Source organism: Macrobrachium rosenbergii, chromosome 18 (assembly GCF_040412425.1).
Source record: "Macrobrachium rosenbergii isolate ZJJX-2024 chromosome 18, ASM4041242v1, whole genome shotgun sequence".
In the NCBI taxonomy this organism is placed as follows: domain Eukaryota; kingdom Metazoa; phylum Arthropoda; class Malacostraca; order Decapoda; family Palaemonidae; genus Macrobrachium; species Macrobrachium rosenbergii.
In genome coordinates, this window is record NC_089758.1 from 9,884,234 (window position 1) to 10,011,733 (window position 127,500).

General features: G+C 38.4%; 2 protein-coding genes and 2 long non-coding RNA genes across 5 annotated transcripts; 3 read left to right on the forward strand and 1 right to left on the reverse strand.

Annotated features, from left to right (window-relative positions):
• Nucleotides 1–15,175: 15,175 nt before the first annotated feature.
• Nucleotides 15,176–89,328, reverse strand: LOC136848089 (uncharacterized). Its single transcript, XR_010855934.1, has 4 exons — nt 89,213–89,328; nt 37,553–37,684; nt 16,051–16,291; nt 15,176–15,299 (listed from the first exon to the last, which is right to left on the reverse strand). It is a non-coding gene; the product is annotated as an uncharacterized lncRNA (long non-coding RNA).
• LOC136848088 (selenocysteine lyase-like) lies at nt 39,966–74,186 on the forward strand. Of its 2 annotated transcripts, none has more exons than XM_067120272.1 (9): nt 39,966–40,095; nt 44,548–44,812; nt 45,180–45,342; nt 50,253–50,385; nt 50,724–50,868; nt 56,298–56,525; nt 63,027–63,182; nt 64,935–65,019; nt 67,177–74,186. In XM_067120272.1, the coding sequence occupies exons 1-9, from the start codon at nt 40,052–40,054 to the stop codon at nt 67,323–67,325; spliced, it is 1,368 nt and encodes a 455-aa protein (XP_066976373.1). In that variant the 5' UTR covers nt 39,966–40,051; the 3' UTR covers nt 67,326–74,186. The 2 variants fall into 2 exon arrangements, with proteins under 2 accessions (XP_066976373.1, XP_066976374.1); XM_067120273.1 differs by lacking the exon at nt 39,966–40,095 and adding an exon at nt 40,553–40,743.
• LOC136848087 (ADP-ribosylation factor-like protein 4C) lies at nt 80,528–83,301 on the forward strand. Its single transcript, XM_067120271.1, has one exon. It carries the CDS (start codon nt 81,037–81,039, stop codon nt 81,667–81,669), a length of 633 nt encoding a protein of 210 aa, XP_066976372.1. The 5' UTR covers nt 80,528–81,036; the 3' UTR covers nt 81,670–83,301.
• Nucleotides 89,329–102,267: 12,939 nt separating the features above from the next.
• Nucleotides 102,268–120,718, forward strand: LOC136848090 (uncharacterized). Its single transcript, XR_010855935.1, has 4 exons — nt 102,268–102,401; nt 108,527–108,598; nt 110,898–110,978; nt 120,536–120,718. It is a non-coding gene; the product is annotated as an uncharacterized lncRNA (long non-coding RNA).
• The last annotated feature ends 6,782 nt before the right edge of the window (nt 120,719–127,500 follow it).

Below are 127,500 nucleotides of genomic sequence, written 5' to 3' on the forward strand. Positions count from 1 at the left end.
AAGTGCCTGTTGTGGAGCTATGCAAAACCTGAAAACCTGAGAGTGCAAACCCTTGTCAATGTATAAAGGAAAAAACCTGATTCGTAATCCGGATCTACATTTCAAAATCTTGATTCATACACTACCTCTCTAAAGAATTCCAGTAAAATTAGTAAGGTCATTTCTTGATAAAATTTTGCGAAGGAACTAACAAGCAACGCAGAAGACACAAGTGATTGCATTAGCCTACGTTCAGCTTCGTTGGCGGACGTATTTATATCTAACATAACAAATGTAAAACGGAATGTTAATCCCTTTACTATTGCCGTAAGTTATCCATTCAGCATGAAAACGTCTCGTTTAATTTTCAGACAACTATTCTGAAATAAAACATGTAAAAATAACCAAACGGTTAATCGAGAGAAAAAGATAACTGCTAAACGAAAATAATGTTAAACCGTGCGTTAAAAAAATAAGAGCGAATAAAAATTCTTTTAATCCTTTTAATCACCAGAGAAAAAAAAAACAGTCCACTCAAGTTACATCAGGAACGGGTGAGACGGGTCTTCAAGGACGCCGGAGACTTCTCCGGACGTTGGAGACCACCAGAGCTTGAGAATACAGATATTCTGATTTTTTTTTTTTTTTTTTTTTTGCTCGATTTGAATGTCTTGGTTTTTTTTTGCCATCTCAGTTTGGTAATGATTTTTTTTAAGAAGAAATGAGAATATTTATACTCCATTTTAAGACAGCAGGTAATACAGTGACAACTATTACAGTTGCTGTTTCCTCTCTCTCTCTCTATATATATATACATATATATATATATGTATATAATTATACATATATACATATACATATATATAGTGCATATATATATTCTACATGTATATAAAATACATAGTATGACACATGTGTACGTATCTAAATTATATATATATATATATATATATATATATATATATATATATTATATATATATGTGTGTGTGTGTGTATGTATGTATGTGTATACATATCTATTTATATATGGTACTGCGCATATCATCCCGACTATAAACACCAACCTTCTCGACAAAGGGAGCAGACGCTGATACACTAACTTCCTCTACGAATGGACAAGTCTGTCGTCGCTATCATCTCCGCGCAGAGAAGACAAATCCCGTCGCCATTATGTCGATCTCTCAGAATCAATCCTAAACCTGCCGACTTCGAGTCGAAGGTCGACAAGCTGACAGATTTATCGTGACAAAAATGACTTTTGAAAATGTCACCCGTTAGGGAGGTGATGACGAGTCCGTCATCGCTTTTACGTTTATCTTTAGCCGTCTTAACTGTCTCACTTTTATTTGAACAACTATCCAGACGTCAGGAAATGTTAAAAGAGGATATGAATGTCGTCGTTTACTGAAAATAAGTAAAAAATGCGCCGAAGTTTCTTCGGCGCATTCGAGGTTTCTGTGCAGCGTATAGTGCTGTATGATACTTTCAAGAGCGGCCCACGAAACTTTCAGCCACGGCCCGGTTGTGGCCTGTGTTGTTGGGACTTATAGCGGTGCCAGACGCATGATCATGGCTAACTTTAACCTTAAATAAAGTTAATCCTGAGGCTAGAGGGCTGCAATTTAATATGTCTGATGATTGGAGGGTGGATGATCATCATATCAATTTGCAGCCCTCTAGCCTCAGTAGCTTTTAAGATCTGAGGGTGGACGGACAAACAGACGGCCATCTCAATAGTTTTCTTTTACCGAAAACTACAAAACTGATTTATTTAACAACCTAATGTAAGGTGTAAACGTGTACCTGAATAATTTGCTGTACCTACAAACAACCATAGAAAAGATAGTTAGAATAAAAATAAGCACGTCAGTAAAATAAGACTTCAAAGACACGCAGTAGAATGTTTCCACGAAGCGCTGTCGGCAATACACTCCGAAGAACGGTTTAAATATCTAATTACATAATTAGATAACTGTTTACTTCCTATCCACTCCTGGATTTTCCTTGTATGCTCAGTTACTAGCAAAAGGAAATTTCTATCTTCATAAGTGCACGTGCTTGCATTTCCACTGACGCAAACACAGTATATTATTATTATTATTATTATTATTATTATTATTATTATTATTATTATTATTATTATTATGCTAGATCTAAAGCGTAGTATTATGTTAATGTTACACTTGTGTACACATACTGATAAGATGTGATCTAGGAACACTGATGAATTTTACTTTCTGCTTTATTTCCTGGTTTGAAATAATGATTACGCACGCATGTAAACATATATATGTAAGTATATGTATATGTATATAATATATACATATGTAAACATATATATGTAAGTATATGTATATGTATATAATATATACATATATATACGTATATATATGTATATATATATATTATAAAATCCAGGCCGGAAGCGAGTGAAAACCGGGACATTGAACAAGTACTTTCGTAGTTTATTCTACATTTTCAAGTTCACACTGAATAAAAAAGTTGACAGAGCCTTGTATACAAAAACAGAAGGGGGGTGGTTACAGTTTGTTAATCTGGGCAGCATGTTCTTTAAACAAAAAAGACAGGGACAAAGGATCAAGGGATAATCCAGGGTGGAGATTAACATTCCTGTGGACGTAGCCCCAATAGTATATACATATATACAGTATATATATATATATATATATATATATACATATATATATATATATATATATATATATATATATATATATACATATATATATATATATATATATGTAGATATACATATGTTATACATAGTTTATAGAGAGAGAGAGAGAGAGAGAGAGAGAGAGAGAGAGAGAGAGAGAGAGAGAGAGAGAGAGAGAGAGAGAGAGTAACATCTGGAACAACTCTTGAAAAGGGAGCTGGTGGAAAGTTGGAAAAATATTTGTTCAACTTACGTGTGTATTTGTATTATTTTAAACCACGAAAGAAAGAAATAAATTAACATCCATAAATGTCCCTTGATCAAATCCTATCAGTATGTGTACACAAGTGTAATAACAATCTTAACAAAATAGTATACTTCAGATCTAGCATAATAATAATAATAATAATAATAATAATAATAATAATAATAATAATAATAATAATAATAATAATAATAATACGTTCCAAAACGAAATTTACCTTCCACTGATTTTTTATAGATTTCATCTTTACTTTTTTCACATAAACTCACGAGCAACGATTCGAAGCATCGAATGCAACCAAACTTTTGGGCCAATTACCGTTCTTCTGACTGTGCAGAACCTTAGCAAAATACCTGCAGATGAACCTGACAGTTGTTACCTACCCCTCTAATTATCTGCATGAGCTAACCAGGGCCATTTTCCATTCACACTGGCCCAAATTCGTTCAATTTACTCTCGACGTACGTATCACCCAACTCTTCTTCTCCGACTGCGCGCGCGCCTTCACACACACACATAAGCTATGACTTCGCTTATTAAACAATAGAGAGCAATAGCAACTATAAGACTATAAGATACAATACTGTTTAAAAATTAAAATAACAAAAATACCAAACCAACAAGCAAAATAGAATGGGTGCAGAACGACTTATCACCGCCGACTCATCACTGCCAACTCAGCGCCAGGACAACTCAGCGCCAGGACAACTCAATTCCAGGACAACTCAATTCCAGGACAACTCAGCTCCAGGACAACTCAACGCCAGAACAACTCACCACCGGCCAACGCAACGCCAGGACAACTCAACGATTTTTTTAACAAATAAAGTTAATTTATTAATGATCATTTTAAAACGGTTTTTTAAAAAAGAATAAAAGTAATTTATTAATGATTCATTTTTAATATATGACTTAAATTCTAATTTTAAAATTTACTGAAAATTGTATGTAATTCCTCTCAAATATTCAGTGGGAGATCGTTGTCAAAAAGAAGACACAATCTGCAAAGTTCTGTCATCTGCCTTCATATTCTTCCTCAATTTTGGGGGAGTGGGTGACCTCCAATTAACTGCTCGAAAAACGTATCTCGGTTTCTTTGCACCTTCTGCAGCCCCCTGCGATGAATCTCCGCATTGTGGGGTGCTTCATCCCCCGCTCTGTTGGCAGTCTTCTATTTGCTGCTCCAGCAGGGTTATTTGTCCGATCTTCCTCGTGCAACGTTCTCTCGTAACGATTCCACATTTCTGGGGGGAAGAAAGGAGGTTTCTACTGGTTCCACGTCGATTTCGTCTTCCAGTATACTTATCTCCTTTAATTCAACAATGACAAGTTCTTCAGTCCTCTAATATACTTGCCTTCGAACTAATTCAACAATGCTGCGTTCTTCAGTCCTCTAATATACTTGCCTTCGAACTAATTCAACAATGCTACAAGTTCTTCAGTCCTCTGATATACTTGTCTTCGAACTAATTCAACAATTTTCTTCAGTGTCTAATATACTTGCCTTCGAACTAATTCAACAATGCTACAAGTTCTTCAGTCCTCTGATATTTTTTCTTCGTTATAATTTTACAATGCTAAAGTTCTTAAGTCCTCTAATAAATCTTTTTTCGCACTAATTCAACAATGCTTTTTGTTCTTCAGTCCTCTAATATACTTGCCTTCGAACTAATTAGCAATGCTACAAGTTCTTCCATCCTCTGATATTTTGTCTTCGAACTAATTCAAAATGCTGCACGTTCTTCAGTTCTAATATATTCATTTTTAACTAATTCAAAATGCTAAGTTCTAAAATCCTACTAAAAATTGTCTTCGAACTAATTCAACAATGCTGCTAGTTCTTCAGTCCTCTAATATCTTGCCTCAAACTAATTCAACAATGCTGCAAGTTCTTCATCTCCTCTAATATTTTGTCTTCTAATTTAACAATGCTGCTAGTTCTTGAGTCCTCTAATATAACTTGCCTTCGAAAATTCAACAATGCTCAAGTTCTTCAGTCCTCTAATATACCTGTCTTCAACTAATTCAACAATGCTGCTAGTTCTTCAGTCCTCTAATATACTTGTCTTCGAACTAATTCAACAATGCTGTTCTTCAGTCCTCTAATATGCTGCCTTCCAACTAATTCAACAATGTCCAATTCTTCCCTCTAATATACTTGCCTTCGAACTAATTCAACAATGCTACAAGTTTCTTCAGTCCTCTAATATACTTGCCTTCGAACTGGTTCAACAATGCGTCGAGTTCTTCTCCTCAATATACTTGCCTTCGAACTAATTCAACAATGCTGCAAGTTCTTCAGTCCTCTAATATACTTGCCTTCGAACTAATTCAACAATGCTGCAAGTTCTTCAGTCCTCTAATATACTTGCCTTCGAACTAATTCAACAATGCTACAAGTTCTTCAGTCCTCTGATATACTTGTCTTCGAACTAATTCAACAATGCTGCAAGTTCTTCAGTCCTCTAATATACTTGCCTTCGAACTAATTCAACAATGCTACAAGTTCTTCAGTCCTCTAATATACTTGCCTTCGAACTAATTCAACAATGCTGCAAGTTCTTCAGTCCTCTGATATACTTGTCTTCGAACTAATTCAACAATGCTGCACGTTCTTCAGTCCTCTAATATACTTGCCTTCGAACTAATTCAACAATGCTGCAAGTTCTTCAGTCCTCTAATATATTTGTCTTCGAACTAATTCAACAATGCTGCTAGTTCTTCAGTCCTCTAATATACTTGTCTTCGAACTAATTCAACAATGCTGCAAGTTCTTCAGTCCTCTAATATACTTGCCTTCGAACTAATTCAACAATGCTGCAAGTTCTTCAGTCCTCTAATATACTTGTCTTCGAACTAATTCTACAATGCTGCAAGTTCTTCAGTCCTCTAATATACTTGTCTTCGAACTAATTCAACAATGCTTCAAGTTCTTCAGTCCTCTAATATACTTGTCTTCGAACTAATTCAACAATGCTGCAAGTTCTTCAGTCCTCTGAGAGGGCGTCAAAGGGCGTCAATATAAGTATCAATATTTGGAAGAGGAACAAATGCTAAAATTAATATCATCTTGGCTTTTAGCTCAAAGCTGACATCGTTGTTGTACTTACAAGTATAACCCGTGGCAGTTATCTTTTTGTGCATATTTTGTGATAAATGAAACAAAAATCCTTTTATTTCAACTTCCAGAAACACTTCTTTCAATGCTTTGTAAAGGCTGCCTGCTCAAAGTTGCAAATACTGGATGCTGGGTTTAGCATAGGCTCGACATCTTTGAGCATTTCAAACGTCTCTGCACGAGTTGATCGCTGCTGTTTGGCAAAAGAGCATAGATAGTCGGAATAGCTCCATCGAATTTCTTTGCAAGAATAATGTAAACCTGCGAAAATAATCTTGGTGCTATTTTAAAAGTTCCATCGGCATACCAAGTATCGGATGAATGTAAATGCTGCAGCCAACTTTCTTCCAAAAAGCATATTCCCGAGATGTACAGTACACTATATGCACCAGCCCCAATTTTTTGGCCATGCCCCTAAGTAACGTTAGGTTGGGCTAGATTAAGATACAAATGTTGTACTTTCAATTTGGATGTGGGAAACGTAGTGAGATTATTTTCAAGAAAATTCTATGGTTAGTTTTTGAGATATGGCGTCCCGCTTTTTTCAGGGAAGGTCCTTGGCTAGTGCAATACTCGGTTACATTTCGGGAAAATGCGTCCGGGACCACTATCGCCGACCAAGACATTTCCTTCTCTTCCTTCTCCAGGATTCGGAGGGGGAGGGCTTACGGCTTTCCTTTTGCGTTTAATCGTTTTCCTCATGACTGAAGCATCTGGCAGAGTTCCCAGTGTAACCTGAGAAACACTTGTTAATGCTTCACTTATTACTGCACTTTGCTTTGCAACGGTGTCTTCGGCACGACGTTTCAAGGCTGTGTGCACTTTAACTACTTCTACATTAGGTGCTGGCAAATGTAGGAATGCTTGTTTACCTCCTTGCTAACTGCTTAAAATTTCATATGAATCCTTGCATTGCACCAACAGCCTTGGTTACAACGCCAAAATTTTTCGCTGTTGTCTCTTTTACTAAACTTATCAAATGCAAATTAATGGCCTTGGTATTCAAATTTATCTCTTCCTCTTTGACTAAGAATTTTTCTATTTCCATTTTGGGTATAACGAAAACTGGAATTGTTTTCACAAAACCAACTTCCAACATTTCTATATCAAAGCCGATCTAAGAGATGTGCACATTACAACAGCCAACACCGGTATGGAGCTATGAAATCTCGGTACATCGAGAATTCCAGCTACGAATCGTTTGAAAAGATCTAAATGCTTTCGACAAAAGTAACCAGTTGATTCTTAGCCACGTAAAAATAAATCTAATCCTTCGGGCCAGCCCTAGGAGAGCTGTTAATCAGCTCAGTGGTCTGGTTAAACTAAGATATGCTTAACTTAAGCTACTGACAAGATTACAAGCAAACCGTTGTTTCGAAACGCTCATTTGCGCTGACTTGACTTGGCTTGAGTTGTCCTGGCGCTGAGTTGACCGATGGCGAGTCGGCTGTGGTGTGGTGTCCCTTTTCGAAATGGGGTAACACAATTGCTTCATACTATGCTTAAATGCACCATGACACCAAAAGATTTTCAAAAACACGACCGTTCGGAAGAGCGTTGATGGTAAAGATACACAGTTTTCAAGAAAAACTTCTTTCGTAGATATTAGCATTTTTGCCTATATCTATTGAAATGGGAAGGAGGTATTTATCCGAAAAACGTTTTGAAAGGTTGGAAAACGAAGTAAAGTGAAAAGCAGACATTTGGGGCAGAGATAAAAGGACTTTGGATTTCTGTTAACTTTCTGACAGATGTGCTTACGAGGTTAATCGACTTGAGAAAGATGCTAGCTTCCACTCAATGAGGTCTTTGATGCCTTCTGAAAATAAATTCAGCCACTGTATGGAACAGTACCATTTTGGAACCCAAAATACGCAAGTTATAAAGCATATTTTTCTGCGCAAACCATTGTCTTTATTTTTTTTTTTTATAAAGTGGTGTCACGCTGGTATGTTTTGTGGTAACTTTCAACATTTTGCAGCCAACGTGAGTTTAAAATTGACAACAATTGCAATATTATTTAAAAACTGGAGTTGCACATGTTCGTTAAGACCGTTTCGCACGACCACGAATATGCGTGGTTTCAATTTTTCTGTCAAAATTGGTTACTTGATTCAAAGTTTGATGACAAGATGGGGGTTGAAGCGCAACGTAAATTTTATTCAAGAGAGTTATCCATAAAATACTAGATGTTCGTTTTCTTTGACGACGTAAAATTTTATATGCTACTAAAGTATTTTTCCCAGCCCTAAAAACATGTATTTACTTAAGTACTTTTTGGATAAGGGTAAATAATTAACAGTAAAAAGAAAAGATGAATGCAAGAATATTATCAGACATGAGAAACGGTAATATACAAATACAGTACTATGCTACTTTTATTTATTAATTTGTTAACTTAATTGTTCTTTTTAAATGAGTAATCTCTCCTTTCTGTGTCAAATGACCTGCTGTTACTTCTTTCTAATGAACACCACATTCTTTGGAAGCTTGAATTGCAAGTCAATGGCCACTGTGGGCTTGTTCCATGTGAATACGGTCCATCTTCTGAATAATAATAATGAAAATTAAACTAGTTTTAACTACCTGTGTAACTAGTTAGTGCTGACCCTATCGCGCATCGAGCGTGCACCTTTGTTCATTTGTTTATTTGCTAATATACCGTTGGTAGGTACAAACTACTTCTTGTAGTCTACTCAAAATCTTCAATGAAACGAAACACTTACTCCCTGTAGGCGTTTGTTTCATTCAAGTCCAAATTTGACATAGGCTATGATAACAAAAAATTAAAAGAAAAACAAAAAGTTTATAGTGACTCATATACGAAATTCTAAACACGAAGTTGTATCTGATTTGATGTCCTGTATATGAAACATCTGATACGAACCTGAAAGAACTGTTTGGTCTATATGAAATTCCAAATACGAGATATAAAAGAATTTTTCACTACAAGGAATGAGATATATGAAAACAGAATTGAAATTGGAATATAAAAATTTAAGCCAAAGGCCAAGTGTTGGGACCTAAGAGGTCATTCAGCGCTGAAAGGGAAATTGAGAGTAAAAAGGTTTTAAAGGTGTAATAGAAGGAAAATCTTGCAGTTGAACCACGAAACAATTGTTAGGAGGGGATGGAAAGTAAGATGGGAGAAAGATAATATGAACAGAGGTCACATTATACGGAATGAAAGGGATTGCAGCTAGGGGCCGAAAGGACTCTGCAAAGAATGCCTGCAGTGCACCGCTTCTGGTGCACCGATGGCGCTACGGGATATATTAAAATAGAAAACAGATACAGGACAAAGATAAAAGAGAAGTAAACTTAGTGTTTGGCAGAAATTTCGTTATTTGCGTGGGGGAGACAGGCACTTTTTTTTTTGGCGTAGTGTTGTGTAAAACGTATTTTACCGCTGATGCTGGAACTATAGTTTAAATTTCTTTCATCGGACCCACCTGAAAGGAATTGAAAATTTTTCTTTAAATAATGGCTATGTTCTTTCTCCCTCCTCCCTCTCTCTCTCTCTCTCTCTCTCTAGTATAAGGCCAGCGACTCTTGTTTTACCTCACAAAGGTTTCTCTCTCATTAAAAGTTAATAGATTTCACTCTCCCATTAAAGATTAATATACCTTATTGTCTTTCTCTCTCTATCTCCCCTCAAAAATGTCAAATACCTATTTATTCTCTCATAAATCTCACTCTCTCTCAACAGAGGGTAAAAATTCTTATTGGGTCTTACTGAGGTCTCACTTAACAGAGATTAGAACGCTTGCTGAACCTTAAGGGATATCTCTCTCTCTCTCTCTCTCTCTCTCTCTCTCTCTCTCTCTCTCTCTCTCTCTCTCTCTCTCTCTCTCTCCCCTTGGCCTCTCTGCCCTACAGTGCGTATACATCAGCTAACAAGTGTCCCACAATTTTCCCTACGCTTGGACCTTTAGTCTTGTCCACCTTCCGTAACGTTCCCCGATTCCGGAGATAGATACCGTACTCGCCTCTTTCATCGTTGTCATTACAATCATCATTTAGTCTCTGTATCTTGTTTCATTTAGTCTGTGAATCTTATTTCGCTCTCTGGTTCTTCCTCCTACTACTCCTACTCGTCCTCGTCCTCGTCCCCTCCATTAATATTATCACTATTTGAAAAAGAAATCCAGCTATTTAACTATCAAAATATATTGAAAAACAAAATTGAACAGAGATCGCCTCTTCCATTATTATCATAATATGAAAAAGAAATCCACAGTTATTTAACTGTACAAATATTTCTAAAGTGAAACTCTACACATATCTTCGGAAAATCTGCACGACTGAGAAGGAGAATCGCACAGATACTCGAAAGTTCTCTGTTGAGCTTTTTCTTTATATATATTTGTACAGCTACATAACTGTGGATTTCTTTTTCCAGTGCAAGACTCATGCTACTATGAGTAGTTTTAGTTTTCTGTCTGTCCGTCCGCACTTTTTCTATCCGCCCTCAGACCTTAAAAACTACTGAAGCAGAGGGCTGCAAATTGGTATGTTGATCATCCACACCCCCATCATCAAACATACCATATTGCAGCCCTCTAGCCTCAGTAGTTTTTATTTTATTTAAGGTTAAATTTAGTCATAATCGTGCCTCTGGCAACGATATAGGATAGGCCATCACCGGGCTGTGGTTAAAGTTTCATGGGCCGCAGCTCATACCGCATTATACCTAGACCACCGAAAGATATATCTATGTTCGGTGGTCTTGATTATACGCTGCAGGGGCTATACAGAAAACTCGATTACGCCGAAGAAACTTCAGCGCATTTTTTACTTGCTTACTTATCATTACAATTTACTGTAATTTTTATGGCGGATATGCAGAGATATTGAGACCTTTGGCGTATCATTCATATTTGTTTTGTCATTCATAGTAAGATGACTAACGACAGCAGAGGTGACGGTCAGACCAGACAACATAAATAACGTAAATATTATTATTACTTATCTATAACCTGTCTTCTTACTATTATTAGCTATAACAGTACAAGGGAGATCTTCACATTCTCACATCCCAATCACATCTTCCGATCATCTGCTATGCGCCGTCGCTTCATGACATGGGATGTTAACGCAATGTGCAAGTTCCCACGCCAAGCACGTAACGCTTCCCTTTTTATTTTCCGAGCGAGTAGGGTGTGGGATAAGGATGGAGTTCTTAGTTCAAGAAAACATTAGTGACTTGAAAATACCAATGAAGCCAATCAAAAACCGATTTGCATTTAAATAATGGAATAAAATAGAATGCAGAATTTAGGTCAAAGGACAAGCGCTGGGACCTATGAGGTTACTCAGCGCTGAAAGGGAAGTTGACAGTAAAAAGGTTTGAAAAGTATAACAGGAGGAAGACCTCGCATTTGCACAAAGAATCAATTGTTAGGAGAAGGTGGCAAGTAAGATGAAAGAAAGGGAATATGAACGGAGCCACAGTAAATGAAATTAAATGGGTTGCAGCTATAGGGGCCGAAGGCACGCTACGGAGAACTTCGAGTAATCCCTACAATGCACAGTATGAGGTGCACTGGCGGCACTACCCCCATAAAAGGCCTTTCAAACAAGGGCTCTTTATTCCAAAATGCCGATGGAAGGATTTCACTATGTGCTGTAGATGATACAACTCACGAAACTGATCTTACTGGGGTCAGTTTTACCTTGTCATACGAGGAAAAATTTTTTTGACATATCTTTGGTTCTTGCATAAAATGTAAGTATACCGTAGACACATACTGAAACAGGTGTTGTATGTTACATTCACAATCACAGACGCCGGAGAGAGAGAGAGAGAGAGAGAGAGAGAGAGAGAGAGAGAGAGAGAGATGGTTCGCCTATTTGTTGCTGTCAAAAAGACGAACGTCACAGAACTGATTGCCTTACAAACATGAACCACAGGTCAACAACGCCATCCACTCGGCCATGGGAAATTTTGTGAATGTATGGGTACATTTTTGTCAGCAGACGAGCAAGCGTGCACAAGGATGACGAAAAAATGAAGAGAAAGGTTAAGATAAGCGGAAAGCTTGAAAGAAAAACACAACAGAAAGGAAATGCATAAAACGAATGATGAAAATAAAAAACAAGTAAAAATGCGCCGAAGTTTCTTCGGCGTAATCGAGTTTTCTGTACAGCGTAATAATCAAGGCCACTGAAAATAGATCTATCTTTCGGTGGTCTCGGTATAATGCTGTATGAGCCGCGTCCATGAAACTTTAACCAAGACCTGGTGGTGGCCTATCCTATATCGTTGCCAGAAGCACGATTATGGCTAACTTTAACCTTGAATGAAATAAAAACCACTGAGGCAAGAAAGCTGCAATTTGGTAGGCTATGTTGATGATTGGAGAGTGGATGATCAACATACCAATTTGCAGCCCTCTAGTCTCAGTAGCTTTTAAGATCTGAGGGCGGACAGAAGAAGTGCGGACAGAAGAAAGTGCGAACGGACAGACAAAGCCGGCACAATAGTTTTCTTTTACAGAAAACTAAACAGGAAGACAAAAAAAAGGTAATTAGACGGAAATGGGAGAAGAAAGCTGCCAGTTTACTAAGCATTAGGGAAACGATTTGACGATTAGAGAGAAGCTGATGGACAAGGAAGGAAAAAAGAATGGGAAGAAATATAATGAAGACTGGTGGGACGAAGGTAATGAGAGGAAGAGAGAGAGAGAGAGAGAGAGAGAGAGAGAGAGAGAGAGAGAGAGAGAGGGGAGGAAAAACTGGAAGAGCAGAGAGACGAGAATGAGGAAATAGGACGCCAAAGAGAATTTTTCTGTAAACTGGCGTCGCAGCACCCAAGGTATTCAACGGAGGATTAGGAGAAATGATGTTAATGAGGATGAGAAGATAGAAGATATGAACTAAAGAACCAGGGAAAATGAAAGGGGAGGGGCAGCAGCTCTTCTTGACCAAATCACACACTTGGAAGACTCATAACTTAGGGTTTCATCATCAGGAAATGACAAGCACCACTGCATGCACCGTTCTTTCTGGTTTCTCTCGCATCTTCAAAAGATCAGGGACCCTGCTGGCATAAGGCCGGCCTATTTTAGGCCATTTCTATTGACTATGTATGTATTATATACATCTTGTATTCTTTAGACCTACAAAAGTTAAGTATATCTTAGTTTAACCAGACCACTGAACTGATTAACAGCTCTCCTAGGGCTGGCCCGAAGGATTAGATTTATTTCACGTGGCTAAGAACCAGCTGGTTACCTAGCAACGGGACCTACAGCTTACTGTGGAATCCGAACCACATTATGACGAGAAATGAATTTCTATCACCAGAAATAAATTCCTCTAATTCTTCACTGGCCGGTCGGAGAGTCGAACGCTGGCCCAACAGCGTGCTAGCCGAGAGCTCTACCCACCCCTCCAATGAAGAACTATAAAAACATCGATACGAAAAGAAAGCGTTACTTGGATTTTTGTCTTCCTTGAACACTTGCCTCACGTCAGCCGCGAACAACTGGAAGATAATCACTCTTGATTATTTCTTGTTTACTTCCTACTTTTCCAGTTTCTTTGAATATTATGTTTCACTGTCATTTCACAAGATCTTTATCTCTCTTTCTATTAATTTCTGACGGTACCTTCAGCTCACAACTTATTATATTAACTTATTTGTGATATACTGATAGGCCTGACAATAACGAAAACCTTTCGTTCTTTTACCCTTAATTTCATTTTTTACCGTAGTATTGCACTTTCCATTCTCCTTGAAATATTCACATCCAAATTTTTAACAGGTTATCGCTTTGCCATAAAAGCCGTTAGATTTTCTTTTTATAAAATCTATCATGCCTACAAATACATTAAAGTCAATAGTTCTGTTAAAATTTGAGAAAGTCTATGACAAGACTTGGAACATTTCTTTTTTAATACATTAATATTTTAAGAGTACAAAATGTAATAGAGAAAAATAATAACGGCCAAAAATCTAAGCAATTGCTACGCCATATATTGCCTCAACAGATAAATTTAATTTATTTCCTTGTCTCTCATTCATATGAGGCGTTGCCAAATCAGTACCGCGAATACGGTCTTTAGCACCTGAGCTTCTTCTCGTCTCGTTTGTGGCCAATACTGATGGAAAAATAGTCGCAAATGTCCGTGTGACATCGTCCTGACCTGACGTGTTTGCATGACTTAATTCTTACACCGATATACAAACAAAAACATCAGCTACTTGACAATAAGTTTAGCAGAAAAAAATTAAGAGATGCCAGAAAAAGCGAGCGTGTGACAGCTTTGAACAAGCCTTTGAAGCGCAGCCGAAGCACGCGCGTTTCCTCATCCTCTCCCTCACTCTCCCTTGCGTGGCGCCAAAGTGGCCAGGTTCCTGCAATTTCAAACCTGGCAGTTGCGCAAACCTCCAACGGTCACGTCCCGTGTGTGAGGAAGGAATTCCTTCGAATCATCCGTCAAATAATGACGCCAATTGAAACGCATTAATAGCCGTGATTTGCCATAGGAGCTTAAAAGGCTTCCAGCTAGCGAAGACTGCCGTGACAGACTTACGACAGAGCTGACAAAATTGTCTCCCGGATTGCGTCTTCTCGTTAACTGGCTAACATTCTGAATAAGGAAACGTTCATGCATTTCTTTGAAGAGATAACTAGACTACTAGAGGAATTATAAAGACTTACTTATTAAGAGTATATATATATATATATATATATATATATATATATATATATATATATATATATATATATATATATATATATTATATATGTGTTATATATATATATACATATATATATATAAAGAGAGAGAGAGAGAGAGAGAGACAAACTAGACTACTAGAGGAATTATGAAGACTTACTTATTAAGAGTATATACATATATTACATATATGTGTGTATTTGTATATATATATATACATACACACACACACACATATATACATACATATATATATATATATATATATATATATATATATATATAGAGAGAGAGAGAGAGAGAGAGAGCACATACAGGTATAAATTCTGGCATTCTTACGATTTGTAACGTCAAAATTCTTCTCTCCCCTTGAGAAAGAAAGTAAGGAAAAGTGCGGAAAAATACTTTATTTTTCCAGAACTAATTCTTATCGTGAAGGATCTCACCTCAGTTCTCGGGTGTAGACACAGGGATTTCATGGCACCAAAAAGTTTCCTATATCTCGAATCTTCATTTTGGCTCAATGATGGAAGCACATGCGGTTAGCGAGCATTGCATTTCCTTGCCAGTCTATGAAAGAAATAAATTACACGTTTAGGAAAAGGTCTGTAGGTGACCGTTAGCCAGGCGGAATGCAAAACAAAAACAAATAAATAAAAATAAAAAAATAAAAATAAAGTTTCATTAGTTCTATGGCACGTCATTTGACGTCATCTTAAGATGAGTTCCGGATAGCACGAAGACGGTGAGATTTAAAAGAATGAAACATGTCTCGATTTAAGTATTTTAGACCAAATGCACTTCAGGGAAAAAGTTCTATGAAAAGGGAGAGAAGATTCGAGACCGGCCTGATAATAAGGTGGGACCAGCATTTTTGCAAAACATGAATGTTTCTTAACTAGTGAAGTAAATAGATACTATCTTAACAACTGTAATATGTCGAACCCTCTAGGCGATCTCAAAATTCGCGTTGCAAAATGAAGCCTCAGCCCAAACTTGTATCAAGTGATTAGACTGACTCGCCGTTAAACTTTGCAGGGAAACTCTCGTCATAATTGTGAGAGCTGATAAAATTTATCTCATAAAGATCATTACTATTGTTCTCAGGTTTGATGAGGACTGTCACTAATGGTTCATCTTTATTGACACGAGCTGGTGGTAAACATGTTGGAAAAGACATGTTACATCTACAAAAATATAACGAAACAGACGCTATAATGTTAAAAAAAAATGACAGCTGCGGGGAAAATACAATTATATCGTTGAAAACGGAAAATGACGGACATCAGAGTAAACCAACAGCTCGGCTGAGCCGACTTACCCACGACAGATTCGAAGGGAACGCGCCCTTCGCGTTTCGTGCGATCTCCTCAGAAGTCGCTCACTAATTGCCAGAAACTTGCTCGCAGCGTAATGCTGAAGAACGACAGAGTGGTGGATATCTCAGGAAGGCGTGTCCCCTCACGTTGGTCATATATAGAGAGACGGTCGACCTCGGGTCCGGCCAGACAACAGATGAAGCCCGTAGCCATGTGGTCGAAGGTGAGATAGTGGGGGAGCATCTGCGAGATATTTGTTTACTTTTATTTTTTGTGACTAGATCTGTGAGACAGAGCATCTACGATATATTGTTGCGACATCTATAAATGTGAGCAAGAGTACGTGTGTCTACGTGATGTTGATTTTATCATTCTGTTTACTGTTTATTTCTCATGTTGTCGAAACATGATTAGCGAAAAAGCTCACCTGGGAGATATTTGTTTTCATTTTTTGTGACGTAAATATGTGAGGAACGGGAGGCATCTGCGAGATATTTTGTGGTGGCACGTGGAAATGTGAGCGAGAAAGGTATATATATGAAAGATTGGTCTTGATTCATGACGCATATAAGTATAAGCGAGAGTGCATCTGCGACATAAGAGTTTACATTTTTTTCGCTTACAAAACTGACAGCAAGACGGTGATTCCGCGCGTTATTTACCTTATTTTGGCACCTATATCTATGAGCATAAGAGCACCCACTTGCAAAACAGCATTTAGTTTCAAATTTGGTGTCATCTGCTCGATATCAAATTACGAAGATGGTGAAATATGCTATTTGTGAGACATGCAATGTGGTACCTCAGACTTTTGCAATTGAAGACAGGCTGAGATTTTAACACGCAACATCGAGGTGATCTTTGATTGTGGTTTACTGACTGTTATTGTGTCAACAACGAGAAGTGTGCAATAAAAAACTGATAATTCAAAAGTGACAATTGCCGTCAGTCATCGTATGAGCTGTGAGGTGTAAACTGATAATTTACAAGAAGAAAACGGGGCGGGAAGGCGGCGGCCAAAGACACTTTCAACTGGTGGCTGGGAAACGTCCACGAAACGAGGATTTTGTAAACTGATTCCCGCTAATACCAGTTATTGAACTTCGCACAAAAGATGAGTGTATGTAGCAGGAGAGCCTCGGTCAAATGACCAAGCCTACTTTTACAATCGACAAACTTATGTACGAAGAAAGTGAATCTTAAAGATAAAAGATAAAAAGAAAAGATGAATTGCAAAATTAGAAAGGGGAACAAGAAGAAGACATTAAAAATAGCGAAAAACCAGTGTGTTTCAGACTCCTAAAGACTACCAACAAACATTGGAATAAAGTTAATTTCCTATTATTCAAATTGTTGACCAATCAGATCGACGGACAGAGCGAAATTCTAATAACAAAATGCCCTCCATGGCAAAAAAACGAAACGCAAAGCGAGCAGATGAAAAATTGTAGCAAGTGCAAATGAAAAATAAACCTTCTAAACGAAGATGGCAAATAAACAGACCTTGAGGGAAAAAAATAAGACAAATGCACTTATTTTCATAAAAAGAAATTGAATCAATGTGATGCAAATAGCTTAACATAACTGTCAGCAATAATTTAGCAATGGTGTTGAATAAGTATGGTTCATTGCTCATCTTGAACTGAAAAATAACCATCAAATTCTCATTCCAAGAAAAACGCAATGGCAAGTTTTCCTTCTCAAGTGATGCCAGAGCAACCTCCACAAAAACAGGCCAGTTATACGATTCAGGAATTATAAAAGAGACAAGAAAATGCCACATTCTATCACCGGATGGTGCGAAAGATTGATCAGACCAGTTGGTCGTCAAGTTTGAGAGTTTACTGCCACAGTATCTATGGGATAGAAAGGTCTGACATCGACTATTAAAAGTTTTAGATTAACGTTACTTACTCTGTTTTAACATTTCAATTATCGCATTAATATTACCAAAATTACTCCGACTACATAGCTCTTTCAATTGCATTACAAATCACAGAGCTTTTATTTTACCACAGATGAATGGGCCTTTCAGACACAGGCCTGAATTAGACCAGGAAACACTGGGAAGAAAAAGATGATTAGTTTGGCTAAACCCGCAAGGCAGGGTTACACTATAGTGAAGTCCTACATGTTCCTTTTACTTTTCCCTTTGTTCATCCGCCTCTAGACGAAAAAATAAGCTACAATTACAATGGTCAAGGTATCACTAAAACTGCAAGATCCTTTCTTTTGACGATTATTAATCTCTTTGGATTATGATGCTGTAAAAGTACGTTGTTCCTTTCCTACCCCAGCTTCAGAGCCCCTCAGTCAAACCTGAACACCTTGGCTCGCCAGCTGTGCCGGGATGAGATCCATTCTGGAGAATGGTTACCTCTAGGCTTCCCTAGGAAGCCCCAGAGGAGGGACCCCCTTCCTGACCAGGGATACTAAGCTCCCATCGGAATCCCTAGGCGGAAAGCTTATAAGATTCTTTGAAGGCATTGGACACATTCTGCCAGCACCTCATTCACCTCCTAGAACCTGAGGCTGAAACTGGAACCAACCCAAATACACAGAGCTTAAGAGATCCAAAATTGAGAAGCCCTTCTGCGATGCCTCCTACAGGAAGAGAAATTTTATGGAGTGAGAAAACAATGGTGTACTTTTCTTCACTGGAATTCACGAGGGTTAAGGACAAGTAAACAGGTCAAAATTAGCGTGAAGATCTGCATGACCTGTACGATTTGCTCCCTCTATTGGCTTTTGTACCTTATTATAACCTACTATAGACGCTTACAACAATCTACTAAGATTTGTCGTAAGATCTTTTCCTTACTAGTTTCTTGCAAGCAGAGGCTTCACCCTACAACCAACCGATCTCTTGCATCCGGACAAAAAACTTATACAACAGCATTATTATTATTATTATTATTATTATTATTTATTATTATTATTATTATTATTATTATTATTATTATTATTATTATATTTATTATTATTATTATTATTACTGTTGTTGCTGTTGTTGTTGTTATAGAGCAATGACCATTTTTTAAACAGATTTCTTACTGAAAAACTAGCTTACCAATGAATTTTTTTTTTTCGTCCTTAACATGCCGAAGTCAAAAACCAACAAAGTGAAATTATGATTTGAAAAGTTGAACAAAGAGAGAGAGAGAGAGACTCGTTACGTGGTGTCCTCGTTTTTATATTATCTACGGGAACAATAATAACAGTGGCAGAAGAGAGAGAGAGATTTATTATTATTATCTTTTCTCAGAACATGATTTGCTTGGGAAGCAATGAGCCGGGAAAGTTTTCAGAAGTTTACAACAAAAGAGAGTTCGTCGGAAGATGAAAGTCCCTGGGAAAGGAACAACTTTCGAAAAGAACAAATAACGTTTTCATCGTCTTGCTGTCACCCTATGCAAGAGAACAGAGCCATGGAGTGCAGAAATACAAATAAATAATTAAATAGGCGAACAGAATAACAGAAAGGTCATTGCTTTAGAGAGTTTGCCAAAATAATTGGGACTCCCATAAACCTTTTGGAAACCCTTCCACAATCTACTCTTTTCACTTCACTTATCATCATTTGTTTTGTAATTTAAGGAAAAAAATTCAAATCTTTGTTTTAGTGTCTATAAAGTGTATTAAATCTACACTCCTTTAGAGAGCTATTAACTTTAATTATCAACTAGAGTCATGTAACTTTTCCTATATGCCTAACAACAATGACAGTAATAATGACCAACAGCAACAACGATAACAATAATAATAATTTAAAACAAAAGCAGCAGCATCAAAAATAGCGATAATAATGATAGTAATCAAATTTAGCTGCAATCTCCTTGAATTTTTAAACAAGGTGAGACCAGGTGTTTACCACCGCGACCTCAGGCACGTCATGATTTCCAAGCTAATGCAAGGTCAGGCGCAGCGACAAAAACCATCCGCAAGAAGCAGTAGCTAAATTACTGAAGGTGGGAATAATTATCATACGTGATCACCACCGCTGGAAATAATTCTCTCTTTTATCAGAGGAGAGGTTGTCACCTTCCACAGCTTTTTTGGTGTGGGAGGTTGAACAAAAGACGAAGAGAATGCGTACTGAAAAGGTATGGAAACTGGTGATGAAGATGCGCGGCTCTTTTAGAATTCAATGTTTTTCTCTCTTTGAAATTTTACTGATTTGTTGTTGTTATTATTATTTTTTTCAGAAATGTTCATTCATTCATATGAAACGAAGTAAATAGGCCATTAGCTTAAGTGAACAAGCTTCTACAATAAGCAGCCGATAAGTAAAAAAATTACAAAAACCGGAATAATGAAATATATATTACAGAAAAAGAAAATAAAATAAGGTTGTATTATCCCTATGATTCGACTGCTAAACACCATAAAAAACCCAGGTACGATTCTTACACTCTGAATCGGCACTGCATTCAGCTACTTTTTAGTAGGCCAGTTCAAGTGCCTGATTTCCACCTTTAATTAACTGTTATTGTTTCAGCAACAATCGATTTCGAATGACTGTTAGTAGTTTCTCTCAGCTGTTTCTGGGCTACCGGTCGAAATTAGTTTAACGTTTGAGTAAACGAAGGGTTGACAGCCTGAAGGGGAAAAAGAAGTGGTGGGTTGGAAGTTCATGAAATTTTCAACCAACAACATTTGTTGAGATCCTGACAACGGATCTCGGTGGTCATGAACAAGTAGCAGTGAGTCTATGAGGTCCTGGGTGAGAGACGGAGTTAAAAAAATTACGGAAGAAAGGAATTTTCAGTAATTAAATCTTAATGACAATATACGTAAAATAGCTTCGGCTCTCTCTCTCTCTCTCTCTCTCTCCAAAAGTTTGAAAGAAGCTGACTTTTAACACGCATTGGCGACCGCAAAAACACAATTAAAATGAGAGAGAGAGATGTGGGGGAAGTTTTGAAGACGCAGAAATGAAAAGAACAGAATAAAAGAATCAAATTAAGAAATAAATGAGTGTTTACTTCTTCGAAGATATTTAAAATCACAAAACACAGATCAATAAATTAAATTAATTGATCAATAGATTAATAAATAAATTAAGGAGTCTTGTGTTTTGATACAATGGGCAAAATGGGAAGACTAATCGATATCAAAACTAGCTACTCACTCCGCAGCCATAAAATATTCGAAGCAATGAAATTAAAAATCGAATTAACTCTCAGTAAAGCAGCCACATTTAGTCTCAAGCTCAGAGCATTTCTGAAGTAAAAGATAAATAAATCTCAGAAAGAGGGCAGAAGTTACCACACGCTCCGATCATTCCTGTAACCAATATATTTGGAGCAGAAGAGAGAGAGAGAGAGAAGAAAGAAGGATTTCACCGGCTGCAAGCACCTCTTTCGTGTCGAACGGGTGCTTCCCATTGCTTCGAAGACCGAAGCTTGCGAGACCAAGCCGCCGAAGGTGGAGAGGCGCCTGCTTTTTTCGCACACATTCTCCTCACCCGAACCGCAATTAAATCAGTTAAGCTCTCTTAGCCAACGTCCGTTCTTACTTCCTCTCACAAGTAACGCGGGAAAAACGGTTAAGTAACGTTCCTTTTTTTACGGGGGGGAGAGATAAAGTAACGCCGATTAGCAGCAACGGCGTATGACTAGCACGCAAGTCTTCTGCAAAGCTTCCGTCGTTATCAAACAGTTTTTTTCCCAAATGGCTCCACGTCACTCTTGCCAGTTCTTCGACGATTAAGATATTGACGTGCGATTGTCGTTATTACTGTCATAAATCCACAGGGAGTGTGCAGCTGCGTTGCTACGTTGTTATTGTTTATGTTCCTTTTTGGGGTCATCCTTGTACCTCTAAGGACTTCCGTCGACAATAGATTCGACAGTTTAAAAGACAGAGTATCGAATGATATACTTTTAAAAGACAGAGTATCGAATGATACTTTTATGGAGTCGTTCACGCACCTCTCAGGGCTTCGATCCCGAATAGCAAATAGATTCAACAATTTACACGACAAAGGTTCGAAAGTATAAAAGTCCAGACCAGGGGCCTAAAATCTGGAAGCATGAAAGAAGAAAAATTCCAGTCCAGCAAAGCACATCGATAGGATTGCTTCAGAATATTACATCCATGTACCTCGAGTTGAGCTTTATTACGTAAGGACATTTCATTCTAATGGTTTTATTACTATCATTACTGTACCTATACCGTCAAAAATGACGGTAACATAAGACGGTCGGGACGATATTCTACGAGCGGTGAATTCCACGTTCAAACATCCCGTCGCGGTCTAAGGTATCTTGATCTGGGTACTTTACAGGGTTTAGTGACGAATAAAGTTGGCACTTAGGTAAGATGACCTGCAGATTATCACACCGATTATCAGTAATTCTGCACCAGTTTTATTTAAAGTTTCTTTTAATAGTGTACCATCACTTTGCCCATTCCGCCAAAATTTGGGTAATATACAAAATGATCGAAATAGCCAGTTTCGATCCTAGACACGGTACGTAACGTCCCAAAGATAAGAAAAGCTACCTTCAATCTACTACATATTTATATTGGGAGCCAGAGGTTCTGGGAAGGTTGGACGACAACTGCAGGTCTAAGCGTGGAGTTTAATACCAGTAAGCCATCTTTGCTACAGACATACAAATTCGATACATACTTTATAGGTGTATTTACATGCACATATTTCTTTAGTCTCCTTGAGCTTCTCACTTTTTCCAAAGACCCTCCTATTCAGCTCAAGAGGCGCTTTGTATAAGGCGAGGAGGATTTTCGGGAAGACCAGTTGAATACATTCACTGAAATACCCCACACGAAATTTAAACCCCTGATTATTATTATTATTATTATTATTATTATTATTATTATTATTATTATTATTATTATTATTATTATTATTATTACCTAGCATGGCCGAAAATCCATGTGGCTTAAGCCTTAAAGGCAATTATACAGTTGGCAAGCCTCCATAAAACAACTTTTTTTATATAAAGATAAGAATAAAATATCGGAAGATAAGCGAGGTATATATAGTAAAATTCCGACAAAAAAAGGAGACGAACATAATCATCAGTGAAACAGATTCACGGATGAATAAACTTGAAATGAGAATTGCTGGGACGGTTGAGGCAGCGCTAAATGGCATTATTATTTTAATAAAGCACAAGTTCAAGAACGTTTATTCATTGAAATTCGCTATTGTACTAGTCATATGGTTAGCTTTCTCAAAAATGTTGAATCAAAATGTGTCGAACTGAGGGTAGTGGATACACATGAATAGTCCCACCAAAGGCTTATTTTACTCTGCAGTTTCCAAGTAAATAAAACTCCACGGTTACAATGCAAACCAAACTGAGAGAGAGAGAGAGAGAGAGAGAGAGAGAGAGAGAGAGAGAGAGAGAGACTAACAAAGAAGATAGACAGGAAATTATTAAGTTTTTATCAAGAAATATGACAAGAGCAAAGGAAACTACACAAGAGAGAAAGAGAAGAAATGAAATGTAATTAGGAAAATTGAACAGAGATCGGCACACGTAAGATAAACCTAAAAACGGGAAAATAAAGCAAGGATATTACCACTTAAAGGGTGAAGGGACAATGAATATAAGGAGAGGTTGACCTGGCCATATAATCAGAAATGAAAGACTGTAGTAAAATAAAGGAATGGAGGCGACAGAAAGTCTATCTCTCTCTCTCTCTCTCTCTCTCTCTCTCTCTCTCTCTCTCAAATACAGTATTTTCTCTCTCTCAAAAAATTTTTTTCTCTCTCTCTCCAATATTTCACTGACTATTCCCACACGGTCGAAATCCAATTTGATGGTGCTTTTGAGGCAAATAACTTTTTTTTTTTTTTTTTTTTTGGTCAAAACAGACAGAAAGTCGTTCCCGCGCACCATGAGGCAAAAAATACAATAAAAACGACTGAAAAGACGCGAATTCTAACCTATGGAAATTCCCTTGAGAACTTCGCCAAGGTTTCAATCTGTGGTCGCCGCGTGGCGTCTCGTTATTAAGGTTCTCCATGCTTGATGCAATTGCTGTCGCTTTGAGAGTGTGTTTTGATGAGATCGTCGTTGCTCGAAAAGAAACTGTGCAAGATGAGATTGTTAGAGCTTTTGTAGTTGAGAGTCCCCCGAGCGTGATGAGATAGGAATCTTGTTACCAAGAACTCCCAAGACCTCTTGCTATTCAATGAGATTTAGGGCCGATTCACATTATACCATCACGTCACCGTCCATCAGCCGTGCCTTGTATTCACACTATCCATCACGGTCCCGTTCAGTTCGTGCCCACCCTCAGCTGCTCACAGATTTAGCGGTAAGAAACTAGCATAAGGACCGTCACGTCACGTCAAAATATTCTTTCCGAGAAAACGTGTCGTGATGTGACGGTGGATGCCGTGTGCTTGATGGTGACGTGATGTGATGGTGTGAACAAGTCCATTTGATTATATGTAAGAAATGCTCACGTACTTTGACGTGACGTGATGTGTCGGTGACGTGAAGTTATGATGCGAATCAACCTTTAATTGTTTGAAGAGAATCGGCACTTGATGAGATTGTGAGGTCATTTGATTTCCATCCTTGATAAAATTGTTTATGGCTGCCCTTGGCAAGAGTGCAGAGATAATAACATCAAAGGTATGCCAATCAAATGTCATTTTCACGCTCTGCTTCATGGAAGTTGACTATGACTTCTAAGAGGATTCGAGAGGTAAGCATTCCAGACATCACGACGGTAAACAAATTGTTTTGATATTTTAAAAATCATATATATATATATATATATATATATATATATATATATATATATATATATATACACGTATATGTGTGTGTGTGTGTGTGTGTGTCAACTTACACCTCTCTTGACAGTCCAGTGGTAAGAAACTCGTCACTGAAGTCAGTGATAGTTACTGTTGGTGATTCGCGTCCACCAGATGACTCCTTTATCAATTATAATTCCCCTTCGTAATTACTTCCGAGGTAGAGCGAATTGGATAGGAAATGACACTGAATTTTGTACCTTAAATGTTTGTGGGTACGCTATATATATATATATATATATATATATATATATATATATATATATATATATATATATATATATATGTGTGTGTGTGTGTGTGTGTGTGTGTGTGTGTGTGTATATGTATATATATATATATATATATATATATATATATATATATATATATATATATATATATATATATATATATATATATATATATATATATATATCTCCACAAACATTTAACCTCAAATATAATTGTATTAATTAATTAATGGTCTTGCACAACTTTAATCTCAAGTTTTTTTTATATACAACTAAGTCTCCTTTGTAATTTCTTCTAAATGTAGTTTACTTGTGAATGACTTACAGTTGAAGGCGACAGATTTTGCAATCCGGTATTTCACTTTTCTCACGGCCATATCTCCTCATATTTTACAGTGTATTTTAATTCATGTGATAGAAGTTATACTGTAAATGTAAATTTATATATATTTATATATATATATATATATATATATATATATATATATATATATATATATATATATATATATATATATATATGTGTGTGTGTGTGTGTGTGTGTGTGTGTATACAAACATATGTACAATATAACTTCTATCACATGAACTAAAATGCACTGTAAAATATGAGCAGATACGGCCGTGAGATAAGTGAAATAACAGATTGCAAAATCTGTCGCCTCCAGCTACATTTAGAAGAAAATACAAAGGAGACTTAGTTGTATATAAAAGAACTGAGATTAAAGTTGTACAAAACCATTAATCAATACAATTATATTTGAGGTTCATCTTCAGGATGGAGTCTAGACTTTACTGACCTGGACTTAAGTAAATATAATTTTGATTTGTTAGTTGTATTAATGGCGAAAAGAGCAATAATCCTTTGACCATTCATTACTAAACCTTTTGTTAATTTATTCTGACATTCAATACCTTACTTGTCTAGCCTAAATAAAATGAATCAGTCAATGCACGAGATTCTATAAACAATGTTGCTACTCTGGTGAGGACAATTCCTAGTAAGCATGTGTTTACAGTTTTACAACATGAACAAAATTACACTATTTACATTAGATTTTCTTTCAACACAGATCTGATGAACTCAAAGCCGGTGAAATAAGGCAAATGAAGTGTGTTCTTAAATAATTCTCTTCCTGTCAGATATATTGTATTATTATTCTTATTATTCAGAAGATGAACCCTATTCATATGGAACAAGCCACAGGAACCACTGACCTGAAATTCAAGCTTCCAAAAAATATGGCGTTCATTAGAAACAAGTAACAGAAGGTAATGGAAAATACAAAAAGAGGAGAACAGTTATTAGAAAAACAGATAAATTAACAAATTAATAAATAAATAAATAAAAACTAAGTAAATTATTAAAAGACAAGCATAATCGTATTAGGTAGAGAAGGTATCTCAAATATGAGCTGCATAAAAAGGTTCCTAACTATTTTCCCATGTACAGTCTGTAGTTTCTTATCCAGGAACTCAGGACTGACAACATATAATACTAGCACGAACATTAAAGAGAATACAGAGAAAAGTTTCACCTCTGATAATAATGTCTACATGAGTCTGATAGACGGGACGTGCTCATTCAGTTTTTCTATAAGAGGTAATTTGCATCTTTATTTATAATACCTAAATGTCACCCATTTACCGAAACAAAGGTACAGATAGGAATATAACGTCTTTCGGAACGCTCCAACCATTAGTTTGAGGGAACGGCTGATCTAGGGTTAATCATTACTATATCAGACGTTTGTTTATAGAAATCTGTTCAAAAATTAAGTTACTTTCACAAATACCCAGTTTAATTAATCCAAAATTTGAATGACTGCTAGTGTAAATATATTCCGGTTCAATCAATTCTGTGATATTCTAATAGATTCAATAAGCACTTTGGTAAATGAGCATAAAGCAAAAGTTACTAATCAAGAGTCAAAATTGATCGTGATGCCGTTTAATTTTGGAACAGACGGGTAAGGAATAAATGTCAGAGTAACTCCACAGAAATATTCAGGGACACGTAGAATTGATTGATCCCGTAGTAGCCTAATAACAAGATGTGATATTACCACTGGAAAACCTCGTAAAATTTGCATTAACACAGCTAACAGATGAAAATAATTTAACTTAAGTCCAGGTCTCTGCACTCTTCACACCATCCGGCACAAGATTTTCGAAGGAGATGAAAAGGGAAATTAAAGAATATCTGTGATTCTAGTTGATGTCGTTAGACTCCTTGGTTAACTCGCTATGGAGAATCTAAGGACGTCAACAAGAATCAGACATTCTTTAATTTCTCTTTGAAATCTCTTTCGAAAATCTTATGTACGATGGGGTGAATCGTGCGTAGACCTGGACTTAAGTTAACATTATTTGCATTTGTTAGCTGTAATAATTTAGACCCTACGAGGTTTTCCAGAGTTAATATTATATATTGTTATTGTGCTACCACGAGACCAATCAATTCTACGGGATTTTTCGTTTTGTTGTCCTAGCAGAGCAGGATGTTTTTCGCCAATTGTCACTGAATGTTTGTATACAGATACTCGGACATTTAAGATTAACATCAAACACAATGACCTTTGTATGCACTGAAATGTCTTATCCCTTAATAGTAGTTGTTTCTGTACAACCGAGCCTTCTTTTTTATATACTTTTTTTATGTAGTTTTCTTTGAATGCCTAAGAGTACAGGCAAAACATTTTACATTTTGTCACTTTCCTCATAGCCATATAGTCTGTTCACACACACACACACACACACACACACACACACACACACACACACACACAACGTTTAAATAGTGTTTTATGGGCCTTCTTATACACACACACACACACACACACACACACACACACATATATATATATATATATATATATATATATATATATATATATATATATATATATATATATATATATATATATATATATATATATATGCACATAAAAACACCACTTGGGAAAAACTTACAACTGATTTTAATTTTTTGCCCAGTGCTTGATATATATATAATAACGTGTAAGAGCGGTTATAAGCACACACATACATACACACACACACACACACACACACACACATATATATATATATATATATATATATATATATATATATATATATATATATATATATATATATATATATATATATATATATATTTATATATATATATATATATATACCCTCTAGCTTGGTCCTTTTCCTTTGATTCCAGGTGATAGGAATGTTCTTGATAGCACTCAGCAAACCAACACGTGGCGAATCAGAAGCCATCTCCCCCAATCACAAAACGCACCCGATACCGGAAATAGACTGGAACGAAGGCACCACCATTCCAGATACTTTACTGGAACGCCATGATTTCAAATTGAATCCGCCTGGAACGAATCGAACCATTAACATTAGTCTTAAAGAAGTAGACGAGAATTCACAGAGCGATGAAAATATAACTACTCAAATTCCCTTCCTGACGACACCGGAAACTAGAGCTTCAATAGAGCACCTCGATGTACCTCCTGCGTCGTCCGATGAAGAGACTACAGAAGAGAGCAGGGATAATATATTGGATCTTTTCTCTGCAGAAGAGGAGGACGCTTTTTTCATCCCGTTCAACCCAAAGGACCAGGAAGTACAGTTTTTTCAGTCGGCTAAAAAAGGCAAAACGAAGAGAAAACCTGAGGTTGTGGAAATGAATGGCATCATAACTAGCAGACCTAAAGTGTCTCTGGACAGCACCCAGTCAAGTGAAAATTCTAAGCTGCAGGAGGATCTTAGTTCTGAAAGTTCTGATCAAAACCGTAAGAAAACCAGTCGCTTTGAAAAGGATGGCCAACAAGATCTTAGTTCTGAAAGTTCTGATCAGCACCATAATACAACCAATCACTTGGAAAAGAATGGACCACAAGATGTCACCCTAGATGATAAGGAGCATCTTCATTTCGAAGTGTTCCATGATGGATCAGAGAAAGTCACAAAGGGTCTTGGAGACACGACCACAATTCAGAAAAACCTCAAAGATTCTCAATCAATGCAAAAGAGTGAGCTTATGAATTCTAATACCAAAACTAATGATGATCAAGAAAAGGTTCAGTTAGATTCTCAGTCACATGCAGATGTTTCAGAAGTATATCCAGAAAATTTGCCATTCTTGGGTAACTCTTCTGTAACGGAAGAAGACCTTGAACTCAAACACTTGGATGATAATCATAATCTTCCCAGTGTCTCTGAATTAAACAAATCTAACTACAATTCTAGTCTAAATATCTATTCCCTAGACTCTAGCAGCAGTAATACAACATTTTCTCCATTCAGACAGGAGCAACTGGCTTATTTTGTTCCTAACCTGGAAGACCTCTTGGAATCTGATCAAAATTCATCTCAGAGCACCTTCCTAGACCCATTTCTTATTCCAGTCATGCATTATGACCCATCTACCTTATTACCAGAAATATCTGAAGAACCTTCTGCTAAAGATATGGAAACAAACACAACCACACCCAAGGCAGATTTAGTTGCCCTATCTTCAGCATTAGCCATTGACTGGGGGGATATGCCTGTACAGTATGCTGTAAACTCAGATTCTTCACCTTATAGATTTACAAAATATGCATTCCCATATACTACATCATTGCAAAATCATGATCCAACACCTGGGCCTTTAAATATGCAAGACACCTTAGATGAGCACAATAACCACTTTCACGTTTTGGACAAAAGGCCAATAAAACTGCCTGCAAGAAAAGTGTACAAAAATTCTAAGACATTTAGGGATTTTGGCAGCGATACCAAGGCATTCCATCAATTAAATCATGACCCTGGATCAGATGAAATGTTTGATAATGACTCCAAGTCAGTTAAAGCATCTGGAAATGACAATGAATCAGTTGGAATGTCTCATAATGACTCCACATCATTTGAACCATCTGATAATGATTCTGGATCAGATAAAGTTTCTGGAAATGTTGCTGAGACTAGTAAAATCCTCAGGTCACCGGGTCAAATATTCCGATCCTCTCGATACTACAATCAAGATTTCATATCTTCTAATCACACTAGTCTTTTTCAAAGATTATTTAGACATTCAAAAAGTAATACCAGACCATTTAGGTATTCCAGTCAAGATCTTAAACCTATAGTATTTAGTCCCACTAGTTTTGAATCTAAAAAAATTGTTAAAAATAATCACTCATCTAGAACATCTAACCATTCAGGTAGTGAATCTACATCACTTAAAGGGACTTCCAGTGACTCGAAACCCTCCAAAGGTCTGACCATAGATTCTGAGGAACATAGTGTCAATGATCATTTGAGCCCACTTAACCATTCAAATAGTAACCCACTCAAGGATGTATCTGATTACTCCATGTTACTTGAAGCTATGGACAATGATACTAAAGCCTTTAGTGACACTGAACATGAGCCTAGATCAACAGAGGATTTAGATCAGGATGATTCCATAAAGTTTTTGGATTACTTCGAGTATGAAAGCCAGCCTGGTGAGGACGAAAATACCACTAACAAAGCTACTGACTCTCATATGGATATCTCTCTAGAAGCTCAGGACAAAGAGAATACTCCTCCAGAATCTGCTCTCCGACATCTCAGGGCTATTCCACTTCATTTGGGAATCCCAAAGGTAAGTTGTTGAAGTATTTACTCTACTCTTGCTACAATAAAATGTCTTACTTAATTTAAGTTCAAGAACGTGCTTGGGCTAGGCAAAATAAATAACTGAAAAAGTTTTGAAACCCCTAGACATTAAACTCTTCTTTACAGGGCAGACAAATCTGGTAAAATGATGAAAAAAACACTTGAGAGAAATAAACTTCTTTTGAAATGAAATTTCTCAGGACATACTTTTCTTAGCATTTGAAAAAATTACAATGTATTAACTTATTCTGTTCTGTAATTTCCTTCTGCCTAAAAGTCTGAAATGCATTTCTTACTAGGAGCGGTAAGATTTGTTGAAAGAAATTGCACCTGGTATGAATAACCTAAGTGATGAAGCACATAGATCATTACCAGCAAATATAACAGAGGCAAAATTAATTTTTGTAATAATCAAACTAAGCATTTATACAGTCAAACATTCCCTTAATTTATATTTTGGCTGATATATATAAAAAAAATTCATACCATTTCCAGCAATTGTATGCTAAGAAAGAGGGCAGAACATAGCCAATATGCCCATTAGGTTTAACAACAAAAATCTTCTTACACCATACAGAGAATTTCAGCAAAAAAAATTATGAATGAATTCAGAAAAATCATTTCAGACATTGGTCAGTTACCACTACATAAGCAGCAATGAAAATGATAAGGTGGGCTTCACACTTTGTTTTTAATGACTCTCCTAGGCCTCTGTTCTGCCGAGTAATGAATGACGAAAAATCAATACATGGAAATTCTACCAACATGTAGATAAATCTATGATCATACAAGATAAGTAAATTGTCTGTTTGTGAACATCATAAGTAAAATCACTGGTTTTTCCCTTCAACCAAAATACAAATCAATTTGGACAAAACCAGAAGAATGGTCTATTAGGAAAACCTACACATACATGTAAAACTCTCTATTACATGTTTAAAGGAAATAGCTTCCTTTGTTTATATTCCAGTCATGGATAAAAGATAACTGTATCCTTAGAAGTTTCACTTAACTGCCAAATCCTTCAGTATTATAAAATGAATGTAAACAATGACCAACCCCCTGTTCAATGTACAGTACTACAATGTTAGGTTAACAGCTCCTCTGAAAAAAAAAAAAAAAAGTATTTCTGACTAATCTGGTCTTCTTCCTCATTCTCTTTAAAGATACCATCCTTCATTGCATTCAAGTATCTGGTCGATGACCTTGAAGGAAATTACTTTGGCCACCAGGAAGCTCGAGACATCTACAGTGCGAAAGGAAAGTATTTTGTCCTGCTTCCAGATGGGAGGCTTCAGACTGTTAATTACCATGCCAACCGAACAGGGTATTTTCCTCATATTGTGTACACCCATGGCAAAGGACACTCAGCCAGACCTCATCCTGGATTTGGGAATGTCTTTGCTCCTGGACCAACATTTTCTCCAACTCCTCATCCCTTGGTGGTACCAACTGCAATTCGTCCACTTTCATCATACGTGACGCATCCACTACGAACGGTACCAATTGTTACAACTCCTTTACCACCACTGGGAACTCATTTGTCCCCTCACATTCCAATCGATAGAGATTTGTTTCCTACCATTAGAGAGCCTCCTTTAGTTGATATAGATCCTCCTGTATTTAGATTTTTTGACTCTCCTTTAACAGTTGTTTCACCTTTACCACCTGTCAGTCCACTCTTACCAGTTTTACCAGATGAAAATTCTCATAATCCAGGAACAGATTCAGATCTTCCTAATCCACTTCCGATACCTTTGACACAAAACCCCCTACATCAGCCATTACTTACTAAGCCTCCTCTTCGAAAATACCATTTAACTACAACTCTATCTCCAAAACCATCATCTTCATTAACAACTGGAACAGATCATGAACACCCGACATTATCTCCTCATCATCCATCTCCTCAACAGAACCACTTTATATCTACAATATCACCATTAGATCAGACCACTGTGACTGTGGCTCAAAACATAGATCATGAAGGTCATAACACCAAGACATCACTGCATTCTTCCCCTCAGAAACTTCATCCTAAGCCTTTAACGCAACATCCACATCTCACCATCTCAAATCTTCACCATCCAACAACAACTCTTCCTTCACTCCATCCAGCATTCACTCCTGTGACACCCTTTATAACTGATGCTCTCCCCATACCACCAGAAAAACTACCCGCAAGAACTATATACCCAACCACTCTTTCCATTCGAGGTCTGCCAGCACCTAAACTTGGAAATGACCAAGGCTCTCCATTAATCAAGATCACTCCGAAATCGGTGCCGCAACCTCTCTCTCAACTAAAATCAGGAGTCATAATATCAACACCCCACCCACCTCCTGCAGGTACCCCACATTCAAAATCTTTTTCCTATGTACATTTTTCACCTCCCCCTAAACTGCTTCCAATTCCTGTTTCACCTCACTCAACTCCAGTGCCAATTACTTCTTTGCCAAAATCCACCCCGGCCCATTCCCTTGCACCAGGGTTGCTTCACCGTCCACCTCTGCAGCTTCTTACAACTTCAATATCTTCTCATGGTTTGCCTAAAACTGGCAGTCCGATAACCCCTGTCAGCTCACAAGGTAATACAAATCCAACTCTGAAAACCTTGCCTCACCTTGCAACAAAACATCCAACACCAACATCAATTCCAGGCCTAACACGAAATCTCAAAAAACCCGAAGGGTTCCAGTCTTTGAGATCTGGTCATGCTGCAGTGTTCCCAAATAGATTAGGCCTTCCACCGTTAGATTTCCAGCCACTTTTCTTCCAGCCACCATTTCAAACTGGTTCGCCTGGAGGTAGCTCTCAGCTGGGAGGGCAGCTCGGCAGGCCACCATTTTCAGCTTATTTAAATGCAGAGCAGATGATCCTGAAAAACCCAAGGTTCCATTTTTTTAATCCTTTTGGCAATGATCAGCAACACTTAATGCCAAACTTATTTGAAACCTCCTCCAGTATAGAGAGCAATCCACATGTCGGGATGGTTCCGCATCCGTTACTCCAACTTAGACGTTCTTTCATGGCCCCCTTCGTCACGATTCCACTCCCTCTGAAGGCGGGAGAGTCCAGAGGTTTGTCTAGAGGACAAACATCTTCTGACTCAACAAAACCTGTGCAGACTGCAGGCACTGGAAATAAAGAAATAATATCCCAACAGGCTGTCTTAGCTCAACTAGAAGACTATGATGAAGCTGCCAAAGATTATCTTTAGTGACAGAAAGTTAAGTGTATTCTTTGTATTCTTATTTATTCGTAAACAACTTAAAGCTTCCATGCGTAATCAAAGCAGTTAATACGCAATACCGCATTCTATGGTCGTCAGTCTAGGCTTAATTTTTTTTGTCAGATTAATTTCCAAATTAAATGACACTTTTACATTCTTGTAAAACAAAAACACTACTGTTCATCCTTCAAATTTCTTACTTGTATTTTTCTTCTTCTCAAATTCTTTATAAAGTATTCTTACATCTGACTTATCCCTCAGCCAGAGGCGAAGATTAAGCTTTCACAGACATTTAAGTTATAAGAAAAAATGTTGAGACAGATGCCTAACCAATAAGTTCCTATCTTTCTTTCTTCTTTTCCATCCCTTTATTCCAGCTGTACTGCTCAACGTGAGCAAGCAAAGAAGCATTACAAGAGCTATTGCTGAGCAATAATCTTTGTTGCTCATGCGTGTCTAACATGATGAAATCTGTGAAACCTGTCATGAGTTGTTTTTATGGCCCATGTTTAGTTTTTCCTCAACAGCTACTCGATAACCCTTCTCACTTCCTGTTTAAGTTGCGCCCACACTGCAGTCAAGCATGTCTTAACGCAAATCGGCAACTTGTTCCACATATATCATAAACTGGTTGAAAACAAGTGAACGACCGTCAGCGGAGAATGATTGTGCATCAGTGTATGAAACAATTGCTAGGACTATCACTAGGCAGTTGATCTGTTTAACCTGCTCCTGATATGCGTGCAATAAGCTGACAACATGTGTTTATGAAATGTATTACTGAAGTGTGCACGCACCCTTACAACGAATCCTGTTTCCCTGTGGTAATTACTCAAAGTAAGATGGTTTTAACAAAACAGTACCAGCTCGTGCGTTACCGAAATAATATGAAAATGTAAGATGCTCTCTTGATACGAAACACGAATATTATATCGTCGAGTAAAGATTAATTGTATATGAACATCATTAAGGCAACATACTTCAGTTATTATCTTCTGCAGAATATCAGTACTCTCTAATATAACTTCAAATGACAGCAGATGTGGAAATACGCTGCAATTTCTAAAACGTTACCGAACGCAAGGGTTTTGAATTATTTGTTAAATTAGCTACAAACCTAAATGTCTGGAGGCCAATATCCTAAGAAAAAATTGCAGACCCTGATAACGAAACTGCTTAATCTGTATCCTCGAAAAGAAACATGAACCTCGCATCGGAAAATGGTAAGGACGGCGTCCAGTTTCCTCAATCCAAACCCACGAATGTCCAGCTCTTTTACGTTCCAGCGTTACCAATTACCCTTGTCGACTTCGGCGTGTAACTCCCTCACAGATATGTGCAGACGTATAGTAAACGCGCTCGAACTCTTCTGTGTTAGCACTTGCTGGTAGTGTGCAGACGTGAAGTAAACGCAGTGCTCTTGATATTTTGTGTAAAAGTTGTTCCTGCACGTATATAGAAGTGTGGTAAACAAACTGCTCTTGAAATTATGTAAGTCCCCCACTTCGAAATGTGCGAATGTGTGGTAAACGGACTGTTAACATAAGCAGTGGAAAATAATTAAAATTGCCTTAGTGACGTTGCAGGACTGCAACAGAGGGAGAGCGCTCCAATTCCATTCAACCGTTGGCTGTTGAACATAAGCTTTATCTTACTTCAAGACATCAGTTCTCTTTAATCTCGCCCCCAACACGGTAAGTATATATATATATATATATATATATATATATATATATATATATATATATATATATATATATATATATATATATATATATATATATATATATATATATATACAGATATATACATGACGAGAAAAAATGAAACAATGGAATGCTAGATCTCACTTTCACTTTAGGGTATATCACATTGTTATATATGCATTAAACATTTCTTTACTTGCATCTTACAAGTTTTGGGTTCGCATACTGCCTTTAGCATTTACGTACCAATTTATCACTGTCTTCATGCAGTAAGACCACCGTGCATCTTCGACATTGTATGTAGTTATGGTCCTACATTGCTGTGCAAACTTTCATGAATTATAATTTACCTTACATTCACCTAGTTGCTGCTCCAAGAATCACCAAAATGAATTTATAGAATCAAACGCCGCTGTAAAAATACTGCAAAACCCAAGTGTACATAAATTGCTATTAAAAAAAAAGATAAACGTCTTATTATTTTCCTTCAATTGACAGTCACAAAAGCAAAAACATATAAAAGGAAGAAGACAACAAAGTACAAACATCCATAAAAATATACTCAAAGGGAGATACAGATAACTAAAGTACTCAGACTACCACATAAACACAGACAGTCTTCACTTATAGGTGGTTCAAGATAATCACCAAATTCCTGAAAAAAAAACTATAATATTCAAAGAACTAAAGGAGTTGGCAATGTTTGCACAAATTTCCGAAAGATACAATGGTTCAAGAAACCAAAAGCCTAGCCAATGTTTGTATACGGGATTGGAGTGAAATGGAATATAGAGTTTAGGCCAAAGGCCCAAACACTGGGACCTATGAGGTCATTTAGCGCTTGTAAGGATATTGAGAGTAGGTAGGTTTGAAAGTATAACAGGAGGAAAACCTTGAAGTTGAAATAGTTCCTCGCTGGACGAGTCGGTAGAGTTCTCGGTTAGCACTCTGCTAGTCCCGAGTTCGAGTCCCCGGCCGGCCAATGAAGAATTAGAGGAACTTATTTCTGGTGATAGAATTTCTCGGTATAATGTGGTTCGGATTCCACAATAAGCTGTAGGTCCCGTTGCTAGGCAACCAACTGGTTCTTAGCCACGTAAAATAAGTCTAATCCTATGGCCCAGTCCTAGGAGAGCTGTTAACCTTTTTGCACTATGAAATAGTTGTTAGGAGAGGGTAGATAGCAAGATGGAAGAAAGATAATATGAATGGAGGTACAGTAAAAAGAATTGAAGGGGTTGCAGCTAGGGCCGAAGGGACACTACAAAGAACCTTTAGTAATGCCTACAGTGCACCCCATGAGGTACACTGACGGCGCTACCCCTCTACGGGGTGTATACGGGGTTGATTTGGTTCGCTGTCCAACTGGTGGAGCCATATGTTAATATACATTATATACCGAGAATGGAAGCATGGAATTATGGTCACAATGTAGCTAGTTATTAAATAACCTCTTCGAGGGACTTATGTAAAAGTGAAGTCCTGCAACATTCTCATGGAAAACCTACTGAAATCACACGATAATATAAACCTCTCGCAAATGTGTAATCATTGTTATTAAGAATTTTTGGCTCCTGATCACGACAAAGAACACAAATCGGGTTAAAAAGTATATCATTATGATCTTCACCTTGTAACGACTTCAGCACTGACTTATGTTTGTGTTTCGGATTTAATTTTAATATATAGTGTAGATATGAGCTTCATATACAAAGAATAAAATTACCACAAAAATTATTTGCGTTCAAAGCTTTTACAAAAAATTGGGTTTATAACAGCAAAACAAGTGAAAACTATACACTACCTATCATTTTCGGCTTCACAATAAATCAGTCATATTATATTTAAATGATGTAGGCCTACTCAAATGCTACTTACTTACTCCTTGGCTCTCATGACTTTCTGGGACACATAGCCTCTTGCTTCGGTTCTCACTGCATCACCATTTTTGGCCATGCCATTTTATTCAGTCCCTCAAACAGGATGAGGTGAAAATGTTCTTCGAGAACCCTGCAAAAAATATGGAAATTTTTATTTAAAGAATTAGTGTTAGTTTTGTGTTTGTAAAGAAAATCAGTGATAATGATTTCAATACAAAATTTTCCATACTTAACACGTTCAGTCTTGACAAAGTTGTCAGTCAATGATTTATAAGTATGCTTGTCCTGCAAGTTGGCGCTCTTTGAAAGCATTATCCTGCTTGGCCTTGAGATAATTGTGAAACCTGTGCATTAGTAAGAATCCTTTAATTTATGGCAATTTTGATAAAAAAATTCGGACGTACAATAACAATCCACTTAACCTTTCTCGTACGAAACTGAATGTAAAATAATTACGAAATGTTATAATTAACTAAACTGGATTTAAAGACAGAATTTGGACGAGATGTGTTTAATACTTCGGCTTTTGTGGAATTCGCATGGTGGAAATTTTTATTCATTCTTCGTCAAAGGGAACAGTTTTGCATCAAACTAAATTTAAAGTAGATTTGGGACTTGGTCAATTCTCTCCTTGTTGCTCTAATAAATAGATTCATCTGTATATAGGAAATCTTTCTTTACATATTATACGGGTATTTATTTTATGTTTGTCCTGATATTTTGGTAAAGAAAAACGGACAGAAAGAAACACTTTTTGTGTGTCCTGAGGATTATTTCCTATCATGTTATTACAGTATTTAAAGTAACACATGAACAGCTATCTTTTATAAAATATTTAACCAGGCAACTGGGCAAGCTGTTTACAAAATGTGTCATATTCTCTTTCATACCCTACACTACAACTTATGAATCATGGAAGCCGGTTCTAGGAGAGTAAATTTTCATTGAACTTAAGAGAAACATCTATTAATGTTATATTCTACATCTTCAGGAATATTTGTGACCTCACTACTCACTGCACATAAATAAGTTGTCCCTGTACTTTTCTAAACATTAGTCAGTCACACAAAAGTACTTACTGTACACAAAAAACACACACGTACTTACACACAAGAACACACAATAGCTCAGATGTTGGCTCTGATGCAAAGTAATGAGATAAGAAAATGGGTCATGAATGGAGTATGGAATGGCTGATGTTTGCAGATGGTATAGTGCTGATTAGCGACAGAAAGAGACTGTGAACGTACTTGCAAGAGAAAATTCAGACTAAATGTTAACAATGATAAAATTGTGAGGATGGATGGAAACCAAAAAGACTGAGTGGATAGTGGAAGAACGAAGTCGTTTATTCTTTTTTTTTTTTTTTTTTTTTTTTTGTATTTTGGATCAAATATGTTAGACGGCTGTAGGACTGCATAAAGGAAGGTATGTGCAAAAGATTGAGAAGAGACTTGAGCGCCTAATGAAGTTAAGGTTGCAATGCTTGGGACAACTCTACCTTATGAAATTTAAGTATGAATGTATTAAGTATTAGTGGCCTCCACTAATTTCAATATATTCACAATAAAATAAATACATAATTAGGAAAAAGAATGGTAACAAATACAGTAAGTCTGCATAACCATAGTACTATTTATTATTACATTTTCATTAAAATTTATATGAATGAATAGATAAGTAAAGCATCTCTAAAATAAATAGTTCAGTGATGGACCAGAGAGTGCTGAGATGGGTTGACCATGTGGACAGAATGGAGGGCCATTGGCTTGTGAAAAAAAAATCTATAATTCGAAAGTGTTAGACGAAAGACGGGAAGACATAGGAAGGTCTGGATAAATCGGCTGGAGATATCATGTATGGGAAAGGACGTACCTTTAAATCTAAATGCACAAGAGTATGTGCAAGAGATAAATGGCACCGCATGTATGGAGTTAATCACTCTGTGTACACTAATATTGTGGAAGTTTTTCTTTTTTACGAATATGGCACCCCGACTTAGGAAAAAACAGGTTAATGTCAATGTCTACATAAGCAGCCATACACAAAACAAATTAAATACTTCTAAGGCTGGCCACACACTGTCAAACATGTTGTCCAACATGGCATGTTATACAATTTGAGCATGTATGACCAGGTAGGAAGGATTGACAAGCAGTTTGATATTCATCCATCCAACACATTTACGCCAATTCTCTGGCGCATAACCTACTGTCATTGATCATTCACCAGCCAGTAGTCAAACATGTTGGACATATAATTATGTTTGACAAGTGTGCGGCCCGCCTTATATAAGCCTGCCTACCTAAGTTTTTAAACCTGGTCCTCTTCTGAGTAGCTTTTCTAAAGGCAAAGACTCATTTTATTTGCCGTCAGACAATCTAGACCAGCCGGCCATATGCCAGCGCGGGCGCTTGCTCCTGAGCAGCTCGTACAGTACGTTTGACATTCAGTTTTCATTATGTACTTATACCACTACTAAAATTAAGTTTCACGTATGTCTTTTGAAGCCCTCCCGTCGCCCCTCATCCGCTTCTTCAGGTGAGTCTCCTTACTTGTCGGTTAGCCTACTGTCGGGTCAAAATAGGCTTGATTAACCTTTTCTTCCGAATCGTAACTGTTTTCGAATATGTCTTTCCCAGTTTCTATGCCTTCTGCTCCATTATCAAATACTGTTGTATTCAAATTTTGCTTTAACCGTCGTTTAATTCAACACTCGGTATCAACGCGGATTACATAACTGTCATCTTCCCACACACGCTCATTGGTGACATAACATTAAATTTAATGTTTTGATAAAAATCATATTTAGGCCAAGGCAGTAGAAGAAGAAATTAGTGCTGAGTTTGAATACCGATACATTTCATCTAATTACTTAGAATGCATACTCCAAATTTTGGTTTTTATATGCGATCATTAACCATATTTATATAAAATAAAATATTGGAAGAGCCGGTACAGTACACGGTATGCCATTAGTTAGTGATGAAGATAAGAAACACAATCGTTTGAAAGTGGCGGTTGGCAGCTTGAGCACGCAGGGCGCATGCGCGTTGCAATTTACACGTGATAAAACGGGACGTAAACAAATGTAGGGGGAACGCCGAGAGTGGATCAATGTGAAAATTCAACCGTTAAATACCCTCACACAGCCCCACAAATTGCCATAGTAACAATTTATAACTTAGGGTAGGTCTCCTGTCAATTTCAAATGAGATATTGGCCGCTAAGGCCCAAATAACGGCCGTTGCAACTTGGGTCTTTTGTACGCTGTGCAATATGAATAAGGCTTAAGTTTTGGTTGTTGCAACGCGCACGGTGGAATAGTGTCAGTGGGTATTTTGTTGCGGCCAATGGCCATTTGGGAATGCCCCTTGCTTTGCCGGGAAATTGGAAATAAACTGGTTTTAGGGTGGTTGGATAATCCATCCGGTATGATCAGTCGTTAACGTCGAGTCACGATTTCTTACTAGAATGTTTATGAAGCCGTGGGAAACAGTCTCACGAGAATTCAAAATTTAGACTGTATTTTGGGCAAAGCAGGGGAAATTTTCAGGCTAAAATTTGACAATTTATTCACATATTCTGTATTTGAGAAGTAATGTTTAGGCCTACGTCCAGGGTAGGCCGTGGCAGAAAGAAAAATCAGGTAGAAGGGTACCGGCACTATCTAGGTAACAATTAGCGAGAGAAATAGACAGTGTCAGGAGTGAATTAAGTTCAAAATACTTTCAAGCTGCTGTTTCTTTCAAGGGAATATTGGAGGCCACATACTCAGCACCATATGTCATGAAATGCTCAATTCAGCACTTAGGCTAGATAGCATTGATCTGATAAGCTTCCTTCAAAATAAGAATGTTAAACTTAAAACAAGTTTAGGCTAGCCTGTCAGGTAAATTAGCACAGCCAAAACAACTAGTTAAGCTTGTTCTTGGGTGCTGTATGAATTGCTCACAGAGCAAGAAACTGTGCTATATGCTTGGGTAAATCAGTCTTAACAACTAAAGTAGGATGGTAACTGCTTTGTAGGCAATACTAGTCCACTTTTGTTAAGCTAGAGCCACTAGACTAGGCTATTTAGGCTTGATCATAACTTGGTGATGTGACTTGAGCTAATTTCAATCTTATTGAAGGTTACTGTTCATTAATTGATGGTTAATTAATGCAATCCACCTCTTGACTAACCTATTTTAAAATAACTTCAAGTTTAACATTGCTACATCAGAATAATTTGTAGGTCTTTTGAATCTGAGGCCCACTGCATTTTGTATATTGATGTGGACATTGTACTTTATACTTGACATACCAAACTTGCTTTGCCATGCTTGTCTAATCTGTAAAGTCCTATGTGTGGTTAGTTAATGAAAGGTTGACTACTTGGGATATATTGCCTATTGAAACAAAGTATTTTTTCAAGGAGCTGCGACAAACAGTTACATGAAAACTTAAGAAATATCTTGAAAAATTGTGTAGAACCCTGTACAGTATTCTTCTTAAATCCATCAGGTCTTTTTTATAATTAAAAAATTGTTTTGACTGCAGATAGACTACATTTTTTATGAACCAGATAAGAGTTTTTAAATGTTAAAGATACAGTGTGCAATAAGGGATCCATGAAGTCAATTTTAGAAGGAACTCCTAACAATCCTGTTTTGCTATAGCTATTTACAGTGAGTAGGATGTCATAATTTGAGCATTATTTGACAGGCTACATTCTGTGGCATTCATAATACAGTTTGGTCTGTATTCCATTATCTGATTTTAATAAAGATTGTTACGATTACATCAGACCTAACTTTATACCATGCAGTCAACTTCACTGACCTTTCCAGTTTCTCGCCAAGTTGTCTGTAGGTGAGTTGTGTTTAGAAGATTCATTGGGGAAGCAATAAGCAACATCATTAAGTAATATAGTATGTGCATATATACAGTAGTATTGTACTGGAGTGTTAAGTTAAATCCGAGATGAAGTGGTCCAGGCTAAGAATATACCCTAATTTAAGAAAGGAAAGAATCAAGGTAAAATTTTGTGTTAAGTATAGATGATAAGAAGGAAAAAGAAGTTTATGAATAATAACAAAATATTTCCCAAGTTAAACTAAAGCATTGGAGTGTGGTGTTTTGTATGGTAGCGATATGACATAATCAAACTTAAAAACGTAAGCATCCATAAAAGATATTTTCACAGCTTTACATTCAGGTAACAAAAGATTTCTTTTAGTTGGCAGTGTCACATTGTAAAGTACGGGAGTTATTTCATTATGATCATCAAGAAATTTCTACCTGACATCAGGATTAAACCCAGGGCTGGAGTGAAAGGAAAGGGTACTACTAGCAGAGCTACAAAGTTTGGAACCTCATACACATAACAGTGAAAGGCCTAAGGATTTACTTGGGCGGGTTGCATAGCTTGCATAGCCTGCCAGTTTTACCCAACTTACCAACCAATGACTCAAATGATTATTTATTCGCAAGTGGTCAGTCAAAGGAGATGATATTACTGTAATTGATGTCTTTGGCTGACAGTTAAAGTTAGGTAAAACCCTGGTAAACAAGGTATGCAGCCAGCTCAGGTAAACCCTTAGATACTGTGTAAGTACTTTGGTTCCAACTTTGTGGTTCTAATGGCAGTGCCCTTGGCTTTCACTCTAATGCCCTAGGTTCATTCCCAACGTGAGATAGAAATCTAACTCAAGTACACAGGCAACAATGTTATTTTCCATTATGGTCGTCACTGAAATTACAGAACCGTTATTCCTATCTAGTCAGTTTAAGTAGTATAGCAGTTGCACCTTACTTAATTGAAGTACTGTACACTGTGATGGTCTGCTTTTTCTTTTGTCACATTTTATTAAAGTTAAATGCAGAATTTGTTTCCTGTAGAAATCTATGTTGCACACCGAAAGAAAGAAAATGAATGGACACCCAAGCATTTTATATTTTAGGATTGTTATTCAAAATGAGCACATGCTCATAAGGAACAAGCCTAAAAGGCCATTGACTTGGTACGCACACTTCAATAGGAAAGAGTGCTCTAATAAGAAAGGGGGAGAGAGAAAATTAAATGTGAATTAACATAGGATAAAAAGTTGCATACAAAAGCAACATTATTTGTTAAAGTACTATTGCGGTGATACAGACACATCAGTTTTAACTAAGTTTGACTCTTTTTCCAGTTACCGGTAATATTTGTTAATTCTCGGGTCATATAAAGGGAAGTTAGTTCAGTTAGTTAAAAAAATAGTAGCTTTGCAAGTAGCAGGATTGAGGCTTGTGGAAATACCCCTGAGGGGGAGTGACATCAGTGGACCTCCTATGATGCACTGTAGGCATTACAAAGGAGTATTTGTAGGATCCCTTTGGCTCCTAGCCTTACCCACTTTTTAGCCAAATGCTTTACATCCTTTTCTTTCTTCAATCCAACCTTGCCAACTCTTGTTTCTTAGTGCAGTTGTGGGTTTTTTTCCCATTTCCACCTTTATATCCTTGTACTTCATCTTTATTTTCTGGATCTCTTTATCTTTCTGCCATTTCAACTCCCTCTTTCATTGTCTTTAGTGCTGAATGGCCAAAAGTGCCCCAGCCCTTGGCCTGACAACCAAATTTTTATAAATCATATCAACCCATTAGGATACTCAGGAAATTGCAAAAAAAGTACATTGATGAAGACGTAGATGGGAATTTAGGTGGAGGGAACTTGTGTTCACTTAATACACATACAATATTGTAGTGATTAAAATTGTTTCTTCCTGAGTGCTGCATGTAAAAGGTAAAAACCACAAATTGTATTTGCATATATTTCTGTTCAGTATTCTTGCCAAGTGTAAAAAAAAGTCCCAAATAGATTAAAGGAACCAACTTGCCTAAAATATATGTTTTCAGCAAAGGAGCATCAGAATTATTTTCAAAACTTAGGTTATAATTTTATATTGCTTAATTGGTTTATGGAATTTTTTCTAAGTTTGATGACAATACAAGTTACGGTTTTTTCAGTGGAATGTCTGGAAGCAGCAGTGGACCCAGTACTGGCGGTAGCCTTCATAAAAGAGTGTACCTTGATTATAATGCAACAACTCCTTTGGCCCCTGAAGTTATTAAGGCTGTAGAACAATCTATGCATGAGGCTTGGGGAAATCCAAGCTCGGCTCACGAAGAAGGTGCAAGAGCCAGGGCAGTCATCAACCAAGCCCGTGATGACGTTGCCAGAATGATTGGTGCTACTCCCCAGGATGTGCTTTTCATGTCAGGAGGCACAGAGGTAAATGAAGCTGCTGCTGCTTTTTTTTTTTTTTTTTATGTAGTATTTAGTTATATGCTGAAGGTCACCAAATCTATGTGTATCTTATGCTTCTCAAAATTGTTTATGAAGAAGTAGGGTCAGTTTTTACATACAGTATATTTACACCTGCCAAAAATGCAGTTCTTTATCTTTGAAAATTATGTATAGTATCTGTAATTTACCATCCTCTCCCCTAAAGTAATTATATTAAGGATCTGTTATCTGTGCACAACTTATTGTATGCCATATTTGGTATGATTATAAATTTATAAAGATTACTGTAATAGTAAGTGATAAAATCTCTCAGTTGCTTATATGTATTAAATACTGTATGTCTTGCATCCAGGCAAACAATCTAGTGCTTCACTGTGCAGTAACACACTTCCGAAAATGGTGCCTGTCACAGGAGTCGCCCATCTATCATCACCTTCGTCCACACATCATCACCACCAAGGTTGAACATGATGCTGTCAAATTACCCCTCACCCATAGATATGCCATAGAAGCCGGTATGTCCCATGGAAAAGGTGTCTTCCTTATGAAAGGCATCTAGCTTTATTCTGTACTTATAAAATCTCTTGGTTTCATTTAATGTTTGTCTTAATCAGAACTGTAACTCTTTTTATGATACAAAAGGGGAATATGTTAAATGAATCATTAACAGATATGCAGAATTTTCAAATTGAAGTTTGGTTAAGGTAAATTAGCCCTGTAATCTTGTCAAATTACTTAATGGTAATAATGATTTGCTTTTTTGAGTGCAGTATATAGTATTTAGGAATTTCAGCTTTGTAAATTAAAACAAAATTTCTTATAAATAACTTACCAAGTAATTATATAGCTATAGTTTCTAACTAGCGTGGCAGCTTAAATTTTGAAATTCACGGTAGCACTTCTGTTGTTGTAGCGTAGGTAATAGCCCTGCCCACTTTCGGGAAAGAATAGGTACAACACAGCTGAAGAGCTCAATTCGTTTCTGCCGGTCAATGACTGAACTTCATTGGTTGGAGCAGCTTGAATTTTTTATTTTTGTAGCTGGATGGTTGTGTCTGATCGCCATTTTGGTGACGTATTCTTTCTATTGGTAGCCTTCGTGCTAATTATAGTTAGTTGAGGGTTTTTTTAACCTGATTTTTCTCTAATGAAGACATTTTTCAAGGACCATGACTGACTCTATAACTACTAGTACAGGCAGTCCCCGGTTATCAGCGATCCGGTTTTAGGGCGCTTGTCTAGCCACGAAAATCGCCGATATCCGCTTATCGGCGCCGATAACTGAAAATCTCTAAAAAAGCCCCAAAAATTGCCGATTTTCGGTTATCGTCACACCGTCAGAATGGAACCCCCGCCGATAACTGGGGACTGCCTGTATTTGGTTTTGCACCTAATGCTGCAAAACTAGACTGACAAAAGCCTCTTACGATTCACATACCATTTGTATTAATTGTAGAGGACAGAATTGCACAATTGATTGGACTTGTGATGAATGTAGGGACTGGGATCAGGGGAAATGGAAAGTTTTAAAGGCATATCTTGACAAACTTGAGAGAGACAGAGAGAGGAAGGTGGCTGCTAGAGCCAAAGCTAGGATTTAGCCAGCCAAGTATCTTCTCCTAAATCGGATGTAGCTGATTTACCTGTTTTGTCTTCACCTGTAACTGCCTTTTCTCCCATAACCAGTCCTCCGACTTTTCCAACTACTCCATTACCCAGCTCCCATGCTTCGCATCCCAATCCCATTGCCAGCCTTGAAGCCAGAATTGACCAAAAATTTGGTCTACTTGTCAAAACCTTGGCCCAGCTAGGGGCATCTATTAAGGTCCATATAGACAAAGTGAATGTTAGTGATAAAGGTGCAAGTGCAGTGTCAGCGGAGGAGATGACTTCTCAATACTGAAAGTCCAAGGGAGGTGGGTGGGGTTTGCCCATGGGTAGTTGCCCCCTCAATCGAGCCTATTGTCTGGTCCCAGGTCTTGGCAGACAGCCATGGAAAAGGCATCTATAAGGATGTGCATTCATTGTCCTCTAATGATACAGACTCCAATGTGGACAAGAGGCGCCGATGGCGCTTTTCTGATGTTTCATGGCTGTTGAAGAAGCAAGTTTCTGTTGCTGTCCAAGCTTCCCTGTTCCCCTGTAAGCAGCTCAGGGAGCAGGAACATAGTCCACAGCTACCTTGTAGCTTCTGGGACTATCCTGAGCTCTCGTCTCCTAAGCTTCCTGTTGTGGAGCGCCAGTATTTGGCGCCAAAGCGCTTTTCCAGCCCTCGGAAGCACTTGTTGTCTTCTAAGTGCCCAGCAGCTCCTGAGCACCCAGTGCCAGTTTCTGAGCATTTGGCACCATCTCCCATCTGTTTGGCAACAGCTGCCAGGCACTCTGCGTCACACTCTGGGCAGCTGGCCCGTACTCTTCAGGTTGCTACATCGGTTTCATCTTCACCCATGGTGCATGATCCTTTGTTGGAGCCCATTCAGCGCCAACTTAGTAACATTTTGGGCCCTTTGCAGAAATCTGCTGTGGCATAGGAACCGTCGGACTTGGCTATCTCCGGTTTCATCCAACGATAAAGCTATCGACCAGGAACACTCTCCCACAGCTTACACAGTTCTCCGCAAGTATTTTCTGGTCAGTTTTCAGACGTTATTCACCCCAGTGGCCCCGACTTTTCATGCATCGGCTTTTATGATGAGGAACCAGCCTGTTGAGTCTTCCCGACTTCCCAGGATGGTACTTTCCTCCTTATCAAGGAAAGCCTTGACTGAGATAGAAGGGTGGCTCTCAAAGAAGAGGGAGCTTGGCAAGGCTGTCTTCTGTACCCCTCCCTCTCGCCTTTCTCTTAAGACGTACCTTTCGTACATCACAGGAGAAGCTCCTTCTTTGGGAGTTGCTGCCTCCTCCCAGGGGAACTTCTCCAGCCTGATTGATTTCTCTCGCAGATCGGCTTTCGCATCTGCCAAGATTATGTTCATGTCGACGGAGCTCAACCATCTAGTGCAAAATATTTGCAAGGTCTTTGAGGTGTTCAGCTTTTTAGACTGGACCGTATGACCCCTTGCAAAGAGGATTTAAGATTGTGACGTTCTTGCAGGGGACTTGTCTTCTGACTGGCTGAATGTCCTCTCTTGTGTGGACAAAGCCATTAGGGATGGCTCCCTGGAACTGGTTGCTTTGTTTTCTATGGGAGTGCTGAAGAAGAGGGAATTGTGGTGTTCCTTTACCACCAAAGGGGTCACTTACACTTAGAGATCTGCTCCCCTATTCTCTCCCCTATTCTCTCTTCTGGACCGACTTCATCTTTTTCCTTGGGCTACAGTGGAGGAAATAGCCTCAGATCTCCAGGAAAAATCCACAAAAGATCTCCTGGCTCACTCAACCAAGCATCCCAACGAGTCAGCTTGTTTGGCACCAGGACAGTCTCCCCTCTTCAACAGCAGCCCTTTTGGGGCAGTAGAGCAAGATTCCAGTCTCGCCCTTGCTCAAACTTACATCCAGTCAGGCCAGTTAAGAAGACCTCCACGAAATCCTCCTCTCGCAAGTGAGGATCCTGTCCTCTGTGGAGGAAATGGGGAGTCAGAGGCGTAGAACCTTGTGTTTTGAAAGTTCTAAGAGAGGGGTACTCCATCCCGTTCAGGGAGAAGCCTCCCTTGGTTTCGACACCCTTGCATTGACAGCCTACTCCGCAGACTCAGAGAGGTTTTTGGCCCAATCAGAAGAGGTCTCATCCCTTTTCAAGAAGGAAGCTGTAGAGGTGGTCGAGGATGTGAGCACAGGAGGTTTTTACAACTGTCTGTTTGTAGTCCCCAAGTCATTGGGGGGCTGGAGACCTGTCCTCGACATCAGTGCCTTGAATTTCTTCATTCAGAAAATGAAATTCAGAATGGAAATGAGCCAGTCAGTCCTGTCTTTCATTCATCAGGGAGATTGGATGGTATCCATCGATATGCAGGACGCATACTTCCATATCCCCATACATCTGGACTCCAGGAAGTACCTGAGGTTCGTGTTCCAGGGCAGAGTCTTTCAGTTTCGGGCTCTGTGCTTCGTCCTATCTACAGCTCCCCAAGTTTTTACTCGTGTTCTTGCCCCTCTGGTGAAGTGGCTTCACCTCACAGGCATCAACATTTGCCTTGGTTAAGTCCAAGATAGGTTCTTGAGTATTTTCTACACACACGCACACATATAGCCTATATATAAGTAACAAAGCTAGAGCTGCAAAGATGAAAACAGAGATTTACCCAGCAGTAAAAAAAGAGCATGAATAAAAATAAAAGGCAAAATAAATTTGGAAGTCGATGGACCTGTTTGCAACGTCGAGGAACCACCGCCTCCCAGTGTTTTTTTCTCCAATTCCGGACCTTTTGGCACAGGCGACAGATGCTATGCTTCAGGATTGGTCGAACCTGGACATGCATGCCTTCCCGCCATTCAGCATGGTCAGGGAAGTTTTAATAAGTTTTTAACATACCACAATACAGTACTTCAATGACCCTACTAGCTCCATTCTGGCCTCTAAAGGAGTGGTTCCCGGACCTTCTCATGCTGCTAGTGGACTTCCCAAGACTTCTGCCACAGAGACCAAGTCTTCTCTAACAGCCACATTTGCATCAGTTCCACCGAGGACTATCCGCTCTTGCTCTGACAAGCTTCAGACTGTTAGGAGACTTGTCAGAGTGAAGGGCTTTTCAAGACCAGCTGGAGAGGCAGTTGCAAAGTGTAGATGTCAGTCTTCTTGTAGGGTCTACCAGGCCAAGTGGGCAGTTTTCTGCAGGTTGTGTTGCTTTAACTCTTCTAGAGGTTTAGCTTCATCTACCATCAAAGGATACAGTGCCATGCTAGGTTCTGTTTTTAGACAGAGGCTTGGATCTGTCGTCTAATCAGGATATTAGCGATCTAATTAAGTCCTTTGACACGACTAAGCAAAAGAGAACAGACTCTGTCTCCTAGAACCTGGACACTGTCCTTAAATGGCTCTCTGGCCCTCCATTTGAGCCCCTTCGCTCCATCTCTTTCATAGATTTAACAAGTAAAAGCCTTTTCCTGTTGCTTTGGCTATGGCCAAAAGAATTAGTGAGCTGCAGGCCATAGATAAAAGAGTTGGATTCTTTCAAGGAGACACAGTCTGCTCATTTATGCTCAGCTCTCTGGCTAGGAATGAGACTCGTTCCAAGCCTTGGCCCCATTCTTTCATCATCAAGAATTTGATGGTTTTTTCAAATTTTTTTAAATTTATATACATCTATCTTTGGCCTTCATCGCTGGTCCAGGTGAGTTGGATAAGGAAGATCTGGATAATCGAGGGGTTATTGTACTTTTAAAAGTTTTCTTTAGGTTGATTCAGTATTAGTTAAAGCTATGTATGTACAAGAGTTCTGGTATATTACACCCTTTGGAATATACAGTCATCTTTTTTATATTACAGATGTGACATACTTAGGAGTAGAAAATCTACCCGAGGCTGTGCTTGAGTCCATCAGGCCATCTACTTGTCTTATTACCATCATGCTTGCAAATAATGAAACTGGAATAATGTTTTCAGTTGCACATATTGGAAGGTACTTTATATATAATTTATTTGTGTTCGTGTCTTTTATATGATGCTCGTTGTCATTTTTAACAGTATTTGATGAATAAAGTAAGCCCTCAACTTATGAGATATTTTGTAGATCTGGCCTTCTAATAAGTAACGGACACTCTATGGTACATTTTTAAGTTATCCCACAGTTAATGGTAATTCCACATAACTTCTAGTCTAAACTAAAATGCAATTTACATTTAACATTCAAGTAACTTCTTGTATGTTCAAATTATTACATCTGTCATCATAATTTTACTGATGTGGTGAAGTTGAGGTCTGGTGAAAAAGAAAATAATTTTTCTTGTATATTTGCAGATTATTAGCCGAAGTAAACAAAAAACGTGAAAATGAAGGTTTGTTTAAGGTTCTTCTTCATACAGATGCTGCACAGGCAATAGGAAAAGTTCCCGTAGATGTAACAGATCTCAATATTGATTATTTAACTATTGTCGGCCATAAGGTATGCATTTTTTTTATCTTGTTTATATTTAGAAGGGTTTTTAGAAATACACCACACAAACAGCTTATTCTCTTTTTTTTATTTGTGCCAATTATATTCCCATCAAAATTTTTCCCCTTTTGAAGCAAGGTGTTAATGGATATAATTCAGATAAAATCTGAAATTTTTTTAAAACAAAATTTGCATTTTCAGTTAGAACCCATTACTTTTATATTGCCCATTTGTTTTTCTGTCTGAATCCCAAACACACCATACTTAGAAGAAAGAAAAAGCAGTCCTGATAACATTCAGTGTTTGGTGTCTGCACAACTGATTTCGTAGATCCTTTGTTGACAAATGGGATTACTATTTTAGTTGTTTGAACCAGCTGCTAAGGGATAGAGGGATTGGGAAGACATTTTGTGTCTTCATTTCATGATTCACAAATCCATTTCATTTTAAATTGCATGAATAGCTACTTAGGTGGGAGGATTCCAAGCTGTTGCCATTGAAGTTGTGATCTTAAGGTAGACAGAATCCTTGTTATATTTAACCCTTAAGAGACGGGCTAAATATACATCAAGAACACCCCCAAACTAGGTAGACTTTAAGGTTGGCCAATTTAAAAAAAAAAAAAAAAAAAAAAAACATATCATTGGAAAGAGGAAGATATGCAAATGCATATGGTGTAAGAAAAAAATTCCTAAAATTTCTCCCTGCCTTCCATGGGAAGTTGAAACTGACTATTTACAACCCTGTGTGGGGCCTCTTTTACAAGACACTCATAAAAATATATAATAGTTTATTTTATTTCATTTTGTAAAATTACAATTACAGCTCACACAGTATCATAGCAGATAAGAATTAAAATCAGTAACAAATTCCGAGTATATTTGTTGTAAGATATTTATGAGATTCACTGAGATGGGGAGATGCAGTAACTTTTTGTGAGGTACACATGTTTTTTCTAATATTTCTTTGCACTTTTTGCGAAATTTTAATAAATATAGCTGACATACTATCATAAAAGATAGCTAAAACCAGTAGCAATCCTTGGGTATATTTATGAACAAATAAATAAAAAGATGTCCTGGGGCTGCAAAGAGCCAGTACATTCCCCTCTGAAATCTCAAGGCAAATTGATCGATGTCTCTCCCATGCCGAGGTATTATAGTTGCCATAAGTCATTTATGGACATTGAAGTGCTATGAACATCTTTCCTGCTACTAAATTCATTCAAACAGTATGGCGCAAAATATGATTACAGTAAACCCCCCTTATTCACGTTCTCATGATTTGCGGACTCACTCATTCGCGGGATTCTCTGGGGAACATATCTAGCCATTATTCACGGAAAATTCGCCCATTCGCGGTATATTTCACTGAGAAATATTCACTAATTACTGTATTTTCATATAATTTTCATGAATAAATGCACTTTTTGTGATAAAACTATTAAAATACTCGGGTATAATCATTTTTACAGGGTTTTTCTTGTGTTTAAACTATCAAAATGGGCAGTTCTAAGTGTTTTTGGAGGGGTTTTAACTATTCGCAGGGGGGTACGCATCCCCCGCGAATACGGGGAGTTCACTGTACTTGTATGAGGATTCCCGCCCATCACCCAAAACCTGTTATAGATACTCATATGAGGATTCCTGTCCGTTAAGGGTTAATGACCTCAAGTCATTCGACACTTCTAAACAGAAGAAGGGCGATCTGGTTTCTTGGAACCTAGACGTAGTGCTCAAGTGGCTCAGGACCTCCTTTCGAACCCCTCGGTTCCACTTCCCTAAAGGACCTTACTCGGAAGACACTCTTCCTTGTAGCTTTGGCAACTGCAAAGCGTGTAAGTGACTACAAGCTATTGACAAGAGGGTAGGCTTTTCCCAAGGAGACACAGTATGCTCTTTTACCATAGGTTTCCTAAGCCAAGAACGAGGACCCATCCAAGCCCTGACCTCGTCCCTTCCACCTTAAGAGTTTAATGGAAATCCGGGGCCCGGAGGAAGAGGAAAGGTTTCTTTGCCCCGTCAGATCACTAAGATATTATTTGTAAAGGACCGAGAAGATCAGAGGGCCATCCAATAACCTCTGGTGTTCTGTCAAGAATCCTTCTTGCCCTCTTTCGAAGAATGCATTGTCATTCTTCCAAAGGGAACTGATTTCTGAGGCGCATTCTCAGATCCAGGAGGATATTTTGCCTTCGCTCAAAGTGAAAGCACATGAAGTCTGAGCAGTCACTACCTCTCGCTTTCAAGCATAATTTGTCCCTTTCGTCCATTCTTCAGTTGACCTTTAGGAGGTGCAAATCGATCTTTGCGTCCCACTACTTAACCCTTAAACGCTGAGCCTCTATTTACAAAAACGTCTCCCGTATGCCGGCGGCGTTCGGTGAGTTAGCGCCGAAGCGGAAAAAATTTTTTTTTTTTTTTAAATCACAGCACGCTTAGTTTTTAAGATTAAGAGTTCATTTTTGGCTCATTTTTTTTGTCATTGCCTGAAGTTTAGTATGCGACCATCAGAAATTGAAAAAAATATCATTATCATATATAAATATTGAAATATATGGCAGCGCAAAAAAAAAATTTTTCATATATAATTTTAAACACATCGCGCTGTGAGCAAAACGGTTAAAGCTAACGGGTTATTTTGTTTTACTTTGTATTGTACACTAAATTGCGATGATTTTGGTATATAACAAATTGTAAAACGATCAAAGCAACACAGAGAAAATATTATCACAAAATGATGCATGAATTCGTAACGCGCGGACGTAAAAAAAAATTTTTTTCAAAAATTCACCATAAATCAAAATATTGTGCTAGAGACTTCCTGTTTGTTGACAAATGAAGCTAATTGATTGAATATTACTAGACTGTAAGTGTTTTAGCTTACAATTGCAGTTTTCGACCATTTCAGTCAAGTTAAAGTTGACCGAAAGTCTAATTTTTTCTATTTATCGTGATTTATATGAAAATATTTCAAAACTGATAAAAGCTACAACCATGAGCTATCTTCTGTTGTATTCTACATGAAATTGCGCACATTTTCATATATAAAAGTTTGTGTAACGACTAATGTAAAACGATGCAAACATTACAACAACGTGACGAAAGAATTTCTGAGATGTTCGGCCGAGTTACCGCGCGCAGACGTAAGGATTTATTTATTTATTTATTTATTTATTTATTTATTTATTTATTTTTTTTTTTTTTTTTTTTTTTTCAGAAATTCACCATAAATCAAAATATTGTGCTAGAGACTTCCAGTTTGTTGCAAAATGAAAGTACATGATTGAATATTACTAGAATGTAAGAGTTTTAGCTTATAATTGCGTTTTTTTACCATTTCGGTCGAGTTAAAGTTGACCGAAGGTTGAAATTTTGGCAGTTATCGTGATTTATATGAAAATATTTCAAAACTGATAAAAGCTACAACCATGAGTTATTTTCTGTTGTATTCTACATGAAATTGCACACATTTCCATATATAAAACTTTATGTAACAACTAATATAAAATGGTGCAAACATTACGACAACGTGATGAAAGAATTTCTGGCGTGGGCGTAAGGAAAAGTTTTTTCAAAAATTCACCATAAATAGAAATATTGTGCTAGAGACTTCCAATTGGTTTCAAAATGAAGGTAAATGATTGAATATTACTAGAATGTAATAGTTTTAGCTTACAATTGCGTTTTTTGACCATTTCGGTCTAGTCAAAGTTGACCGAAGGTTGAAATTTTGGCAGTTATCGTGGTTTATATGAAAATATTTCCAAACCGATAAAAGCTACAACCATGGGTTGTATTTTGCTGTATTTTACATGAAATTGCGCACATTTTCATATATAAAACTTTATGTAACGGCTTAAATAGAACAGTGCAAAAATTACGACAAAATGACGAAAGAATTTCTGAAATTTTTGGCCGAGTTACTGCGTGGGCGTAAGAAAAAAGTTTTTTTCAAAAATTCACCATAAATCGAAATATTGTGCTAGAGACTGCCAATTTGTTGCAAAATGAAGGTACATGATTGAATATTACTAGAATGTAAGAGTTTTAGCTTACAATTGCGTTTTTCGACCATTTCGGTCGAGTCAAAGTTGACCGAAGGTTGAAATTTTTTGTAGTCGACGTACGGTACGTCCACTTGGCACCCAACAGACAATTTTAGTCGACGTATGATACGTCCAGTAGGCGTTTAAGGGTTAAAGGAAGTTGAAACAGTGTTCGAGAATTGTAGTACCCTGGGGCCATTATCACTGGCTGGCATGGTATTGGGGGGAAGAAGCACAGGAAGCTATAATAGTTTCTGACACTTACAAATATGGTTTTAAACTTGAAGGTAGTTGCTTATTATATAAGCGATAGGTAAAAATCTTTTGTGCTTAAATGTTTGTGTGAAGAAAAGATGATTGCTAGGCATTGTTTCTGTAAATATTAGATGCTGAAACTAATACCAAAAACTGGTAAAGCATTTTCTTCCTGAGATGGAACTTATATTCTATTGTATTTTTTATTGGAGCATAAGTAGTTTTGTATATTATCTATGTAATGGAAAATATAGCATTCCGAATTACTAATAATACATTTCATTGCTTAACTCTTTTATTTGTTAAGTCCAGCTTTGCTATAAGAGACCAGTGAAGCTTGCCTTTAAATCTTAAATGGGATTTATTATTCGTCACCAAAACTAGGTGCTCGTAGCCCCTAGGTTGAGTGCATATACTTGACCTTCTCATTGTAAGATGCACTGTGAATTTCCTTGTGTATGTTTATTGTTTTGTAAGTACAGGCAGTCCCCGGTTATTGGCGGGCTAGGTTATCTGCGATTTTCACTTATCATGATGCCGTCGGAACGGAACCCCCGCCAATAACCGGGGACTGCCTGTATTTCTTAATTGCCGACAATTAATGGTATGCAATTTATCAAATCACAACCCCACCTTGATCATTTCTGTTGGTAATTTTGTTTAAATTGTCACAATACAGCCTTGCTGTTTTTTATGCATCATTTTACCTCTTGATATGTTGGGCTTGGAAGCAAACCTTTCATCCTCTCAAAGGACATTTAACATCACGTGAGAGCAACGTCCCTAATTTTTAATTGGAAATGTTTAGTTTTATAATTCATCTGTTTGGCGAGGGTTTTATTTTTACTGATAAGCTTCTGAACTATTTCCAGTTTTGTGTTCCTTGATTATTGTATATTGTGGTAGGCCCTTTTTCCTTCCATGTCTTCTTTACTTTTCTTAAAGCATGCACTAGAGAAGGCATTAGACGGTCCATGTCATAGGCCTCTGCATCAGAAAATCATTTTATATCATTTGTAATGAGAAGGTTAGTTTGTTAGGAAACATCAGAGCTTTATAAGATGGTTGTTCATTGGCAGTTGTTTTGTAGTTGAATGTTTTATCAAGTTATCAGACATTTTATGAATCATTTCAGTACTATGGACCCCGGATTGGTGCTCTGTACATTCGAGGGTTGGGGCACAAAACTCCTGTTTATCCTCTGTTTTATGGAGGAGGTCAAGAAAGGGGCTATCGACCTGGAACAGAAAATACTCCCATGATTGCTGGTTTAGGTCGGGCCTCTTTGTTAGTCCACAACAACGTTCAAGATTATTATGCGTCAATGAAAAAAACCAGGAATTACATGGAAAGGCAGCTAAAGGTATGAAATATTTACCCATAAAAATTGCAAAGTCTGGTATAATATAAGGTAACTTTATGGTAAATGTATTTATTGTCAGTACTCTGTAGTATTTGTTTAAGGTTATGATTGCTTAGACATCCATTATTACCTAAACTTGAGACACATGACCACATTGTCCAGCTTAATGAAAATGATAAAATAATGGACTGAAGCTTACATACATGTGAATTTATGAACTTATTTACATGTGAATTATCATTAGAAGGTTGAGCCCTGTAATTATACTCACGCTGTACTGTTTGGCACAGTAAAGTGTTAGCTAACAATAATTGTGATCATTGAGAAAGGAATACGAAACTGTTATTAAAATTAAAACAGGAGATTAGTTCATCCTAATGATAAAATTACTAGTAACTTATGTGAATGCAAGTATATGATATTGAAACTTGAGCTTATGTTTTCTGACTACAGAATATTTTGTCAAATCTATTTTTTAATCATTTAGCCGCTGTTCATCCTCAAAGTAGTTACCCTCATGGTTCCCCAGTGCTCCATAAAGTAGACTAACCAATCACGAAGAATTCTCTTATAGTTGGTCTCGGCCAGAATAGTGCTTGTTGGCACAGTGATAGAATGTAAAGGACTCAGAACAAAAGGGCTCTATCTCCTGTCCATAGCAACTACCTCGGTTTTCCCCTTCCTCCTACTAGCACAGATATGACAACAGCGCATGTCAGCTATCTTCTTCATTGCATATTCATATAGTCTCTCTCTCTCTCAGGTAGATGATAAAAAAATTTAGTATTTGGAAACAAGTGTAATCTCTCTGAAATAGATGAAAAACTGTTATATGGCAACACGCACTTGTGGTATCGTGTGGTGAAGTCAAGTGGAACTTCATTTTGCTTTGTGCTCTCTAGCCAGTATGGAGCACATTGTAGGCTCTGAGGCTGTTGCTATGGAGGGTTGGACAAAGGTCACCCTGTATGTATAGTTGATCGGGTTGTGGCACTGGCAAAGGGTGGTATCACAGTGGAATAATTTCCACTCTGATTGTAACAATCCCCTTTGTCTTTGTAGTCATCCTGTGAACTGCAATTACTTGATGCTGAGCTAGTCTTGCTGTCCTGTGTAATTTCTGAGCTCTGTTGGCTAAAATCATAACTACCCTAATGCTGTCATTTTACATTTTCCTTCGAAATTTTTCAACCATTCCATTACTCCAAAATACCTTAATACTTTTGTCTATCCCTTCCTCTGTGTAAGACAGTGATAAGTGAAAAAAAGATGTAAACAAAAGACCTTTTTCTTTTTTACATAGGCCTAGTCTAAAAACTGATTTTACATAGGCCTAGTCTAAAAACTGAATGCACACACACAGATGCTTATATGTATATGTGTATTTATATGTGTGTGTGTGATTTACAGTAGCGTTGGTTCATGACTTCATAAGTGAAAATAAAATCTAAATGATCTGCATCTCATCACAAAACCACAAATCATAGAAGCATGAAAATGTAAAAACTCTTCTACACAAGTATAAAACCATTAGAAATTTTGTTTTTCTATGCTTCTCTTCTCTCTTCTTGTTGGTCTTCTTTATCTGGAGATAATTCAGTAAAAAGTTCATACTAAATGTGAAGAGGAATGATTATACTAGCCACATAAAGTATGACCCATTTACTTTTTATTTATTTATTAAAGAATGAGAAAAATTAAAAACTAGCAAATTGCTACAAAATCTAAATTATAGGCTGCGTTACAAAAACAAAAGAATACCTGGTAAATGAAGTTAAAAATATAGCACAGTATGTAAAGTGTTTGCTTATTTATCATAAAATGCATATAAAAATACAAGAACTAAAACCAAGTCTTTTTGCAAATCATTTATAGGCTTCATATACAAAAACAAAACATAGGAAAAATTGAAGGAAAAAAATGTTTACAAAAACAGAAAATAAGAATACTGTACCCGGTAAATGAAGGTAAAAATATAGCCTAGTTTGTAAAGTGTGACCAATTTAAATTTATTTATTTATTTATTATAAAATGCATAGAAAAATACAAGAACTAAAACCAAGTTGTTTTGCAAATCACATTGAAATCTAAATCATTTATAGGCTTCATATACAAAAACAAAACATAAGAATAAGAATAATTGAAGGAAAAAATACAGCCACATTATAAAGTAAAAAAATGTTTATTACAATAAGAAGAGGGAGACCAAGAAAGAGATGGAAGGATTGTGTGATGGGAGACCTGCGTGAGAAGGGAATTGATGAGGCAGAAGCGCAGGATAGAAATAGATCGAAACGGCGACCCCATATAAAAATGGGAACAAGCTGGGAAGAAGAAGAATACACAATTTGTGAAAATTATAACCAGAATTACAAAAAAATACACATATGTATATCATAGGCTACAGAGAGCTACATATAGATATGAATATGTAAGTTGCAACTTTATTGTTGATCAGAAACTGAAATGTTCAGCTGAACACAATCCAATCTTTTCTTCCCCACCACCACAATGCAGTTTTACCCACTTCGCTTTACCCTCTCGTGTGCAGACTCGGCACTCTTTTGTGGGCAGTTTTTCCCTCCCTGTTCTTGGGATCGTCATAAGCCAGTGAACAGGTTGACAGGAAGGTCCGGGTTGAGGGTCAGGTCCAGGTTATGCAGCTGCTGTTCTTCGTCTCTTTCTCTTGGGTGCTTTGGGTTCATTTTTTGTTGCATCCAAAAACATGCTTCAAACTGTGGGTGAGTACCCACGATTTCATGAACAGTCATCTTGATGAATGCAGAAAACTGATCTTTTTTCATAGTTGTGCAGATTGTAAAATATTACAAACGAATTTAGCACCATCCTAACCATTAGATGCAAACCGAGTCTTTTCAACCAAGCATAAGATTTTCTGGTGGGATCAGAGGGTTCAAGTATTTGATCAACTAAGTCCACAGATCCCATTTGCTCCTTATACTTCTGAATGGGCGATGGTTTTTGATCGTCTGCCGTCTTCCACCCTTTAGACAATGGTCCCTTTCCATAAAACCTGCATTGTACTCGGTCGTTATAACATGAACAGGACTTTTATCACAATATTTCACAAGAAATTCATTTTTTCTTGCAAATGCTGACTGATTTACTCGGAGTGATTGATCTTTGAGACACTGGAGTACACCTCTGTTTGGCCAAATTGTCCCTGTGTTAAGTGTATTCTTACTGTGCAGGAATTCGGCCAAATGCATGGAAGAATACAGTTATCCAGCACCACATGCCTCCCTTTATCTAGTAAAGACTTGTTAAGGAACACTTGAACTCGCTTAGATTTACTTAGACATGCTAAATCCAGATCTCTACCCATTTCATCTTAAAGTTGTGGAGTATAAAAATAAAAATTCCACATGTAGCCTCTTCCATCTTTAGAACTTGGACATAGGGCAAATAATTTGATCCCAAAACGCTTCATCTTTGTCTGTATATACTGGCGGAAATGAAGTCTGCCTTTATATAAAAGAAGGGGCTCATTAGCAGCAAGATTTTCCCCTGGTGAAAAACAAGTCATGCACTATTCTTGAATCATGTCAAAAAATGTATGCAGTTTTGTCAGTGGCTGGCTTGGTTGAGCATCATCTGGATGGGAAAATTTCAGAAATTGCAAGATTTTGGAAAACCTATTATGGCTCATTACGGTTGTAAACACAGGTGGCCCTTTGCAAAGCAAAGATTTACTCCAGTAATCAGAAATTTTGAGGTAACTTAGTGGTCCCCATCAATAATTGAAGTGCAAAATATATATACATTTCTTCCACAGTCACATCTGTCCATTTTTTGCCCATAAAATTCTTCTTACTTTTCCCAGAATTGTCAAGGAAAAAATATGCCACACTTGTATTAGGCCATTCACATAGTAGAGAAATTAAATCCCTCCCAAGAATAACTGAAGACAGTCAAAGGCATTCGTAGTATGCTGATTGTGGTGATTCAAAATTTCTGGATGCACATCATTAAAATCATTCACGTAAGTGGAGAGATTGCTTGGTCTTGAATCACTAAATGGGTCAGATAACAATCTGAAATTGACATCTCTACGCATAGATGACTCATCTCTCTCGACCAATATCATCTCACTTGTACTAATTCCTATTTCAGTATCACTCTCAGCTTCTAGAACAAAATCACTATCTGATTCATCAAGAGATATATGAGACTCATCTTGGTCAGTAGATCCGTTTAAATCACTGAAGTGCAGCATCAAATCTTCCCTGTCATTGTCGGATGACATTTTGCTTGACTAAATCACAAAGAGCCAGTTGTGCTCTATTCACGTATGTTTGAATAAGCCTGCATCGTTGCCAGTTTAGTGGAGCTTTCCACATAGGCTAAATAGCTTTATGAACTGTTTCCACGAATTTTAGCAAACACTGACCAATTGGCAGCAGTGGACCTAAGGTTTTGGCCGTAAGCACGTTTATGTGCAAAATGGGCACCGTGTTTAGTACCAGCCCCCTGGGGATGTACTTAAAGCATAAAATAATGACAGTAAATACCATAATTCTAGTCACCTTAGAACCACAAAGAAGAATATATAGGTTTGTGTGTTGTTTCCTGTTCTTTATTTCCAAACCCTAAAGGGGATCCAGAATAAAGAAAACAGTTGATAACCTGTGACTGTACCTTGGATCGAAAATCCTGAAACATTGTTTTCATGAGAGTGGTGGTCATGCTGAGATGCTGCTGGGGAAGGAGCAATAATCCCACAGCCAGACCCAGCAATTAGGTAAGTCACTTTTGAACCACAAAAAATAATACATATTTAGTATTGTGTGGTGTTTTTTGTTCATTATTGCCAAACCCTAATGGGTATCTGGAATAAAGAAAATTGTTGATGACCTGTGGGTATACTTCAGACCAAAAATTTATCTGGGTTGTTTGGTTTTATTTATTAGCAGCCAAGCCATTTCATCGCCTGTCAATTTTTTTAAACTCCTGTGAGGACGAACAGCAACTGTGCTATCAAAAAACAGGTTTTGATGTAGGAAAAACCTGTTTTTGGTAGCTACTGTGAGTCCTCAAACCCACCCACTTTCCCTGACAGAAAGGCATGGGACGGGGGTGAACATATATCCTGCACAGACCTGGCGTGTAATGAGGAAGATAGCCAACATGTGCACTGTTGTCACGTCTGTGCAAGCAGGATGAAGGGAAAACTGAGGTAGTCACTGTGGACAGAAGATAGAGCTCTCTTGTCCAGAGTCCTTTATATCACTGTGCCAGCAAGCACTGTTCTGACTGCTGCCAACTTTAAGAGAATTCTTTGAGATTGGTTGGTCTTTGAGGACTCAGAGCGGCTACCAAAAATAGGTTTTTCCTACGTCAAAACCGGTTTTATGTATTTTTTAAATGCTTGCATTTTTAACAATCCTAAGCTGTAGGAGGCTTCACGTAGAAGAATCCTGCCATGACATTATGCACATAGGGTAACATAACAATGAAGCCATAACTTCATGCCCACGTAGGGGAACTGCATTGTGAAGCATGTTTAATATGACTGCCCTAGTTTCAACCAACACCAAATGCAAAGTTCTAGAATAAATAAAGAAATGTTGTCAGGTTCTTTTAGCATTTTCCACCCTTTGAATTTTTTAAGATACTGTAACTTGCTAGCTAAAATAAAATGTATCCAAGACCAAATACTTCAGGCCATTGGTAGGAGAGTTGAGAAATTTTATTCTATGGACTGGTTAAATGTTATAATAAAAGGACAGTGGTAGGATGTTAAAAGTTTAAGAAATAATTTTTTATTTTTACTTTATATTTGTATTTCATAAAGAATACAGGAGGTAATTTGACCTTGCATGACAAGTTAAGCTTGTGCTAAACAGTTTAATATTGTAACAGACTTTTTAGTTTCAGAATGAATGAAGTGGTGTGTAATTTATGCTATTTTTGTAATCACTCCGGTGTTTTGCTGATACTGTGCTGCATCACTTAATATAGTATTGTGATTTCAGGTGATTTTCATACTTTGCTTTATCGGCTATAGACTGCAGTAGTAATCCTGTAGTTTATATGTTTGGATATATCAAGCAATAGATAATATCTGATGAAGGTCATTTTGTTCTCTGTCCTTTCTTTAATTTTCCAAAACATGATTTGAAGTATCTGTTCATTTAATATCAAGGTATGTTACTCTCATGTAATTCCTTTGTACTAATTTTGGAAGCAAATTTTTCGGCTCTTATTATTTATATTCGAGTTCATAAAAGGTATGTACATTAACCAGACAAATTATTAATATTCTTATTCTAAAAGTGATGTTACAGCAGCTCATAGCCATGTCCTTAAAAGTATTCCCATACAGCAATATAGATGTCCATCCCCTAAAATATACAAGATTATTGTAAATTTCTGGTTAAACTACTAACATTTTTTCTTTTACACAAATAGCAGATTTTTTCATCTCATGTAGTAAGTATTTACTGAACCTCAAATCTGTTTTAATTACTTCTTGAACAGAAAGTCTTTGGCAATCAGGTGAAGATCAACTGTGTTGATCCTTGCATCCCAACAGACCCTGAAGCATGCTCAGTACCGCCAAGAGGTCCAAAACAGCAACACTTTATTTTTCCCCGTCTCCCTAACACGTCGTCTGTCTCATTTTACTACAGACAGGTAAGACCACTCATTATTAGATTTCATATTTGTGTATGTATTTGTATAAAACAAAATATTTCTTTACATGGCAATGAATATTTGGAAGAAGCAAGACATGCCAAATACTAAAATATGAATTTTAGATCAGAGAAATGGTGATTTTGTTCCCCCCAAATATCAGTCTATTAATCTGTCAGACAACAAACTGTCATCTACATCATTTGCTTATGCTGTTATATTGCACTTTGTATTCATAATGGTACCAGCATTGTCTTTCCTCATATGCATAAAAATCATTCCCGTGAGTTTTGGCCGTCTTTCAGGTCTCTCACTTAACTCTGTACTAAATGACTACAGTATTTATTTTATATAAATAAATATGTTTTACATTATAGTACAATGTCCATGGATGAATAAGAATGCTGATAAAGCATCCAAAGCCACAATTATAATGACAGTATCAAATATACCTGCATCTGTCAGTGATTTGTTACTGCCCAAAATCATCTTCTGTAATAAGAAGCTGGTATTGTGGAAAAATAATCTAACCATAAATTAAAGCATAGGATGAGTTGCCATGGTGCGATGTTCTTCCAGAACAGAACACAACATTTAAGTAATTTTTCCAAAGTAATTTCATCCAGTCATTAAATTTTCAAGTCAAGTAAATTGATTAAAAAATATATATATTCAATAAGAACAAACCCGTCATTTTAGCCATGTGAGAGTTTTAGCTCAGTGGTCTGGAAGTGATTAGACATGATTAAAATAAGCTGCTTGTATTTTGAATAGGCTAGACATAGATTATAGTTTAGATGGCTCTTCATAAACACAGACCAAATTACTGGGCTTACTATCTTCTCAGCCTCTTGTGTTTTGAAATTGGATAAAGAATTTTTTCACTTGCATTGCTGGGCTAACCACACCTTTTTGGATATTGTGAAATTAGAGGGTTGTATTTAAAGGATGTAAAAATACTGTTAACACTATTATTGGTTGTGACTTTGCTGTTCAAGTGTACCATAACCCTTTACTAGTTATACTCATAGTACGTTCGTTTGTTACTGGATAATTTGTTAATCCTGGTTACCTTCTGAAGCTGTCATTTTCAACTCTTAGTCAAAAGACATTCTTATAGATTGAGTTTACTTATGCCTGTGCACTAAGTAAACTACACTCCCAGCATAACTAAGCCTGTATCTTTTGTCCCTGTGAACCATAGGCATTTGGTGATCTCATTAATGGGGACTGACAGCAATATAAATTGAATAATAGTGAGCTTCTAGGTAACCCTGGAGCTAGGTATGATAAATGTTAATTCCTACTGTTGCATTGAGCATCTTGGGTATTGGCTCTTATTACAGATTTTGACATATCAGCTGCCTCATCAATCACAGATCTTGACTATTCTCTTGGTTAGTTGTTGTTCCAGTCATTATACATATGAAGATTCCCACCTATATGTGCTGTTGAAGCACATGTCAAATAAAGAGCTTTTATATGCGAGGCAGCGACTATGAATTTCTTTTTATTGAAGTCAGTATTAAGGGGTTCTGGTAGTGTAAACAAATCATCAATCTATTGAATTTTTACCTCAGCAATGTACAGAAGTCAAATTCGGTTGATCCATAAGTTTCCAAACTTGTGGGGTAATATACATGCAAAATTTGGTATTTTTGTGTTGTAATGCTTGTGGTTTTCAGAAGCAGTTTTAATAATGTTGTGCAAAAGTTAAAATTACAATCTCATTAGGATTATGAATTTTTGCAGGTAGCTGGTGCTGAAATTCTTCGTCATTGTCGACTGGTCCAAGCCAGTTGTGGTGCAGCCTGCCATGCACATACTGAACACCAAAGTAAGTGTTCTAAATTAATTGTTTTAGTAATGTATCATACATAAGATTAATGAGATAGTTTAGTTACATGAAGGATATAGTCTTTAGAGGGGACTAGCTACTTTGTGGTAAAAAAAAATCTCAATTTTAAAAAAGTTTCAAGTTCTTCCTAAAGCTTCCAAGAATCCATTACGACACATTGGCAAACACTGGAGATCAGTTTGTGGGCAGCTGGGACACCAACGGTGTAAGGTGCAGCTGGCCTGCTGCGTAGCAAAAACTGCCCCAATTTAAACTTGTAAATACAGGCTGTTACTCAGTAAATGAAACTTCAGTTGTCCGCAGAAAGACAAAGGAAGTGCATATCGCTCCAACCCAGCCTCATTGAGTCCCTTTAAACTTTATGGGCTATTATCTCAAAAGTTATTTTTGCACACTCAAATACTGTAATAGAAAATCCAGTATGTGCTCCATTTTAGTGAAACTTGACATTCTGCCGATACGTCTTAGGCAATTGAATGGTCACACTTGGATATTTCCCAAAAATAAAATTAATTCAAATACATTAATCCTTCAGTTACCCTGATTAATAGAGCCAAGTTTCCGTGAGATAATGTAAAAATCCAGATAATGGTGAGTAAAAAAAAATCCAGGGGTGTTCAAGGGCAACTCTGTACCCTTCCTCATGTAACCTTGTCAATACCACATAGCTGTAAACACTCAGTACACTTATAAACAACAACCACAACCATCAAACTTTAAATTGAAAACTTCATGCAAAAGGCAATTGTCTACCTTTTTTCCCCCCATATTCGTAGCAAAATATACTGCACAAATATGTTTGTTTACCCACGGCCTACCTTGGTTTTATGACAATTTTGCACGGCAACTTTCTTATCAGTTTTTACCATACTGTATGACCATACAAGAGATAAAAATGTTTATGTGTGAACTATAGACCTAGGCTAGCTTAGGTGTTACACTCACAGTATCCATTGGCAAAAGTCAAATAGGCTGTATTTAAGATAAGAGTAATGGTAATGAAACTGTTATTTTACTTACAGAATTCATTTATACTGTATTATTATACTGATGTATCATCTTCGTAATAAGTTTAAAGAACAGATTGTCCCACCAATTGTAATGTTTACGTTTTCAGGATCAGCCGATTGAGCCCACTAGTGAAAGAATTAAGAAAATAATTTGTTAGTTGCTACAAGAAACAAATGTAATAATGAATTTATTATTTTTATTTTTGTAAAATGGGTGTACAAAAGTAAACTAACATACTTTATGTTAAAGTAAAATCTCTCAAAATCGCAAAACAGCTGTTTCCTGATTTGTTTGTTTACTGATGTAAACATACCTTAGTTCTCTCTCTCTCTCTCTCTCTCTCTCTCTCTCTCTCTCTCTCTCTCTCTCTCTCTCTCTCTCTCTCTCTCTCTCTCTCTCTCTCTCTCTCTCTCTCTCTCTCTCATAGCACAAAAGGAAGAAGCCCTAGCAGAACATTCAGAGGACCTATGTAGTACTAAGGTCTGTATGAGAAGGGGGTCATTCATAAAATGTAAACATATTGAAAACTACGGTAATATCTATCAAGAAGTAATTGGTAAAAATCATTTTTATTTGCAACTCACTGATTTGGAACTACTGTAATATGATTAGCATTTACAAAACCCATAACCATTGCTGTTAATAGTAAATTCACATTGCACTGTTTGTCATAGCACAAAAGGAAGAAGCCCTAGCATTACATTCAGAGGACCTATGTAGTACTAAGGTCTGTATGAGAAGGGGGTCATGCATAAAATGTAAACATATTGAAAACTACATTAATATATATAAAAAAGTAATTAGTAAAAATCATTTTTATTTGGAACTCACTGATTTGGAACTACTGTAATACGATTAGCATTTACAAAACCCATAACCATTGCTGTTAATAGTATATTCACAGCAACTAGAAACCAGATAACCAGCTCTGAAATGCCAAGTTTTTCTTATACTTTTAAGGGTTTACATACTTTGTTGGTAATTTATTGATGGCTAGATATTTTTAATGGGATACAATTAAGATTCAATATTTTTTAATATTTTATAATTGTGAAGTTGATAACCAGGTAATTCCTTTTTATGATTTTATTTCTGTTTAGAGATACAAATTCATCTTATCTTCAGGTATCCTGGAAGCATCTGGAGTTTGTTCTTTTCATGCCTCGCGAACCATCCGATTAAGCTTAGGAAGAGATACAACCATGGAAGAAATAGATTTAGCTATTCAAGATATAAAGCAAGCCATTGAAAAACTCATCGGCCATGCAGTCTAGAAATTCCAAATTGATAAGTTGATGGAGTTTGCATTCAGCAGGAGAAGTTTTTCAAAAGAAGTATCCAAATTATTCATTTTTAAATCACACAAACAGTAGTAATTGATGATTTAAAAAGGATGTTAATATTTTGAATAATCTTATTGCCAAGAAATCCATGTAATATTTTGGAATCCTGGAAATCTCTCCTGTGTTTATTTTAAACTTAAAGTAACGGAACTCGTATTTTGTCATGCATAAAAGAATGAAACATAGTTTGGTCTTGAAGTTAATATTTAGGCATTGTACTTAATCAGAATCCAAAAATATTTTCATCCCAACACCGAGATATCTGGTACTTCACAAGTTCAGGTATTTCATATGATGAATCCAAAGTGATGATATAATTGTAAGTTTTCTTATATATAGAATTTATGTAATATTATCTTCAGATGAGACACGAGTTTTATCCCTTTCTTTTGCTTAAAGATAGTAGCAGAATTCACAGATTCACAGATATTTGTAAGAAATTATAGATTGTAAATTTTTCAGTCTTATCAATGTAAGACTGAAATCAGTTCATCAAAGTAATAATTTTTTCAACTGTGATATGTTCATTTTGCTTATTTACTTATGTTGCACCACATACATTTTACTGAAGATACTACAGGATTTCACAATTTATATCATATCCAAAGAGTGCAAGTAATCCCTATTATTTCTAGTTTCGGAGTGTATTGAAGTACCACATCATAGTAGATATCTTTTTTCCTAACCATTAAAATTTAGTGGAATATTCATTTACTCTAGTTTTATCACTTTTGAATACCATTTTTATACGGTATTGTGAATGCATCCCCAACTATTACTCATACAGGAGGGTAATGCTACCCATAAAGCAGGATAAAATTGTTTCGGTATTACGATACAATTTTGTTACATATGACATTTACTCAACAACTGTTATCATCCTTATCTACATTTTTACATTTCCAGTAACAATACTGTGCTGTAATTTATGGCTCCTTTTTTTTGAAGTCTCATCCCTTCGCATAATCTCAAGAGTTAGTTTTTCATTTGCATTCCACCTCTGCTTACAAGTCTTATTTGTTTGTAAAGTTAATGTAATGTCCAAGTTCTCAAAAACTTGAAATATGAAGTCCCATTTGTTTTTCAGTGTTTTGTCCACAGTTTTGTATAGAGTATAACTACAAATAAGTGTAGTTATCCTTCAAAATTTTTAAATAGAAGTGTGATAAATTTTTCATAATTTAAATTATATATGCGGTGACTGCATGAAACCATATGAAAAGAATGAACTTATGAACATAATTGAAACTCAGTATAAGGTTTATTAAGTTCAGTGTACTTCATTTCCTTTTAGCTTCGTCCCATGGGTTGTACAATTATTGCAATTGCAAATAATCCAAAGTTTACCCATTGTATCAGTGCAGATATACCTAATGTAATGTAGGTATGGGTATCACCTGTTTCTCACCTATTGTGACCTAAATATGGATACGATCTGTTAGTCATCTCTATATCTGAAAAACGGTCAAGATAACTTTCATTAAATGAAAAATATGTAGCGATAAGTGTAACTGGTGCTAATTTTGGTAATTGCAGATTCACATTATTGTGGTGTACATGCCTGCTGTATATGCAGATTGGTACTGTGCATAGTAGTTTGCTGTGCCTGTAAAGGTGTTAGGTAACTAATACATCTATATGTTTTCAAACATCAGCATGTATTTTACCCTCAGTGAATTGGTACTCAATATGGTTGGTACTGAATACTAAAGTAGTCTGTTATTTATCACAGGGATTACCTATGACTCCTTGAAATTATATAGAATTGTGAACTGCTGAAAGTAGACTATAAAATTGTGTGGATCAGGTTTTAAAGGAAATCAAATTTCTTATGTTGGTGAATTGATGTTGGATTACACTCCCTTGTAGAGTAGGCTGTGATTGGTTGGTACTCCATTTTCTTTGGACTCTGGTGTATTATGGTAATATCTCATAGGTTTGTTTGGCACAAGGAAATTTACCCTTATCAAACAGAATATTGGCAGGTTTAATTAGTTTGATTCTTCATTACAGGATGTGTAGCAGATTACTGAGACTTTCTAAAGCCCCAGTAAATTTATACTACTGTATTAAAATTTCAGTTCCAGTAAAACATGAATTTCCATTAAATTTTATGGGACAACGTGAAATTTTACATTCTTATGTAATTTGCATAGCCATAAAATATATTGAACCAGTAAGGCCTGTATCTCCCAGTCATGCAAAGTTGCTCTCTTATCCGAAATTCATTTTTCCTCTTATGCATTTGCTGAGATTTTGTGAAATGGCCGGGTAAACTGTACTTACAGTTACAGGTCCTTATGTGTTAATGACTTAGAGCTATCTGTAATCTTAATTAGTGTCAAAGACCAAGTCAGTTGAACCAGTCAAATTGAGAAGTAAGTAATTTGAAAGGCCAGAGAAGTACTGGGTACCATTGCTATAGTAACATTACACATTACCAGTTGGTCACAAGGTTTTGCATTTGGAAAAAATTTAGTAGACCAATTTGCTTATCATTTCGAAGGTTCAAAAAGGAAAATAACCAAGTTTAGTATTCATATTAGTTAAATTGTGTACTGTAACTGTTGTGTGTGGAATACTTTGAATTACGAGAGAACAGGGCAAAATTATCACTTGTTTAATTTTTACCATGAATTAACACAACAAATACATGCAACTGTTGCCATGATGGGTATCATGATTATAACACAGCAGAGCTTTAGGAGTTTTTGTACATTCTCAGAAATCTGCACAGTCTTGTAAGAAAGCTTTCATGTTTGTAAGATGTATATGTAAGCATTTTGAAATGATGGGTTCGTTTTGTCCCTGGTCTTGACAGTCCATAACTTTTTTAACATATTCCTTTATAGAATTGTAAATAGTTTATTTATCTTTTTGTGCATTTTTTTTATGGTGGAGACTATATTCTGAAAGCCAAATATGTCAGATACAGAAATATACTTTTCCAAATTCTATGTGATATAAATTCTAGGTCAGGTGTTTCTTACAACTTCAGATATGGTTGTCATAATTTGTTTGCCCTGCCTTATATTTTTTTCCATTTTCTCTCTAATTACAATTAATTGTCAAATAGTGATAGCAGATAGCATTTAAGAATTTTTTAGAACATGAACGGACGGATCTTTCTGAGTATATGATTGCTTGGTTTAAATTTTGTGTTTAGCTCTATAACGGTGCTGCTTCAAACTTGCATGCAAGGAACCTCACCCTAAAGTGTTAACAAATGACAATGTAAACACTTAGTACGTATATGCAGTATGAAAACCCTGCATTGTGTATCCTTCAAGTATAAAATTCTCCTGTTTTTATTTGTTATGTTTTAGTTTTTAAGACATTTAGTTTGTCCTCTTGAAGAATGCTTTAAGCTGAACAGCTCTTATGATTGTGAATGTATTTTCACATTTGAGTGATGAAAGCAATAGTTGTGTGTGTGTAGAATATTGCATCAAAACTGCCATTAGATAATAATTCATACTATTTATATCAGTTGTTGATGTTGAATGTGGCATTAAATGTTACAAGGTCATTATTAATGATAAGTTTTATAAATAATCAGTATCATAGGATGCGTTGAGGAAATAGCATCAACCGTAGGTCAGTTGTTCCCTTTCTCAGAATCACAGTAGATTTGCTTACCTAAAGAATCTTGCTCAAATTCATGGAACATTTCTTTTTAGGAATTTCTATATCAGTAAAGTATACTGTAAATAGATTACATATTAAAAGGAAGGGCTTGACAGTTTGCTTGCTAGTGCTTTCCATGTGATCTCTGTCAATGTAGCTGGTAATATGAAAATATATAAAAATTTTGTTACGAGCACAAAGTTAGCATCATTTATGTATTCTGGATATATTTACGTATAATTGATATCCCCTTTTTGTGAGTGCTGAAGACATTCAACTAACTTTTGTAAATTATGTTCACTTGTTATTTGTGGAAGTATGACAGGCTTATTTTTGTAGCATGCTTTCATAGATGAAAATTTACTTGGTAATTTTATGCTAAGCTTTTATTTATTTTTTTCTATGAGGATCAAGATAACCCAGAATTCAACTGTGCTGCAGGAATTATCAGACACTGAAGCACATTGTGTGGTTTTTAGTTACAGAAATTTGTGTGGGGTTTTAAGTTGGTGAATTTATAGTACCTGACTCCAATAGTGATTATGAGTGAAAGGTAAATTTTTTTATTTCTTTCCGATAGATTAAAATTTTTGTTTTATTAGAATATATAATTAGGTATTACAGGTGTATTGATTTTTGTTTATGGCATTTTGTTTCTGGTGATGGGACTAAGAACAGGTTTTATGAATGGTTTCAATATAAAAACCTAAATTAGTAGCTCCAATATATCACAAGAGAAGTTTAATATTGGGAAAGTGGGATATACCTGTTATTAGGCTTTAATGGCTGATTTCTTGATTTAGAGTATTTTAGTTATCATTTTGACATTTATTGCTTAAATCTGTCCTGTGCAGTAGCACAACGATTTGCTGTATGGTTGAAAAATATTTCTTTTTCAATGCTTTGGTATTTTATCAGGCTTGTATTTTGCTTCCTCTGTTCACCTAGTGACATCCCATCCTCTCTCAAAGTAAATTCCAAAACATTGAGTGGCAAGTGTTGGATCATGTGATTAATGCTTTACATAGACTTTTTCTCTCTCTTCTCTCCCTCTCTCTCTTTCAGAGCTTTCGGTACCTATATTGATCATTTTTGCCACTAGTAGAGTGTCACCACTAAGTTCTTTTGTGTACTTTGATTGAGTTCATGGAACCACTTCCCCTTTTTTTAGTGAGTTGATGTTAGTGTTATTAAAAATAGACTTAAAAAGTCAAAGTTGTAAAATAGAGTAGTGAATGCTTTTGCAAGTATATTATTTTACTATAATCACAGTCGTAAAATGTTTTTGTCCTGAAAGGGCAGTTTTCTCATTTGATGACTGTGGACCGTTCATCCAAAATGGTTTGTTAAAAGATGCTATTTTTATATTGAATATTCTAAATGTCTTGGAATATGTAGAGTGGCGCTGCTTTTTTGACTTGTGATAGTTTTCTCTGGTAGATGTGCTTGCTTAAGATTGTAGCTGTTTGTACTTTTTGTCAATGAACACCATTGTTTTCTTTTTTACCATAGGACTTAGCATGTGTTTCCAATCTAAGTAAGAACAATACTGGAGTTTTTACTGTGATTAATACTTGGCATTTTTATATGATTTATATAAAACAATGGTGTTTCGCCTCCGCTCTAATGGAGTGCAGGCTGTACTCCTGCGATGGCAATTACTCTTTGCAGCAAGCGGTCGATTGGTTGGTTGGTGCAGTGTGGGTTTATATATCATTTATGGTGTGTCTCCAGAAGGTCAGAAGAGTGTATGAACTGTGATTGTTGATTGTTGGTCGAGTCTTCCAGTTTTGGCAAACAAAGAAATGAAAATGATGCAGCTGCAGCTTAAGATGTCTTGTATCATAACAGTCACTAGGATTTCATTTCTTTCCACACGGCTAATATATCTTCATATATGTAATGTGTATCCACATTAAAATATTTTTTTATATTTTAACAATGTTTTGTCCAGGTTTGAAAAGTTATGAGAAATCCATGTGGCAAATAAATGGTACTAGGCTGGTATAGTCAAAACCCTTGAGTAAAGAAAATAAAATGGGTTGCCTCTGGTTTTAAAAGGAATAAAGCAATTACCTGTCACTATATTGACCATGATGTATTTGGTATTTTTATTTGATTGTTTGATTTGAACCTGTCATTAATATTGTAATTCTGTGATTTGGATGAACTTCCACTTTACCATACATTATACCTAACCCAGTATTGGGATGTGATAGGCTTTCAGATTGTTTTTGTGAATTCTTATTCCATTACAGTACAAGTTATACTTTGTAAGATTTTGTAATATTCACAATTCATAGTTCTTTGCATTATAGACAGGTACAGTAGTGTATTACTTTATCATGGCAAAGCTTTGTTGATCCTAATACAGTATATTTAATTCAATTTTTCCTTTTTGGTGCATTATGCCCCCATAATAAATGAAATTTCAACTGGGGGCAGTAGACTATGGTGCTAAATATTGTGTTCAACTGGCTAGGTAGAAGTTTTGAGGCAACCCAGATGTATTGTAGCAGCAGCTTCTTATGGAACCAAGTTTGCTAATGAAGAAAAAAAAAATAGCAAACCTTAGTATAATGGATCATTAGACTGTAAGTCATTAAAAGAGAACCTCTCTATAAATCTTATATTGGTGCATTTTGGAATTGATGGTAGAATGAGCATTTCATGTGTGTTGGCTTAAGGTTGGTTGAGGACATTCCAGACATCGCTACCTGAAAAGTAATGGTGCATACGCACCCTAAGCAAGTGCTAGTTTGTATTAATAGTTATAAATGAATGGTGTGTAGTGGTGCCCCATGCTTGTATACTTTATGCCTCTTTCTTGAATTAGTAGTAGTATTGATGTAGTCTTCATACTTTTTATGAAACTTTTTATATTACAACTTGATTTAATTAAATCAAAATGTCTTTAATGTGTATGCTTCCATGGGGCACGAGGAGTTGCTAGTCTGGGGTGGCTGGTGTGTTCTAAATATATCTAGCCACCGAAATCCCGTAAATCTAAAGCAACACTCCCAAAATATTTTTATTCCATCACCAAAATGAGTAAGACTTTTTGCTCACCAACAGTGATGTGTAAGAATTTGGGTGACTGTCTCAACAGAAGCATGGGACACTAAACTGTTGTAGTCGTACGCTGAAATAAAGCACTTAAGTGTTTTCTTAGTTTTATTGATTAGAATAAATAAATTCCTTATTATTATCAGCAATTGGTGTCAGTTTAAATGAACAGTAGGTCATTAAGGTTGGTCTTAAAGCCTTTCAAGTTCTTGGGATCAGTTGTATCATTTAACATGATAAATATAAAAAAGCACTACTTAAAATGTATTAGTCCTGAAAGTCGCATCGTAATTACTAAGGTAATTTTACTATGAGAGATCAGGAAAGACAAGGGTGAGGAGGAAAGGGACCTGTTAGACAGGATCTGAGACGTTTTTGACCACTAGTCGCAAACAATCTGCTCAGAAATTAGTGTGCAAAAAACTAGCTTTGCTCTTTAAAAGGAAGTTAAAACCATAATTTTTTATACAAGAATTTTTTTTACAGCACAGGTGTAACATAGTACATACTTTTAGTTTTAATTTCATTTAAAGTGAAAGTACCAAAGTTTATGTATACAGTAGTTTAAAAGTCACTAATGAGCAGCAAAGATAAGGGGGTAAGTCAATGCCTAGAGGCCTAACATACGTGATCGTATGGGGTTAGAGCCATTGGTGCACCTCACATGGTGCACTGTAGACATTACTTAAGGTTCTTTGCAGCATCCCTTTAGCCCATAGCTGCAACCCCTTTCATTCCCTTTACTGTACCTCTTCATATTATCTTCCATCTTCCCACCCTTTTCTAACAATTGTTTCATAGTGCAACAGCAAGGTTTTCCTCCTGTTACACTTTTAAAATCTTTACTCGCAATTTCCTTTTCAGCACCAAATGACCTCATAGGTCCCAGCACTCGGCCTTTGGCCTAAATTTTATATGCCAATTCCAATTCACAACATACATGCAAACATACGATGAGCAACCAAGGACCCTCTCCACTCAGCGAGACTTGAGGGAGCAAGGCAATGGTTGCTGACATCTTGGCAGGTACACCTACCCCTCTTCCCCAACCCTCTCATCCTAGCTGAACAATAAGTTTGGGGGCAGCGCTTGAACTCCTGACCCACAGAGTGAGAGCCGCCAAGGATAGAACAGCTATTCGAGACTCCCAGACTTTTGGAATCATAGGATGTAAACATGATGAAAAGAGAAGCTATGATTATGCACCATTCCTTGGACCATAAATCTGTGATAAATTGTCAACCTGAAATGTGATGATTAGAGCTAGGTGAAAAAAGATGGGAGAAAGGAACTGCAGAGAGACCTGATATACTGTATTAAATTTTCTTGAACTTGTATAATCAAAATGGCATTAATGCATGGCAAAAAAAAACCTGATAGATGTTTTCAACCTGTCCCATCTCCATGGTCTGGTTAAACTACTTGAGAATTATAATCATCTCATGATTACAACAATGAAGAAAATTTGTTAGACTGATGAGAACTAAAGGGTATTAACTGCAAACAATTACTCGTTACATCTATAGTAACTAAAATTCCAGACAACCTTATTTCATTGTGGAAGATAAGACCTCTCCAGTAAGTTAGCGCAAACACTTGAGTTCTCAAGTGATTAACTACTATTTCATTCTTTGTCTACAAACTATTTAACATCCCCCACAGATTCCCATAAATAAGAACCATTGATTTTGTTACTTAGAGCATTAGCACAGATATGAGTTCACCCCATCATGTTCCCCAGCAGTGTGAACTACAAGTAAGGGCCCTTTGAGTCTGGAAATGTGGCAGAATTAAGAATCTGCTTAAGTGGAATTGGTGTAAGTCCTTCAGTGCAATTCTGTTATCTGGGGTATCAAGCAAATAAGCGATTTAAGGGGAAAAATGGGCAGCTGGGATTGACTCGTGGACAGTGCCCTTTTAGTGGAACTTATAATGTTGTGGAGGCAGAATTTTATGTTTTCCCTCACAATCAGGCAGATGGTTCTGTTATTCAGAAAGGAGGTTGATGGCCTGTGTCTGGTTGTTCACCCATGGACTTCATGTATGTTTTCCTTGACACTTTACTCAGAGTTTGCCTTTATAGCAATAAACATGGCAGTACTGGGTCCAAAAATTGCTAGGTGTTTATGCAAAAATCGTGCTCTAGTTCATCAAACCTGCTACAAAATCTCTATGGTATGACCAGGTAGAATAAGCAACTGAGCCAGATCTATTTAGCCATTTAAATTTTCCCTTAACATTTATGCCTTTATGACTTTGCCTGAGACCTGTCATTTACTGTATTTTGTTTTCTTGAGGAATGGCATTAAGGATATTTTGGCTTCTTTTATTTTCTTTCATGGCAGTGCTTTGAGAATAATAATATAGTAATAATAATAATAACAATAATAATAATAGGTTCTATTGAATATTATTGCTGCTTCAGCTGCATTTATTTTGCAGAAGACTTTTTCTATTTTCCTTACTGCGGACTTCTCTTCCTTGGAGATGCATGCTAACAGCTCGCCTATATTTGTCATTTCATGGGGGAAAAGTAAAAAATCTGGATTCTGCTTTTTTATATATTCTATACAGTTAGAATATTATGACATATAGCTGCTAAACAATTGTTGCCGCGATGTTTCGACAGACTCTTCTGTCATTCTCCAGTGGGGGCTAGTAGAGGACTGGCAGATTGCATAGGTCCTTCTGAATTTATACACGGGCTTCAGCGGGGGGTCATGGACGGTGAATTTTGATTGGTTGCAGTTAGCGAACTTCAAGCCAAATTTCTGCGATGAAGCTCGATCCTGACAGATCTTCGCAACCTGGGAATATCACTCATTCCAGCGTTCCCATTGGCCTCCCACTGCATGATGTCATGCTGACTGACATCATCGGTAGTTTGGCTGCTATTGGGTGGAGGATGAATGATGTCATTATTTACTCTTTCTGTCATAGTCGGGGGCTTGTCTCAAAGGGTGCCTCGCTCATCAGGACTACAGTGGACGCATTTTAACCCACGCGGCCAGCAAGTGAGGTATAAGTGGATATCGTCTTCCCATATACAAATGGCCCGTCGAACTCAGGTGTTTGCAGTCCTGAGTTCTTGTCTTCGCTGGTTCGAGCCCACGAGATGACGAACTTATTATCAACTAAAAAATTCCCCTTCGGTAACATATATGAAAATATATTATTTCCGAGGTAGAGCGAATTGGATATTAAAGGACGTTTGTAGCTTACTGATTGAACATGAATCACGGTGATGTGATAAAAAAAGTCATAATATGGCTGCGTGCGACAAACGCACTCTGTGGTTAGCATGGCAGAGGTGGGTGAATATCGTCTCCAAATACAAACACCTGAGTTCGACGGGCGATTTGTATATGGGAAGACGATATCCACTTATACCTCACTTGCTGGCCGCGTGGGTTAAAATGCGTCCACTGTAGTCCTGAGTTCTTGTCTTTGCTGGTTCAAGCCCACGAGACGACTAATTTATTATCAACTAAAAAATTCCCCTTCGGTAACATATATGAAAATATATTATTTCCGAGGTAGAGCAAATTGGATATTAAAGGACGTTTGTAGCTTACTGACTGAATATGAATCACGGTGATGTGATAAAAAAAAGTCATATACTCGTATATACATACATATGCATGTGTGTGTGTGTGTATAATTTAAATGCTGACTGGTTTTGTCTTAGTATTTCTTAACCATCTTCAAGAGGATTGATACAGTGGTAAAATTTTACAATATATATGCCAAACTGACATTACAAACGAGCATACAGTACACCCGGCTGGTAAAAATATTCACACCTGATGAGTGGACAAAAAGGAGCAGTAAACTCATTAGCATCTGCAGTCATCACTCCATTTACGAATCTTACTTATCTATGCGAATGGGGTTACACCTTTAACCTAGGCCCAAGTAAACTAACTTTCTTAAAATCTCTATATTTTATATATTTCCTTTATAATAAATGGATCGAGTTTATGCATTCCTTGGTTGGTACTTGTACTCCAAGAAAAACTTTTATATATACATAACTGGGTTTAAAAGCGTTCCTTACTAATAGACTTGATTCGAATTTATAAAATTTATACTGTCAAGCCAAGCACTAGGGCACTTCCTACCATTTAAAGCTTAAGATAGGAAAAGGAAAAAAGTTGAGTATACCTTACTTTAACCAGACCACTGAGCTGATTAACAGCTCTCCTAGGGCTGGCCCAAAGGATTAGACTTATTTTACTTGGCTAAGAACCAATTGGTTACCTAGCAACGGGACCTACAGCTTATTGTGGAATCCGAACTACATTATACCGAGAAATGAATTTCTACCACCAGAAATAAATTCCTCTAATTCTTCATTGGCCGGCCGGAGACTCGAACTCGGGCCTAGCAGAGTGCTAGCCGAGAACTCTACCGACTCGTCCAACGAGGAACTGACAGGGAAAGGAGGGAGTCTGAGTAGCTGGACAGCAAGTTAAAGCGATCCAGAAAATAAAGAAAATGAAGTGCATGGATGTAAAAGTGGAACTAAGAAATAATAGTTAGAAAAGTTGGACAGCAAGATTGAAGAAAGAAGTGGTTTTTGGAAGTAAAGGGCAAAAGGTGAGTGAAGGTAGGGGCCAAATGGACACTGCAAACACCCTTTAGTAATGCCTACAGTGCACCACGTGAGTTGTACTGATGGTAAAACGCCCTATGGAGTCTTTCCGGTAGAGTATATAAGAAATAAACTACCTTCTCAGCCCCTGTCCATCTGAAGGCAGGAATATTTCCAGAAACATGAAAAAAAAATTGCACTGCAGTGCAGAGGCGAAAAAGGTGATTTATTCCACGGAAAAAAAAATTACATAAGAACAAAATAATAGAATACATGAAATATCAGTAACTAATAAAGCAGGCTAATGTCAAAGGAAATTTTTATAATAATTTTTTTCTTTCTCTCTTAACTTCACTCGTAGTGAACTGTAGTTGGGTTTTAATGACTCCACACTGGACAGGGAGCATGAGGCTCCACACTATATGTGCTTTTAAATATATTTGTTTTCCAATTTGTGGTTTTTATCAAGTTTCAAAGGTCGATACTGATCTGTTATCATCATGATCTATTCCAATATACTGGAAAGAAACGTTATCAAATTATTCTGTTTTATAAAAGAGCTATGGGAAGAATATGAATATCAGCTAAGGAATATTAGACTCAATCCATTTATTTCAAAAGAATTATGTAAAATGTATTCATTTAAATGACGGTAGTTAATTTCTGCCTAAAGCAAAGGCGTGATTACAACTGCATAGAAAAAAAAATTTGTAAATTAAGTACTGCCCTCAGCGGCTAATGAGTTCACAGTTCGTTCGTCCTGTCACTCGAGTAGGCCTAAGCAAAATTGTGAGTTTCTACCAATATGTACCAGTTCTTGATGACATAAATACTAAAGGCAAATCCAGTCAGGATTTATACCTAGTGGTTCTGCACGCGAAAATCACGTGTTGTGATTATTTAAAGCGTAGAAATTCCACTACAGTAACATGCTAAATGCCAGACGCTGTCAGTTCATTAGTCCCTTAACCTTCACTGAGCGCATGGACATGGAACTAAGAGCCTCATCCCAAAATTATTGCTGAGAATCAGAAGGCATCTCTATCTACAGCCATTCTCACTAGGGAAACATGCATTTAGGTGAACTTTACATTATATCATAAAGGTCGTCCATGAAAATACACAAATAAAACGAATAGCATTATATGTTGCCGCAGCAGCTGCCTCCATCAACGGAATCAACCTTAACTGACAATTTTACACGATTATTTACACATACATACATACACACATATACATACAGACAGACAGACATACATACATTATATATATATATATATATATATATATATATATATATATATATATATATATATATATATATATATATATATATATATATATATAATCACTTCTTGAGCTCCGGTGGTCAGTGTCTTCTGTACTTCTTTCATTCTATTTTGTATATTTCACTTATACCAAAAATTCACACTACAGTATGAATAATTATACAGGCACACTATCAACATTGGTGTCTACTTTGCCAATTTCGTGATTCATTCCCCCTCACGTCCTATTTTATTGCCTGATCGAGTTGCGCAACTTCATTCACCCAGGTCTAAACCGATTATTATATATATCCGCAGGGAGACTTTCTCTCTTCACCTGCAATCTTCTACCAATATCGTATTTCTTGCTCACGGTCTTCCAGTGATTTTCTCTTTTGAATTTACGGTTTTGAAGTTAGTAGTGATTAACGAAAGAATGGGCAGGAAATGGGGTCAAAGGTCAAGCACGTTTGACAAATGCTGTATTATAATGTAACGTTCCTGATAACTTATTTAATTAGCATCTTACACCGGGTGTTTTTATAATTAATTCAATCATTTTGCTTATAATCTTCAAATCGTGAAAAAATTTCCAAATTTCACGAACGTAACATATGTAACAACGTAACAAAGAAGTTTATCTTTCACTCAAATAGTTTTAACTTTCTCATAAAGCTTTTGCGAAGACGTCAAATGAGTTAGGAAATTTCATTCAAATCACTGGCATAGAAAGCTCACCTGCACGAAATTTCAATGCTGACGAAGTATTATCAAACCGGCAACCTTTAGAAAGTTTGTAAACAGTTCTCCTCTCTCCCGTCATGTGCTACAAGACAGTTATGCGAACTCTGTTCCCGGCGAAAGGTTAACTCGTCTACCCAGCGCTGGTGGGGTTAGGCATTACTGAATGGGGAATTCAGACTGCAGATCTTCAAGGGTATTTTGTACATCACAAATTTTTCTTATCAAGGTTCGCAAGATCAATGCAAGCGATGCATTTGAACAAAATCTCGTGTTAAAGTGACTTAAAACTGATATATGAATCTATTTCAAGTTCAAGGTGCTTTCGTGTGAAATTAATGTCATTATGGGCGTAACTCGGGTGGTAGAAGCAGCCCACTCGCTTATGGTGGGACTGTTTTCGATGGTGAGTTGGTCTTCTCCTTTGCATGTTGTCATGGTAGGCCTCGACTCTTCCGGGAAAAGTACAGCTCTCTTCCGGCTGAAATACGGACAGTACGTGAACGCCGTGCCTACGGTAGGGTTCAACTGTGAGAAGGTCAGGGTAGGAGGAAGTGTATGGGCTGTGTGGGATGTGGGAGGTGCTGAACGCGTGAGAGGTCTTTGGACAGCATACACAAGAGCCACAGACGCCCTCGTTTTCGTCGTCGACTCCAGCAGCAGTTGGGAAAGATTAGAAGAAGCACGCCTTGAACTGCATCGCCTAACAAAACAACAACACGCCCAATGTGCCGCCCTGAACGCACCGAGGCCACCCATACTTTTACTGGCCAATAAACAGGACTTACCCTCAGCCAGAGAGCCTGAAATGTTGGTCAAAGCTCTTGGTCTGAACGATTTGCTTCCAGACCACCAACAACAAATATGGGCAGTTGCCCCAGCATGTGCTGTGACTGGTGAGGGCTTGCAGGAAGCCATGCAACAATTACACGCACTCATCACCACTTCCAGGAAACTATACAAAAGCCGAAAGCAGTAATGAAGTTGTGTACAGTATCATCATTTTTCCTAGTTACACAGTGACCTGATTCCTGAAACCCAGTTTCAAACCCCATTCAGTAATTTCTTAAGACTAGCTCTAGCGTAATGCGTTCTCCAAACTCACATGGTAATATTCCACATCTAACTTTAAAGAAGTCGTTTACAACACTCAGGAAGTTTTTGTGCCAGTAGCGGAGTGATTAATTAACGAACACAAATACTGCAGAATCATCTTATATACTGGGGCAATATCCGTGCTCCCGCGAAATAAAACAGAATGTTATTCGTTGAATAGTCTTTGATGGAGTCTAACCATCAAGAACACCTGACGAATATTAAATCGGAATACGTGGGATAAAAAAGTTAAGAGGAATAGCATGTAAAACCAAGTGATGTCCCAGTGTGCCATATTTCTTGCAATAAATAAATTTTAAAATACATGGATGATTACGGTTAGGCCTTTGCTTTAGGATGGTGGTATAAACTGAATGCAAACAAGATGTTCTCTTAATAGTGGTGTCTGCTGAATGTTTGAAGTTCAAAAGCAAAGGTTTGGGACAAATTAATATTTGATATCGGTTTTGTTATATATTTATTATTGTTGTTGTTGTAGATTACACAGGCCTTTTGCCAGCACGGGCTTTTGCTCCTGGAGCAACCCGTAATCTATGTAAAAAAATTTATATATTAACAAATGTTATCCTAGGTTTTCGATATATAATATTTATAGCTAAGTCTGTCAAGTACACTGACATTGTTCACCTTTGTGTAGTTGCTAGTTTCTTAGTGTAATTTAATAAATTTTAATTCTCTTGGGTCACTTTTAAGTTCTATATAACTTTTAAAAATCTGATTGCGTTTAGTCATTACTTGCAGTTGGGAAGGGTTAAGTTGTTAGCATTATCCCTGTCCTTGAAAATTAGAGATTTGAACTTGGGACATTTTTAACAAGCATAGCCGTAATATTTTTTAATTGTAATCCGATACAGGAAACTTGTTGTTTAGCCTATTTTAGAAGGCAAGAAATTATTAAATTAATGTACATAAAACCCTTCCATAGTCATAAAAACGTAGTTCGAATAAATGTCCAGCAAGAGTAAGGTCAATATTACATAATCGGGTTACTTATCTGAATATAATCCAATTCGTATGAAACTATGCTCTATCTTTTCAACCACCATTTCCTATTCACATACCCCAGACTGTCAGTTCCCTCCTAAACTATTCTGACCTTACAGGTTGTTTAAAAAACAATGGTTGTGTGTAACCAAATCAAGTGACTGTTGACATTCTCAAGATATGCCAACTTTCTGCATAAGAAATTAGAGGTACCCATTCAAGAGGAAAGTGAGAGGGCCCTGGCAGTCTGCACGTGATCAACTTTTTTTTTTATGTTTGCGGATGTTAAAACTGATAATCAGTCTAGTCAGACTTGTACAAGAGGATGTTTGTCTTCCAATGCATCGTCTGGTACTTGCACTTTCGTATAAAATTTATCTGTCGCTGGTTCACATTTCTTCCACTTATTTTGCTGTTAATAGAATGATACTTCTCGTTTCATTCGCATTGTGAATATGTTCCTAAATGTGTGAATGAGAGGAATAAATATATATTTGGTTTATAAAGCAAACTGACTGTTTTATTTTGTTACACCTTGTTATACAGTGGCATCCCGTAGGAAATAGTGAAAATAATAGTTTCTCGTACCTATATATATGAAAGCCGGATGTCGACGTAAAGTTTCGTAAAACAGATATGGGACCAAAGATGATTATCTTTTTCCATAGGCGCCACTAATTCTAGGTTCAACAGTTAATGGGTGAACTTGCCAGTGACTGTTGTCTTAGACTTCCCTCCCTCCCTCCTCCCCTCACCCAAGAAAAGGAGGAAAGAGGGAGGGAAGAGGAAAAAAATTTGTTCCCTCTGTTCCGGGAAACGACTCATTTGTTCAAAAATTAAGCGTTGCCATGTCCCTCATATTATCATCATTGAAAATAAAAAAAATAAATGGGAGCGTAAGAGTATTTGGCGCGTCTCTGCCTGTTCGACTTGCTTATTCTTTTAATTCGAAATTTTAGAAACCTGAGCGTAAGTTTTTCGATGTTTCCAGGAGCGATGTCCATGCTTCTATTTACAAATATTTATTATTATTATTATTATTATTATTATTATTATTATTATTATTATTATTATTATTATTATTATTATTATTATTATTATTATTATTGCTGACATGTTTCATACAACATGCTTATGGAATAAAAATTTTACGAGAGAAATTATCCTACCATAAACTATGCTTATCTGTTGCTTTGAACCATTGTTAACATGCAATACTTATGATCATTATTATAGATGTGAATGAGAAACTAGGCAACGATGGAAAAATGCATTATTCAATCTGGTAACTCTTAGGCTTCATTATCACTAGCGGATCGAGGGGGGGACCTGGGCCCGTGGGCCCCCTAGTGAAAAATGACAAAACAATAATATTGAAGATTTAGATAATATAAAATGTATGGAAATGAATCTTTCAGATGAAAGCGTTTCTCTCACTGTTGCAAGATCCCTTTTTACCATGGATAATAAAAATCAAATCCTCAGAAACGTTAGAAAGTAATAAATTCTACTTAGGCGTCACATTCCGGAACTTTAACTAACGAAGTGTTTTTCAACGCGGATAAAATCGAGTCTTTAAAAAAAAAATAGAAAGGTGCAAATTAACAGATTTGGCCAAACCAGTCAGGCCAGATATTTCAGGCTACAGAAGAGCCAGGGAAAGGCCCGGAATCGGGGAGCGGGGTTAGAGGTAGGACCATGGGTAGGACCGTGTTTGCCGGGGCTCCAGGGGCCGGGGTCAACTTTCTCGCGGGATCCTCGCAGGCCGACGGTACCTGTCGTTGAGCTTCCTACTTTCTCCGTAAGTGTTACCAACGTCGGAATGTTTCTCACTATATTTTTTTCCCCTTGGTCCTTATCTTTTACATGCCACAGCCCTTATGTGCATCATAGTCTGAGGAAATCCGTGCTCAGACGCTCATGTGTGCCAAGCAAGTTCGTAAACATTTATAAAAGCTATTTGGTTTTCGAAAGAAATACCTCAAACTTGGCAAAACTGTCCGGTCCAATATAGAAAACTCATAGCTGAGATTGTTTTCATTGCCCGGTGGATTTTCACCTTGGAGAGAACGGCCACATGACTTGACGCGGCAAAAAGGGACCTTCACTTTGCAGTAAACACGTGTGGAAATTATGAACATTTATGGTGTCAGTGGGACATATTTTGATATATTACTCGCGGCCTAAGGAATTCTCTCTCTCTCTCTCTCTCTCTCTCTCTCTCTCTCTCTCTCTCTCTCTCTCTCTCTCTCTCTCTCTCTCTCAAAAAGAGCAAGCACACACACATTTAATCCACTCGATAATGCAGCGTGAATACTAAACTTAGATGTGTTTAAGAATAAAGCTAAAAGAACATCTTACCTCAAGATCAAAATATACCGAAGATGCGTTAGCCTCTGGTAGACATCAAAGGTGCCTCACACTGAGGGACAACCTGAACTAAGCCTAGTCATCAGACCGAATCTTTGCTTACCTCAAGATCACCCATGCTGTCAAAATAGAAACAATCTGTAGGTAATAATCTTTATGGTAAATTATGTCATAACGAAAATCTGACGAAATTATCAATTTTCACTAAGTTTTTAAGAATGGGTGCCAAGAAGGAATAGGAATCATACTGAAACGAAATACTATTACTGCAAAATACAATTACAAGCATACGCATATACAATGTGTCTGGCCCGGTCACTATGATTATTCATCAACAGATAGGAAAGAAAATCTTTTTCAATTGAGAGAGAGAGAGAGAGAGAGAGAGAGAGAGAGAGAGAGAGAGAGAGAGAGAGAGAGAGAGAGAGAGAAAACTAGGCTCCAAGGAAACGTTAGGCATGCCTCCTAAAAGTATGAAAATGTCTCAGTGATCAGCTAAAAGTCGAAGTTCGTATATATCTGATTTAAAATACGGTAATCTTATTTTGAAGATAAAGGAATGTACTTTTCTGAATATACTGGAAAGCAGTATGGATGGTCCAGTATGTCCCTGTAATGGCCATGGTAAACGTACTGACAGGAGAATCGGACTGCATGTGTATTTATTCTGTATATTAACCTTCAGTTCTCATGTTGATCAATTACTTGAAAGAAAACTGAGCGCACGGTTTTTGTATATATATACATAAAGCTACTTCACACATTTTACACACCAATATACACAGAACTTTCAAACTTACAGAATGGAATACAAAAATACGGCTGACGGCCAAGCGCTGGAACCTATAAGGTTTTTCAGACTAGTGTATATTCTATATAAATATCTACATGTAAATAGCTTAACATGCTCAGACTAAATGCTGAACTAAACGAGTGTCATTACATGTCCCTTCCCTTCTTGCACATGCTACTCATAACTTAAAATTCACGTGAAGAAGTGCAAATATACCAGTCCTCTAGAAATCCTTTGCCTGAGTATCCCAGTCACAAGATAGAATTTTTAAATGGCCACCACTTCTTACTAACACATAATTTGCTCATCTGTCACGCACTGTTTTTTCTTGAATTGCATACTTTCATTTTTTAACACCTGAGTTATGAATACGATGTAGATCTAGATTAACTACGACACTGATTCTTTCTTTTCATCTGGAACCAGTAGCAAGGGCCCAATCATTTTTTAGCAAAACGGTATGGCTGAAAACAAGAGCTATATAACACTTACAGCAGTTGCAACAATCATCTGCGCCCTACGATATGCCAGTGTTCTATCCTATACCAGGGAGCCCAGTAAGACTTCCCCTAATCCTTGCCAGACATTTCAGTATCATCCTCACTTGTGCTTTCGTTTCGGAGGTGCACTCTCTACTTGCTCTACAATTAACCCAACTAGGGCTAAACTTGTGAATCTGTAATCTCCCTTCTGTGATGCTATCAGATTCTCCTTATTATAGTATATATATATATATATATATATATATATATATATATATATATATATATATATATATATATATATATATATAAATAAAAGTCTGCTCTTGATATTTACCAAATTCTACTGACTTACATTTTCGAATGCCTACCTATTCACGCTGAGGAACTACTTCTGGTGTGTATTATATATATATATATATATATATATATATATATATATATATATATATATATATATATATATATATATATATATATATATACATATATATGTCTGCTCTTGATATTTACCAAATTCTACTGACTTACATTTTTCGAATACCTACTTATTCACGATAAGGAACTCTGCTATTTTCTCATTAACGTGTGAGCTAAATGGGAGACTTGTGGCTCCATTTCAACCCATACTGACGTAGGCACCGAAGCCTGCACTGTTTTCTTTTACCAGCTCGATGCAAACAATCATTCAAGACAAAATACATGGTCCTGATTGGTGTCATTGCACAACCACTATTCAGAATTTTTCTGTCCTTCACTCACTCAGTTCAAAATGCTCTTGCAAAATTTCCTCTCGTTTTGAGCCACTTGAAAAGCGTCGCATTTCTTTAGATTCTTCCCTGTTATCTCCTTACCAATATCCTCCATATAACGACACCTATGGCACGACAACAATTACCCACATGCTGACATGGGGCCGTATTCCATTTTTTCATGGCATCTTCCATGCTTCATTGGCCAAAAACCCAATATATTTCAAGAGGCAAGTCTGTTCCCGTCCACCACAAAAAATATCACAAGGATGGACACGATATTGCTGATTATTGACAGCAACCCCCATACTTAGCTAGGTCTATTAAGGTAATTTTGTTATAATTATCTCTAAAGTTTTCGAAGAAAAACAATGTTTTCCATGGTAATAAAAAGAATAAGAGGGAAAAAAAAGAGGCATCAACTGTTTTGATTACTGTCCCTAACCTGCCTTACCAACTGAACCCTGTGTTTTAAAATATCTCAACGGAAAACGTAAAATTTCAATTTTGCTCGTTAAAAACTTGAAATTTACATCTTTACACAAGTACTGTAAATAAAAAACGACAGGATGTTGCTAAATTTGTTAACACTAAATCTGATATGATCGTTATTACAATGGCTGAGTATGGAAATAACCACAATTTCGCTGAGGGGAACTTATCTAAGGTTACGTCTAGTATTATATCAGCAGTAGTTCCAGCGTTGATGATAATTTTACCATGTTTTAGTGTGTTTTAGAGAGTTACTTTCATTTTGTAAGCAAATCATTTTGTAAGCAAATCATTAAGTTTCAGAATTACTAGACTCATCCCACCCCTTCACCTTATTCTACTTAGGTTTTCTGGATGGTGGAAAACACATAATTGATATTCAGGGTACATTATATCCTAGGTTCCTAGTTGACAGGTCTTTACCTAGCAGGGTGGGTTCATCCCACCCTGGCCCCAACCGAATCTAACCTAGGCCAATTTACATTAAAATAAACGATAGGTTTGCAACCTAACCTAACCTTATGTGCCAGGGGAGTTTGCTCCTGTACCCCACCCACCTAACCTCACCTAGGGCACTGTAAACTGAGATAAAATAAATAATACAGTTACAACAAACCAGCCACACCTAGGCTAACCGAGGTCACAGGGTCCTTATTTGGTTAGGGACCGACCCCCTACCAAATGTAACCTTGGTGACCAGGTCCTCACTTACCTAGTGAGCTGTTGTTACATTGAAATGTTCAGTAAATTTTACCTTAACCAGAATCAGAACCTGCAGCCATCAAGGGAATATTAGAATAACATCCCTGTACTTCACACGTTTTGTATTCCCCCCCACAAAAAAAAAACCAGGTTCCCACGTTCTTAATCTCCAATTCTGCAATACAATCAAAATAGTCCAAGAAACAAGAGATAGTCGTCTTTACCACAGAAGCCATGACTGAGACCTGAAGCCTATTTTTTCAAGCCATGCCTGAACTCCAAAATCTCACTTTATTGGAGAAATTTGGAACTAAAAACCTAATCAAGTTTCAGCATTGTCCACTTATCCAAATTTAAAGATAAACGTAACATAAGACGTTGAAAATACGGTGGCCATCCTTACTCATAATGGACAAAGACAAAAAAAAATTCAACTGGGAGCCCCAACTGCATGTACGTCGAAACATAAAGAACTTAGAAACAGTCCGAGAGGTAACAATATTCATCCGTAACCGTAAATTTGCAATAGATCCTGGTTGCCTATGCTTCTCATATCAAACATACTAAGGAGACTTAACAAAAAAAACTCAACATCGAAAAGTGTACTAACGTAAAAATAAAAGTGATCCCCATACTTGAGAGATGTGACCTCACGTTTCATTAGTTATGAAACTGTTTCCCTAAAATACCTTTTGGGTGAGTTACAAGTTTTCACTAATGTTGACGACACCGGTTTTGATTTAAAGTCCTTGAAATCACACATTCATGTCCTGCTCTGTATCATCTCATTTACTGTCATTCAGGTTATTAATAATGGATCCAGATCCTTACCTTTCCTTAAACTGCAAGAATCGCCTCAAGTCTCGAGGGTACACATACGTACACACTAGGTCGACACTGCCAAGGATATTACTAGACTAACTACTGTACTGTTACGACAGACTTACGACGCATTTGAGTTTCATAGAAAACATATTAGATACTTTTGTTTTTATCCCTGAAACCATGAAAGCTGAAAATATCATTATTGCAGTTAACAATATGTTTTTTTTTTGCCTGTGATGTATTTCTCTCGGGAATCCTGTAGTATTTAAATAAAAGACATTATGCACTATGCATTTCAAATATGTTAACACTCTCAGTTGTTCCAAAACGTTTGCTCTGATTTTATGCCTCAACCATATTGTGACTGAGAAGTAAATTTAAGGTTTTTGGAAGTTCAAGAAATATTTTTAGCAGGCAATCCCACCTCGCTAATCAGAAACTGATCAACACCGCAAAATCCAGAAAAAAGGGGGAACAATTATTCCATCAGTAAACACGAGATGTTTCTGGATTGTGTTTTCACTTTCTTAAAATGCAGGTTGCAATACATTATATATATATATATATATATATATATATATATATATATATATATATATATATATATATATATGTGTGTGTGTGTGTGTGTGTGTGTGTGTGTGTATGTTTGTCATATAACGAGTGGCCCAGGAAATAGGTAAGACAGTGGTTACTACCATTTTCACACTTTCATTCATGAAACATTGATGTCATGGACAAACTGTAAGGTGTCAAAGAAACGAGCAGGTAAAGGTTACTGCTGATTTATTACAGATCCAGGCGGCTTATATTGCGGCCGACTGACGCCGGGCCGTGAGAGACAATGGAATTGACTGTGACCTGAGGTCGAAACAATAAACAATAATATGCAGTGAACGAGTACGAATTACAATACGAAACATACAGAGACACAATATAGATACAGTCTTGATGCCTGTGAATGAAGAAACATGTGATACACAATGTGTGACATTCGTATAAATACCATAAAGTAAAAATGATTAAAATGCGTGACCTGGCACGTTTTAGGCGTGACTAATTTAGCTTGAAGAAAACGGGAAGTCACCAAAGAAAACAAGCTCAGCGGAGACTTAATTAATGGCGCCGCCAAACACTATCCTGGCGCCGAATTGGTGACTTTGTCTGTGAGGTGTTGTGCCGCCTCTATGAGGTCCTCGACAGGCATGGTGTAGGGGTGCGCGATCTGGTTGCGTACTTCCGGGAGGAGTTGGCGAAGGAAAATTTCCCTGGCTTATCTCCTGCCGCTTGTTCGACCGAGACTGGTGTTGACAGGAGATCTACGACCATGCCCCAAAGCGCCTCTTGGTTCGAGGTCGTGGCGTGGATTATTGGCAAGGTCGATAGCACGGGCGGCCCGCTCGGCGATGGGGCAGGGAGCAAGCTTCGAGGAGGAACTTTTTGTGGTGCTGTATGTGAGGGTGAGTGTTTCGGGCACCCGCGAGATGAGTTTGTTGTACCGTCCTCCGGAAGGGCGTTGAGCACTGTGTCGGCCTGTAGGATTTCGTCCGTGAGGTCCGCGATTCTGAAGTGGCTCTCCACCCTGCGCAGCCACCTCGATGGGTTGCCCTGCGTAAACGGCGGCAGCTTTAGGGTGAGGGGCGGCCCGCTGATTGTGTTGCCCGGCCGTCGTGTGTTCGGGCGCTGGTGTGGAGTTGCGGGAGGGCCTTTGATGCAGGTAAACCTCAACTGCATGAAGGAGGGATATCCGCGTCCATGCTCGCTCCTTTGACCCCTTACTGGAGTAGGATACTCGCGTCAGTACGCACTTTCGTGCGCCGTGTGGTTCCGCTAGTGACGCTGGTGGGGTACGCCGACGAGTCAGCACGCTCAAACGCTGGTTACAGCGCCGTGTTTAGGCCGCTAAGAGCGTTTTTGGAGAAATCCTGGAGCCAAGACTGAGTCGCCGTGTGAGTCCGCTAATGGCTCCGGGATACTCCGGGGTCACCACTGTAAGGTGTCAAAGAAACGAGCAGGTAAAGGTTACTGCTGATTTATTACGTTGTTGTTGTTGTATTGTATTAAGCCAACTCTTGTGTTGGCACGGGCCTTTCCCTTGTTTGGCCCGTAGGTGATCTGAAAATTTCAGAAGGTCATTTGTTATAGAAATGTGAAAGAGATTTAGTAGTAGAGACAGTTGTGGATGGAGGAAGGATGATGGTTGTAGTGGGAGGGGGCCATCATGTCACGGATAGTAGTAGTTTGAAGATGTAAGGCCTTTGAAAGAAAAATAGAGAAACATTGCAGGTGGGGTTGTCCAACCCTTTAAACCCTAGAGTCCCTGCAGAGTATTCTTAGTGGTAGAGTAGTTTAGTTGGAATAAGACAGAGATGATGTGTATAGGGCTTTACGGTGAGGGGATGGGATGAGTTGAGGAGGATGATGGTGGTAGTTAAAGAGGGCCATCTTGGTTTGTTTGTAGTGGTAGTATGAAAGTATATGTTGAGTGAGTTGGTGGCCAGTGCCACTCTGAACACACTTAACATTACATTACTTAATTCAGCTGGAAAGTAGAAGGTGAGAAGTTTGAGTATTCTCATTGCATTGTTCTATCTTGGTGGCGGTAAATTTACTAGCAGCTGGGCATGTGTGTCGATGTCCTCGACTATTGCCTTTGCAAGTGTTGCTGCTATTTTTGCTGTCTGGTGAGTTTACATCAGCTTGTACTTCGCCTCTGAGCAGTGCTGTCTCTCTGCATTCTAGCAGGTAGTGTAGGAGAGGCTGCTGTGTTTCTTCCTCGCAGTGCTCACATGGTCTGACACTGGGGTTAACAATTTCCCAGCAGGCTTTGTATCCTAGCCTTAGTCTGTGAATACATACAGCTAGTTTTCTCGGTGTGTGCCTGTCTATGGGGGGAGGCACTAGGTCGGTTGCCCATTTGTACCATCTGGCAGTCGGGAGTGATCTGTCCATGCCCAGGTCTTCCAGCATGTTTGCTTCCATGAGCGGTTTTATGGCATTTTTGATCTGTTGTAGTGCAGGTTGTATGTGGATCTGCACTCTGTCAATGTACCTTGTGCTCTTGGCTGTTCATCCGCTTTATCGTTGCCTGGAATTCCTATGTGACTCGGTATCCAGTTCATAGTGACTGGTCTTCCTCTTCGCTGTGCTGGTAGAGCAGTGACTTGATCCCAGCCAGCAAGGCCTTGTTCTCTTTAATTCTGATTTGTTGCAAGGCCTGCATGGAGGATTTGGAGTCAGTGTGGATGATGACGGGTCCTTCCTCATTCTCCAGAGAGTACAGTAGTGCCCTGTCTTATCGCTACTAATTCTGTCTGCATTGTTGAGGCACAATTTGATGTTCTCCAGCATGCTTGGAAATTGTTTGAATATACTGCTGCTCCAGTAGTTTTATTTTCTGGATCCACAGTGCCGTCGGTGTAGTATGTTTGGGCCCCCAGGATTTCAGTGTTCCTGATAGACTCGTTGCTGCTCTTAGTTCCTCTCTTGAGCAGTCTTCTTTTGCTCTGGGAAGGTGTGTGGAATGGAATTTTGCATAATCCTTTTCCAGGGCGGGATATGTTGCACATCCTGCGCTGTGTTTTTATTACAGATCCAGGCGGTTTATATTGCGGCCACTGACGCCGGCCGTGAGAGACAATGGAATTGACTGTGACCTGAGGTCGAAACAATAAACAATAATATGCAGTGAACGAAAAACTTACAATACAAAACATACAGAGACACAATATAGATACAGTCTTGATGCCTGTGAATGAAGAAACATGTGATACACAATGTGTGACATTCGTATAAATACCATAAAGTAAAAATGATTAACATGCGTGACCTGGCACGTTTTAGGCGTGACTAATTTAGCTTGAAGAAAAAAGGGAAGTCACCAAAGAAAACAAGCTCAGCGGAGACTTAAAACACTATCCTGGCGCCGAATTGGTGACTTTACAAAACCACCTTTGCAGATAAGTCCAGCAACAGCAGCTAACATCGAAACTTCTACCCACTGTTCAACATTAAATTCTAACACCACTCCGCATAATTTATGACACGAGTTGAATGAAGGAGTTGGGTTTAAAGGGTATACAATATCGATTTAATTGGTTACAAATAATCATCTTGAAGTGGCATTGCTTACAATAAAATAAAAATCTTATGAGAAAAAGATACATTGAGTAATAAGTGAAATCAGTGTCAAATGAAAGAAGGGATAAAATGAGGAACGTTAGAGAAATCAGAAAAATATTTGGACATGAGGCAAACGTTAGTTTGGCCACAGCAGTATTTGTGCATGTACAGTCAAGGAACCGGGAACCAGTAACCAACCAATTACTGGTTATTGCTCTGTAGGTGTATAAGACTGTCTGATTTAGGTTACCTAATAGCTTCTGAAGTGTAAAAGGGTGGTCTTCCATCTTAAGGAATCCTTGGCTCAAATACTTCATGTAAGAGATTGTAACTATAGCAAAATCCATGGCCCTTTGCAGCTAAACCCGGCCCACTGCACGCCAGTGATTGGCCAGCTCTCGAAAGGGGAACGACGTAACACTAGTTAACAGTCCAAATGATTATCAGTACGGATTTGACTCATAAAGGGTCAATCACTGGAGTGGCGATCTCCCTGCCGAGCGTGTGACCTCAGGTGGCCATAATGAAAGATATTATTATTATTATTATTATTATTATTATTATTATTATTATTATTATTATTATTATTATTATTATTATTATTATTACTTGACCCAATTTCACAGAGAAAAATTACCTTTCAAAAACAAGTTGGCCTAAGCGCTCCAACCACTGGATCTAAGCAGTGTTTAGCATAAATGGTTCTTGTAAATTATAGTACTTTCTCTGCATATAGTCGCTAAACGCTAACTAAACAGTAATGTACAATCACTAAACACTAACATTCACAATACACTTACACTCACTAAACACACACCTCACACTTACTATACACTCGCACTCAATAACAATAAACACCCACTAAATACTCAACACTCACTAGCCACTCATTATACACTAAATGCTCACTACACACTCATAAAACACAACGCACTAACTAAATACTCACTGTACCCCAAACATTCAGTAAACACTCACTAAACACTCACTTAATCCTAAACATTCATTAAACACTGAACACTAACTAAGCATTCACTAAGCACTCACCATACATTAAACATTAGCTCAGTACTCATTATACACTAAACTCACTAAACATTCACTAAGCACTCACTATACAGAAAACACTCATTAAACTCTAGACACCCATTAAACACTAAATACTCACTAAACCCTAAATGCTCATTAAATCCCTAAAAACTCATTAAACATTAAACACTCAATGAACATTCACTAATCACTCATTAAACACTCACTAAACATCTGCACACTAAACATTCAGTAAACACTAGTTTTCACAAGACATTCACTAAACACTCACTAAACATTCACTGAATATTTACTAAACATTTACTAAACACTAACATTCACAGAGCATTCACTAAACATTCACTGAATACTTACACACTAAACATTCAATAAACACTAACATGTACCAAACAGACAACTTGAGGGAAATGAAAATTTTATGAGATAAAATCTGAAACCTGTTCAAGATTGCATCAAAAGAGAGAGAGAGAGAGAGAGAGAGAGAGAGAGAGAGAAATAGATTTTCCCCATCAAACAGAAGCAAATGGCTCGGTCAGCCTGAATGTCCTTATCAGCCCCAACCCTGAAGAAAGTCTCTTCTGCCCTATGTCGTGTGGGGGCTTCCAGGAAAAGTCGTACTGTATCATATAAGTATTCATTACTGCAGATGGCATTTAGCAATGTCACATTGCATCCTCAAGGCTAAACTAAGCTAGAAAGAAGAGTGTCTTTTTAGCTCAATTTAGCCTTGATGATGTAATGTGACATTGCTAAGTAATAAACTGTGTGACGATATGCGTATGTCCTTTCCTAGATGCTCCCTTGATTGCGATTAAAAAGACTACAACTATATGACATTTTTACACACACACATGTATGTATATATATATATATATATATATATATATATAACTATATATATATACATATATATATATATATATATATATATATATATATATATATATATATATATATATATATATATATATATATATATATGTGTGTGTGTGTGTGTGTGTGTGTGTGTGTGTGTGTGAATGAATGAGCATGATTACGAGCGTTCATTTAAGGTAAAATGCCATTGCTTTATTAATTCCATTTTGTATGCACAGATATGAGGCTCTTAACGATTTTATTCAATGATTTATAAAGCAGATTTAATGTGAGACACCAATAATTAAGTAATTTTAGGTCTGGTCAGTATTTTTAGAGTCTAGATTCAGAGTCCATTTCTAGAAACGTGTACAAGAGACAAATTCTTTTCCTCTGAAATCTTATTTGACCTGAACTGAAGACTTCAACACTTTTCTCAAAACATATTTTGGAAATTTGTCCTTTTCTCCCTTTTTTATTCAAGTTTCCTTTAGAATGAAGAATTTCATATCCGAAAGAATGAGGATTTAGAGAAGGAGTTAAGGAAAGCGTGGTCCTGTGTTGAAGAGCTTCGAAAAGCTCTCGTTGATGCTCAGGAAATGATAAGGAAAATTGAAAGGAAAAATAAGGGCCTTTCCTCGAATAACGAATGTCTAAGGAAGAAAAATAAAAAATGGAAGGATGCCATGATTAAGAAAGAAAAGGATATAGAACAACTGAAGAACTTCCTCGCTCGCCAAGAAACAGAACTTGAAAAGAACAAAGGAAAAATACTCGAACTGGAAGATGAAAAAAAGTGAATGAGGTCTACATCGCCTCTCTTGGGGAAAAGGTGAAGACCCATGAAGCGGAGAGAAAGAAAATGAGGAAAGAGCTGGAAGGACGCCCGCGAGCCTCACACCAAGAAGTTCATGTTCCTCGAGCAAGAAATGGCGTTCTTGACAACAGTCTTGGAAAAGAGGACCAGAGGGATAATTTAGGTGTTCAGTCGAAAGTCCAGAAGCCGGACGATCGAACTCAATCGCTCCAAAGGGACTTGGCTGAGAAGGAACCGCAAATTGTCTCGTCGAAGGAAAATCTTAACGACGAAAGAGGGAAAAGTGGGTTCGTTCGAGAAGAGGCCCAAGAGATGAAGAACCTCTCTGCCGAATTGGGAGGTGGAAGGAAAAAACGGAGGAAGTCCAGACGAAGAAGAAATAAAGCAGGAGAAACAACACCGCCAAGTTAAGCAGGGCTGTGGAGGATTCTGATTGGCCTCCTGTTGACTCTGCTGCGTGTTGCTCCAGAGGCGCTGCCATCTTCTGGGTCTTTTCAAAGGGGTCTACTGGAGGATGGGTATTGCCCACAGGAGTACCCCACACCCATTCTCTAGCCAGCCCCATTGAATGGGCCCAGAAGACCGCAATGCCCAGGAACACGACACAACAGCATCACTCAAAATCCATCAAGAGACTAGTGAGCTTTGGGGGCTTTTGGGCCTCATCCTTGAAGTTCCTGGGCCCTCTCCGGGCCTGCTTCCCAAGCCTGGCAGGATACCTGCCTTCCTCCGAGGAAGCAGCCAAATGGAATTCCAGATGGAATCCCATAAGATTAAAGTAAAGAAACTGCTTACGTATCTGAAAAAGAACTCTAAGTAATGGTTAACGCGACGTTAAAATTAACTAAAGCCTTCCGGATTTTCCTTGAAGACATTTTGGAATCCTTCAGTCTCCAGCTTCAGGAAGAAGAGAAATGCCATTCGCTCATGCGCCGAACTCCAAAGTCTCCAGGACAAATCTGCGAGATGCTTCAAATTGTCTGGAAGTCTTCAGAGGCAGCAAGTGTCATTTTTGAAAAGATGGGTAAGAGAAAGCAAAGAGTATGGTGGAGGGAAGGGCCCGACCCAGAGGCTGCTTCCTCGGAGGAAGGCAGGTATCCTGCCAGGCTGGGGAAGCGGGCCTGGAGAGGGCCCAAGCCCCTCAAAGATGGGCCCCAAAAGCCCTCAAGGCTCGCCAGTCTTTTGAGGGCACCTTTGAAGGAAGGGCCTGACCCAGAGGCTGCTTCCTCGGAGGAAGGCAGGTATCCTGCCAGGCTGGGGAAGCGGGCCTGGAGAGGGCCCAAGACCCTCAAAGATGGGCCCCAAAAGCCCTCAAGGCTCGCCAGTCTTTTGAGGGCACCTTTGAAGGGAAGGGTCCGACCCAGAGGCTGCTTCCTCGGAGGAAGGCAGGTATCCTGCCAGGCTGGGGAAGCGGGCCTGGAGAGGGCCCAAGACCTCAAAGATGGGCCCCAAAAGCCCTCAAGGCTCGCCAGTCTTTTGAGGGCACCTTTGAAGGGAAGGGTCCGACCCAGAGGCTGCTTCCTCGGAGGAAGGCAGGTATCCTGCCAAGCTGGGGAAGGGGCCTGGAGAGGGCCCAAGCCCTCAAAGATGGGCCCCAAAAGCCCTCAAGGCTCGCCAGCCTTTTGAGGGCACCTTTGAAGGGAAGGGTCCGACCCAGAGGCTGCTTCCTCGGAGGAAGGCAGGTATCCTGCCAGGCTGGGGAAGCGGGCCTGGAGAGGGCCCAAGACCCTCAAAGATGGGCCCCAAAAGCCCTCAAGGCTCGCCAGTCTTTTGAGGGCACCGTTGAAGGGAAGGGTCCGACCCAGAGGCTGCTTCCTCGGAGGAAGGCAGGTATCCTGCCAGGCTGGGGAAGCAGGCCTGGAGAGGGCCCAAGACCTCAAAGATGGGCCCCAAAGCCCTCAAGGCTCGCCAGTCTTTTGAGGGCACCGTTGAAGGGAAGGGTCCGACCCAGAGGCTGCTTCCTCGGAGGAAGGCAGGTATCCTGCCAGGCTGGGGAAGCAGGCCTGGAGAGGGCCCAAGACCCTCAAAGATGGGCCCCAAAAGCCCTCAAGGCTCGCCAGTCTTTTGAGGGCACCTTTGAAGGGAAGGGTCCGACCCAGAGGTGCTTCCTCGGAGGAAGGCAGGTATCCTGCCAGGCTGGGGAAGCGGGCCTGGAGAGGGCCCAAGCCCCTCAAAGATGGGCCCCAAAAGCCCCCAAGGCTCGCCAGTCTTTTGAGGGCACCTTTGAAGGGAAGGGTCCGACCCAGAGGTGCTTCCTCGGAGGAAGGCAGGTATCCTGCCAAGCTGGGGAAGCGGGCCTGGAGAGGGCCCAAGACCCTCAAAGATGGGCCCCAAAGGCCCTCAAGGCTCGCCAGTCTTTTGAGGGCACCTTTTAAGGGAAGGGCCCGACCCAGAGGCTGCTTCCTCGGAGGAAGGCAGGTATCCTGCCAGGCTGTGGAAGCGGGCCTGGAGAGGGCCCAGGCCCCTCAAAGATGGGCCCCAAAAGCCCTCAAGGCTCGCCAGTCTTTTGAGGGCACCTTTGAAGGGAAGGGCCCGACCCAGAGGCTGCTTCCTCGGAGGAAGGCAGGTATCCTGCCAGGCTGGGGAAGCGGGCCTGGAGAGGGCCCAAGACCCTCAAAGATGGGCCCCAAAGGCCCTCAAGGCTCGCCAGCCTTTTGAGGGCACCTTTGAAGGGAAGGGTCCGACCCAGAGGCTGCTTCCTCGGAGGAAGGCAGGTATCCTGCCAGGCTGGGGAAGCGGGCCTGGAGAGGGCCCAAGACCCTCAAAGATGGGCCCCAAAGGCCCTCAAGGCTCGCCAGTCTTTGAGGGCACCTTTAAGGGAAGGGCCTGACCCAGAGGCTGCTTCTCGGAGGAAGGCAGGTATCCTGCCAGGCTGGGGAAGGGGCCTGAGAGGGCCCAAGACCCTCAAAGATGGGCCCCAAAAGCCCTCAAGGCTCGCCAGTCTTTTGAGGGCACCGTTGAAGGGAAGGGTCCGACCCAGAGGCTGCTTCCTCGGAGGAAGGCAGGTATCCTGCCAAGCTGGGGAACCGGGCCTGGAGAGGGCCCAAGCCCTTCAAAGATGGGCCCCAAAAACCCTCAAGGCTCGCCAGTCTTTTGAGGGGAAGGGTCCGACCCAGAGGCTGCTTCCTCGGAGGAAGGCAGGTATCCTTCCAGGCTGGGGAAGCGGGCCTGGAGAGGGCCCAAGCCCCTCAAAGATGGGCCCCAAAAACCCTCAAGGCTCGCCAGTCTTTTGAGGGCACCTTTGAAGGGAAGGGTCCGACCCAGAGGCTGCTTCCTCGGAGGAAGGCAGGTATCCTGCCAGGCTGGGGAAGTGGGCCTGGAGGGGGCCCAAGAACTTCAAGGATGAGGCCCAAAAGCCCCCAAGGCTCCAGGATCCTTTGAAGCAGTCTTCAGCTCCTGAAGCATTCCTGGAGAATCCAATGGGCATTTCCAAAGGCTTCAGTGCCTAGAGATGGTCTTGAAGCCCTCGGAAGCCCCAGAAACATCTGGAATTCATCTCCAAGAACGTAGGCTTATTCATCTCCGAAAACGTGGGCATCCCCCAAGAAGCCTTTCTTCTTTGATTTCTTCTCCATAAAACTCTGTTCTTTAGTATTGTGCAAGAAATCCAAAGGCTACAAAGCCTGGAAATTATCTTCAAGCTTTCGGAAGCCCCAAAAGCCTCTGGAATTCCCAGAAACCTTCGGGATTCCCAGATTTCCTACTGACACCCTGGGGATGACTAGAATGATACAGACAAGATCCACCTGAAACCTTGTGGCCATCTTTAAAGATCTGATAACCCGCAAATTGAACAGGGACTTGGTGTGATTGTGAATTTTTTTTTATCGTTGATGTTTAACGAGTAAGTGTTTAGCGAATGTTTAGTGAGTAAGTGTTTAGTGAATGCTTACTTTAGGGTTTAGTGAATGTTAGTGAATGTTTAGTGTGTAAGTATTCAGTGAATGTTTAGTGAATGTTTTGTGAATATTAGTGAATGTTTAGTGTGTAAGTATTCAGTGAATGTTTAGTGAGTGTTTAGGGTTTAGTGAATGTTAGTGAATGTTTAGTGTGTAAGTATTCAGTGAATGTTTAGTGTGTAAGTATTCAGTGAATGTTTAGTGAGTGTTTAGCAAATGTTAGTGTTTGGTGAATGTTTAGTGTGTATGTATTCAGTGAGTGCTTAGTGAGTGTTTAGGATTTAGTGAATGCTTTGTGAATGTTCAGCATGTAAGTATTCAGTAAATGTTTAGGGAATGCCTTGTGAATGTTAGTGATTAGTGAATGTTGAGTGTGTAAGTATTCAGTGAATGTTTAGTGTGTAAGCATTCAGTGAATTTTAGTGAGTGTCTAGCGAATGTCTTGTGAATGTTAGTGTTTAGTGAATGTTTAGTGTGTAGGTATTCAGTGAATGTTAAGTGAGTGTTTAGGGTTTAATTAATGTTTAGTGTGTAAGTGTTTAGGGTTTAATGTATGTTTAATGTGTAAGTGTTTAGTGAGTGTTTAGGGTTTAGTGAAGGTTTAGTGCATGTTAGTGTTTAGTGAATGTTTAGTGTGTAAGCAGTGAATGTTTATTGTGTAAGTATTCAGTGAATGTTTAGTGAGTGTTTAGGGTTTAGTGAATGTTTAGTGTGTGCTTACTGAGTGCTTAGAGTTTAGTGAATGATTAGTGAATGTTAGTGTTTAGTGATTGTTTAGTGTTTAAGTGTTCAGTGAATGTTCAGTTGGTGTTTAGGGTTTAGTGAATGTTAGTGTTTAGTGAATGTTTAGTGTGTAAGCATTCAATGAATGTCTAGTGTGTAAGCATTCAATGAATGTTTAGTGAGTGTTTAGGGTTTAGTGAATGTTTGGTGTATGCTTAGTGAGTGCTTAGTGTTTAAGAATTCAGTGAATGTTCTCACCAACGAGAATAAAAAAATCCTTGAAATAAAAGATATGACCTGTTTCTTAGAAAAAAGGTAGTAATGGCAATACCCTCAAATTAGTTCTGTTCGGGTTTGAACAAATTTATATCGAAAATTGTATTCTAGACTTATATGTGTAGCCTACAGCTATTTTTTGGCGTCCACAGGGTATGGGGAACTTAAAAGAGTGCTGTCGAACAAGTTTTCCATTCTACCATTGCCGAGCAGCAGCTCTTATTTTTAATCAATATAAAGACTTTTCACATCAACAATAATGACCGCCGAGTACGAATTTCAAAATGGGAGAAAACATACATAAACAGAAAAAACCAACGCAAGTGGATTGGACACAAAATAATTGAAGAGGACCGTCCATACTAGGGATGGGAAGGATGTAAATAAACCCCACTGGAAATCGTAGGGTGTAGGGGAGGGGTTGGGAAGTGATAAAATACTGAGATTCGCGGAAGAACAAATTTAAGCATTCAAGAAGCTAAAGTTCAAGCGTAAACTCATAATTTAAGATTTTTGCTAGTGAAATCTTGTTTCCGATACCGCCTTGTAGTAATGTTCCTTATACTTCAGTTGTCTAAAACTTACTGACTATGGAAAACATTATGATGTGTGTGTGGTAATCAATGTATAACTGATATAAAAATCAGGCAAAACAGACACGTGATTTTGTGAGGTGAATTTTTGAAATTAAACATGTTTGAATGGTTTTGAAGAACATAGTCCATAAAAAATTTTTAAAAAATAACATGAGACCATTACAAGTTTCCCATAGACCAATTTTCTCCCCGAAGGTAATTATCGAAATTACTGGTTGCTCTACTTTGTCCCTGGTATATATTGGGGCAACTGTATAGCAAACGTAAACTATATTATGGCCATTGTTATCTAACAGCCTCACTGAATAGCATTCCACCTTTTCGATTCTATCTATGGGCTTTGTAAAAACACCATGTTCAATTCTGCAAGAAAAAATGTTAAAAAAAATCGTCACTCGCTGTTTTACATGCGTAAGTAGTTGAAGCAACGTTAATTTAATCCATTACTGGATAAGCACCCATGCATCTACCTTTATTCAAAATTACTGCCAAATAAACATGGTCGTGGGATCTTTCTGTTTTTTTTTGGGGGGGGAACGGTGGTCTGCCATTCGTAAACAGCGCATTCTACTAATGTAAACGTTCTGGTACCTTGAAGAGCTGAATTTGTTGAGAGATTCTTACATCTGATTATTAATCACCTCCAATATTGTATTTAATGTAAAAAATTAGTGATGAAATCTTTATAAAACTATTAATAATGAATTACTCACCCACTTTTGAGCTCATTTTCCCTAAGTGAAGCACCATGTTTTAAACATGTTTAAGGTCATTACAGACTAGAATACGCCGGAGACGGCAACCTCTGCTTCTGCAAAAACCTACTACCAAAATGTCCGGTGCTGCAAGAAGATCTCGTAAGAAAACTGTATTGTTATACTGTTTTGAATTCACTTGTAATGGCCTAATTAAGACTTGGCGGACACGATTGTATAAATTATCATAGAATATATATTAGTTTGGAAGGTTACGGGAAGAGAAGTAAATGCTTAGGATAGACCAGCCTGCCGTAGGCCAAACCTATTTTGCAAGCTCGGTGATGATTTTTATCGGGTCATTTTTATAAAGAGTCCTAGGTCAACCTTGGTAGTAGCCTACTAAATGAACAGTAACCTACCTCTGCCATTCATAGGGTATTACGGTTGGCCATACTTGCCTGAGCATTGTCAATAAGGTCTCGTAGGGTAGGCTATCCTTGGTGGAAACCCTTCTTTAGCCACTACAGACCAGGTTGTAGAAATTTTTCAATTTTTCTAAAAATTTACTAAAGACCCTTGTACATCCTAAGCAAACCTTACTCAGCCTAGGCCATTTGTGCTCTGGCTTGGGCAATTTAGGGTTTTTCCTCCCCTCCCCCAGGTTCTGTTAATATTTTTGGTGTTATCAGCTGTCGCTGAGAGATTTGTACTCTGCTGCCCAGCCCAGGAACTCTTAAGTTAAGCTTGGTATCCTAGGCCACTCATATAAGGTTTAGAGCATATATACGTGAACATTGTTGAAATATAGCCTAAGGTAATTTTTTGGAAGACTCCAGCCAGCCATTTCAGAAGGTTCCAGCTAGCCATTTTTGCATGAAAACCATTTTGGTTTTTTATGCAAAAACGGCTAGGAAATGATAGGGCACTAAAAGAACCTAAAAATACCAACCTAACTTAACCTAGGAGTGTTTTCTGGTTACAATTTTGCCGTATTAGCTATGGAGGTGGGTGGGGGGCCGGTATTGTCTTACCTTATAAGTCGTAATTTGATTGATTATTTTTCCCTGTTATTAAGCATTTGCAAAGGTCATGTATTGAGATTAAATTTTTGTTTTGATGTGTTTTAGCCAAGAAAAATATTAATTATAATGTGGGAGGTGGCTGGAGTCTTCCGAAAAGTAACCTAGCCTACATCGGATAGGCTATAGGCTATTGTAACTAAACCTAATATGCAGCATCGTACTTGAATGGGGCAGTGAACTGGTCTCAGATTAAAAGAAAACCAAAACGTCCTCAAAAATAATCCAAACTAGTCTCATTTAAGGTTTTTGTTCACTTATATAAAATTTCTTGCATGAAAGTATGTTTTTCATTCATTAGGGCTTAAATATAACTTTTATACCTAAGCAACTTTATGTTTATTTTCACACCATTTTGGATGTGCACTTATCTGCCATCTTCAGCATGACCTTTGCAAATTAATTTAATACGTATATTTATGCATCAGTATGTTTATGTTACCCATAAATGGACTACTTAACCAAGGTTTTGTTTTCTTCTACCATTTGCACATCAAGAAACATATAGGCTAATAGTGTGAAACATGTCAAATGTTGACATAATTAAAATGATTTTAGGTTCTTTATCATGTGAATGCTGGCTTCCTAAAGAGGGAGTCCTACCTTCTTTTATGAGTAAGAACTTGGAGCCTTTCCAGGCCTTTAGGCACCCTCTTTCTCAGGCTCTGGCCCTAAAGGCTGGCTTAAAAAGAAGGGAGAGTCAGTGAGGCAGGTGGTCCCCTTCTCCAACTTTGCTAGTAGGTTTATGTTATGCCAGTGGGCAACATGGTAATGACAGAGCCAGATCCCTGTATGTGTCCTTCAGGGTGGTTACAGACTGCCTCTCAAGAACCACTGTCCTCCTATCTCTTCTGTGTTGACCCCTTTTCTGGCCAACCTTCTGGAATCGCCAAAAACTCTTGCCCTGTCTGTAGAGTTGAGGTCAGTGTTGGACAAGAAAGCACTGGAGATCATAGATGATCAGTCCCCTGGCTTCTACAGTTAACACTTGGTGTTGGCTGGTATGGTCTTTGAAGCTTGCTGGCGGCGGCACGTGAGTGGCAGGGTACCACCCACTTACTAGTCAGAAAAACACATTCTTTCTGCTGTTGTCAGGTTTGCATGCTTGCACCCTTTTTGTTTGAAGCTTTATTTTGTTCCTGTGATCTCACGTTTTCCTCCTTTGAGCTGAAAATGGTCAATTGTAAACTTCCATTTTCAGCAGATGACATAAAACCCAGGGAGACAGTGTAGGCATAAGAAATTCTAATCTTTTCTAGAATGATGGATGTTTTTGATGTGAAACTAAACCTTACCTTCTTAATACAGATGCCCTAACTGCCCAAGATCCCTAATTTTTATTATCCACTGGTAACAATGTAGGTAATCAGTGGTAGGGAGGTGAGTGGGGGAGGTCCCCAGCTAATCTGCCATAAGCTTGAACTTTATTGTTCTTATGGAAATGCAAGCCATTCCCTTTTTGTGTAAATATTCCCCAATAACATAGCTGGAACAGCTGTCAATGCATCCAAAGAAGATTTTTAATTGGTGGTCAGAAAAAGAGGTGAATAGTGTAAGATAATTTTTATTCCTAGTCAACTGCTGTAATCCAGTTCTTCTTTGGCCGTGGAATAACACGTGAAGCTGATGGTTTTATAGAGGGTGTGGTTGGATATTTCTGCAGCCGTTTTTTGAGAATGCCAGCCAGTGCCCTACAAGGCTCCTGGGCCTACAAAGGCACTGCAGTTGAACTTTCAAGTTAAGCTGACCCTTCCTTCTCACCTAAACCAACAACTCCAGGTGTGTGATCCACCCCTTGTTGGATGTGTCAGAAAACAATCATCTCTGAGGGAGAGTGCCTAACAATGGTGCTCCCAAACAGTGAACCTGGCAGACGTTCAACTGTAGTTGCAGTCACTGTCACTGAGTCAAGAATCTTCCTGAAGACCAGAATATTCTTTTGAGACCTTTGCAAGGAGAGGGGTAATGCTGCCCAGCGTTTAGGGATCAGCTTGCTGTAAAAACACTAGTTTTATTTTATCTTCAGGAGCCAAGAACATGTCAGGCCAAGCCAAACAGATTGTTCATGGTACAGCAGAAACTTTTTTATCAACCTTGAGTTTGTTGTACAATTAGAATCTGAATGAAAATTTCCTATTTGTTGATAATGCAGATATCACCATATTCCATCTTTTCTGAGCTACAAACGTAAACAATGTTGATCTCTCATAGTTTATCATGACAAAAATGTTTTCTTAAGAACACAATGATCTATGTCCTGTCTTTCTGTAGTTAGCAGCCAATGGATCTCACCAGTATACCCTAATTATCAGGCTATGTCAAAAAATGTATGCTGTATGAATGGGTTCTGATTAAGGTCCCTACTCTAATATTAACATATTTAGGGAGCAGGTCCCCAGCTAAACCATTTGAAAAACATTACCCCTAGAGTAAGGTGGAGGTACTTCCGAGAGGATCAGTTGATGTGTATTGTAATATAACCATCCTTGAAATCCACCAAAGTGTGAAATTGCACTCTCTCAACTTTTACTACACCATTCTTCATCTCATTCACCTTTTACAGAGTCCAGGAATCTCGTGGGAAAATGGACTGGTACAAGAGCAAGAAGTATAAAGGACTTGAAAAAGAGAAGTAATTACCCTTCCCATAGGGCATCTATTACCCAGGTCCCCATTTTATGTCTGCCATGTTGCTGAGTGGCTCAGTAGGCACCCTCTTACCAACAACAGCTGAGTGGGGGGAGGATGCCACCCTAGTGTCCTTGTCCCTTCTTCTACCTTTACTCATGACAAAATTCCAAAATGGATCAGTGGTTGAAAAATTATCAGGCAGAAAAATTCCTTTTCAACTTTTAACATAAGCAATGTTGACTTAGAAGTAGTCTTTGGTCATTGATGATCTTAGTAACAAAGTCTAGAACTTCCATCTGCTCTAACTTTTAATCCAGATCTGCCTCTGCTTCCTACTGGTAAAAAGAGAAGTAATCCCAACCATCTATTACCCAGGTCCCCATTTTAGGTAATAGGGACAGAGTGGTCCTTAAGCACCTGTGTGGCTGGAAAATTGTTTGAGCTTTTTGAGGTTCCGAGCACAGACCTGTTTGCCATTCGGCACAGCAGGCAGCTCCTGGGTTTTCTCCTCCATAACTGGACCTGTAGTCAGCATAGAGGATTTTTTCAGTACCTGTAGGACAACCTTTAGGTATACTCTACATTTTTAGGCTAGTTCCACCTATTAAAAGATAGTCAACAGAATGTTGATTTCCCCAAATATCAGGCTGACTCTGGTGGTTCCAAAGTGATCACATGCTGAGTAGCATCTGGACCTGCTAGCTCTGATGTCTGGGTCTCGAGAGATATTCCTCTGTCACACAACCATCAGTATCAGCCACATGTAGAGATATCACTGGGCCATGGGGTTGCTGGCACTTCACGCCTGGAGGCTATCCAATGTCTCCTCTAAATGAGAGGTTTTTCTTGCTGGACTGTGAAGATGTCAGAATATTTTCATTTCCTTGGTGGCTGCCTACCAGAGAAGGGCCATCTTATGTAGTTGGTGTCATAGATGCGTACCTCTTTGGTTGAGCTGCTCTTCATTTGTCTAACTTTGCTGTGAAAAACTTCTCTGTCTCAGCTGTTGAGGGCATAGATTAACCATAGGCCAGGTTTTGAGACTAAATGGTAGATCTCGCCTCCTCAAGGGAGATTTCCATGCTCCTAAGAAGCTTCAAACAGTCTTTCCTTGACAGGGAACCCAGGCTCCCTGGAAGAATGTGACTCTCGTCCTAAGGAGTTTAACTTGCAGTCGCACAAGTCCTTATGAGAGTCGCCAGAAAGAGATCTGACTCTGAAGACTGTGTTTTTAGTAACCTTGACATCTGCGTAGGAATAGGTGAGTTATATGAGCTCTCGCAAGTGGGAGTATGGCTTGCTCAGTGAGGAGGGCGAGTGTGCAGTCAGAGCAAGAGCTAACAAGGGTAGGGACATCACTGTCCTTAGTATTCTTTAGGGACCTGTCTGGTCACCAGGTATTACATGTGGTGTGGTCTTATCTGATCACAGGCATGACATTTTCCCATGGGGTGTTTGCCACTTTCCTTCAGTCTGCGGTGGCTGCTCAACAGGTTGGGTAGCTAGCCCAGCTCCCTTTTGGGGTAGGTATCATCTCATCTGGGTATTCAGTGTTAATTAGCAAGAGAGGATGGGAATGACTGGTTTCTTCCTCATTTCTCTCTTCCTTCCTCTCTTGTTAGAGAGAGTCTTGGTGCCAATCCATGTACAAGTTGGACAGACATGAGTGCAGGTTAGCTGTTTGACTGGGCACCAGTCTTTTCTTAGGTTACAGATAGATACAAGTTCCCCCTGCCATTTAGCAAGAGGTAGAAGAGGATATACAGTAGAATAGTCCATCAGTTGATGTGAGTCTGTTTTGTCGTCTCCAACATTCTGTTTTCTCTCAAGGTTCTTACAGCATAATTAAGTAATTGCTTTGCAAATCCAATACTCAATTGTCCAGAGTCTTGCAGGTGCAACAGCATATATGGGCAACAAACTAGAGGTGTGAGGTCTTTCTTCCTTTGCTGTTATTTGACTAAGATGTTATTCCCATTTTGGGGGTACCTACCAGTCAGCTCAGAGAGTACCCAGATTTCCACCTACCAATGGGTTAATCTCCCATGTAAAGAACTTAAGTTTTTAGTTGTGTAAGAACATACATAAAATTATCAGATTGCATTTTCCTTAACATACAAACCTGAAGTTCTCTTCATAAGTGATCCACCGCAGCCACCCCTCTCCTCTCATCTGTCACTTGGACTGGAAAGCAAAGTGGAGTGCAGACTGACAGGTAGGTGGACTTTCTCCCTGCCTCTAATGGCTAACTACCTTGTCAAAAAGTTTGAATGGCCGTTTCCAGCTCAGGCTCGAACTTCAGGTTTGTATATTAGGAAAAATACAAGTTACTGTACTTTTAAAATTTGATGTTTTCCGTAAACCTCATCTTCATACGTCTTTCATTTTATCAAGAAAAACCACCATTTTGATCAAGATCATGGCGTTCATAATAACATTTATGGTTGTTAAATGTGGAATTATTTTGAGGAAGATTTTAAAGTAACACTAGTTTTTTGTATGTAATATTCCTGCCATGGACTGTGTTCTCTGTTGTGGCCGAGCTTTGTTTTTATACTTCTTTCTTTCTTTCAGTGTCACAGTTGCATCGCCAAGGATGGGCTGAGATTCCAGAAGTTATGGCATCATCCATAATGGCTGTCTTAGGTCAGTATTTTCACTAGTTGTACTGGATCTCATTTAATTAGTTTCATTGGTTATGCATTTAGTTTTAATTTCTGTGTAAAGTTTGTTATTTAATGACATGCCCAAAGGAGATTCATACTATTTTTAACCTGTTAAGCATTACTAATGGGATATCTCAGTCGCCCATATCTCCTATCACACTGCCTTCAGTGGAGTAACACATGCTCCCTCTGTCAAGGCTGGTGCCACACTAATCAAGCTCAGAAATACACTTTACTCTTATACAAATTGTAGGAACATCATTTGGCAACATTGTGAGCTAGATTAGGAGTAAACGGCAACTTTTTTTTTGTAACAGAAAGACAGCCTGACAGAAGACATTTACCTCTCATATCCTGCTACGCTTCAAGCGTTTATTGATAAATGATTTATTTCTTTTTCTTTTGATCCCATTTATCCCCCATAATGAGCGTTCCAAAGCAAGAGAAAAACCCTTTGCCGGAAGAGATGTTATCATTACTTGATGAAGAGACTAATGATGACTGCAAGACTCAGAGTAGCAACCTCTAACTTAGGCGGTGAAGATATATGTGATTCTGAAGAAAGCCATAATTCAGATTAAAGCATCGCTTTGCTAAGTGACTGGGCAGTAAGCGATAAGGAGAAGAGTCTCTCTACTTTTCATTCACTCAAAGGTGTGAAATTTATTGTTCAGGATAAGGAAAACCTTGTCGAGTTTTTTGAGTTTTTTGACGACGAAGTTCTGGAACAGCAAATTGTAACAGAAACGAACAGATTTGCCAACAGTGTCTAGATGAATACACAGAAAATTTGCCTAGAATAGCATGAGCACTAAAATAGTGTTATAAAAATGTAAGTGAAATGAAACTATTCAGTGCTCAACTGGCTCTATGTTTCATGGAATGGCATACAAAAGAATAATTTTTTCCCTTTTATGTTTGATGCATGTAATCTTTAGGATATAAAAAATACAGTGCCTCCCCCCATTTTTACACGGGGATAGGTTCCAGAACCTACCGTGGAAATGCAGAAATCCCCTCTGCTTATAACTGGCTTATAACTGCCAAATACCCTGTACCCCTTGAACTAAAATGCTTAGATTTTGAGATAATAACCACAGTTCTCTCTCTCTCTCTCTCTCTCTCTCTCTCTCTCTCTCTCTCTCTGTCAGTATACATACTGTATATTTTAATGAAAAAAAAATTAATTAATGAATAAATAGTGTTGCTCTACAAAAAAAGCAAATTAGTGGTAATTTTAGAGACATGGCCCAAAGAAAAATTTGCAAATTAATAAAAGTTCCCATCAAAAGTGAGTGAATGAGGAGTGTTTAAAGAGAAGAGTCTCCTGTTCTTTCATTCACTCAAAGGTCAAATTTATTGTTCAAATAAAAAAACTTATGCCCGGTTTTTTGAGTTTTTTGAGACACAGCAAACCTCTGGAACAGCAAATTGTAACAGAAACAAACAGATTTCTACATGTCTAGATGAATACACAGAAAATTTGCTTATTAATAGCATGACCACTAAAATTTGTTATAAAATGAAGTTCGAAATGAAACTATTCAGTGATAACTTTCTTCAGAAATATGTTTCATGGAATGGCATCAAATGTACAATTTTTTCCCTTTATGTTTCTTAAAACATAATCTTTAGGATATAAAAATAAATTGTTTCCATTTTGTACAATGTTAAGGTTCCCTACCTACTCGCAAATGCAGAAATCCTCTTGATGTGGTAACTGGCTTATAACTGGGAAAGATGCAACAATACCCTTGAACTAAAATGCAAGTAATAACACAGTTAGAACCACTGTTTCTAATAATTGTAAGTTTGTGTTTAGTTTCATGTTCTGTTTGTTGCCATATATTAATGAAAAAATAATTAATTAATGACTTTAGTTTAACTTGGACCAAAATTTTATCAAATTAGTTGGGATTGAATTTTAGAGACATGGCCCAAAGAAAATTTGCAAATTAATAAAAGTTCTTTGGAAAAGCTCTTTGATGTGTTCCACAGAAATCAGCAACAAAAAAGGTTTTGAAATGGGGTAAACACTGTTTTACAAAATAAGTTCTTTGATATTTTCTTATCCCACATTATTTAATATCTTAATGTTTCACAAAAAACTATCAATGTAAAAATGAGACAGAAAAAAAAGATAAAAACGTGTTGTTGCCAAACGATAGTGGATGATGTGAGAAAATTTGCCACGTCTGGAGCAGGTTAAGTGACGTTTAACAGGTTAAGATATTGTTAAAAGGCAGGTACAGTAATGACATGGTCTTCAACCCTTACAGGTTTGGGGCTTGGCTATGGCGCCTGTAAATTGTATGACAATAAAAATGGAGATGTCAAACGGTATCGTTTGGAATACACAGGTGAGGAGTAAATTGTTAGTTGCATTTTATATATATGATAATGATAAAAGGGTGCCATTATTCAATTGTAAATCAATATGCCATCAAGTTTTACATTTCAGCATTTTTTATTATACCCTCCATTTTTGGATCCATAAAAGATATTCTTTTTGTTCACGAGACTTACCTGTCAGATATATAGTATATAGCTGTATTCTCTGAAGGTCCGACAGAATTTCAAAAATTCGCGGCACACGCAGTGGCAACAGGTGGTTAGTACCCATTCCTGCTGCTGAGGCGGGTATCAGGAACCATTCCCATTTTCTATTCAGATTTTCTCTGTCGCCGACTGTCAACACCTGTTTCAGTTCCTCCGTCTTTTGGATTTTAACTATTTTTCATTTGAGTATTTTCTTTGACTTTTGGTTTTGACTTTGGATTGTGACTTGGCATACGCTTTTTGTGGACTGTTTTTTGAATTTGCCTTGATTTTCTGTTTGAATGATGTCTTCCTCTAGTTCTGCTAGCTTTAGAGTATGTTGTGGGTGGGTGTAAGGTGAGGCTATCGAAAGCTTCAGTAGACCCTCACACTGTTATGCATGAAATGTAGAGGCATGTCTGCTGTGGATAATGATTGCAATGAATGTGAGTCTTTATCTGAGGGAGAATGGAAGATTTATGATTCCCTATGTTCGTAAATTGGAGCGTGACAGGGTGAGGAGGTCTTCCTCCAGGAGTGTTTGTGGAGAGTCAGGGTACTAATTTCTCTCCTGAGTAACCCAAATGTAGCTTGTTTCCTAACCCTGTAGTTTTGCTTTCGGGCCCTGAGGTTGTTGCAGAAAGTAATGGCCTGATGGAGTTCTGAGTCCATCCGTGCTCTGGAAAACAAAAGTGAATGCCCTTCAAAGTGCAGTGAAGTGTGTGAATCCCCTAGTGTTGTGGAGGGGCGCCAGATCGACCCATAATGCTTCTAGGCCTGGACCTCTGCCGGACTCCCAAGACTCAGGGAGAGGGCATGTCGAAAGTCCGCATGAAGGTTACGGGACTTCCCCGATCTGGCGTCCCTTCGGCAGGTCCTGTTGACTCCACCCAGGCTGCCAGGATCGTGCTCATGCACGATCCATAAGAATGCTTCGCCCTCCGACATGTCCTCCCCTTGTCGGGTGGAGCTCTCAGAAGACTCTCCCCTCAAGAGAAGCCTGAGAGAAGAGGACGCTTCACGTCATCTTCCTCTAGACGCATTGTTTCACCGTCATCTGAAAGTGTGTCGAGAAGTCCCGCCACAGAAAGGACCAGGACGTCTTCAGTGGAGGACGTTTGACGCTGCTCCCAGTCGCTCCAAGATGAGAGACTGTTTTAGCTCCATTGGGAAAGAAGAAGGCGTCCCTCACCCCTCGTCTTCTCACAGGATCAGCTCTTCCCCTAAAAAGAGCTGTCCCTACCAAGAAAGATTTTGTTGGATATGCAACAGCAGTTGGCTTCTCTCCTGGATCAGAGGGGAAGGCCAGGCCGTCGACGCAAAGACTTGCATCTGCCTATCAAGAAGAAGTCCAGAAAGTCCCACTCTCCCCGCGCCTTTTCGTCGTCTCCGTCCTGAAGCTTCATCGCCTTGCGCCTCACGGTTTAAAGAAATTCACCATCTTTGAAGATTTTGACGCGTCTCCCAGCAGCGTGTTCGAGTTTCTAGCGCCGCAGCTATCACGCCGCCTCCTCACGCTGCTTGCCTCACCCGTGTCTCGGCGCGCTTCACCCAGGACGCCGCGCTGGAAGCCTCTTCCGTGCCAGTTCACGGAGATCGGGGCGCTCGCCAGGACGCCTCTTTGGTTGCTCGTGTTATCGCTTCTCATCATACAATGTTGCTACCACGCCTGCAGTTTTTCTTGATGATCCAACTCCTGCGTTTCTTGGGCTCATCAAGATTTAGCCTCTACTTCTCCATGTTAAGGTCTTGGGATCAGCTCTTCTGGTTTCCTCCCATTGAAGCTGAGGAAGAAGAACTCCTGGCGAATCAGAACCCTCGGACATTGAGAAACAAGTTCCTTCTGCTTCTTCCGATTATCAGACTCTGACTTGTCTGTTTAAGGACTTGTTTCGTGACAAGTTCAAACCTTCAGCTCCTCGCTCCCTCCTTCGCAGTTGGCTTCGTCCAAGGCGAGGAAATCTCCTGGCTTTCTTAAAATGAAGAAGTCCTCTCTTGCCAAGAAGGCTTTTAAGAAAGTTCAAGACTGGATGGACTAGGAAGAACCCAAGGGAAGACTTCTTTTGCTTTGCCTCCTTCTCGCTTAGTCGGAAAATCCGCAGTATGGTACGACACAGGGAAGATATGGGCTTGTCAAGTTCCTTCTACTTCTCAAGGGGACTTCGCTAGTCTTGTGGACGCTCTAGGAGATCCCTCTTGTCCTCTTCCAAGGTGTCTGGACTCTTCTGAAATGGACCATCATTCAAAGGACTTTTCAAGACAGTGGAAGTTTTTAACTTTTTGGACTGGTGTTTGGGAGCTCTGCACACTAAGGCTAATAGCCCTAGTTCTATTAGTCTGGGGAGCTGTCCAGCGTGTTGAACTGCATGGACAAGGCCGTCAGAGATGGCTCTGAAGATCTGACTTCCCAGTTTTCGTCAGGGCCTCTTTAAAGAAGAGAGCATTGTTCTGCTAACTTTTGTCTAAATCAGTTTCTCCTTCTCAGAAGGGAGAACTTCAGTTGCACCTTTCTCTAGCCATCTCTTCCCCAGACCTTTAATCAAGGACCTCGCCCTAGCCTTCAGGAGAAGGCCACTAAAGACCTCCTTGGCTCCAGGTCCTCTAAACGCCCTCAGCACCTCCTTCGCGTCCTTCTGGTCTCATCAGGCCAAAAAGAAGCAGCCCTTTCGTGGAGGCTCTTCCACGGGATTTCTCCAAACCCGCACCTCGAGGCAGAGGTTTTCCCAGAGGCAAGCCCCACCAAAACCTAGGGGCAAGTGACTTTTCAGCGCCTCCAGATGCCAGTAGGAGCCAGGCTTCTTTCATTTTGCTCAAGCCTGGAGAGAGAGGGGGCAGACACCTGGTCCCTCCAAGTTCTCGAGAGAGGATACCTAATTCCTTTCCTGACTCTTCCACCCTTGTCTTCGACCCCCAGAGATTTTTCTCCCAACCCATCAAGCCAAGCAGAAGATACTGTTCGACCTTCTCGACAAATGCTCGAGAAAAGAGCAGTGGAGCAAGTCCTGGACACAAAACTCCCCGGGATTTTACAACAGACTGTTTCTGGTTCCGAAACATCCAGAAGGCTGGAGACCAGTCTAGATGTCAGCAGGTTGAACGACTTTGTCCAGAAGGACAAGTTCAAGATGGAAACGTCTCAGTCTGTTTTAGGAGCATTAAGACCGGGATTGGATGGTGTCTTTAGACCTTCAAGATGCATACTTTCACGTTCCCGATTCATCCCCAGTCGAGGAAGTACCTCCGCTTTGTCTTGGGGGAAGACTTTCAATTCAGGGCTCTTTGCTTTGGACTCAGCACAGCTCCCAGGGTGTTTACTCTTATCATGAAGAATATAGCGAGATGGTTGCACCTCTCGGGAGTCAGGATCTCACTTTACCTGGACGATTGGCTGATCCGTGCTTCTTCACAGTCAAAGTGTCTGGAGGACCTTCATTTTACTTGGATCTGAGTGGAGTCCCTGGGACTTCTGAGTCAATGTAGAAAAGTCCCAACTGATCCCCTCTCAGTCCATCGTTTATCTGGGGATTCAGATGAATTCAGCGGCTTTTCTAGCTTTCCCATCCCAGAAAGGCAAGTTCAATGTTGAAAAAGTCTCATCCTCTTCTTGGAGAAGGAAACATGCTCGGTGAGGGAATGGATGAGTCTGCTGGGACCATTTCCTCGCTGGAGAAGTTTGTTTCTCTAGGAAGGCTTCATCTCAGACCTCTCTCCAGTTCTTTCTGCTGGAGAACTGGAAGAACAAGGAAGACTTGGAAGAAGAATTAAGGATCCTTCCTCCATAAAAGACTCTCAAGTGGTGGCTCGATCCTGTGAAGTTGGGAAAAGGGATCTCTCTCAAGCTTCTGAGCCCCGACCTAGTGTTGTTTTCCAACGCGTCCAGGGGGGATGGGAGCAACACTGGGAGGGGAGGAAGTGTCAGGAACCTGGAAAGGGCAACAGGTTTCCTGGCACATCAACATCAAAGAGTTGGCAGTGATCTTCCTAGCCCTCCAAGTCTTCGAGTCTCTAGTTGCCAATCACGTTGTTCAAGTGAACTCGACAACACCACAGCCCTGGCATACCTCAAAAACAGGGCGGAACACACTCTCGCTCCCTGTTCGCCTTGGCAGAGAAATTCTCCTCTGGGCTCAGGCTCGGGGATTACAATCCTCACAAGATTTGTTGCAGGGGTAGAGAATGTTCGAGCGGACCTGCTCAGTCGGCGCCACCAACTTCTTCCAACGGAATGGACTCTTCATCAGGAGGTTTGCCAAGACCTCTGGTCCCTTTGGGGTCGTCCTCTCGTGGATCTCTTCGCGACCTCAAGAACAAAGAGGCTTCCCATCTGCTGCTCCCTGTTCTAGACCCAGGGCAGTGGCGAGTAGATGCCTTCTCTGGGATTGGACAGGTCTGGACGTTTATGCCTTTCCTCCGCTCAAAATTCTGGGAGAAGTGCAGGAAGTTCTCGGCCTCTCAAGGAACAAGGATGACGCCATCGCCCCGCTTTTGGCCTTCGAACCAATGGTTTTCGAGATTCTCTTCTTCCTGGTGGGACGTTACCAGGTCACTACCCCTGAGAGCAGATCTGCTCAAACAACCCCATTTCGAAAGATACCATCAAAAACCTCCCGCTCTGAACCTGACTGCATTCAGACTATCAGAAATTGGTCAGAGCGAGGGGTTTTCTCTGGTTGAGTGGCACGGGCCATCGCTAGAGCCAGAAGAGCTTCCTCTATCAAAGTGTATCAATCTAAGTGGGCAACCTTCAGAGGTTGGTGCAGAAAGAAGGGAGTTTCTCTTCCTCGACTCTTTGAGCCAAATAGCTGATTTCCTTCTCTTTTGAGAGAAAAACTCAGCTGGCAGTCCCAACTATCAAGGGTATCGGAGCATGCTTTCCTCTGTTTTCCGCCATAGAGGACTGGATTTGTCTAATAATAAGGACCTCCACGATCTCTTGAGATCTTTTGAAACATCTAAAGTTCCCCAACCTATTCCCCTACTTGGAATTTGGATGTTGTCCTCAAGTTTTTAATGGCCAGTCCGTTTGAGCCAATTCATTCAGCATCTCTAAGGGATGTTACTAGAAAGACAGTCTTCCTCATTGCTCTGGCGACGGCGAAGAGAGTGAGTGAAGTTCAGGCTTTCAGCAAGCATGTGGGCTTCAAGGGACACAATGCTGTCTGCTAAGTCCCCTATTTTCTTGGCTAAGAATGAAAGGCCTTCTAATCCCTTGGCCTAGATCGTTTTGAGATTCAAGGTTTGACAGACCTTCTGGACAGAATCAGAGAGAGTTCTGTGCCCTGTTAGAGCGCTAAAGTTTTACCTTAGAAGGACTCAGGACCTAGAGGTCCTCGGACAATTTATGGTGTTCTGTGAAACATCCTGTTAATCCCATGTCGAAGAATGCTCTAGCATTCTTTCATTAGGAATGTCATTAAGGAGGCTCATTCTTGTTGCCAAGATAGCAACTTTAAGTTGTTGAAAGTGAACGCTCATGAAGTTAGGGCAGTCATTTGGGTGGCTTTCCAGAGAAATATGGCGCTCAGTGATATTATCAGTGCCACTTTTTGGAGAAGTGAATCAGTGTTTGCCTCACACTACTTAAGAGATGTCAAGGTAGCTTATGAAAATTGCTATTCTCTGGGACCATACGTTGCTGCTGCTACAACCTTGGGGTCAGGTGGTAGCTCTGCTCCTATCCTTTAATCCTATTTAGGAGGGGTTTTTTAATTGTGTTTTGTTGTGTTTTTTATGGTTGATGGGTCGATTGATGGTGTCAGTCTTCCCAATCTTTTCATAAATCTTAAAGTGCTGGTTAGGTGGTTGGTATACTCGTTGGTCCTGGTATTATGATCCATGGTCTAGTCACATTGTGGTCACGCCCGTGACAGATCATCTAGCAGTCACCAGCTTTATAGGTCACTACCTTGCTGGGGTCTCTAGTAAAGCAGAAGCAGGCTAGGTGACAGTAACCACTCAGTCAGCTATGCTATCAGGTAAGGAACCAAAATATTTTATCTCTTAAATTGTTTTCCATTATTCTTAAGCTGTCTCTACCCCCCTCCAAAGGTGGTATTCAGCTATATATATATCTGGCAGGTAAGTCTCGTGAACAAAATGATATTTTAATGATAAAATAAAGTTTGTTCATACTTACCTGGCAGATATATATATTCATATTGCCCTCCCTCCTCCCCAGGAGACAGTGGCGTTAGAAAATCTGAATAGAAAATGGGAATGGTTCCTGATACCCGCGCCCAGCGGGGAATGTGTACTAACCACCTGTCCGGCCACTGCGTGCAGCCGCGAATTTGAAATTCTGTCGGACCTTCAGAGACTACAGCTATATATATATCTGCCAGGTAAGTATGAACAAACTTTATTTTATCATTAAAATATCATTTCCCATGAGAATACAAACTATCACCATTTATATAGGAATACAGTATTCCCAGCACAAGCTGAAAGTGGTCGTTGAAGCTTGGTAACAAGTGGTTAGCTGGTTGCAGGCAGGTCAATAACAGGGTACCATTCTCTCATCTGGCAGTAACCCATTACCTTTTTCTTATTATGCTGTTGTCAAGTTAAGACATCTCCATTTTGTGTGTGGTCTCAGTTCTTGCATTTATGGTTATTTTGTATAGGGATACTATAAGTATGATCTTGATTTATTTCTGTAGCAGCAACCTATATCTTATATTTATATGAAGCTACTGGTTCACCATGTTATGAAGTGTTCATATATGTTTTATTAAACATTGATACGCCACAGTTGTTCAGAGGTCAAACAGGGCAAGAAGCGGATGCTTGGGTGTTTTTCAGATTCCGCACGGTCTGAACACAAATGGGCATTTCTGGTGCAAATTCAGTGTTGTCAATCTTCTTGGAAACCGCCCAGATACAGTAACATGTCCAAAGATGGAAGTTTCCATGGAACTTTTTGGTTGGGTTCTAATCGGTTTTTTGGTGCGTTAACAAAAACATGAATCTGTCGTGCATTGTGAAAACGCTCGGTGCAAAGAGGCTTGTGATAAATTGCTCACTCTTTTGTGATAAGTCAGTCGGAAAGGCATGTTGGACGTGCTGGGAATTGGAGTTCCCATTTGCTGGAGAGTGAGTAGAGACCAGGAAAATTACTCTTTTATAATTCTTCCTTTGCAGACTTGATTGTTCTTTTATTGTGATTCAACATGCATGTGATATAGCCATAGTGAGAAACAGTCATCTTAATGGAACGAAGCCTTAGGACTTACGTTTACGGGAAGACTTATTGGGGAAAAAATTAAGTGGGGAAGAATCTCATTCATGATTTCGGTGTTAGCAAGGTGTTTTTTTGGGGGGGGGAAAATTCATTTACATTCCTTTCATGGTTTTTAGCATTTTCTTTTCCTAATTACCATGTTTTTAACTTGTTGTTTGTTAGCATCACAGAATAAAGTATTTTTTGTACGTGGGGTTTAATTTCCACACAATAGTTTAGAGAGAGAGAGAGAGAGAGAGAGGTGGGGGGAGGGATTTTCAGTTACCGTTGGAGAAGTTTCTGTTGTCAAGGACGGCTCGGTGAAAGACACACTTGCCAATCAGATCTTGGGGTTAGTAAATCCCACTGCTGCCACCAAATTCTGTTGTATAAAAAACCTACAACTTTTATGCAAGTAACTTACCAAGTAATTACTTAGCTATCAGTTCCTAGTAACCGGCAGCTAAAATGTGAAAATTCATGGTAGTGATTCTCTTGTTTTGTTTTTGGTGTAACTAGCCTCGCCCATTCTTGGGAAAGGAGAGGAACAACACAGCATAGAGGCTCAATTTATTTCTGCTGGCTCCCAACAAAGGTTGTGAGCAGCAGCTTAAATTTTGGATTTTGTAGGCTTTACTGGTTGTTTTTCCTGAAGCATTAGTGAAGTATTTTGGATTCTCTTGGCTGCCTTTCGAGATTTATTTAGTCAGGATTACTTATTTAAGACAAATTTTCATAATTTTGACATGTTTTCCCTTTTTGAGACTTAGTCAACTTGCTTTTGACAGTGTCTGACGCCAGTATGTCTAGCACTCGTTATTGCAGCAGGGACTGCAATATGAGGTTGACTGCCAAATATGATTTGCGCACAGTATAGGCAATCCCCGGGTATTGGCGATCCGGTTTTACGACGCTTGTCTAGCGACAGAAATCGGCAATTTTCATTGCCAAAAATTGCTGATTTCCACTTATCGATGCCGATAATTGGGTATTGGCATGATACATACCTAACAGAGGCGCCAATAACCGAAAATCACTTATTTTCGGTTATTGTCACGCCGTCAGAATGGAACCCCCGCCGATAACCGGGGATATGTACGAGTTGCAGGGGTCAAGTGTGTTCATTAGATCTGACCTGTGCTGAATGTGTTGATTGGGACCCTAGACAATGGAAAATTTTAACTTCTCACATTTCCAAGTTGGAAACAGAAAGGAAAAGAAAAATAACTGCTAGGAGTGACAAGTCTTTGGCTAGCCAGGAATCTTTGAAGTCTTCCCCTGATGTTCCTGTTATTTCTGTCATGTCCCCAATTCCCAGTCCTTCAGCTGTGCCACCTGTTCTTGTACCCAGCTCTCAGACTTCTAACCCCAATGCTATTTGTCACTCTAGAATTGAAATTTGATTAGTTTGAATTGTTGGTGAATTCTATGGCCCAATTAGGTTTGTGCACTTTTGGACTGTGAAACAAGTGCACATAGTGAAGTGTTAATGGATGAGCTGGCTGTCCATCCCACCGATTCTCCTAGGCGAAGGTCCATGACACACTCCCACACACCTGGGAGAAGTCATACTAGAGGCCACAGGGAGGTCAGTGGGGTCTGCCCACGGGCAGTTGGCCCCTCAGTGGCAACTGTAGCCGAATCCCAGGTGACGACAGAGTGCCTTTAGAAAGACGTCTTTTCGAATGCTCACCATCTTTCCTCCAGTTCCGAAGTGTCGAGTCCTGAATGCAGGCGCCAATGGTGTTTTAAGGATGAATCCAGCTTGCGCAGAAAGTTAATTCCCCTATGTAAAGACCTCAGGTTTGTATGTTAGTAAAAATACAAATTACGTAAAATTTTGTCATTTTTATGTTTTCTGTAAGGACATTTTTTATGTGTAGTACTTGGTATTACGGAAGCATTAATTCTTTTATTTTGCCTAAAATATAAGACCAGGGTAAATTGACCTTAATTCTTTCCTTTTCTATTTAGATAACAGCCCCTATTGTTTTTTTTAATTTCTTGGACTCTTTCATAAATTTTTGTTCTAGAGATTTTGCACTGTATATGGTTGGCATTTATCCTTTTGGGGGCTATGACTTTTTAAGTAAATTTCCAATATAGTTTGTCACTTCCCAGATTCAAGATTTTGATTGACATCCATGTTTATACTTACAGTATATCGTCCTGAGGATCCTCGTGTCGAGAAGATCAAGGAATGAAGGCCAGTTCTAATCTTGGCTTGTTTCATTTCTTGCAAATGTAGAGCGTTTGGCATTTATGAACATCATTGATACCATTCCTTGTATCTATGTACATTGTTGTATGAAAAGAATATTTATATAAAGTATCTTGATCACTTGATGCTTTTCATTTAATCCCTACTGAGAAATTTTAATTGCTTCTACAGAAAACTGTCAGTTGCATTATGGCACTGGAAAATAATGCCAGCATGTCATGTAAAATTATTACATACAAGTACAACATCTCATTTTACTTGTACCTCAATCCAATGATATGATTTCTTAAATTGAAGCAACAATTATGTTGGTTTGTTGGTAAACTGTCTACTGGAGTCAGACTCATCTGAGAGCATCAGTATAGTGAAAGTGTGTTGCCCACTATTCAGTGCATGATCCATTTCCTTTATGATCAATTTTAGTTTTAGGTTGTTTGAAAGGTATCTGCTAATACATATGTACAAGCATTTATTTTGGTATCTAACGATCTTAGGCTATTCCCAAGGTATGGAGAGACTCTTCTAAACCAGTTATCTTTGATGATGCAGAAGGGGACAAGGGTTGTTTAAAACTGTTATCTGAATCAAGGTAGAAATGATTTTGACATCATGGACTCCCAGCTGCATCCTATTTGGTTTTATACTTCAAATCAGTACCCTTGGGGTCTCTTCCTACTTGTGGTCATTCTTCTTTAACCTTTTCCAGCTCCAGTTTTCACTTGGGTTATCTATACAAAAATCTGGAAACATGAAATATAAATATGATTGTCCTCAATGGAAGTTCACCTAATGATGTCTGACTTTTGGTTACCTATGATCATTCCTTATCCTACCTTGAAACTCTCCTTAGTACTGCCATTCTTATCAAGGACAACTGCGCTCTGGGTTCATCCATTGTTTCATGTTCTGCATCCTCAAGATTTGGGCAAACTGAGTCGATGGTCAATTAAATAATAAGGGCAAATAGTTACCTCTGTGCCCATGGAGGAGAAATGTTTTGTGTTCTTGTTAATAGACAGTTGATAGATGGTGTAGCTGCTGAGGGTGCTTTTTCAGGTCTGTAGTCCATGTGATAACATGAATGGGTAAGGTATATTTGTGTCCCAGTGGATTGATTGTTCATAAATACTCAACATTTTCCTTTCCTTTGGGCTTGATCCTACTTTTCAGAATTTAGACTTCTTTCCACTTTGTGGATAATTTGTGGAATTCTGGGCATGCATGTGCATGCTAAGGTCAACACTAGGGTATATAACATCCAGAGGATGTTGGGACATGGGACCCAGAGGAAATTATAACCTTGGAAGGCCACTGACCACAGGTACCTCAGTGTTGAAGAAATGAGGTCATCAAGACTTTTCCAGAGGTGTCTCATACTAGCCTCTCCATTTTGTAGAGATACATGAGGATGGAACCCACACATCAATTACCTGATTCCTCTCAAATGAGATATGCAGTAGACCATTCCAAGATAGAAAAATATTTTTAATCATTTTTTCCTTCAATCTTAAGTACTGTACTCCTATGTGCTAGTCCCTGTGAGTTAGAGAAAATGTATTTTGGTACTTCATTTAGAGGAACATTCTTCACTACTTCAGATTTTAAAATTTGGACAGCATATATGCAAACAAATCTTTTAGACACTAGTGCCATCCATAATTATTGTACATGTTTATAGAAGCAATTGGTGAGTTTTAACATATCCGTGGAAGCAACTCATCTTAGAATTAAAGTTGTTGCTTTACCTTTGTATGAGTTGGTCTCCTCTGAGAAGGGCACATTACTTCTAAATGCCATTTTCTAAATTCTAAATATTAGCAGGTAAAAAAAATTACCACTATTGCTTGCATTGTAAACTAAAATGTCAACAACCCCAAATCTGGAGATAACCTAACAGTACCCAAACTAGATTGCAGGTCAAATAAACTACTAGAGATGAATTTATCTTACCTCCATTAAGGGATGTAAATAATCCTTTTCTTCCTAAATAAAATACATTAGAACTTGAGTTAAATTACATCAAATGTCTGCCTTAGCCTCTTGAGAGATCATGTATATTTGGAAAGTAATATGTCCTACTTAGGAAGTGTGAAACACTGGCCTTTTGGATTATGATGTATATAATTTCCAATAACTAACACAGTGTGAAAATAGATATTTGAACTAATAATACAGACTACACTGTACTTATATTCAACTGCAAGAATCTGGCATGTAATTTACTGCAACCAAAAAGGCAGTTCACTTACCAAGAAGAAAGAGGTTGCTCTTCTAAAATAACATCGTTTACAACTTCCATCATTTAAATCAATCACCTACACTTTTACACCTCAAAATTTAAAGCACACACATTCACTTAAATACAGACAATCGTTACATTTTTGTGAGAATATCTTGTCTTTATAAAAATTTGTAAAGTGTCCAGAGTTTTGACAAGGGACAACTCTCAAATACAGCCCTAAGACTCATCATTAAAATATATCCCTTTCCCATGCTGTGAAACAAAACAGAAAATCAACCAATTGTGAAGACAATTTATAGAAGTTTGGCTGGCAACCAAGGCATGATTTAAAAAAATTTCCTATAGATACGTGCAATGTTATGGTGAAAAGGGCTTGTTATAAAGTTGCACTAGGGCTCATAATGCAACGGAAGATCCTCATGTAAAACAGAAATAAAGCTCCAGCCCTTGCTGAGAAGTACTTTGAAAAATTAAATGGAATGGAATATAGAGTTTAGGCCAAAGGCCAAGCACTGGGACCTATGAGGTCATTCAGTGCTGGAAAGGAAATTGAGAGTAGGTATGTTCAAAAGGTGTAACGGGAGGAAAACCTCGCAGCTGCACTATGAATTAATTGTTAGGAGAGGGTGGATAGCAAGATGGAAGAAAGATAATATGAATGGAGGTACAGTAAACGGAATGAAAGGGGTTGTAGCTAGGGGCTGAAGGGATGCTGCAAAGAACCTTTAGTAATGCCTACAGTGCATCCTGTAAGGTTCACTGACGGCGCGTGGTTTCTCGCTGGGTGAGCGGGTTCCGTTCTCAGCTACCACTCTGTTGGTCGCGAGTTCGAATCCTCGACCGGCTAGTGAGGAACAAGAGGAATTTGTTTCTGATGATAGAAAGATTTTCATAATGTGGTTCGGATTCCACAATAAGCTGTAGGTCCCGTTGTTAGGTAACCAATTGGTTCTTAGCCACGTAAAATAAATCTAATCCTTCGCCAGTCCTAGGAGGGCTGTTAATCAGCTGTGGTCCGGTTAAACTAAGATATACTTAACTTTCACTGACGGCGCTATTCCCCTAGGGGGTTGAAAAATTAAATGACAATTTAAATGTACCTAACAGGCAATGTTATTACAGTATTAACAATTATTATTAAAGGAGCAGCAGGACCCCTTTGCGTAGTTTTTTTTAAATTTACATACTGTAATACAGAATTTATTAGCTTTCTAGAGGTCCTGACCCTTACATCAGAAGTAACGTACGATAAGTGAAAGTTAATCTTGAGACTCACGGTTTTTATATACTGTCCTGATATTTCTACATGAGATGGCGGATTTTAGCATCTCAGTCTGCCGACATTTTTGGAAAAATATATATTTTACTGTACTACAAACACGTTAAATTTTCTTGTGATAATAGTTGATCAAATACTTTGCTATAGTTGCAAAGATCATATTACGTAACACAGTCAGTGTACAGAGAGAAATCTCAGAAATAGAATTGGAGGTTCTGAAATTCTTTTATTAGTGTTTTACGTTAGCCTACTGGTAAATATCACGAAGGAAGCAGCAGGAAGATATCGTTCATTGATATAATTTTTTTTACACTTTATAGAAAAGCATATATTTAATGCAGTACAGCTGAGATAATCTGAGAAATGTACCGAGATAATGAGAAATTTACCGTCTTTTTGTTCATGGTTTAACGTTCATCCCCAAGGGGCTGGTGCTCAATATGGCGGAAGCTACTCGGGACGCTGTGTTTAAAGTACGAGCCCCAAGAGGATGAAAGTGAAAATTTAAACAAAATTCGGCAAATTTCTCATTATCTCGGTACATTTCTCAAATTATCTCAAGTGTACTGTATTATATACACCCTTTCAGTATTGCCACTTCATGGAATTTTCCCGCAAAATTTATGTGAAAAACTACCCTGCTTGGAATGGCCTGTGTGGGGAGCATTTATTAATCAAATGTGGAATTTCTTTGTGGGAATTTCTAAGAAATGTGGACTATTTTTGGGAACAGAAAACCTGTTGGAATTCTATGGTATTTGCAGCTATTTACCTAAATTATTATACAAAAGTCATGTTTACGTGAAAAGGGCATTTTTAATAGTAATACGAGTTTGATGTGTTTCACTCCATTCACCTAATTACTGGTAAAGCTTCAGAATACCTTCCTACAATTTCATATTTCATGGTTAGGAAGACTCATTCTTGGTTTTCTAGAAGTCCGAAGAGTCAGGAAGTATTAAGGTATCTATAAAGTTTTGAAAAATACTGCGCCTAAAGTGTTGCTTTGATTAGTCACTACTTTTTGGTGTGTACGATTTGGGGCTGTAAAGGTAATTTTAATTGTGGACCAGTGAGTTGACTTAAAACTTCATTTTGATGTGTCTGCTTATAATGACGTTTTCACATGTATAATTTTAGGCAAAGTTAAGGACGAGAAAAATACATTATACTTTATATTTGTTAGTAAAATTTTGAATGTAATAGTTAAGGCCAATAGAAAATTTCAGACAAAGAATGCAGGTGTTACAAAGATTACGCAAGACCTCATCACAAAGTCTAGCCGTCTCAGCCAGACTGTAGTGGAACCCAACCTCCTATGAAAATGTTCTGATGGGAACTTGTTTGATCTAAAAAAAAAATCATGGTTATATAGCCTGTTACCTCTTGAAGAAGAATGTCTAAGTGTAAGGTCGGTTTTGGTTTTTTTTACTGATAAGATATGGGGCAGCTAATTATTTTTAATAGTGCACAAAATTTTAACCGTACAATGAAATGCTTAAGAACTTGAATGCAAAAGGTTTGGAGAGTTTGGGAAAAATTTTGCCTTGGAATTTTAGTATGAGCAAAATATATATATATATATATATATATATATATATATATATATATATATATATATATATATATATATATATATATATATATATATATATATATATATCATTTGAATGTTTGTATACCATGGAGGTGTACTGTATATGTTACAGGAATATGTGAAATAAGGATTTCACGAAATCCCTAGGGAAATTGTGAAATGACCAGTTCGCTTAGAACATTTGATCCCCGAGAGCTAGTACTAAACACGGAGAAACGGTGATTCAGCTACGCTGTTTCTCCGCATTTTGTACTAGCCTTCTGGGGTGTCAAATGTGTTTCGCCGCGTTTGGTCCTAGCCATTGGGGGATCAAATGCACTTAGGGATAGTTGATCCATGGCCACCGAGGAGACTCTCTCGGTGGCCATGGTTGATCCCGCAGCGGTTAGTACTAAACACAGCGAAGTATATTTAACTCCCCAGGGGGTGGTACTAAACACAACGAAACAGTGTGTAGACGAATCACTGTTTCGCCGTGTTTAGAACTAGCCCTCGGGGATCAAATGTGAGTTGCTCCTTTAACAAATTCCTTAGGGATTTCGCGAAATCCCTGATTTCACATATTCCCTGTGACATACACACCGCCCATTTATCGTGGGTATATAGTGCACTAGCTACATCAAAGGAAGATGTAATCGAATCAAAATATTTACCAAAGAAGCGAAATAACTTTTAATTTCAAGTAGGCTAAATACTCATTCCCAGCATGTGAAAGTTTAGACTGGATCAATTCTTTGTGTTGGAGACAAGAAGCTTTGCAGAAAGGGATTTTCTTTTGTGTGTGTGTGTGTGTGTGCATCAGAATACAGGAATTATTCAGTTCCTATTACAGTCAAAGTCGACGTAATACCAAGTAACCTGTCGCTGATGCAACAGATATGAAATGCGTCTACACATGGTAGTCGATTAGAGTAGACCTACAAACAAGTTATCGTTAATCACATAATTTTTCATGAGAAAGAACACTCAGAAGATCACCAACAGCATCTCGCTATTGCATGCAGTAGCATATGCATAGATTATGAAAGTGCTGCTTCAAAAATGATTGTTGTAAACCATATCATACCGTTACCGTTAGTCATATTTTCATGAAATATGAGAAGTACTGTTCAAGAACAGCAAAAGTAAATAAGCAGCGTAAAATCCATAGAGTTATTCACGGGACAGGCGAATGGATAAAAATTACGCCTCTCTCTCTCTCTCTCTCTCTCTCTCTCTGTGTGTGTGTGTGTGTGTGTGTGTGTGTGTGTGTGTGTGTGTGTGTGAGTTGATGAGAACAGAGGACCTCGACAGCTGAGCTGATGATATTTACAGTTAGTTTGACGTTGATTTATTGCATCATATCAAAGTTAGTCTAAATATTAAGTAACACACAACGTAAATACAGCAAATTAATGTTTGTATTTCTATGCTTATATGTGTATACATTCAAAGCAATTTTAGTCGTTCCAAAAATGGCTACTTAGCTGAAAGTGCCGAAGTTTGTGTAAGGCTTCGGGAGCAGGGACACTTTAACATAAAACTATTTCCAACAAGATTTTACATGCTTATTATGTTTTTTTTATAGTATTAATGTTATTATCTTTGTTTTTGTTCTTGTTGTTGTGGAAACGACAAACAAACACATACACGCATATATATATATATATATATATATATATATATATATATATATATATATATATATATATATAAATATATATATATATATATATATATATATAATATATATATATATATATATATATAGATAGATAGATAGATAGATAGATAGATACAACAACTG

What these genes read in the sequence shown, in the direction of transcription:
- LOC136848087 (XM_067120271.1), top strand. Translation starts at nt 81,037, where the DNA reads ATGGGCGTAACTCGGGTGGTAGAAGCAGCCCACTCGCTTATGGTGGGA.
- LOC136848088 (XM_067120272.1), top strand. Translation starts at nt 40,052, where the DNA reads ATGTCTTTTGAAGCCCTCCCGTCGCCCCTCATCCGCTTCTTCAG. An exon ending in CCCCTCATCCGCTTCTTCAG is followed by an intron (nt 40,096 to 44,547) that starts GTGAGTCTCCTT and finishes CGGTTTTTTCAG; the next exon opens with TGGAATGTCTGGAAGCAGCA. An exon ending in TCATGTCAGGAGGCACAGAG is followed by an intron (nt 44,813 to 45,179) that starts GTAAATGAAGCT and finishes TCTTGCATCCAG; the next exon opens with GCAAACAATCTAGTGCTTCA.